This window comes from Sander lucioperca, chromosome 2, assembly GCF_008315115.2.
Source record: "Sander lucioperca isolate FBNREF2018 chromosome 2, SLUC_FBN_1.2, whole genome shotgun sequence".
NCBI lineage: Eukaryota > Metazoa > Chordata > Actinopteri > Perciformes > Percidae > Sander > Sander lucioperca.
Window position 1 is genome coordinate 44,630,981 of NC_050174.1, and position 116,983 is coordinate 44,747,963.

A 116,983-nucleotide genomic window follows, 5' to 3' on the forward strand; every position below is an offset into this window, starting at 1 on the left:
CATGAACCAATAAATAATAGAATAAATAAAAGGCTAACACTAACTAAATAACTAAGAAGCCAATTCTATTGGAACTCACATTTGGTAGAAGGAAATGGGGGGAGGAGGTCCTCATAACTCCTATTCCTAATACGGTCATGGAAGTTCAATTCAAAATTCAACATTAAATCTATCATTGTCTCAAGATGTGTGGATGTACATAACTCCTGCTTGTTTGTGTAAATGCTCATAAAAATAGATTAGAAAGATGTGCATGTTTTAATGCCACTATTCGTTTCTCACAGTGGTTACTATAAGACAATATATGTAGCAAGTCTTTAGAATATATTATCATTGTCTTTATTCATGTATCTATTTACGTTTTTATTTAGGTTATTTTCAATGTAAAAAAAATAATTAAAATAAATGTTTTTTAATTGTATCGATTGTTCTTAATTTTGTTTATTAAAATTTGAATTTGAATTGTACTGCTTTTTATGTATAATTTTATATAAATGTTATAGTGTTAAAAATGTCATCAGCCTATTTTATACCTAAAGTGATATGTGCAGCTTATTTATTAAATTCTGTAAAAAGAAAAAGAAAAGAAAAAAGGATTAAGTTCTGAGTATAGAATCAATAAGTGTCTCATTATTAGACTGAGGTGACAGTGGAAAAGTCAGTCATCTGTTATATTTATCATTGTGTTAACAAGTACTAGGCTATATAAAGTAAGAGCCATCTCTCATATTGCAAAATGAATATCTTGAATTCCCCAGAAAAACTCTGGATATATGAGGAAATTATAAAAAAAAATAGTGTCAGTGTAAAATAATATGGAATGCAGTATAGGACCGACAGATTTGTCTCAATCTTAGTTCCAATCTAAAGAGATTATTATTTCATGGTCTTCAAAAACATACAGTGGAGCCCATCTAAAGCAATTTGGCAAAACCGAGTGACAAATCTGAGTCTGTGGCATGTGAAATAAACTTTGTATGGTGTATAGAACAGAAAGTGTTGGTGATCCCACCAACCTGTTATCAAATGTTTTCCTATCATCACTGCAAAAATAGATCTCATCACATTCACATAAACACACTGCCATGTTTTCAACAATCAATGTTAATTAAGTCTAAGGCTCATGCCTTCCTTCTTCGCCAAGTTCATTAAAAGAGCTACATTGTTTGGCTGAACTCCAAATAGCATTTTGATCCGTCACATTGTGTCAGTCCTGGCAACACATTAATACAATCTAATCTGATGTGTGACATGAGCTGTGGAAGTTGTTGGTGTATGACTTGGACTCGTCCCCTCCTGCCCTCATCTTTTTCAATCTATCATTCCGATATTTTTCATCTTCAAGTTGGTCCTGAGCAAATTGTAATTTTAATATTTTCCTGTCCTTGGCCCTCAGAATCTGTTGACATGCAGCACATTTGGCATCACGCTCATCAGGAGGATGAGCAGCACCTTGCATGTTAGCCTCTGCCATCAGTGTATGAATGTGTGTGTGAATGGGTGATTTGTGAAAACAAAACATGCAAGAATTGAATCCCCCTTGCAATACCATAGAAATAGTGCCACTTGGCCAGGCATGCCAAACACCTAAATATGCACTTTGATATTCAGTGGAAAACACAGCGCTTTCAAGCCGGAGAACGGATTTCACTTCGCGGCGAAAACAAAATAATTTCACACACGAAACGCTTGGGAGTGTTCTAATCCAAACCACAGTCTTTTTCCTAAACTTAACTTGTCATTTTGGTGCCTAAACGTAACTGTCATCGCCGTATGACGCTCACTTTTTCTGGATAAACTCCACTACACGGCCTCTGAAAGGACCGTCATCTGGCGGTGCCTGCAGCCGGCTTACAGCTCTGTAGCGGCTAAATACAACCAGTAACTGCCGCTCGGATGTTATCGTTCTTTCGCACTATAGACTGTTCACGTTACAGCGCTTTACTTAGTTTAAAATCCTTCTATTTTAGGTATATAATATATGGTCTATTGGTGAAGTAGCACTGGTCACATTGAGGAAGGGGGGGGGATACATTTTGTCAATACAAATAATTCAGCAGAGGCAGGGATATGTAGACTAGAAAGGTGGAAATCCCACGCATCCCCTCCAGACAAATCACACCCTGGGTGAATGTATGTAAAGCACCTATGTATTGTGAAGCACTTTGAGTGAATGCTAAGACTAGAAAAGCTCCTTTGGCCGCCACTCTCTTCAGTTTTCAGCTGCCAATGACTGGAATGAATTACAAAAAAACCTAAAACTTGAAACACTTATTCCATTAGTTGATTTTAAAGTGCTGCTGTCTGGGCTCTTGTCCGACCGCTGCATGTGTTAACTCTCTTCCATCATTCATGCAGTATTGCACAAGTTCACTTTAATGTCTCTTATGCTCCATTGGAAAGCAGCACAATCTTAACAACTATCGACTGCTGTCATATTTGTTTAATGTCGGTTTAATGCTTCATTTGCACAAACTGTATACAGATTCTGTACTACACTCAGTATTAGATCAGTTTTTTTTTTTTATTGTATTTTGTATGTCTGTCTTCATTTTTTTGTATTTAATGTGTAACTGCACGTTTCATGACTTGTCTTGGCCAGGTCGTAGTTGCAAATGAGAATATGTTCTCAATCGGCTTACCTGGTTAAATAAAGGTTACATAAATAGTAGGGCAGTCAATCGATTAAAAAAATTAATCTAATTAATTACAGACTCTGTGATTAATTAATCGAAATTAATCGCATACATAATTAACGGTGCCTGAACCGATACTTTTTAAGAAAGTAAAAAAAGAAAAGATAACAAAGGGTACTAAACAACAGTTGGTGACATTTAAAGAACGGCTTGTTTATTGCTAAGGCCATATGGTCAAAATTAAATGATTTGATAATAATAATGTATAACAATAACAATAACTTATTTTACTAGTAAATTGCTGTTGAACGACAAAAACAACCACCAAGGACATTTACAATAACTTCAAATGCACCGCGAAGCTGTAGTTTACCAGTTTCATTTCATACCAGTCTGTGTTGTTTTTCCGACGGCAGCTCGGCAGCTGCAGATTGTTACATCTCGCTGTTGTTGAGTCACAGTCCTCTACAGTAAAACACAGTCAAACTTTACACCGTTCAGCGTTAGCTGTCAGCATTGTAACCGTGTTTAATCCAGATACTAGCTAGCGGTAGGCTAACGTTAGCTGCTGTCGAGTATAGTGTTAACTAGCTAGCGGTAGGCTAACGTTAGAGTATAGTGTTAACTAGCGTCACAACGGTAGCCAGGGTTGGCAGGAAGAAGATTTTTACAAGTAAATGTTCCAGTTAATGATCCAGGCAGCACATTCTCGTCTCCCTCCTTCATTTTACAGTTGAATGGTGGCTAGAACGGCTCCGGGTCAAACGTCAATATGGAATGGATTAATCTGCGTTATTTTTTTTAACGCGTTATTTTTTCTCAGATTAATTAATCGAAATGAACGCGTTATTTTGACAGCCCTAATAAATAGGTAGTTACTGTAAGTTATGCTGCAGTTTGTTGCTAACCACGCTAGTCATGTCCCTCCATCCCATGCAGCTCTCCCCCAGTCAACACAGGACGATTAAATATAATCCATCTTTTTTACTCTCTTTCAGTATTTACACATGATCATTTTACAGCAATATTACTTTAGATTGGCATTCTAACCATCTTTTTGCCTATCAAAAATATACAAAAATAAAATTGCATTTGTTTCTTCCTATATCACAACTGTCATCAGTCCATTTCTTTTGTTGCGTGTTAGGAAGAGGTATGTGATTTCCTGTTCCGCTTCGCTCGACGTATGGCCGGAAATCGGATGAACTCAAAGTGTTTGCTTTGGTCCGTGTTGGGGAAGGGAGGCGGGCCCGTGTGTAGCCTCTTGATGAAATGGACCTCCCTCTGGTTCTCCCTCGTCCTGGAGGCTTTGATGGGCCTCCCTTTCCTGGTAAAAGCCACATACCAGCCCTCATACTTGGCATTCTGGAAGGCGGTGTAATTGTTCTCCAGTACGATCTCTGTAAAGATACAATCCCTGCTCCGGCCATTGGGCTGCGTGAGAAGACAGAAAAGGTTTTTCATGTTAAAACTGGGCAAACAGACTGCATGACACACAGATAGAAGCATGCGTTCTGATTCATTCATACACAGAAAACTGCTAAATCAAACAGCTAAGTCATATGATCTCAAATAAGCTAACAAATAAAAGCTGGTTTTCTTTTTTTTATCAAAGCCTTCCTCAAGTGTACTATCGAACTTTAGAAATAGGATATAACACATTATTTCTGTTACTAATGACAAGTTGAAGTTGTAAGCAATAAAACGCACCTTTGCTCAGTTCAGTACACTTTTACTACAGTTTTACTTGGTCTGGTATGACCAGTAGCTTATGTTAGCAAACTTCAGATAGACATTGCAGTGTTATGGTTCCTTTCGGTCATTTTTTTTAAGGTTTAAACAGTAATGTCTGGACTTTTTTCTTGCAGCACAAAGTCTAAAACATGTCTGTTTCTTGAGTTAACTTCTGTTTAAGGAATAGTTTGACATTTTGGGAAATACATGTATGCTTATTCCCTTTATTGCAGAGCGTCGATAACACTATCATTTCTGTCCAGTGTCCATTAAATAGGAAGCGACAGTTAGCTGTCTGTTAGCTTAGTTAGCTTTTATCCAAAGCAATTTGCAATAAATGCATTCAACCATTTCGATAGGCTACAGCCCAAAAAATGCAAGAATCATGCAACTTCAGCAAATATGCTAAACTGCTTCTAGTGCTGCATTTAGAAACATTTGTTTAACAGAAATAGTCTGGCTTATAATTTTCCTGTAAAACCACAATGTGTGTTTTTTTTTACAAATTCAACTATGTGGTATATTCTTTTGTTACATTTGGACGGAGCCAGGCTAGCTGTTTTCCCTCCATTTCCACTCTTTATGCTAAGCTAAGCTAATCAGCTGCTAGCAGTAGCTTGATATTTAGCGTAGGCCACACACATGAGGGTTAGGGTTGGGTACCGAAACCCGGTTCCACTATGGAACCGGTAGGAATCATAGGCAACTAACATATCACAGAGACGTAAAATGATATTGCAGGCTCACTTCTCTGTGCTGTAGTTGTTTCTGGAATGCATGTGATTGACAAACCTGAATCTAAATAAAAATAACTAACAGACAGACTGTGACAGCTACACATTTTAGTAGTTTGAAGTTGTGAACTTTAAAGCACATCAGTGCAAAAAAAAAAATGTTCCTTAAAAAAAAAAAATTAAGTAATTTCATCTTGACTCATGTACTGTCTCTCAGGTTTACAAGAGTCGAGAGATGTTTGCCAGTGAGTCTTTCGCAGGCACTGTTTCTACACCTCTGAACCATGATGAGAAATATTATGAGTTGTCATGTCAGCCAGATATGTGAATCCATCTTTTTCCATTTCCACAAAGGAAGTGGAGAGTTGACTTATGACCAAACACACAGGCAGTGCATGATGGGAGGGTACTTTCCCCTCATGGCTGTCAGCCACGGACTGAGCGACTATGATTAAGTCCTCTGAGGATTCCTTTTTTTTTCCAGCACATCATGTCCTGGGGTGACTGACAAGTTATGAGACTTCAATGACAATGGATTGAAGCTTTAGTGCCGGAGCGTGTGTTTTAGTAGATGTGAGATCTGATAAGGTGAGGCCTGCAGGCACAGGTTGTAAACCCTCGGAAGAAGACAAAGCTCATATATGGATTTAGATTTTCTTCCACGAATGTTTAATTTCTGCATGTAATTTTCCAGTGATGTGTTGACTTGGGAACTTTTTGTTCACTCATAGAGCTGTTATGATTAAAAACACCTACCTTACCTGTTAAATTAACTCTGATTGGTTGCAACTGAAAGAACTGAAGTACTGATTTTTACAACCTCAAGAGTACATTGTATCTATATGTTTGGCAAAGAGTGCAAATTGTATATTTATGTTAGCTTGTGAAATAAAAGTTTGCCATAATATGCAAAGATTATTTGATGCAATCCCTGCTTGCAACTATAATAGTTGGCTGCTTAAAGAGTAACTACCTTTTTTTCAACCTGAACCCTATTTTCCTGTTTTTGTGTCTAAGTGACCGATGGGAACAACAATCTTTGAAACTGGTCCAGTATTAAGTAAGATCGCTGCAGTCAGCAGCGGCGAAACAAGCTACAATGTAAGTTAATAGAGCAATTGTCCAGCTTGTATTTACCTTCACAAAAGTGCTAATTTTGCCATTGACAGGCTGAGATTACTATTCTAAGTGTCTAGCACTTCATTCAAAGTCGACAGAAACTAAAAAAAAAGCATGAAAAGCCTTTTTGGGTCGTCTTTTCACTTTTCCAACCATCACAACTCTAGTTTTGGTTGAAATAAACACATAGTTTACAGATTTACATGTGAAAATATGTCGGCTAAAAGTATTGCTTTTTTAAAGCAATGCTTTAAAAAAGTAAAGCAATGCTTTAAAAAAGTAAAGCAATGCTTTAAAAAAGTCTGGTGGGTTTAGTGCTAGCGACTTCAGAGCTGTTTCTGGTTAAACAGAAAGGTCTCAAAGAGGTTTTAAAAAGGTCTATCTCTGAAGAGATCCTTTCTATAATGTAGAATATTAATCAGAGCCTGTCAGTGACAAAACAAGCACTTTTGTGAAGGTAAATACAAGCTGCACAGTTGCCCTATTAACTTACATTGTAGCTTGTTTCGCCATGATCTCGCTTAATACTGGACCAATGTCAAAGATTGTTGTTACCATCTGTCACTTAGACACAAAAACACAGGAAAATAGTCTCAGGTCTCAGGTTGAAAAAATGGTAGTTACCCTTTAATAGTGTCACACTATAAATTCAATAAGCTTTTTTACTTCATTTTGTCACAGCATTGAAATAAAACGTTTCCGTACTAACTTAAATCAATATAAGGTTTCAAATTCTGCAGCCACTAGTCGCCTCCATTTCAAACAAATGCAATCCAGAAATGTATATTGTACCTTTCCAACAAGTTTCCCCTTCCGGTTCATGCAGAGGTAGCGTCCACTTTCCGCACCTCTAATTCTCACTCGACTGCCAAAGGTATCTGTCTCGACAAAAAGACGAGCTGCAAGAAAAAGAGAGGAGAAAGTCAAGGAACTGAAGGGGGGAAACATGTGAATATTATCAAGACAAAACATAGTCACACCACCAACCACAGACTCATTTTTTGTCCTAATCTAAAATGTGTTATTGTATTTTCAAGAGTTCCATGTAACATCCCATACAAAACATATTCAGCCAAACATGCAGTTCCCTTGATGAATAGCTAATATTATTTAGACTAGATTCCAATCTTTTTCCATTGACATTGATTCTCAAATATGAAGAAAAATAAACACCATTTAAGGTATGCTATTTGTTCATTAAAGCTTATGGTCTGCATTCCATATGACTCTTAACTTAACTTAAACTCAGAACTCAATACATTTTTCACAGGTGGCCCTAATCCTCTTCCGTAGTTACCTGTTACTATAAGAATTAGCTTTTTTTCCTAGTAGTTATATTTTGAATGTGATTTTTTTTTTTTTTAGTGAATGACATCTCTGATGAGCTGAAACTACAGACTGACAGTATAAACCGTTGAGTCAATAAGAGCCTTGAGAGACACCCACTGGCCCAGGTGAGCTTCCTTAATTACACCTCTAACAAATGATAAAACAAATGTTATCACTGAACATTAAAGAGTGGTACTGGAAGCAGAATATACAGTCTCAATTTAATTTGTCCTGCAGTCAATTATGGCCATTGGGCATTACGACCGCCTTGTGTATTGGGGCTATAGAGACAAAGGACTTGTCCTAATCAGCCACTTATTCGCCAGACGATGGCTTCATGGATACAGCAGGGAGGCTGAATTAACATATAAGCCTGAAAACACCTCACAGAGGGAGGGACAAGCAGGCCGGAAGAGAAACTGCTGGTTTGCCCGAGGACATCAGTCCCCAGCAGGAGCTTTGAGGCTATTCTGTCAGGGACCAAATACACTATTGGATCAAAGAATTTCACTCAGTTCCTCTGAAGAATCTCTGAACATATTTTTGCCATTCATAGCAGGCCCTCTCGTTTACCTAGTATTTGTGCAAAAAAAACCACAAATCATATATACCCAAACAGGTTTCCCTGCAGATTTTACATGCTGGCAGTTTGACACTAAATTATTATGAGCTTTGTCATACTAGGGTGCTGACTGGCCAATACTCACTTTTAAAGAAATAATGCAAATATCAGTCCAAACCAGCCCCAGTTTGTACCTCTAAAACTTTTTTGTTTGATACGGTTTTGTGCAATTGTGCATTTGGGCATTGTGCAATACATACGTTATTGACCACAGCATGGTTTAATGGGAAATGTGCTGGGTAGAATTGAGTGCAATATGAGGGGGAGGATGTGCTGAGGGTTCTCTTTCTCTTTCTTCTGTGACTGTGGAGGAAGGTAGGGGGGGTCTTGTGTGAGGTTTATCGGATGTTTATTAAAGCATTTTGATGAGATAATGTATGCTTATGTTTTATGCATGTTTACTGTATGTTTATTGTGTGTTTATTTGCGATGCGTCGCCATTTTTTGTTCTCTCGACTGCCCAAGACGAATTTCTCCCTTAGAAGACAATAAAGGCTCATCTTATTTTATCTACCGTTAGGCTACAGACACGCCACAGAGCTAAGCACTTGATTTTCTGAAAAATGATAACCCCCCACGATCTTTGAAAAACTCAATGACAATAAACAACACTTACCGTTCTGAAGACATTTCCAGAATACTCTTCTAACTCTCAGGATAAAAAAATATTACGCTCGCATGATACAAAGATTTCGAACCTGTTTCACAAGTTGTGACTGGAGTTCCAAATCCAGAAACAAATGGTGGATGGAATTATATATCACCTGGCTCAATTTGTACGATTGAACTGAAATTGAAAATGTATAATGTATCATTTATATTGGTAAGTTACATGTTGATGTTACTTGTCAGTATTTTATATTTTCATGAAAAAAACTAATAAGTACAGTTTTTGGATTGTGTTGTGCAAAAAGAGCAAAGACATGTCACCTCCAGCTACCTGGGTTAATACAGCAACGTGAGAAACAGGTTAAAAATATTTATCGTGTAATTTTTTTTTATCCAGAAGGTCGACCTTGTGTATCATGTTCTCATTATGTATTGTGTTCTTAGTTTTGTACTTTTTAAAGCACTTTGCGGCTTATGTCTGTTAAAAGCATTTTAGAAATAAATTGTATTTACCAGTGGTGGAAGAAGTATTCAAATCCTGTACTTAAGTAAAAGTACTAAGACCACATTGTGAAAATACTCTGTTACAAGTAAAAGTCCTGCATTGAAAATATTACTTAAGTAAACGTATGTAAGCATCAGCAGAAAAATGTACTTAAAGTATTAAAAGTAAAAGTACTCAATGCAACAACAGAAAAATACTCACATTTTAGAAACTGGAAACGATCCTAATAATTTCAGATGGACATTTAGGCCTGTATATTGTTGGCTAGTTTCATTTATTTATTTTATAAACGTGTTATGTGTTTTGTGTGCAAAAATCCTAATTTGTAAAGTATTTAACTAAATCTGTCAGATGAATGTAGTGGAGTAAAAAGTACAACATTTCTCTCTGAAATGTAGCGGAGTAGAAGTAGAAAGTGACATGAAAATAAAAAAGACTAAAGTACAAGTACCTCAACATTTGGACTTAAGTACAGTACTTGAGTAGATGTAATTAGTGACATTCCACCACTGTTACTTCCTTAATTAAAAGAGTTTTTGAGGATTCTGGGAATAGGCAACCTGTTTTTAAACAACCACCTGGTTCTTTTCAAAGATCAATAAAGATATTTATTTCTCAGAAAATATGATGCTGAAGTTCTGTGACTGCAGTTTGATGGTAATGCATGAGCTACACAATCTGGGGCTAAACCTGAATTTTATATTTTGTTTGCTTATAGGTAGGCCTATAGGCTAAAGCAGAGGTCTTCAACGTCTTTTAAGCCAGGGACCCTTAAGCTGAAAGCGAGACAGAGTAGGGAAGGCATATATTGTATACAATTGAGTTGCATATTAAACTGGGCAGAATGGATGAAAATAAATGGATATTATTTATGCATCATGTTTTAATGTTAAACATCCATCTGGCAGGCACTGTGACCCCTTAAGCTTAACTGTATGGCTACCATAGTTACCTATTGTAAGCCTATCTTCAATGTGTAAATCTTTTTTTTTCTTCACAAATAGGCCAATTGATCTTTGCAATTCAAATTTTGCATTCATATTATTAATGTATATTTTCATTTTTTAAATAAGAAACTTTAAATATATATATTTTTTTTTTTTTTTAACATAATTTGGTGGACCCTTGCACTAACTCTGAGGAGCCTCTAGGGGTCCAGGGCCTCCCTGTTGAATATCTCTAGGCTAAAGGATGCAAGTGTGAAAACCTGCAGTGGTGAAATAAGGAAACCCCTCCCTGGATGTACAACTCCATAGAAAAAAAAATACATAGCCAAATGTGCTACAAGGTTAACAGCAGGTCCGGGGTCAGCACTTACCGTACATATTTCCATCCTCAGCTGTGGCGGTGACCCTTTTGCCTTGAATCTGGACGTGTTTCCCGCTGGTGCGGCTGTAGAGCTGGTAAACCCTGACCTGTCTGCGGCTGAGCTGGTCCGTCACTGCGCCCTGCGTCCTCACATACTGGTTAAAATTAGGAGACGGGTGATTCTCCCCCTTTTTTATGTAAAAGGGAAAAATGAAATACATAATTTTTTTTCTTTCTAATCTGGGAATTTTTGGCTAAAGACAAACCGAATTTCCCCCCTAAAGCTACTGGACAGAAATTATAGGCTATCCGTTATACTCATATTCAAATGCGATATTTAAAAAAGGAGTTATTGCAACTTTTCCCTACTTCATCAACCATTTCTCATATTGAACAGTTCACAACGTCGACCAAGTTTCTTAGTGCGCTTACCTGAGCATGGCACCACAGCACGAAAAAATGAAATGATCTGCAGAAGTAAGGATAAATGAAGAGTTGTTATTATAAAAGAAGTCATTATGTGGCAATCAAACAAGTCTACAGCCCTTACAGTCTTCTTACATGTAAACGCAGCGCTGGTTTATTCCATACATTCTCCTTTTTATTTCATCCGATAAAGAAACGGATTCTTGAGGCACATAAATCCCAGGAGGATGCGGCAAATAAATCCAACCGAGCTCCCACAGTGTTGCATATATGCACTCCTGACCTGTCCATCCACAGCAACAAGTCTCTGATAGAAAAAACCCACCTCGGAGTTATTTCACCTCACATTTATCAAAAACCTGATCCAGCTGACTGAGTGCTGAAGAGCTCTTCAAAAGATCCGCGCAACGCACCGACAGCAGATACATCCATTATAACGAGCGCGTTAGATTTTTGAATGACATCACTGGGGTAAATGTGAGAAGGATCCTCGGCTCGGTGCAGCTCTGCTCGGGTTAATTCCAGGTTTTGAAAAGCCCTCTGTCTCACCGGGGTCAGGCTGCTCACTGGTTAAATGTTGAAAGGCAAAGGCCCTCCCTGAAATCTTTCTATTGTGGGTGGGCACAGCAACAGGACCCCTAATGATGATTTAATAGGGAGACGCAGATGTGAAGGGAAAAAAAAAATCTCAATATATAGGCCTATTTTAAGATTAGCAAAAGGAAAAGAAAAAATTTGAACTCCACATCCAAAGTTAAATTACAAAAAGAAAACGAAACTGCAACTTTGAGAGTTTTAGCTCAAATTGCATTGAAGACTACCCCTCTGTCTGTCTTTAATGTAGACCATTACTGTAGCACTGTATGTAAAAGTGAGTAGCCTAATGGCACCTTATGGGTGTGGCAATTACGTGTTAAAGAGACTATTGCTCCACCCCCACCCCCACCACACCTACCCTTTTATCTTATGTTAACTGGTCACACTTCTAGCTCATGTAAAAGGAGGCCGAAACAAATCATGCAGACAAAAGGTCTGTTTCATCTTTACATAATATGCAATCAACATCACGAGACGAGCACGATACTGTCTTTCCTCTTCCTTTCAAAAAAATTACAATAATTTACAAAGAAGAGAAGAGAAGAGAAGAGAAGAGAAGAGAAGAGAGATCTCTTTATTGGAGCATTTTCAAAGAACCATCACAATCACAAAAATTTAAAAACAAGTAAGAATTTAAAAAAAAAAAAAAAACCTATCAAACAAATAAAAATGTGCTTTCTTAATAAAAATGATCCACCAAGAAGAGAGGAGAGAAGAAGAAAAAGGAAGAGAAGAGAAGACCAGCAAAAAGAAGAGAGAAGAGAAGAGAAGAGAAGAGAAGAGAAGAGAAGAGAAATAGATATTATTACACTTTGGTATAGCTGCTGAGTCCAGATGAGGCAGAGTTTGTGAACAACAGTGTAACCTGAAGCTTCAAGTGCCTTCACATCTTACCCTTCTCACGTTCTCTTGACCCCACCACCACCATCCTCCCTGTCTACGGCAATAAAGTGGTCCAATGCAGCAGTTAGGCATTTCTGACATGTTGATCTGCTCTTGACTGGCTGACACGAGCCAACAGCAACCGAGTCAACTTGTTGATGTCACTTCTTTTCTTACTGTAAGACACTGTCAGCCCATCATCAATGAGTTCTCCTCTTTTACAGTACTGAGAGAGCCAGGTTATGTCCAGCAAGTGTGTGTGTTTGTGTTTTTATTTGCGTGAGAGTGAACACTACACTAGTGACAGGCTTCCCATTATCCTACTATTATACCTACAGTATTTGCTGTCCAAAGAAAATATGACGAGCATGACCATATCTGATTCATTGTAATCTGCCTGTACTGTTAAAGATAGTTTGACACTTTGCAACAGTTTATTTAATGACTTAATGAGTCTTTATGTTAATATAAATAATAATGAAAACTGAAAACAGAAATATACCCATTGTAGGAGCCACATATTGTATGTTGTTTATGGTCTCATTTATATTATTTATTGATTATTATTTTGTATTTTGCACTTATATTGTAGGTGGTGGGCGTTTTCATCGCGGTTTGAGCGGCAGTGATAACATTTGTTTGCTTCACCTGTTCACCTGGGTTTTTTGGGCTTTGACAGAGAGGGGGTGAGCCTGGGAGTGAACACTTTCTGTTGACCGCCACACTAACGCACTTATTTCGACTCACAAAGTAACTTTACATTTGGTAACTGCAGTGCTAGTTGTATTTTACATGTGGAGGAATAAATCATTGTAATACAATCTCGAGCGCGTCACAGTGTGTTTATGCATCTCTCAGTGTTTAGTCCCTCGCGGCAGCACTTTGTTGGACTGCTTACAGCCGCAATACCCATACACATTCACAAACTAATAAATCAAGGTCCTATATGTAAATACAATGTCATAATCCTCATGTTAAAGGTGTGCATTAATGTATATCATACTACAGTAGGTTGCGACTTCAGAACACCACAGGGCTTTTTCACAGCATGTCTTTGCAATAGTTGTTAATTGTAGTTAATAACATTAATGAAGAAATTAAGTGTCCCAGTTAGTCATTACGGTGAACGAGGATGCGCAATAGGCTCCTGGAACACGCTCATCTAGTGTAGTCATTACCAGCTGCAACAGCGCGTGTGTGTGTGTGTGTGTATATATGTGTGTGTGTGTGTGTGTGTGTGTGTGTGTGTGTGTGTGTGTGTGTGTGTGTGTGTGTGTGTGTGTGTGTGTAAATCAGGGCTAAGACCTGTAGTTGGAACCTCTTGTCATTAGATGGAAAATAAAGCAGGACATTGAAGGACAGCTAACTTTAAAGCTAACGAGGTAACTTAGTACGTTGTGTTTCGCAGCATAAGTGCTAGAATTCATGCTATCACCTACATCCTCTGTTGCTTCAAGCCTTTTCAGCCCATACATGTTGAAAAGCTGTAGCTCGTTAGTCTTCCATGCCATGCTTTTGTAGCTAATAAGCAGTGATTTGATGTCTTGTTAGCATGGTGACAAAATTCTAAAAGAATTAAGCTGGATTTATAGCCAATGCAAAGGGTTATAAGGGAGTCCATCCATATGTCCCTACGGCCTAGGTTTTGATTCATAGTTGAGCGTTGGATTTCAGCCTTTGATCACCTCTGCAATGCTAGATGCATGTGTTGTATATGATCGTGCTTTATATTCCCCACAGTAACTGTGCCTAGCGACAGTAAGCTTTACACATAGATTTATAGAACTGGACTTAAGTAAGTAACTTATTTTGTTGCTGTGTCTCGTTGCTGAATAGAAGACTATCTAGCGTAGCAGACACTACCACTGGTAGCCTACTTTGCCAGGTGTTTAAAAGTCTGCTGCCAGATTTTCTTACTGCGATAGCTTCGCAACAGTGCAAGATGCAGTCAAACAAACTTTAGAGGAGTGTAGTTGAGATCAGAATGAAGGCCCAGTTTGAAAATGGGTGTGGTCCCAGCAAGGGCGCTGGAAGTAGGAGGGTTGGATGTTTTGATGGGGCCCTGGCCCGATTTGGGCCAGATGTTTGTGATTGAAAAAGAGAAGACTACTGAGAGTCTTTCTTTAACTTCTTTAATGTTGTCTTTCCTCTCAACAAATTTAACCAGCATAGGAAACATGTAGGGAAAAAACACAAGCAGCCAATCACAGTTCTTTCAGTCCCCACATGGTACAGTATATCCGTCGACGCCGTAGCCCGACACGTAGTTACATTTTTGAGGAGGCACTCATCAGCTACACTGTAATCCAGCTTTGCTTTTAACATTTGTATAGTACTCCAACTCCACTATGACATGTACACGATCTGATATGTATATTATGATAGATTTTACCTAATTGACTGATGAAGCTTCTGACGTTAGCTGATGTACATGTTTTATGTTGAGCAGAGAAAATTTGATGGCTGGCATTGCTTTTAACTAAAATAAAACCCATAGTTTTCTGAAGAGATGGCTTAATGTCACATTCTGCTAAATGTTGAAACATAAACATCTTAGATTACCTCTTCAGCCTGCTGTCGCAGGAGCGAACAAGGATCATTTTTTTTTATTTGAGGGTAGGGTTGGCTGTGGGTGAAGAGTACTTCTGCAGCAGAGGCTGTCATCACTGGAATTCACAGATCTCTGGCTGTGCTGTCAGCAAGATGTTTAGGTAATGGGATATCGAAAGAAGAAAAAGAGGCGACAAGGCCTCAAGAAATGCCACTTCTCTAGCTCTCCTAATTTCAAGCACATGAATATATATTATGATCAAACACCTATTTATAAGTTAGGGTACAAACCCAAAATACTGTTCCTTTACTATGAGTAAAACAAATCATGCATGTGAATATTTTCCTACAGCCCCTCTATTGTTTTGCATCCATCCTTCCATCCATTTCCACTGCTTCTCCATAGTGACAGCATTTAAGCAGACATCTAAGCAGTTGCCTAGATGTCCTACAGCTCCTCCTGGGGGATCCCAAGAAGTTACCAAGTCAAATGAGACATGTAATCCCTCCAAAATGTTCTGAGTCTTCCCCAGGGTTCCTTCAAGTTGGATGTGCCTGAAATATCCCCACATCAAGGCGTTCAGGGAGCATCCTGATCAGATGCTTCCTCAATGCCAGATTGAAGATAGCTAATGTCAGCCGCTTGTATCCATGATTTTGATGTCAGTGATGTCATTTGTACTACCCACATATCATGAGCATAGATCCAGCAACTGTGTCTCCTAGAAATTCTAAATATTGTACAAAATTGTTTTCCCAATTACAATTACATTCTGATAAATCAAATCTCTGCCTCAGTGGCGTAAGGTAGTTACGACAGGCCCCAGTGCACGCTAGTTACTAGTTATGAAACAGGAACACACACACACACACACACACACACACACACACACACAAATAAGTTGTTTGGCTTGCAGATGTGCTCAGTCAATCTTGACAGAGTTTGTGCTTAAACTAGCTACCGTGCCATTGAGCATCGTCGTGCTACATGAACAAATAAGACAAGATTGTGGTTTCACGATGTGCCTCAAATCACTGCAGACATTTTCTGTAGGCTATTAAACCAGACTGTGATCTTTCCCTAACCTTAACCAAGTATTGACAGTGCCTAAAAACATAACCATAAAACAGTTTATCAATGCTGTAGTCACTAAAAGTGGATATTGGAATGCAAGATTGAATGTTTTGGTGGATAACAATTGAAATACGTTAATTAACATTTCTTTATTATGTTGCTAAAACATATTCCACTTAGTAATATGTTTACTTCAAAATGTAGTTGCTGTTTCAGATTAGTTGTATATAAACTTAATTTCTAGGGGACAGAATTGGATCCATTGGTAAATCGGGGGGTTTACCTTCAGGCTCTTGCCGTTACAACTTGAACACAAGAAACATCAGAATCAACCAGGCTGTCAATTGCTGTGAATTTTGTTTAGAGAGAGCTCACACTTGAAACAAAACAAACATGATTTTTGTTTGTGCACTCACAAAGCATTTGGATATATAAATGGGACATGACTTGAGGCTGAATGTCTCCTAGAAAGCTCGGGGCACAACACAGTCTCACACACTTCAGTTTTCAAGTGACATGGAAAGCTGAGCTGCCATGCAACCTGATCTTATTTCTATCTCTCTGTTGCAAAACCTGGCTAATGACAGAAATGCAGACTCCAGCCATCGCAGAACATGTTAAGTTTTTTATCCATGCTAGCGACATGGCTCTAGGGATGGCAATGCCTGTCTATCTGTCGCTCAGTCCACTACTTTGGTCTAGACTGAAATATCGATCGACAAATATTGCACGGACTGTCATGCAATTTGTCGGAGATTCAATGGTTTATGACAAAATGACTGCAAAACAAATGACAGCCACAGTTATACTGTGTTAAGTGCTAATGAGCAAAAATTAGCATGGACGCTTAACTAAAATGGTAAACCTGCTAAACTTGCAGCATGTTAGCAGTGCCATTGTGAGCATGTTAGCATGCTGACGTTTGCATTTAGTGCAAGCACTGCTGTGCCAGTATAGCCTCAGACACGCTAGCATGGCTGTAGACTTGTACCGTATAAACAGTAATGGACGTAAATACATCATTGCACTTGTGTTTAATCTGTTGCAGATGTTGTATAATAAGATTTTGGCAAAGGCAAGAACAGATTGACAAGCAGGTGAAGCAGGAGACTGCTCCCGAAAGTCCCAGTTTGTCTATGAGACTATATATTTGTGGTAATTTGATTAATTGCAAACTACAGCTCACTTTTGCCCCAGGGTCCCCTGGTAGGTTAACCCAGCTTTTTAAATTCATCTCTTTAAAGTCAGTTTTGTGAATTTATGTTAATTTGAAAGATGTGGTGTGAGACAAATACACCTAACGTTTCCTTAAGTCATTTCTTGGTTTACAATTACTATACATAGTAAAATGTATATGCCGATATGCAATTTATTTTTCTTCATATTGGTGATCATATTGGGAATGGAAACAAACAGTACAGTATAGTATTTTTAAACTGATGATCACAATAAGTCTGTTTATGAAATTAAATGATATGAGAGATACAAATGCATTTTGTAGTCTTGTTACTAATACATGATGGAAAAAACTGCTTTGAGCAGTTGCCAAATTTCCCAAGACTTCAAAACAGTGAAACACATTTCCCATACAGCTCGGACCTTTCCTCGGGGCTACTGTAGCTCCAGTGACAAGTGAAAGGAGAACTGGTGGTCTCCAAACAGCTCTGACCACATCGTAAAAATCTCCACCATAAAGAGCAACTGGCCACTCTTTCTGACCCTGCAAAAATAGAGACAAGGGTTCAGAAAGTGGGTGGTCCCCTTTATGAATGATCAAAAGAAGAGAAAAGTAAAAAAGAAAAAGAAAAACAGACTGGAGGATTCACTTGGACGAGCAAGCCTGCTCTTCATCAGCAGCAGCGGGGCTCTTCTTGTCCTTCACGCCACCCGAACCCAAAATCATGTCAGTCTTCACTGCTCTCAGTTGACTGATTAAGCAGCCTGGGAATGTTATGCTCAAAAAGTGAACATTAGTCATCTGTGAAAGTACTTGGGCACTTTTTTTTATGTAGATGAACATCTAACTTATACACTGAGAGGGGAAAATGTACAACTCTGTGCTTATTACAAAGGCTGCTGACCCTTAGGTATTGCCCTGCCATTTGCAAGCTGACCATTTGAGCTTGCCAAATTTGACACAGCTGACGCAGGCAATAAATTGGAACTAGTTTCCCCACCCCCTTTATCCATAATGAGTGCTGCCCTGTAAAGCGTTTCAACAGACACACAAACACACTCATGCACACATTCCAGGAATCCTAATGTGATAATCATGGGATAACATTTTATTATATGATGAAAGACACAATCTGTAGATGTGTGAAAATGTGTAATGATGTCTAAAAATGTAACATCGCAGGTCAGACTGATGAGTGTGAATAACTAAAGAGGATATGTAGGAGCTTATGGGTGACAGACAACATTGTCAGGGCGACCAGACTGTGTAAATCCCTGAGTCCCTGAGCTCTGGGATGTCCGACACGTGAAACCCAAGTTGCTGATTAACACTCGCCAGTTGCAGACAGGCTCTGACTGCTTCATCTACAGGCCAAGAAGCTGGGAACATGTCAGACTACAAAACTAATAAAGTGACTCACACAACTGCCCTTCTCCGAGCCACAGACACTGAGAGAGAGGGAGGGTCGGGTATGGGGGGGTTACGAGGGGTAGTGGTAATGAAAATAGCCGGATGTCCAGCTACGCCGAGGCTACAGGGACAGGGACAGAGTCAGACAGGGCCTAGCATCTGTGTTATTTTTAAGGAGCAAAATGTCACTGAGCAATGAACATGCTCAAGGCGCATATCTAACAGGGTTAGATGCAAGGTCACACCAAAGCCAGATCGCTTTCTGAAGACAGACGCTGTTGTAAATGGTAGTGACACACATGCTACTGCTTTGAAGTCGTAACCGAAGCTCCTGAGCAATTCATTGTTAGCTTATAATTAATTGTACTGGTATGTGCACATGTGCACTCTCTCAGTTGTTTGCAGAAAACAATAAACCATTTCTATTATCATATGTATTTATGGATATACTTAACAGACATTTAAAGCCAATTAACCTTAAGTATTTTGCTTAAACTTATCATTATGAAGGAAATGTTGATTCCACAATGTAATGGCTATAAAATAATGACACCATCGGTGTTTAGATTGGTTTGCTATAAGCTTTCAAAATGCAATTCTGTGTGCCACCGGGTACGTTCTCCCAGGAAAATGACTTACTTTACAGCACAAAGGAAGAAAGCACTTGAGTTGCGCTTATTCTAATGAAGATAATAAAATAATAACACAGAGGCTCCGTAGTAAAAACCTGCCTTCTTAATATTCCTGGGTGTTTTACTGTGTCTTTATCATAGTACTGCGATCGGGGTTTCTAGTACAACTTGTGATTCTTACAGTAGTTTCTTGCTTTGGACAGTAGCCAGAGTGGGCAACAGCTCCAGGGAGGACCTGGAACTTTGGTTAGCCACTGTGGTGTCACAATTCCTTCCCGATGGATCAGAAAACTTTCTGTTATTGTTGTTAGCGTCGTTAGCTCCCGGTGCTGGAGTTTGTGCTGGCTGGGATCAAGTTGCTGTAGTCGCAGGCAGATGGGCCGGGGTACACTAGCTAGCTAACTTAGAATTAGGAGCCCCGATGCTGCTGCAAAATAGCCTAAGAAACATGTCTTGGTGGAACATGTGTACGTTGAAAAGTTGTTTTAATCATGCAACACAAATCTCAGATTGGACAGATAGTCTAGCTAGCTGTCTCAATTTACCCTGCAGAGATGTGTTAACCATAGTCCTCATAAATCCACCGGAGTTTAAAATGCCAACATAAAGAAAGCGTAAGGTAACGGACATCTGGCCGTAAAGAATGACATCCGGCGGAATTTCTCGCAGCAACAGACCAATCCCAGAAGTGGAACGCCGTGGATATAAACTACCCATACACCTAAAGTTGCATGGCAAATGTAATTGTGGGTTAGCCCAGCTAAGTTAACTGTTGCTAATAACAACTTTATGAGCGTGTTGTAACCTTATAACGTCACCATATGGGTTAGCCACCAAGCGTTAGCACAAGCCACTTGTCAACACACTGTAGTAAGTTGGATCAAAATTGAAATATCATTCCAATAAACAAGGTCTCTTCTGTAATATTGTGTTGCAAAGTGGCATGTTCTGTGACAATGTATGATTTACAATTACTCTCTAATGTATCCTCTGGTATTTCTGGCTGTTTCCCGTGTTTTGCCAGAAGTTAGAGCAACTAGAGGTGGGTTAAAGGTTATATGATGCCATTGACAGCAACCAAATGACACGCTCTGTGCCATTAATTAAAATTACAGATTTCTCTGGGTTTGAACATTGTTGTAAACAATGACTTATATTATAATGACCTATAGTCGTTTTTAGACATTTTATTGCAGAAATATTACATATAATATCTTTACGTTTAGGCACCAAAACGACTTGGTTAGGATTAGAAACAAGATTGTGGTTTGGGTTAAAAATAAATACTGCTGGGACACAAACAGCGGTCCCCGGGGGGAAAGTCCTGTGTATTTGTGTTTAGGTGTTAATGGCCCGATTAATACTGTATGGGAGTGGAGAGCTTTTTTGGCGTGCGCCAATGGTACCTGTGTTGTATGTGCGACCTGTGCGAATTCGGGACTGAAGGGAGTGGGGGACCTTTGGAACAGTGTTGCCAATTTGCTAGTCTCGCATTGTCAGACCTTCCTCCACAGCGCTGCGGAGGAGGGTCTGGCTAGTCCACACAGCATTCCGGGATGGGAGAAAAACTGTGGTTATTGGCATTTCCTTAAACCAATCCGATCGTCAGACGGTGCCTCTGCAAAATAGCCTCGGGAAGGAACTTGTTTTGGTGGAACATGTGTACGTTCAAAAGTAGCTTTAGTCGTGCAACAGAAAACTCAGATTGGACCGATAGCCTAGCTAGCTATCTGGATTTACCCTACAGAGATCTGAGGAGCAGTTAACCATAGTCCTCATAAATCCATGTCCATATCCATGTCCAGTTTAAAATGCCAACACCAAAAAAGCGTAAGTTGTGGGACATACGGCCTAAAAATAGGGACATCCGGCGGTACCTAAACAATCCTGGAAGTGGAACGTCGTCGATATATAGACTACCATCTTGCCGACTTTCTTGCAAGGTTAAGGGACTACCAGACCCTCTTAACAACTTTATTTCTAAAAAGTGACTAGCAACAAATTTAGCTACTTCAGGCCATCAGGGAAGAAAGTGAGATATATTATATTGTATATTGTTCTTTCCCATGCATGCTGCTCAGACTGATCGCAGTCCACGGCTCTTCTGCCAACAGCACAAGGTCTTTCTCTCCTTCTCCTCTTGCACTGTGAGAAGGCAGCCGACACAACCACTAAGTTTTATGCAAATCATACGTGATGAAGTTACCAATATGCAAATAAGCGTAGTATTACGTCATCTGGCCACTTTTAGTGACTTTTGGAGCTAGTGTCAGTTATTTTTATTGGAAAAGAGTTTGCAACACTGCTTTGGAGATCATCTTGTCCTGGGCACAAGGAAGACATATGGTGGGCCTGATTAAAGATCTTAGTATTTGTCAACCTGAGTGTTAATCTAAATTTTCTAGCCATTTTGATTATTGCTTTCGATAATGTTAACGTTACTCACAACCTCTGTTGTAGAGATTTCACTTACAAGAACCACATCATCAACAAGATACCTTTAACAATTTATTAAGCGAAAACATAATTGATGATTGAAGCTTGACTTCTAGAATCTTATCATCATATGGGGAACTTTGACTCTGGCAAGAGGTCACAAGCTTCATGCAGCTTTCAACAAATCCTCTTAAATATCTTGTCTTTAAGTCCCATAAAAAAGTAAACAGAGAAGGTAGTCCCCTGAAATCCTTGTAGTTGTTGCAGTGAACTGCATAGCATAGTGGATCCACTGGTTCTATTTCAAGTAGAAGTGTTTTGGTGTTTTTGATCCGATATTGTGTAGATAGTCATCTGCTTTGAAATGTTTGCAACGTACAAGATAGATCCATTCGCCAGATGGAGTGCCTTGATACTTGTATTTGTGTCAATAGTGAAGCAGCTGGAGTCTCTCTTTATTGTAACTGCACAGATTGTATCTTAAGTAAGTCAGCTAGCACATTGACCAGGAAGTGGATCTGCTGTGCAATGCAGTTCGCTACAACATCTACTGTACAGGGAGTGATATTTATTTTCCTAGGATGGCGAAGGCTTGACCCGCCCTACTCTGCCTCTATTGAATTACCCTGGTATTCTTACCCTAGAACTAAACAATCTCAATCCTCATGCCTAAACCTAACCAATCCAATTCCGTTCGTACATATCTATGAGAATGTACAGGTAGCTAGGTTCTTTAGCTGAAAAACTACACCATGTGAGTGAGTGACAACTATAAAACTGTTAGGTGTACTTTCTCCCTTTTTTAGGAAGTTAGCTTTCAGGCTATTCCCATTGCGGAATCATTTTGAATCCAATTATTTGTGCTAAAAACTTAGGCTAAAAACTACCTGGACCAATCTCTCTGCTTAATGCACAGAAGAGATAATGCTGTATATCCTCTCAAATAAGTCCTAGGAAAAAAATAAACAATATTTCCCAAACTGATCAGATACGTTTATAATAATACATTTTGCAAACAGACTATAAACTCACTTGAAAGAGAAACTTTGTTACGTGTTATTTTTTTTGTTGTTGGTAAAACAGCTTTTCTACAATGAAATCAAAGTTAATTTTGAATTTGAATTTGAATTTATATGAATGCAATATTTGAATGCATATGTGTCTTTGGATGCCTTTCTGTGTCATTAAATTGATAATATGTCCTAATTTATTATAGAACTAATGTAGTATTATTTGCTGCTCAAATAAGCAAAAAGATATCAAAGTAAAAGGTCATATATTTCAAAATGTTTCACTATGTTGAACATGCCATATTAGTTGTGACTTACAACATCCTCACAAAAGCCAAAAAGTACTCTTGAGAATCTGTGGCAAGAGAAAAAAAGCATGCAAACAATTTGACCTCTGAACACAAGCATTGGAAAACTGGCCATTTATTAGAAATTAGTTATGGATGGAAAAACATGTGACCTCTTGCTCCCAGAGGACACATCAGGCCATTCTATTTGACTGGTTTGGCATTTCAAGTACTCATTGATAGCCATTTTCAAGATATATTATGTCATCAGTTGACAGCAAGACTACAGACATAGGTCGCTGATGTCACTGGGCCTTGCAGTCAAAACACGTCTCAGACCTCCAAGGAATTCTTCAGAGAAAACCTTTCAAAATAAGAAAGAAAATGTATGTATAAAACTGAAGTTGACCGAGTAGTCAACAGCACGGTGGTAAAGATAATCCTATGTAGAGTAAGACATTAAAGGGCACCAAACATACATTTTAAATGTTACGAAAGATTACAAATGTGCAAATAATAAAACAGGAAATGTCATAACTTTTGAATATCAACCTAGTTTATTAGCTTTAACCTACCCTACAACATCAATACCTTGGGATTAAAGTTACCAATAGCCGATATACAAAATTCTTTTTGACTATTTTTGTAGTGAAAACTTTTTCCTACTAAATACTTACTAATTACAGTTGTTCTCGATTGCTAAAAGATATTTTTTGAAACCCTCACCCATTTTCTCAAAACTGTAAACACAAAACCAAATTCTCAAACTATATTCACAAAACACCTGACTCTGCTGGTAAAATCAAAGAATGCTTTGAGATCATACACACAGCCAGTCAATAACTAAACATTAAAGAGCATTCATTAGACATTACCTCAACAATTCAAGAACACAGTGGCCAGGGCATGTTATAGAAAAAAATGTTTATTTCATACAGTAAACACATTTTGCAATGAAAACAAAAACTATATCACAACTTGTACAGTGAATATATTGTACACTGCAAATAGTGCAAGTACTGTAATACAATATTACAGTAAATGTCTGTTTACAGTATTAGGCACTTGTAGAACAATACAGTAGTCCAATTGCAAAAGGCCAAAGAACAAAGAAAACGAAATGAAAAGCACATGACAGTACACTCAAAAATATTGGGAAACCGCAAAATCAGACATCAACACTTATGGTAATGCTCCTGTGCCACCTGTGCACGTTTAACTGACTTAAACTCCATCTTGTCCTAGTGTGGATAATACTGACTGGACCATATCTCATTTTACCTGTAAATCAGTGGCTAATGTCAGCCCCATGCTTATATTGTTCAACCCAAATGGGAATGGGAATTGATTTCCAACATAAATGCATAACAATAATTGTCAGCAGAGTAAGAAATAGAGCCATTTTTGAAGAATTGTTGTTAGGAAGTGTGTATCTGATCAGGAAGAAAATGTATTCTCCTTGTTTTTCAATGACTACTTGTGAGTTTGCTGATTTATTCCAGCCTGGCATGGGGTGAAGCACCAACTATTCCATCGCCGGGTGCAGATTTACACACTGTCAGTCATCTTTTCTGGCTGCTTGTGAAACGTTATGTCAAACTTTATACCAGCGTATTCACAAAACAAATACATGCTTTTAATTTCATTTTATATACCACATCCCAGGATGAATTTGTTTAAGTGTTTTTTGGGTCTACACCCTCCAAATACAAAAACATTTAAAGCTTCTTTGACATTAGTATTTCTTGTCCCTATCAATGGGTTTAAAGCAAAGACATCCCACATGTTGTATGATGCTCACAATTGACTTTATGAATGTTCTTTTCTGCAAATGTACAAATGTGTGTATTTATTTATGTGGAGTCTAATTTTCAAAAATGGTGTTTGCTTGTTTCTATTACAAGGGGCTATTGCAGGGGCTGCAACTAAAAACTATTTTTATTATCTTTTAATCTGGAGATTATTTTCTCGATTAAGTGATTAATTGTTTGGTCTATCAAATATGAGACATTTTTTGTTTGACCGACAGTCCAAAACCCACACATACTTTACCACACTTAACTTTCACATAAGCAGCAAATTCTTACAATTTGGAAGCTTGAACTAGTAATCCAATAATCAAAATAGTTGCACATTCATTTTCTGTCGATCAAGTAATGATCAATGGGCTATTAGTTTCAGCTCTAATTACAATAAGATCAGATGGCTCTGTAATGATTTTGTTCAACAGTACTATTGCAGCAGAAAACACAAATGGAACATAGCAAAGACAAATAGATTATAATTGTAAGTATTCAAGAATACAAATTACTGTTTGATTCAACAGCATTTATTATATCAATTTTATGTACATTATGTGTGCATTAGATGGTCTTTAGAAGTCCATACTGTATACAGTATGTACACTGTAAAAACAAAATGTATTCATTCTACTCATTAAAAACAAATGTAAAATGTATGAAATAAGTGAAGGTGAGTTGCCGTAGTTCTCCTGCCTTGCATTCGCTTCCCCACAGCATGGCTGCCCTGGCTGGTCTGGTGAGAGCCGGGGCCCCCAGTAGTGAGCGCTGGGCCCCCAGTCCCAGCTGGTGTGCTGTAGTGGAAGGGCTTGATGTTGGGCTGCAGCAGCTGTCTGCTCCCTCCGCCCCTTCCTGCTCTGATCTCTACTCTACAGCTCACACCTGATCAACAATGACTGCACTTCACCCAGGAATTTTCCATTTTCTATTTTCTGTCACTCTCCACAGCTCACTCCCACCACACAACAGCTCCCAGACCAACGGCAACACAAGTGGTGCCCTACAACTTGGCGACACCCATACCAGCCAGTGACACAACAGCACGCCTGGTATTTCAGGCCCACTTCCATGACTCAGTTGCTGTGGAGGGAACAGAGAGTTACTGGCCCTCTATTCTTAAGCCACCAATGTCTGATGAAAGACAGTGAAAATGCAAACTAAATCAGCGTCAGCGAGGAGACGGTATGGGGAGCTAAAGGATATCAGTAAAGGTGCTTTGATTTACCTTTTGGCCTTGTACATCATTATCACCTTCATTTTGAGAGATAAGCATATTTACCCTAAACAAATATGCATTTAACTGAGAATGCAGTAAGTCGCTTTGGGCCTACAGTATATCCGGCATTTGTCACAGTTTGCTTCTGAGACAACTTTGACATGAAATCTAATGGAAACTACAAGGATTCAATTTCATGTTAACTTGAATGATTAGAATGATTATACCTGTTAGCAAGGGCTGTTATCAGCTTTTATCCTGCTTATTGATGTATTCAATTTTTTTAAATGTGAAGATTTTAGAATAGACATTCTTTAAAAAGCGAATACTGTTTTTTCCAAAGGCTAAAATGTCAAGATATGGTTTTTGCTTCCAGACTTCACTGTTGTGAGACTGTCCTCACCAGAAAACAACAGCATTGGTCATTCGTGTGAACCCTTAAACATGACCTATGTTTATGATTCCCTAACAAGTAACCTCTTGTGGTTGCACAAATGGTCCTTTCTCAGAAATAAAGATGGTTGCAGCGCGATGTTGGCAGTGGATAGTTAGGCACCCAAAGCATCTCACTTAGACACCGAGACTGCTGTTTGCACCCTATTTTCACCCAAAAGTTAGTGTCTTTCTATCTTTCCTTAACCATAGCCATGTAGTCTTATGGCGTTTTTCCACTGCTAGTACCAGCTCTAATCGGCTCAGCTCGGCTCGGCCGCGGTGCCCCGTCCTCCTTTTTCCATTGCAGATAGATGGAAAAACACCATTAGTTGCCTTAAGGCTGTTACAGACCAACCAGACGGCCGACTGTTGGCAGAAAAGGTAGTTGGGCTGATAAGTCTCCCAGAGTTGGTCAAAAAAGTGCCTCAGAACACACCAAAGCGACGGGACGTAATACGTCTCCATAACAGCAGGCGGTGCTTATCTGTATTGTCGCCCAAAAAATTAAAACCAGCAGTTGACTGGACGACGATTATGGCGACTCATTCAGATTACGATCTCATATTGTACTAAAATAGTTCACCGAAACGTGTTTCTGAAAACATTTTAAGCGAGAAATAGGCCATGCAGTTGCTGAATCTGTCTTCATTTCAGCTCGACAAAGGTCAGTTTAAAAGATTTTCGTCAGATTTTGAGAGGCTTAGTCACGGTCATCCCGCTTGCCATTTCCGGGTGAGTCCCGACTGCCCTGTCTCCGACTGAGCATGTCAGGTCGGCCAAAATGAAGGCCGACAGCTCCTCCAACGGACGACAGCACGAAACACACCGTCTTGAGTCACTGACCTCGCCAGACTGTCCAACGGCCGATTATTGGCCCGGTGTGTGGCTGCCTTTACCTTAACCAAATCTCTACCATGGAGGTGACAGATAAAAAAAATAAAAAAAATAAACTCTCATATGAATCATTTCATAATGGTCATTTGAGTTGTTTAAGGTATGAGGGCTTGTTCTGACTGTTACAGGATGTTAGGTGGCTTGCAGGAAAGATTGTGGCCGATTCCTCCTTCCCCAGACACAAACTTTTTCAACCACTCCCCTCAGACAGTGGGGGAGGGGGGGGGGCATTGACTTTTTAAACTTAACTATATACGCTGCATAATGCTCACATTTTGTGGCCTAAACTTAATCGTAATGTCTGCCGAAAATGCCAGCAGCTCGCGGTGCTCTGTACCCGGCTCACAGTCACCTATTCTTGGGTTAACTGAACAAAAACAGCAAAACACATTTACATGACATCACATTTACGTGACCAGCAGGCGGTCTCCTAGTTTCGTATATCTTACGTTTTGATGTGCACTGATTTCCGTACGATATCATATGGACCCATTCATGAGAAAGTGTTGCTACAATTAATACAGAAATAATGGGTATAATGGAATGACATAATAAACAGTGGCAATTATAGTAACAATAAAGATAACAGACCAATGACTAATAATAATAGGTTATAGTAGTAGCAGTGGGCGTCAAGCAGGACCATGGCAGCAGCTGCAACCACGATGCAGGTGCAACCACAAGCTGAGGAAATCTGTGAGGTGAGAAAGCACTAGGACTTTGGGGACGAAGCTAAGTTAGCAACATGCATTAAAGGGCAACTGCCGTTTTTTTCAATCAAGTGGGAACAGCAATCTTTGAAACGCAGTAGTCGGCAGCAGCGAAACAAGCTACAATCTAAGTTAATAGGGCAATTGTCTAGCTTGTATTTACCTTCACACAAGTGCTTGTTTTGCCAGTGACAGGCTCAGATTAATATTTTAAGTGTCTGACAACATTATGGAAAGGATTTCTAAGGAGGTTGACCTTTCTGTTAAAGAGTAAGATTTTAAAATAAAAACATCCGTGAAATTGCATTGACTAAACCCACCAGATTCCATGTAAATAAACAGTAATTTTAGCATTGTAAAATAAACTTCAACAAAAATAAAATAAAACTATGAAAAGCCGTTTTGGGTCGCCTTTCCCCTTTTTCCAACCATCACAACTCAACTTTGGTTGAAATAAACATAAGTTTACCGATTTACATGTGAAAATATGTTGGCTCTATACACACTAAAAGTATTCCTTATTTAAGTTGATTCTGGTGGGTTTAGTACTAGCAACTTCAGAGCTGTTTCTGGTTAAACAGAAAGGTCTCAAAGAGGTTTTAAAGGTATATCTCTGAAGGGATACGTTCCATAATGTTGTCAGACACTTAGAATATTAATCTGAGCCTGTCAGTGGCAAAACGAGCACTTTTGTGAAGGTAAATACAAGCTGGACAGATACCCTTTAATGTTACATGAATGCACAGAGATGGAGAGAGAGAGGAGGAGAGAAGAGCTCCATAGGAAGTCCCCCGGCATCCTACAACTGCAACTGTACCAGGTTCAAGGCAAACCTGAGAACTATAAGCTTTATTAAAGAGGAGAGTTTTAAGCTTACTCTTAAAGGAGAATTTTTACGTTAATCTTGATCGCTATAGCTATGCGAGTACTTTCGATAGAAAAAACCCCGACCCGAATCAGTGCAGGTAACACGGAGAAGCTGAAGCTACATGTACAAGCGTCCCCTGAGCTAAAACGGCAGTGGTCGGGGCAAGTTTTAGAGTGCCTTTGTGCCTCTTAACAGACACAAAATGCAATTAATATGTCTGTGCCACATGAACCGGGCCCTTACATGTCAACAAGATGCGTTTTCAACTCAGACATTGTTTAAATTCACCTACCCTGGTCCTTGTATCGATCCTGCCGGTAGTTAGCTTGCCCTGCTAGCTGATAGCCGTTAGCCGTTAGCTGCTAGCTGCCGTCCAGTGAGTGTATTCAGACAGGCTTCTGTGATAATCATCCCAATAACAATCCACGGAGCGGCGGTGGTGTGGCTATGTCCTCCAGAGGACAGGTCATGTCATGTCTTGAAGTTTATTCCCCCTTAAAATAAACAGTAGTGCAGTAGTAGCTTTTAGCTGCTAGCTGCCCTCCGGTGAGTGTGTACAGCCAGATAGCCGTTAGCTGCTAGCTGCCGTCCGGTGAGTGTATTCAGCCAGGCTTTTGTGATAATCATCCCAATAATAATCCACAGAACGGCGATGGTGTTGCTATGTCCTCCAGTTACTGAAGGCTAGCTTTAGCTTGTGCTTGGAACAGCAAGGTCATCTGCCTGTTTCCCCTCTGTCTGTCTTGTTCTTTCTAACAAAAGTTCTTTGTCTGTATACTCGGGTTTGAATAAATAAGGACGACCATCAAACTCAAAAGGCTCTCCCGTGTGTTGTATATCTGCTATATTCTCCATAGTTACGTTACTCCAAGCTTCTTCCCTTATAAACAACTCCGCTCTTCACACACTACACTCAAATCTGCACACTACTGTTTACCTTTTCCTGCTACAACTGAATTCCCAGGAGACAGCGCGATGCTACAGCTAAGCTTCAGTAACACTATTACTGTGCAAGCCACAGATATTGTTTATCCCGTTTCCATGTAGTTACATAGTCACTGATGTGGTCATAACCACTACAGTGCAGTGAAATAATCTAAACCTTTCGCTGCGAAGGCATGATCTGTCCTATCCAGGACATCCACCAGACCACCGGGCGCTCTGTGGATTGTTAATGGGATGATTATCACAGAAGCCTCACCGGAGGGCAGCTAGCAGCTAACAGCTACTACCGCACTACTGTTTTTTTAGGGGAGAATAAACTTCAAGACATGACATGACCTGTCCTCTGGAGGACATAGCCACACCACCGCCGCTCCATGGATTGTTATTGGGATGATTATCACAGAAGCCTGTCTAAATACACTCACCGGACGGCAGCTAGCGGCTAACGGCTATCAGCTAGCAGGGCAAGCTAGCTATCGGCAGGATCGAGACAAGGACCAGGGTAGGTGAATTTAAACAATGTCTGAGTTGAAAACGCATCTTGTTGACACGTAAGGGCCCTGTTCATGTTGCACAGACATATTAATTGCATTTTGTGTCTGTTAAGAGGCACAAAGGCACTCTAAAACTTGCCCCGACCACTGCCGTTTTAGCTCAGGGGACGCTTGTACATGTAGCTGCAGCTTCTCCGTGTTACCTGCACTGATTCGGGTCGGGGTTTTTTCTATCGAAAGTACTCGCGTAGCTATAGCGATCAAGATTAATGTAAAAATTGGCCGGAATTCTCCTTTAAATGTGGACATGTGTCGGCCCGAACCAAAACTGGGAGCTGGTTCCACAGGAGAGGAGCTTTGAGAGGAGCTGTAAACATTTGCACAACTAGATTCATATTTTGCGCACACACAAAACCGTACAGCCTTAAAGTGCTCATATTATGCTTTTTGGCTTTTCCCTTTTCCTTTATTGTGTCATATATCTTTTTTGTGCATGTAATAGGTTTACAAAGTGAAAAAGCCCAAAGTCCATCCCAAAGGCACTTACCATCTCCAACAGAAAACACTGTTCACAAACTGCTCCAAACAGCTCTATTGTAGTCCAGCCTTTACTTCCGTGACAAACGTGCATCACTTTGTAACACGTTATAATGCTCGCCTAGCTGCTAGCGTGGCACGCCCTCTTACTCTGCTTCTGACTGGCTTGTAGTGCTGACCTAGGTACTGCGCATGTGCGACTCCAAACAAAGATGGGGATTATTGTTTATCCAATTTTTATGTTTATTGTATGCACCAAACACACCAAGGCAAATTCCATGCAAGTGAAAAATTACTTTGGCAATAAATCTCATTCTGACTTCATCAGTTCATTCAATTCACAGTCTTACGGGCGTTCAGATAAAAAACAACTGCATTGGTGGGGGCGTGTTTTTTCAGGTACAGGTGAGATGATGAAATACAGTCAACAGATTCATGAGTTTGAAGGCTTATCACACACCAAAACACTGCACAGTGCATTATAATACAATGAGGACTGATTTTACAACTCTGGAAAGTTATCACGATGACAATCATTTTATGTTTTGTCTCAAAGATTTCAAAGGGATAGAATTAGCGTGTTCAAATCACAAAGCAATCTACTAGCAATGTATTTGAGCATTGCGGATGGTGTTGCATTGTTTTATGTACGTATTGTTTACAATGTGATATGAAGAATTATCTTACAAGGTAATACATCCAGTTGATGCCAAGTTGAGTCAAGTGTTGTGAATGAACACAACGCTGCCCACTTGCCTGGCTGTGACCTCCATGAGGGCCGCCATCAACCCCTCTCAATCTCTCCTCGCATCTTGCCTCTACCGGCCCCTTGTTCCTCTCAAAGGCTCCTTCACAGCCAATGAGGGCCCAGGCGCAGTGGCCCAGCTAACTCTTGTGCTGGGGACAAATGCATGGAGCCACTCAGAAAGCCATCAGTCACATGTTCCACAGACATGATGACATAAACAAACAAGGCCTGGTGTTAATTCAACAAAGAGGAGGGAAAACTGCCATCGCATGGTGGTAGTGGTGATGTGGGGATCAAGACAATCAAAGGTCTATTATCATCTGTCTGTAGTCTTCAGAATAAATGATGAACTTTAAGGTCCTATATTCTAAAAAGTGAGATTTCCATGTCTCTTTTGATAATAAAGCAGGACGAGGTGCTATATAAATACTGTGAAAGTATCTCAATCAATCCAGGGAGAAATGCACACAGCCCATATTCAGAAGTTGTGCTTTTAAAGAAGCCGCCATTACTTCTGTACAGTTTTGATGTCACAACTATACTATATATAGGTAGAAAGTGTCCCTACAGTGCGGTGACCTCCATTCCCCGGCTGCAATGATGGTGCAGAGACTCAGAGAAAGCAGATACGGAAGACCGGGAATCGCTGACCAATCAGAGCGGATGGGCTTTTTCAGGACGGGGGCTTAAAGAGACAGGCGCTAAAACGCAGCATTTCAGACAGAAGGTGAATACAGGTATATTCATACAGACAGTATGAGAAAAATAAAGCATTTTTGAACATTAAAGCATGTAAACATGTTGTAGTAGAAAGCCAAAATACAACTATGAACCTGAAAGTGACATGATGATATGGGTCCTTTAAGTTTAGACAACTTTAGGTTTTAGAAGTTAAAACCATTAACCAAAACCACTTCTCTTAAAATGTATTTTATTGTTGGAAAAGTGCAAAGCCAACCAGACAATTCTTCCTGGAGAAATGGGAATAAGTGTCTTACCTGTGCAGGAGGAGGGGGTGGGGTCAAGTAATCAGGGAAGGAGCACGAAACCGGACACTTTCAAAGACAGCACTTAAACACTTAAAAAAAAAACAACACAAGTGTGTCTCTTGTTTCTGCTCACCTGCGAAGCCCTGGCATCAAGCCCCAAAACAAGTTGCTACAGGGCCCATCACTGCTGCTGCAAGCATAGAAGTGGCTTTAACACACCAGCATTGATGGTAAAGTGGGTGAGCTGCCCTCCCATGTCATCCCAGAATTGTCTCCATTAGGCCTTAACACGGCATTAGTGCTTTCAGAAGGTTGGATCTCACTTCTTGAGTTCCCGGTGGTCAAGTGGCCTTTATCTAAGGGTGCTCTGATAACAGCGTTTGATCTTGTTTGGTTGAGTAGAAAGCAAACACTGGTGTGGTTCAAAGACGTTTGCAGTAATGCCATTAGCAAATTCAGTTGGGTCACAAGTGCATGAACAATCACGGTGAAGGCAGTGGAGCTTCAAACAGGCGTTAGCACACTATTATGCAGCGAATAATTGCTTTTTAATGACCCTATAATTGAGTAAAGCTGTTTTTGATGATAAACATGTCACCTACTGGGGGGGGGAGGATTAAGCACTATATATCTGGCAAGAGAAAAAAAGGTATTAAGGTGACATGCTGTGTCAGAAAAGAACAAGAAGTCAAAATCAAAATGATTCTAATGAGCAAATGAGTTTTGTCCTCTAATTGTTGGATGGAACAATTACAAGGAGTGGTTATGCAGCAGGGTTTTCCAAAGCGTTTGATTTTAGATTGTTAGTGCTACAACAATAAGTCCATTGACAGAAAATGAAACAGTTTTGGTAATGAATAAAGTGTTTCTATCATTAAAAAAACAACAAGAGTTTACAGCCATGCCTTGGTGAGGCTGTACTTAGGCACAATGGTACTTTACGTAAGCTATAGTGTCTTAGTGTAGTGTATTAGCATACTACCATTAATTAGCACTGAACACAAAGTACAGCTGAGGCTGCTGGGAATGGCATTAGTGTTGGACAAACCGAAATGTTGACCTGATGATCCCATATATCCTCTGGCAAGCAAGAATGTCTGTACATAATTTCATGGCAATCCATCAGGTAGGTAGATAGATAGCTAGATAGATAGATAGATAGATAGCTAGATAGATAGATAGATAGATAGATAGATAGATAGATAGATAGATAGATAGATAGATATGTTAGCCTGGACCAAAGTGGTGGCTGACATTGCCATCCTCACAGCCATGCTATTTAAAATGCCGAAAAACATTTTATGGCATATTAAAGACCAAACAACAGTAACATATTTGACCGATTAATTGATAATGAAAATAAACATACGTTTAGAAATATCTCTGTTCCTTTTGGGACCCCCTGGTACCCCTGAATATCCCCAGACCCGTAATTGCTGCTGGAGCAGTCAATTGTAATGAAACCACAGGGGTTCTTACAAATGTTTATTCATCCAAATGTGCTGATCAAAATGTTCCTGCGGGGACGCAGGCAGGAGGATCCGCTCCCAGTAAGGCTCTCAGGTTCAGACAGAAGGCATCAGCAGACTAAGGGAGCAGTCAACAGCGGAGCAGAGATAAAGCCTGAGATCTGACAGCGGATACGGTTACATGTCACTTCTGATAGCTCCCAGCATTCCTGAGAAAATGTATGCCTATACCTCACTTCAGCACTCAAGCCCCCTCTCCCTCATTCTCGCTCTCAAGTTGACAGGCTGAGCAGCAGACACAGGGGTCCACAGCAGGGTGTGTGTGTGTGTGTGTGTGTGTGTGTGTGTGTGTGTGTGTGGGTGGGGGGTGGGGGGGCACTCCCAGTATAGCTCCAGTCACACTCCAATTCAAACAGAAGCAGCTCCCTGCTCTCAAGGCTGGCTGGGTGCAGACAGCAGCTCAGTCACACACAGAAAGAATCAGACACCCACTCCTGACAATGTTTGTCTTTTACACCAAAGAAGAAGAAGATGTACGAGGAGAACTTCTCATCCATCATGGCTCTTGGGAGAGGGATGATTTTAAAATAGATAATGGCTTCTATTCTGGCAGCAAACATAGACTTTGAAAAAGTCCAATTGTGTTGCAGATGTTTCATTTCTATATATTGTTATGACGCTAGCAGAGGTAGTCTATCACAGGAGAGATGGCTTGCCCTGGAATAATGATTACATGTCATAAATCTATATGCATATACAATGCAAAAGATATAAACAGTAGGGAGATTTCCAATTCCTTCATATTGGGTTAGTGCTCACGTTAACACCAACACACACACACACACACACACACACACACACACACACACACACCAATCTTAAACAGTGACTAATGTGGACGTAATGCAACAATCCTTCCTCTCACTCTGACACAGGGGTGGTGAGCATGTCACCTCCAGACAGCTCAACAAGTGAGTGTGTTTATCCTGCAGAGCAGCATGGGAACACCGGTTATGGCTAAATGGCATCTTGGCATCAAAAACAAAACAGCATTATTGTTCATTTTAATGCTCAAGCACTACATTTTCTACAGATATTTAATTCATAATTATAACTGTCAAATACTGTTTTACTAATAATTGTATTCATGTCAATGTGCAATAGACTGAGGCTACATCTACACCACACCGTTTTCCTTTTCAAGCGGCGTTTTGAGACAAAAACAATCTCCGTCCACACAAGAGTTTTAGGTCCAGTAGCAGAACTAATCTCCGTCCATATTAACATGTCTGACAACGTATACCACGTGACCATTCACACACACTGGGCATGCACGTGCCAGTGTAAACAGGAAGCAGATTGTCTGATTTTACTCAGTGGTTTAAAATCATGAATGTATTAAATACATATAAACAACAATGGCGAAAAATAAAGGCCCTGACACACTAAGGAGACCAGCGGCCATCAGTCCAATTTGGGCCCACTGTGATCGTTCGTCACTTTAGTTTTTTTAAGTGTGTCACGCACCGTCGCCACTAGTCCTCATCTGCCGCGTTGGTGTCGGCGTCGGCTATTCATCCATCCATCCATCCATCTTCTTCCGCTTATCCGGTAACGGGTCGCGGGGGTAGCAGCTCCAGCAGGGGACCCCAAACTTCCCTTTCCCGAGCCACATTAACCAGCTCCGACTGGGGGATCCCGAGGCGTTCCCAGGCCAGGTTGGAGATATAATCCCTCCACCTAGTCCTGGGTCTTCCCCGAGGCCTCCTCCCAGCTGGACGTGCCTGGAACACCTCCCTAGGGAGGCGCCCAGGGGGCATCCTTACCAGATGCCCGAACCACCTCAACTGGCTCCTTTCGACGCGAAGGAGCAGCGGCTCTACTCCGAGCTCCTCACGGATGACTGAGCTTCTCACCCTATCTCTAAGGGAGACGCCAGCCACCCTCCTGAGGAAACCAATTTCGGCCGCTTGTACCCTGGATCTCGTTCTTTCGGTCATGACCCAGGCTTCATGACCATAGGTGAGGGTAGGAACGAAAACTGACCGGTAGATTGAGAGCTTTGCCTTCTGGCTCAGCTCTCTTTTCGTCACAACGGTGCGATAGATTGAGTGTAATACCGCACCCGCTGCGCCGATTCTCCGACCAATCTCCCGCTCCATTGTCCCTCACTCGCGAACAATACCCCAAGGTACTTGAACTCCTTCACTTGGGGTAAAGACTCATTCCCTACCTGGAGTAGGCACTCCATCGGTTTCCTGCTGAGAACCATGGCCTCAGATTTAGAGGTGCTGATCCTCATCCCAGCCGCTTCACATTCGGCTGCGAACCGATCCAGTGAGTGCTGAAGGTCACAGGCCGACGATGCCATCAGGACCACATCATCCGCAAAAAGCAGCGATGAGATCCCCAGCTCACCAAACTGCAACCCCTCTCCACCCCGACTACGCCTCGATATCCTGTCCATAAATACTACAAACAGGATTGGTGACAAAGCGCAGCCCTGGCGGAGGCCAACTCTCACCTGAAACGAGTCCGACTTACTGCCGAGAACCCGGACACAGCTCTCGCTTTGGTCGTACAGAGATTGGATGGCCCTGAGAAGGGACCCCCTCACCCCATACTCCTGCAGCACCTCCCACAGTATCTCCCGGGGGACCCGGTCATACGCCTTCTCCAGATCCACAAAGCACATGTAGACCGGTTGGGCATACTCCCAGGCTCCCTCCAGGATCCTTGCGAGAGTAAAGATCTGGTCCGTTGTTCCACGACCAGGACGGAATCCGCATTGTTCCTCTTCAACCTGAGGTTCGACTATCGACCGAACCCTCCTTTCCAGCACCTTGGAGTAGACTTTACCGGGGAGGCTGAGAAGTGTGATACCCCTGTAATTGGCACACACCCTCTGGTCCCCCTTTTTGAAAAGGGGAACCACCACCCCGGTCTGCCACTCCTTAGGCACCGTCCCCGACTTCCACGCAATGTTGAAGAGGCGTGTCAACCAAGACAACCCCTCCACACCCAGAGCTTTAAGCATTTCAGGACGGATCTCATCAATCCCTGGGGCTTTGCCACTGTGGAGTTGTTTAACTACCTCAGCAACTTCCACCAGGGAAATTGACGACAATCCCCCATCATCCTCCAGCTCTGCCTCTACCATAGAGGGCGTATTAGTCGGATTTAGGAGTTCCTCAAAGTGCTCCTTCCACCGCCCTATTACCTCCTCACTTGAGGTCAACAGCGTCCCATCCTTACTGTACACAGCTTGGATGGTTCCCCGCTTCCCCCTCCTGAGGTGGCGAACGGTTTTCCAGAAGCACCTTGGTGCCGACCGAAAGTCCTTCTCCATGTCTTCTCCGAACTTCTCCCACACCCGCTGCTTTGCCTCTTTCACGGCAGAGGCTGCAGCCCTTCGGGCCCTTCGGTACCTTGCAACTGCCTCCGGAGTCCTCTGGGATAACATATCCCGGAAAGACTCCTTCTTCAGTCGGACGGCTTCCCTGACCACCGGTGTCCACCACGGTGTTCGTGGGTTACCGCCCCTTGAGGCACCTAAGACCCTAAGACCACAGCTCCCCGCCGCAGCTTCAGCAATGGAAACTTTGAACATTGTCCACTCAGGTTCAATGCCCCCAGCCTCCACAGGGATGCACGAAAAGCTCCGCCGGAGGTGTGAGTTGAAAGTCTGTCGGACAGGGGCCTCCTCCAGACGTTCCCAATTTACCCGCACTACCCGTTTGGGCTTACCAGGTCTGTCCAGAGTCTTCCCACACCCTCTGACCCAACTCACCACCAGATGGTGATCAGTTGACAGTTCTGCCCCTCTCTTCACCCGAGTGTCCAAAACAAACGGCCTCAGATCAGATAAAACAATTATAAAATCGATCATTGACCTTTGGCCTAGGGTGCTCTGGTACCAAGTACACTTATGAGCATCCCTATGTTCGAACATGGTGTTCGTTATAGACAATCCATGACTAGCACAGAAGTCCAACAACAAACAACCACTCTGGTTTAGATCAGGGAGGCCGTTCCTCCCAATCACGCCTCTCCATGTGTCTCCATCATTTCCCACGTGCGCGTTGAAGTCCCCCAGCAGAACTATGGAGTCCCCCACTGGAGCCCCATACAGGACTCCATTCAAGGTCTCCAAGAAGGCCGAATACTCCGAGCTCTTGTTTGGTGCATACGCACAAACAACAGTCAGAGTTTTCCCCCCCACAACCCGCCGGCGTAGGGAGGCGACCCTCTCGTCCACCGGGGTAAACTCCAACGTAGCGGCGCTCAGCCGGGGGCTTGTGAGTATCCCCACACCCGCCCGGCGCCTCACACCCTGGGCAACTCCGGAGAAGAAAAGAGTCCAACCCCTATCCAGGAGTATGGTTCCAGAACCGAGACTGTGCGTAGAGGTAAGCCCCACCAGATCCAACTGGTAGCGCTCCACCTCCCGCACAAGTTCCGGCTCCTTCCCCCACAGAGAGGTGACGTTCCACGTCCCCAGAGCCAGCGTCTGCTGCCCAGGTCTGGTCCGTCGAGGCCCCTGACCTTCACTGCCACCCATGTGGCAGCGCACCCGACCCCAGCGGTTCCTCCCACAGGTGGTGGGCCCATGGGTTGGAGAGAGAGGTGCCACGTAGCTTTTTCGGGCTGTGCCCGGCCGGGCTCCGTGGCAAACCCGGCCACCAGGCGCTCGCTGACGGGCCCTCCATCTGGGCCTGGCTCCAGACGGGGGCCCCGGGCTTTCTCCGGGCAGGGTCACTCCATCTCTACCTCGTTTTTTCATAGGGTTTTTGAACCATTCTTTGTCTGGCCCCTCCCCTGAGACCACTTTGCCTTGGGAGACCCTACCAGGAGCACAAAGCTCCAGACAACACAGCCCTCAGGTTCATAGGGACACACAAACCTCTCCACCACGATAAGGTGATGGTTCCAGGAGAGGCTATTCAGCTTAAGCTAATTAGTACACAAGAATAAAAACGGTAGTTAGGAAAGCAAACAAAGGACTGTGAGAGCGCACATAGAAGGCTCTTCTCATTTTTCATCTTCATCTCATCTGATCAATCCAATACACATAGGGCTGTCAAAACTGGCCAAAAATGACATTTGAATGTCCCTTCTAAAAAACACTTAAGTTCAACAATTGGAATATCTATTTATGCACATTATGTCCATAAGAGGGCAAACGTACAACGAGATACATAACTACTTGTTATCAACATAAACATGTCTTTAAAAAGATCTACATGTCTATAAATTACAAAATGAACTAATAAAGTATGTCCAATACCGTATAACTTCATATAAAGAATATAGACCTCTCTCTCTCTTTGCACTACTGACAACTGAGCCCCCTAGCAAGCAAACTAGCTAACTTCCTGGCCGGCTGGTTGTTAACTAGCCAGCAACCGCAGCGGACCTTGGTCGACACTAGTTTTTGGCCGTCTGCTTTGTGTGTCAGGGCCTTAAGACCATTTGCTTGGACTAAAGACAAGGTGGAACTGTTACTGAAAAGTATGTAAGCCTGATAGGTTTGACTGTCGTTCATCATCGTTTCCAAAGGGCTCAGTTTCTGCCCAGTCAGACTACAAAGCAACCCCTGAGTTTTCAAACCAAAATGGGGGCAGCAGTGTTTCCAAATGTGTCTGTTTTAGGAACTATGAAACACCGGAGTAGTGTGGACGTGAGGCTTAAACGTCGTTTTCGCAAAAGATATTAGTTTTTATACCAAAAGGTAGTAGTGTGGATCTGTGGATCTGAAATCCTGATGAAATATTTTCAGAATTAGAAACTCTTCAAGGAGAGAGACAGACCCATCAAATGTCTTTCACCCGAAGATGAAAGCTGCCAGAGAAAGAGGGGACATTGCCTTCCTGAGGTATGACAAGCTGATGACTGCTGCAGCTGAGGACTTGTAGACAGTGTTGGGAAGGATACTTTCAAAACGTATCCCGTTACAGAATACAGAATACATGCCCAAAAATGTAATTTGTAACGTATTCCGTTACGTTACTCAATCTGAGTAACGTATTCTGAATACTTGGATTACTTCCACATTGAATTGCATTTTATAAGTGTAGGAATGCGGCCATCACATACAGCTTACTAAACAGGCCTATTCTGGTGTGTTCTTCTGTTCCAACTGGCTGAATGTGTACCTGAACAAGCAGATACATTGTATTTGTAGTCCCGAACTGCATACTACAAAAATCTAACCGCTCTGGGGATAGTAAATCAGCACGTAGAAGAATGTAAAGTCACACATCAACTATAAAATAGCAAGGTGACCAGTAAAACTACAACAGACGACTACCCTTGGCTAATTAAAAAAAAAAACTTACTTTAAGATGCTTCTTGAGGTTGGAGGTGGAGTAATTTGGACGCTGAAAGGAGGTTGGTTGCTGGCAAGCAAGCAGAAGTTGCACTGCACAGTTATATTTCGTTCTCCCTGTTCTTTCTTTAATGTGAAATGGTGTTTGAATTTCCAAGATAGAAACGCATTCCTGCCCTGGATCTGTTGCGCCGGTTCCAGCTCCATCTCTACCTCTATCAGGGATCACGCAAATAGCTAATTTTTTCGTTGAATATGGCTTCTGGGAAATGCATGGAGTTGCGAGAGTGAATAAACTTGTGAAACAGAGAAGTATCGTCATGTAATCCATTGATTTCAACAATGTAACTGTATTCTAAATACCAGCTATTTAAATTGTAACTGTAACGGAATACAGTTACTCATAATTTGTATTCTGAATATGTAACGCCGGTACATGTATTGCGTTACTCCCCAACACTGCTTGTAGAGTGCCATGGGTAGACATGGAATTACAGTAAAGGGCCATATGGCTCAGAGGAATGAGGCAAAGGAAATGGCACAAAAAAGTGGTTGTATTACTGTCAAGAAAAAATACTGTAAACTGAGGAATTTTGTCACAAAGCTTAATCAAAAGAAAAAATAAACAATATTATGTTCTACAGTTAAGCAGGACAAAGAGTGATGGTAAAAAGGAGTACACTAAATAACATAATGGGAAGAAAAATCTCTCCACAACCCACATTTATTGAGTGTGGAGGTACCTTTATCACAAAACCCATAGAAATAGCCCATTACTTGAATGATTATTTCAAAAGCAAGTTATGTAACTTAAGGAAATAATTATCTTATGGGATAGACAAGGGTTTATCCATTTCTAATATTAAAGATTATATGAGGGATAAATCCTGTAATTTGAACTCACTGAATTAAAAGTGGGAACAGTGGCTAACATAATAACGTTAACATGTATTGACAAACAACCAGGGACTGATAATATAGATTCAAAACTGATTTGAATGGTCATAGATCATACTGCATCCCCAATTTGTCACATATTGAATACCAACATTAAACTATAAACTTTTCCACAGGCATGGAAAGAAGCAAAAGTTATTCCACTGCCCAAAGATAGGAAGAAGTCTTTTCGTGCCCCTAATAGTCGTCCCATAAGCTTCTTACCAGCACTAAGTAAGATCTTTGAAAAGGCAATATTTGATCAAATGCAAGAATACCTCTCAGTAAATAATCTAATTACAAACTTCCAACATACATACAGAAAGGAACACTCTACATGTCGCTGCCCTTCTACTTTCAACAGGGAAAGTTTTACAATCAAAAAAACATTTCATCATATCAGTATAGTCAATTAAAACACAGTTTTGAGTCATATACATATGCCACCAGACAGGCAACAGAAGGCTGGTTTTTACTCCCTAGGGCAAATACTAATTTCTTAAAACGTACTGTGATCTATAGATCGATGAAAACTTGGAATTCTGTACCACTGTTATTGACTGAATTATCAAAGAGATCAAGATTTAAAGATGAAATTAAAAAAAATAAATCTTGGAGCATCATATTTGTAGACTGCCAGGCATTTCGGGAATCTTTATCTTTTCATGTAGATTAATGTATGCTTTAAATGTGTTGAGTGGTGTTGATTGTAATATTTAATGTAGGTTTTAAATGTGTTGACTGATGTTGACTGTAATGTTACATGTATGTTTTAGATGTTGAGTAATGTTTCATGTACGTGAATGAATGTATGGAGTTATGTGGACTGTAATGTTTAATATATTTTTAAATGTGGACCCCAGGAAGAGTAGCTGTGCTTAAGGGCACAGCTAATGGGGATCCTATAATAAACTAAACTAAACACAGATGACAGCACTAAGGCCAAAATGCAAGCTTCACCCTCCACTGCTTTCTGTTGCACTGATAAAGCAGTGGAGGGTGGAAGACTGGACATCTGGAAACTTGCTGCACTGACCGATCAAATTCTTGCATTGAACACCTGGTAGCCGCTATTGCACCAAAAATATTGGGGTCATCATTTATGGTGCTGTTGAATTGTATTAGCTATATTGACAAGTGACTATTATTTTGTCCACCCCATTTATATCAATGAGGGTAAACTAAATACCAGAAACACCTCTCTGTATAATGCAATACAGTTCAACAGCACCAGAAACTAGACCAGAAGACCATCTTACTTGCATGAATAAAACAAAGTGAACGTTTCTGCTTCATCATAACACACATCTGACAGGCACACTGTCTTTAGAAAAGTCATGCTTTTCATGTCATTGGCAGTTGTTTAAGCCCCCAAAAAGTGCAGAAAATGGAGAAAAATAAAGAGTGGTGAAATTCCCACACATGCATATACACTCTTTTAAACACATTCCGGAAGCCACAGATGAATGACATCCTGTGAGGTACTGTATCCGTCAGGCCAACCCACCCACTGCAAATTCTGACCGCCTCAATACACAAGTGCACCTGAACCGTGAAAGGAAGGTGAAAATTAAGTCTACTCTGGGGCATTAAAAAAACCCTGTGGCTTATCTCCCGGCTGGAACGATGCCTTCCCCTATCTGACACACAAGGAGGCAGGGAAGCTGCCCTGAATGGGAAACAACATGGCCCTTTACAAAGGCCTGTTAGAGACAATTAGTCCTGAGTGCCAGGGTCTTGATTTGACCGTCTAATTGCCAGTTCAGGGTTGAGAGAGTGTGTGAGGTGGCTGGGAAGGCCGGGGAGCTGTGAGTGCCCTGGGGGCGAGCCGCTGTCACACAATAGCAACCTTTATTTCACATTCAGCTTCTACAAAGTGGGTGTGCTCAAAAGATTTAATCCCACATTCAGCCCTGACAAGAAAAGTCATTCATATTGAAAAGGTGGGTACAACACTGTTTCAGGTGCCTCCCGTCTACTTCCCAGCCTTACCCCACCCTCCAAAAAAAAAAAAAAAAAAACTATTATAATATTTTATAGTTATTTCTTCTACAGATGAACGAGGTAGAGGGGGAACCTGATCCTTGTCAGGATCACCTCCGAATCCTTCACTGGCGCTCCTCTCAATGGGCTTGCTTTTTCACAGAGGCCAAATTGACCAGGATACCATTCCTGACTGCAGTATGTGTGAGTGATGAGTGGCTGACACAAATAACAGTAGGCCATGCATGTAAAAGGATGGCACTGTGCTACAGGATTACAGGAGCCTCATCCACGGTGGTTTGAGCCTCATACTTTCACCTCCTAAAGCGGCTGGGATTTCAGCCCTCCCCCCCCTTTCTGTTTCAAGAAGTCCATCCTCACATACCAAATCCCCCCTACTCTTAAATATCACCTGCTTTCTGCTCCTTTAATCACCTCAATAGGCATTCCTTCATGCAGTTTACAGCAGTCTGTCGTGCACAGGTAAAAGGGGGAAAAAAATTCTTTCAAAGCAAAAGTGAAGCAATCCATGCGAGCTGTAACTGCAACCACTTCTTAGGAACACTTGTTGTAACCAACTATTTACGTTAAATACATGCAAAGAAAAAGATCGGCCTCAAGTCATGACGCATTGAAACCAAACAGATTCACTGATCTGTAGGTTTGACATAAAATGAAGGCATTTTCACAATCCACTGCATTTCCTGCATCTTTCATATGAAAAGGAAATGTAAGTTTTGTCAATGTGGGTCTTATTTTCGTTGTTTGGTATATATAGGTAATAATAACATTGCACTCACTAGTTAATTGCCAAGATCTGTGATAGTATCAAACATTCCTCATATGGGGCAAGATATATGAACAGTCACATCAGGCAGGCTTTGCAAACAAAATGATTTAGAAGAGAAAAAAGGCAAACTGTTAGATTATTACCAAACAGTTGAAAACATCCATCATTGTTTAAAAACGGACTAGTTTTGTGAAGGAACAGTTCCCTGTGATGGATCTTATAAGGGGTTGTTTACACTGTCAGTTTTATCCACCAACTCTTTTCCATCATTCATGCAATATTGCACACTCTTAGGCTATGTTCACACTTGGTGTCTTTTATTAAGCTGCCAGCGTCTGTTTGCGAGTCATACGGTATGACCGGGTGCTCCCTGTACAGGGAACTCGCTTTGTTTTATATAATGTTAGCAGCACCGCGCTCTCTCTCTCTGTTCTTTCTCTAGCTCACTCCACCGCTTTGTTTTATCTAACGTTAGCACCACTCCATATAGCGCTCTAGCTAGGATACTGTAGCAGTAGCTGTTGTTATAGCAACATAAACTCTTGGCTGCTTTTTTGAATAAAAACATTGCCAGCTTTTTTTTCACTAAAAAAGTGCCCTAGTCAACTTTTTCTTGTCAAAAAAGACGCCAAGTGTGAACATAGCCTCACTTTATTGTCTGTTATGCTCCATTGCATAGTGGCATATTCTCACTTGCACTGTTGCTATATTTGTTTAATATTTGTTTAATGCTCTTTTGCACAAACTCTGTACTATACTCAGTAATTTTACTTGGACTATTGTATTGTACTGCTTAATTGCCATACTACTCAGACATGACATTGCACAAACTATTTATTGATTCAATATTAGACCTGTATTTTTGGTAGATTCAGCCTACCTGGTTAAATAAAGATTAAATAAAAAATGAAAAAGAAGAGAATTGTTGTGTTAAAGAACACAACAGGAGCGTGAAAAATACAGATGTGATTTCTTGTGATTTCATGTCTTTTATGTAGATTTAAACTTTGGAGCTTCTAGCTTTAATAAGGTTTCACAAAACATCCACAAACATGTGATGTTTTGAACATAAATAAAGACATTTGCACCATAAATTGTTGCATAAAAGTCACCAGAATGCAGGAAGTATTTGATGCTTAAAATGTTATGGGGGTGGACCCCCAGACCCCCAACGTTGAAACAAAACCTACGCCTTTGCATTCAGTGTTTCTAACCAAAACACATTGTGTGTATATTTGAGGTCATAAAATATTTGCAATTTTTTTTATTGTGCTTTTTTTTTTTTTTTTTTACTTTTAAGTCTGCTGGCTGAAAATCTTCTTCCTTGCCTTTTCTTGCAGCATATTGCTACGCTTCTTTGTACCTGTGCATGACACAAATAAAATGAAGGGCCCAGTCATAAAAAAAATTGTTCCATAGCTCAGCTGATGGTGGAAAACTCCACAGGGTACCTTTAATTTCATGTTTTACCACTTTATAAAAGAAGGCAACTTTTTAACACATTCTTACTACCATCGCATGAAATATGGACACTTGGTCAGGTGCCTTACTGTATGTACACACCGCCGCCGCCGACTTGAGCTTCTAAAGATACCAGAAGTCATTCATTTTCAATGGAAGCTGGCTTCTCTCAGCTGCAAGGAGCAGAAAATCTGTCGCCGTCGCGTTTTGGGCGTTTTGAGCGACCAGAGCGTCAATCAGAAAGTTGAAAGTAGGTCAACTTTATGGTAATGAGCTATGACGTGGTTCAGCGGCAAGCAGCGGCAAATGCCAGCAACCAATCGGAATATAGATGTCCTTCACGCTGGCTGATTCCGGAGAAACATACGATGTAAACTTTCGTTCCTACAAAAACATTAGTTCTGAGAAAATGGAGGAAAAGTTCATCATCGCCGTTGCTGGGTTCCCTATCATTTATGATAGGACGTTGTTTGCGTATAGGGACCAGTTAACGTTACCTACCGGTCACATCGTCTCTAAACAGGCCGCTCACAGCGAAGTCCTGCACGGACCAACAGCTGGCGGCTGCTCGCTCTGCCTGCATGCTGCTGCGGTTCAGCGGCTAACGAACGAGTTAACTGCTAACAGACACCGCTGCGACCAACAACCAATACAAATTCTGTCATTATATATGTAATTTATATAAGGTTTCTAGTGTCAATGTATTGGCCGTGCAGTGGCTGCTTGTGCTTTTTCCATGATCGAACATAGAATGCTGCTACGTCAGAGCGGCCAAAGCGTCAAACAGCTTCCCTGTACTTTTTGACAAGCGTCCTTGACCGGGCGGCCAGAGCTTCTTTGCAGCTCAAGTCGGCGGTGGTGTGTACGTACAGTTGTAGGCGTTGTTTTTTACTTTGACCCGTTTACAAAAAACTTTCTATATCAGAACTATGACAAAAGAACGTTGAAAAAAGTGACAAATGTTGGGAAAAGCTACAAAAAAAGTAACAAAAAAACATCGAAAACATAGCCAAAGGTGACAAAAACATAATTAAAAAATTCCCAAAAAGTGACAAAAAATTTGAATAAAATCGACAAAAACGTCAAGAAAAGTGTAGAAAAAGAACAACAAAATGTTGAAATTTCAACCCAGAAAAACACAAAGTTGCATGGTCGACGGGAAGACAAAACAAGTGTTAAGGAAAAGATTGTGGATAGGCTTATAAAAGGTACGTTTCTGTGACACGCGGGACAAGAACGGGACAGTTGGGTTTAGGAAAAGAAGAAAGGGACACAAACCCGTCTCCTGGGTGAGAGTCATGTGTTGTTTGACCCATCCACCACCTTAACCAACCTCCCTACGCAGAATTTCGGGCTACCGTTTAGCATAGACTGTATATAGAATGGACCAACAGATCCCGTTGCTCTGGACGGAGACCAGTGAAGGCCGAGCATTACTGCGCAGCCTCCAACTGAGAGAGACGACGTAAATGTGACATGAGCAACCTGTCTGAAAGTTGTAAGTCTTCTGGTAGCTGTGCCAAGAGAAATCTCAATCATTCCGAATATTGCAGAGACGGAGAGCGTAGGTATATGTAAAGAGATAACATGGACACAGGCTAATTATTGCTAACTAAAATGCTAGTTAACATTAGTAATTAAACTTAAACAGCTAATGTAAGTCGAAACTGCCTGCGAGCTTCTCCTGTACTATACGGTAATTCCTCTACTATGCGACAGTAAGTCCTGTGGTTATGACACAATCGTTAGCCTATTTTTACAAAAACATCTGCTACGGAGCCATAACGTGAGGTACAAGGTAATGGAGCCTTTTATACATTGTCGTGTTTCTTTAGAAATAAACAATGGACAAATAAAGTCTTTAAACGCTTCAGATGTAAAGTTATTCGCTGTCAAAGTGACGTCAAAATGAATGGCAGTCAATGGAATGCTAACGGGGGGTGAGTGCTTGTTAGCATCAAAATGGCGCCATAGGAGGTATGCGCTGTGAGGAGAAGCTTACCCCCTTGCCGTTTAGCTACCATTGTCGCTCTTAACACTAAGTCATCTTTGAGCGCCGTGGAGCTGCTGCTCTGCCCAGTGCATTCTACACAGACGCTAAAGGGTGCTTTTTGCGTGTCTGACACTGACAGCCACTGCCCAAGCGTCCGTATTTTACGAGTTGGGAGTGAGAACGGGTTGAACATTTACATCAACTCACCCTATTGTAGAGGTTTTCACACCTTCGTTATCATCGAATCTTCAAAGTGAACTGACTCAATCACCAATGTCATTGACTGAATCATAGCTTCTACCAGTGGAGTTCCACACATGGTGACTGAGAGTGCAGTTGTCAGCTCAGCTGTGCTTCACAGTACATTATCGTTTAAAGCTTATTAAGACAGAGAAAGTCAATCATAGTCTGAAAACTCATATTTCGTAAATAATAGACTGCTGAGCTGTTGGCCTAATGTACTTGTATAGGCTACTTTTGTACTGAACAAAAAATTCAGTCCCATGGCATTAAAAAAACCTTTGATCCCTATGAATTGGTGTCGTAGTTTTCAAAAAAGTTTGTAAATCGCTTCTTTAGTTTGTTTATAGCCAACATAATCTGACTGCTCATGTTTCTTGTCCCATCTGACTTTGTTGTTGTGATGTCACCATGTTCCCAGATCTTAGCATTTACTGTGGTGAGTACAGTGTTATTACTGATAAAAAAAAAAGATTGCTAAAACTACCAAAAAATGACCCACGTTGTAATAAACCAGTTATCCTTTAATTTACAGTCCCAGAAAAAGCTCCTTATTAAATACTAGACTACTACTACTACTACTACTACTATCAGTTGACTGTAATTAATTGAATACCACATTAACCCTTGATTGTATCTAAAGATAATCTCATCCAGGTTTACACTCTGTGTTTGTCAGCAGGCCATATGCACACCAAGGTGGGCCGCATTCACATTCACATTCACAGAGAAAACCCTAAATTTCTCTATCACCTCAGTCGACAGAGAAGGTCACTTCAAAGCAGGGACAGAGTCACAGGAGCAATAGAAGCCTGGGACCAACAAATGCACCAGTTGTAAAACTTAACAAGGTGTGAATGCCCTCTGTGTGCCCTGGCTCTCCAATATGCAGGGGCAGTCTGTGGAAGTTCTTAGGAGCTTGTGGTACACTGCAAAAAATGTTGATTCAGACTAGATGTTGTCTTTACAGTCAGAAAGAACTACTCCTGACAATATAAGCCAATAATCCACAGGGGGCGTGTTCACTCAACTGAGACGAAGATACCAGCCGTGCTGTCCAATTCACATTTCTTTTTTTATGGCTTTTCTGTTTTACAAACAAGAAAAAAGCACAGCAGAACACAGCAAAGTAACACCCCCACACCACCCCCATAGACAAGCAAAAACCAACCATAGACTTACAAATAAGTAGCTAAGTAAAAATAAAATCTTGTAACAGAGTATGCATATATATATATATATATATATATATATATATATATATATATATATATATATATATATATATATATATATATATATATATACATGTACAAACACAGGTCCAAATAAAAGAAATAGTGTAAAAGGAAGGTTGCGCTTCTGAAAAACAAGTTGACACCAGTCACCAAGTGAAAATAGACAATGTATCAAAGACTAAGAAAAAGATGCAAAAAATGAAGCATTTTAAGACATTCTTGATAGAAAATATAATAAAATGGTTTGCCACATTTCGTCAAAGGTTGCAGAGTTGAGAGAGACATTGAATCGTACTTTCTCCATATGTAACAAGTTTGATATCTCTGCTAGCCAGGAACATCCTCGCTTTTACAAAATATTAAAATATTCCGTTTGGCAATAATCATATTGAACAGTCTTACGAAGTAAGTGGTGCAACATTTTTAGATGACAGGTCCTGCCGAGAACCACAGTACACGGGTCTAGTACAATAAACATTGGAGAGGCAGGCAGAGATATCCCACCAAAATCTGTTGAGTTTAGGGCAGGACCATTATGCTAAGCTTTTGATCAACTGATATATGCTCTGATGAAGGTGTTGCATATTGAAAGCTTGACTAAATGGATGTTACCTGATCAGATGGAATGCTCATTTGATGTCAATTTATCAAACAATTAACACCTTGGGCAAGACAATTAACAAGTGGCCTGAAGTCCATTGTTATCTTACCGGGATGATAGACTGGGGAAACTCTGCCGATACTCATCCTCAAGTGAAAGTGGGCCGTGACTACATTTTTGTGATTATCAGCCGGAAAGTCAATACATTCCTGGATTCACCTTCTGATTTGATTTTGCGTCAGGTAGTTCAGCCTAATAAGTGCAAAAATGAATGAGAAGGTGATTGCAGCCATCATTATTGACTTGACTTTTAAAAAAAATGCTGATATAGACCATTCCCTCGATGCTATCACAATAAGTCCCGTCTATACATAGTCTAGGAAAACCACAATTTTTTGTATAGCTCGCAAAAAGTTAAGAGTCCATCATTTGCAACAATACTATTTTTGCACACTTATTAGATTTAGGATAGCTCAGGCTTTGGTCTGGTGTCCCTTAGTTTCCAACAAGAAGAGTTTAAAGCTAGCAGCTGTGTAAGGCTGTATTGTTCATTGTAATTAAAAGACCAAACACTTAGATAGATTAAACAGAACATGGTGCTAGATTAAAGGTCAGGTGATCCCCAAAGTACCATGAATGTGTGAACCAAATTGCATCCAACAGCTGTCGAGATATTTCACTCTGAACTACAAATATCATCCTCATGGTGACACTAATGAAAAAGTCAGGGGATCACCAAAGTCAGTAGGATTCATCCTCTGGAGCCCATGGATATCTGTACACAATGTAATGGCTATCCACCCAATAATTGTTGAGATATTTCAGTATGGACCAGGCTGGTGAAAAAAATAACATTGTCTCCCCTAGGGTCATGCTGCTAGCTAGTTGACAATTTGTTGTGCATATAGCAATGAAACGATCAGATTCACTTTTGTATAAGCGAGATCAGGCTCAGCGAGATCAACCAATGTTGAAAACAGCATCAAATGAACAGTAAGTAGTGTCATTATCTTATCTTCAATATATTAAATATTTAGTTCATGTTTTGAAGCAAAGACTTGGCAAGATAGCAGCCACTCACAAATCACAAATTGTCACAAATGACAACTGCAGGATAATAGGTAGTGATAAGATAGACAAGATAACATAAGATAATGGAAATTGCTGTGCAGCAGTTGCAGTACAAAGTAGGAAAGCGTTTATATAACAATAAAAATCATCAAAAGGAGCAAAACCAAATGTACACAATGCCAGAAATTTAAACAGGTTAACGGTAACGGCCATTCAATTAACTGGTTAACGGTAAGGTGCAAATCCAAAATATAAACAATGCCAAAAATATAACAGGTTAACGGTGAAGACCACAAATGATAAAACACAGTGTAGCAGTAGTAGCACACGTAAAGAAGAGAAATCAAGTCATAGAACAGACTCAATAATGTCAGTTAAATAGCAATATCTTTATATTTAATAATGTATACCTCATGCTAACTTTAGCTAACATTAACTACCTAAAGTGGCTATATGTACACTGTAACAAATTTCCACATTAAATTACAGTAAAGAGCTGGCAGCTACATTTACCTGCTCTTTACTGTAATTTTACAGTGTACCTACTGTCATTTATTTTTTATGGTACTGTACTGTATAAATAGAAAGCTTTACGGTAAGGTGATGTCATCTGTCACATTTCATTTAATAGAACAACAAATCAACAACTAACCTGGAACTGCACAATTTCACTGAACAGAACTTAACTGAAGAACATGAACATATTGTGTGGCATTGGGTTGATGACTACATGAATCCCCACTCAAAGTCCAAGAACGTTTGATGAGAGTTGCCACATGGGGAATCACACTTGTTGCCTTTTTATGGCAGCCTCCCGTCCTCTTTGACACCACCCTCCCCTGGTTGGCCTTTGTTCAACTTTTGGGGTTGATTCCAAGGACGGCCAAGAAATTTAATAACAGAGATTCCTGATTCCAGATAAGATATTAGGTGTGGTGGGTTAGGGTTATTTGCACTTAATACAGAACCACATCATATTCACTAAATAAACATTCAAAGATGTTTTCTCATGAAAATGACCTCTCTGTCTTTTAATCATTAGAACATTATATAACTTGTATATTATTATTATTATTATTATTATTATTATTATTATTATTATTATTTTATAATAATGAGCAACAAAATATGATTACAGACGGGTTGTTAACATTATTACAGTATTTGAGTTGTTTACGTCAAATTCATTTTGAACCATTAGGAGACATTGATATTTTTGAAGCAATGGATTACTTTGCAAGCAGTGTTAAGCAGACAGATTTTTCTTTTCTTTCAAGGTTTTTTTAATTGAATGACAAAATTGCAAAAAACAATTACTGTACAATGGGATGTACGTATTTTCCCTTTTTTAACCAGAACATACATCCCTATATCCCACCCTCCCACCCAGTTACAAACAAACCTGTATTAAGGATTACTACAAGAGATAATTTAAAACACAGTCTAAATTATAATACATAAAACATAAAGGTTGAGAAGATACAGAATGACAAAAAAAAATAATAATAATAATTAAACACACACCTCAAAATCGAGCAGACAGATTTTTGGTCTTTGGTCTTATTAAATTACAAATATAAAAATACCAACAACAATGCTATCTTTAAATTATTTTAGAACTAATAATTTGGTAATTTGTTACAGTGTAACTTTCAGTTTGTGTTGATTTCAGCGGCCCCTTCGGACAAAAGCGGTAGTGTTTTTACCACATCTGCAAATTCTTTCAGGAAGACTTTTAAATTACTTCAATCACCACTATCTCTCCCTAAAACTATTCAGCTGTTAACAGGCGTTCACTTTTCAGTAAACCAACCAGAATTGGCCACGAAATTCATGATCCAATCACAGCATGACATCCTGCTTTAAATGTCTTCTCTCCTTGCTATCAGCTGTGTTTTCAGGCAAACGTGCAACCCTCCTCCTCCCCTTCCACCTCCGGGCATCGTCAACCACTGCAACCTGAGTCCCTTTCCGGCAGACAGGTCTTTCTTTTCGTCTCCGGGTTCCCTCTCCACCATCACCAGTGTCTAGGCTCCATTGGGGGGAATATGTCTGGCTTCTCTACCCCTTTAAAATAGTTTTAATGATGGAGTATAATCCCCAAAGACTGTGTACATTTCATATAATGCTTATGTACAATAAATCTTTGCATATCTGCAACGAAGTCTCTCTTGATTGAATTAAAATAAGAGAATATGTTACAGATGCGTTGTTGCATTTCAAGTGTTGCATATGGTAACTTAGCCTACTTTGGATGTCTTGGGAGTTAAACCGGGTAATCGCTGTCACTGTGTCACGAGCCAGAGCATTAAGAGATTGTTGTAGCAACCAACATAATAACTTAGATTAATATAAGCGCATTTCATGAAACCAGAAACGGTTTAGAGATTCTTTGATGAAACCCAAGGACGCTTTACACAGGTACAGGGGGACAAGGGAAAAGAAAATAGTAAGCTAACACAAACACGGACTAAAACGAATAAAACGTCCACGCCAAATTGAAGCGGGACGTAATTCAATGTTGGCTACTGACGTACAACCACATCGCGCAATCTGAAGTTATTTTATGAATGAAATAGACATATGACATACCTGAGGGACAATTTGGGGTCGTGTTTGAATCATTTACAATCCCGTAATTGTCTCCATCTGTTAAAAGCCAACCACGTGTGACTCAGTTTTGCCCGTTGTCTTTCACTTTCCCTTTTAGCTTTTAGTTGTTCTTCGTTTAATTAATTTCCTTCTTTTCTGTGATGGTCCTGCCCCCAGTATCAGCCATAACTACAATAGATAACTTCAAAAATAAAATGTAAATAAAATTAGGCCTACATAAAGACATATCCTGCTACCTTTTACCTGCATTCTCACTAACACAGGCTTTTCCGGTGTTAACCGAAAAATCGTGAAACGGGAAAAATCGTACCCAGGCAGAGGCATAAATAAAAACTATAAAAACTAGCGTTCTTTTCAATGTTAGTCTTGTTTACTGTTACAGGTCATTTATGATCATCCGATGGAACATTACACAGTTTCAGAAATGTATAAAAGTTGCATATAGTAACTTTAAGCTACGAGTCATATGGAACCAAAGAAGGCTCTAGCAAGTAGAGAAGAAGAGTATATTGACTTGAGCAAGGGTTTGAATCAAGTTTATTATCATTTTGAATTTTCAAATTGTTTTTATTTTATTTTAGTTTTGACTTTTCAATTTCATTTTAGTTTAGTTTTAGTGAGATTTAAGTGTGTTTCGTAGTTTGAGTTTAGTTTCACTTCTTCAGAAAGATTTCGTTTTTGTTTTTATTTAGTTTTACAGTAGTTTAAGTTTGTTATTGTCAGTGCCAGGTATAATGTCTCAAAAGTATGCAGCTATATAAACATATAAAATACATGGTTGGAGATTCTGCATGGGGATGGCTATGATTCTAATTTTTAATCTTTGCGCTACTTTCGTATACAATGCAAAGCAGTCTTCGTTCAGTTTCTGTAAAAAAAAACTGATATGATTTGCGTTCATTTTTATTTTATTTTAATTCATTTTTTAACTTGGCAATATAGTTTCAGTTTAGTTGTAGTTTTTCTTGAAGGTTTTAGTTTTTTACTTATTTTACTATTTTTCACTGCATATTTTAGTTTAAGTTTTAGTTTACTATAATAATCCTGGTTTGAGTTTAGGTTTGTTTCATTGCTTATGCAAGTTTTTCATTTGCAAGAGGAAGAATATGTTACATATGGTCTTCTTGCTTTAACAAACATAGCTAGACATGGGCAAATAAATATTAGGGATGAGGGTAGTATATATATATATATATATATATAGTTCCACTTCCAAGATTGCTCGGGTGCCACAGGAAATTCCGCCAGATGCATTTCTTTTCGCCTATGTCCGTTACCTTCCGCTTTCTTTGTGTTGGAATTTTAAACTCCGGTGGATTTATGAGGACTATGGTTTACTGCTCCTCAGATCTCTGCAGGGTAAATCCAGACAGCTAGCTAAACTATCTGTCCAATCTGAGTTTTCTGTTGCACAACTAAAACAACTTTTGAACGTACACATGTTCCACCAAAACAAGGTCCTTCCTGAGGCTATTTTGCAGCGGCTCCGTGCAGAGCTTAGCGCCGATTGTGATCCCAGAGTGCTGTGTGGACTAACCAGACCCTCCTCTGCAGCGCTGTGGAGGAAGGTCTGGCAAAGCGAGTTGAGGGGGATCTTTTGTTTTGTTACTTTTTTTGTATTTCTTTTATTTTTTACAGTGTAGTACATCTTGGAGGGGGGGGGGGGGGGGGTTTGGAGAGGAAACATCAGGAGGCTGGTTGTACCACTGGGCCTGGACACTTCTGATTTATCTGTGCATTTCAGAATTATGTTGCCGACCTCTTTACCTCACTGCCATTTGTGTCACCCCCCAAGTTCTGTTCAGGCAATCACCCCCACAACCACCCCCCACACCCTACCAACCACAGAGAATACCGCCCACGACAAGCTGCAGTGTCTTCTACAGTTCGGTACACACACTTACACACTTGGTCAAAAATAAATACTATTAATGCTAATACCAGTCACACAGAGAGTCAAGCTTTAATTCACCTCTGTTTAGATCTTAGCCTGCTGAGGAAAGTGGTATTTAAATGCAACACGTTTTCTTTTCTCTTGTGCAATGTATTGTTGTATTACATTATGTATTAAAACATATTTGGATTTAAATGATCATGGTCAGGGTTTATTAAGCTTTAAGGCACCACTATATTACTGCACACATCTACATATTATGTAGTGTTAGTACAGTATATATCAAGTGTTAAAATATGTCTACAGTGTGTATATATATATATATATATATATATATATATATATATATATATATATATATATATATTGTATATATGCAAAAATGTGAATGTGAAAAGTGAATGCTGTCACATCAACAGCTTCCAGCTATTTACTATATATGATGATGAAATGCCTTTGGATTACAGTTTTAGCATAACTTCACAGTTTCAGTCTTTTATCCTAATGTGTTGTCAGCGTCTGTTTTTCTGTTATGTAAAAAAAAAAAAAAAGGAACAGTTGTGACATTCTGTGATATGTAGTTTATATTAGGGAGAAGTGAAAAAATAGTCAATTATATGTCCTGTTGAAACTGCCTTTCAGAAATGAGACTATAGCTCACTCTAGTGGATATAAAAAGTTAGGCCACAAGGCCTCACAAATTAGATACCAACCTATTAAATAGTAAACCCCCACCACTAATAAAAACATTTTTCATATTGGCAAGAATGTCATCATACTGTAATTCATTGCATATGAGTTGCTTTGCAAAGTTGCAGGTGTTATATAAAAATAATGTTTGGTTAAAATAAAAAAGAAATAGAAGAACTTAATAGATTAAAGTAGTAGCACAGAGGCTATACCTGCAGTGCTAACAGCTAGAAATACAAAAACCACAACAATATAACCACAATCTCTGGACAAGAAAACCTCACAATGTTACAACTATTGCAATAATATTGAAAAATAAAACTTACTGAGCTGTAATTTTATTGTTTATAGTTTAGCTCAAACACCCCTTACTTATTCAGAAGAGTGGAACGCGATCCCTACTATTATTAGTGTATTAGTTTAAGTCAGTTTAAATTAAAAAAAAAGAAGTAGGCCTATGCACTGGCGTGTCCTAGGTGTCCCTATTAGTGTTATTTGGAATTATCATTTCTATATTATTGTAGTGCACTGTATGCCCAGGGACAACCGATGTAAATTAGCAATTAAAATTATAAACAGGGTTCGAATTATGATTTCATCTTTGTGGGGGTCTCTTTAAAAAAAAAAAAAAGTAGTCTATGAGCAGCAAATTTTGAGCATTAAACATTTCATTTCCTGCATTCTGGTGAATTTTGAACTTTTTTTTAATCAATGTATGCTGGAAATATCTTTATGTAAAGGGAAACATAGATTACAATCCAAATATAAAAACATAATGGAATATAATACAATAAGGCTCTCAGGCATTCTGTATTGCTATTTATTCTCCTGTAGATCGACTTTTCTAATTATATCTGAGTCAGCACACATGTAGCCTAGCATCATTTACTCTTCCCTCCTCTTTTGCGTCTTTTGTTGAGGAAGTAACCTCCTTAAATGTGCACATGACAATTATTCACCTCAATGATACATTATTCATTTTAATGGATTAATAAAGCCCTGGACTGTAATATTTCAGATGTGTTTGAGCAAGATTACTGCTCATGTTCAAAACTTTGTGCACATTCAAAATATATCCTATTTGTGCTCTCTGTGATTTTGTGATATTTTGAGAAAAATAAAGTGATAATAGGCTATTACAAGAATAAAGTGACTATATTTCAGAAAATAATCCACCTGCACCATAGCCTGCTGTGCATTACGTGATTGCTCTGCTTATACAGTAGATCTCAGACCTCCTGACAGACACAGAGCCCCGTTTGAGACTCTGGTCTCTGAATGAGACAAAGTTTAGGTAAGTGGCTGTACGTTGCTCTACATCGGAGGTGGGAAACCGAAACTACGACAGAAATACACGGAGCACAAACGTGACACATCTGCCGCAGCATATCGACAGCAGAGCGCCTCTATTATAAACCTGAAGCTGTACAGACCACGGACGGAAGGCGTGCTGCTCATCTCTATTTTCTACAGCGAGAGTGGACACTAAGCGACGCAGAGGTCTGCTTCAGAGCTCCGTGTGTTTGGGAAAAGTGCTTTATTTATAATTTAAATAATGGTGCTGATGATTTTTAGAGACCCCCACAGGTGTATGATTTTACTGCTTTCATGGGAGCTCATCCTCTCTCTATGGGAGCTCAGCTCCCACTGGCTCCCACGTAATTCGAACCCTGATTATAAAGGTTGGTGTCTCCCCTTTAGTCTACATAACATGCCATAGCATGTTACCACTTTATGTACAACTGTACATTTATCATACAGACTGAAACTCAACTTCTAATAAATCAGAAAACAAATACACCAGAAAAAGTATGAACTAAATATTAAATCTAATGTACATAGCCTATGTCTATAATTTAAACAAGTGTGTGTGTGTGTGTGTGTGTGTGTGTGTGTGTGTGTGTGGGGCTGTGGGCCGGCTAGCGAGGTTGTCAAGCCCGCAGGCGCTTGTGGAGTTTAACTCTGAAAAGGCAGTTAACCACAGGTTCCCGTTAATCTTATGATGGACATGTGTTGTGATATTTAAACAAACGATCCGTCAACGGCGAAGTAAAAGCCTCTCATTTACGAGTCTGAGAGACCTCCAGCTTACAGTGTGACTGTCCGAGCGACAAGCTAGCAGCCCCAGCAGGCGCTAAGCTGGCTGTCGCGTCCCTTTATGGAGTTTCTCTACTCCGAAAACTTTGAAGCAAATTGTCAATTCGGCAACGATTTTCGCAAGACTGTCTATATTCAAAATAATTTCTCGCCTAAAATGTTCTCAGAAGTGAATTTAGTGATGAATAAGATGGCAAAAATTGTTAAAATTGTCCCATTTTTGGTCTGTCTATGTACCGGAAACCCGACCCTCGTTGAATGCTGAAATGAATGTTGGGATACGGTTGCTGCCAAGTTCATACAAGTTACCAACCAATGCATCCTCGGTAAAATGGGCGTGTCAAGAACATTTCCGGGAATCTTAACTGTTCTTGGTGAAATGTGAACTTGTGTATTAGGACCATGGGGGTAAGCTTCGCTTCAGAGCTCGAATCTCCTATGGCGCCATTTTGATGCTACAAAGCGATCACCCCCCGTTAGCATTCCATTGACTGCCATTCATTTTGACGTCACTTTGACAGCGAATAACTTTACATCTGAAGCGTTTAAAGATTTTATTTGTCCATTGTTTATTTCTAAAGAAACACAACAATGTATAAAAGGCTCCATTACCTTGTACCTCACGTTATGGCTCCGTAGTATACGTTTTTGTAAAAATAGGCTAACGATTGTGTCATAACCACGCGACTTACTGTCGCATAGTAGAGGAATTACCGTATAGTACAGGAGAAGCGCGCAGGCAGTTTCGTCTCACATTAGCTGTTTAAGTGCAATTACTAATGTTAACTAGCATTTTAGTTAGCAATAATTAGCCTGTGCCTATGTTATCTCCTTACATATACCTACGCTCTCCGTCTCTGCTAGATTGGGAATGATTGAGATTTGTCTTGGCACAGCTACCAGAAGACTTACAACTTTCAGACACGTTGCTCACGTCACATTTAAGTCGTCTCTCTCAGTTGGAGGCTGCGCAGTAACGCTCAGCGCTCACCGGAAAAGTGCTTCTAACGGCCTTCACTGGTCTCCGTCCAGAGCAACGGGATCTGTTGGTCCACTCTTATATACTGTCTATGGGAAATTCACAGCCAGACTGTCATGGCGGCTTGTTCAGAATACGATCTCATATTGTACTAAAATAGTTCACCGAAACGTGTTTCTGAAAACATTTTAGTTGCTGAATCTATCTTCATTTCAGATTGACAAAGGTCAGTTTAAAAGATTTTCGTCAGATTTTGAGCGGCTCATCCGCTCCCCATTTCCGGGTGAGTCCCGACTGCCCTGTCCCCGACTGAACATGTCGGGTCGGCCAAAATGAATGCCGACGGCTCCTCGGACGGCCGACGGCACGGGACACACAGAACAGACTCGAGTCACGGACCTCGCCAGACGGCCCGACGCCCGATTATCAGGCTTGTGTGTCTTCTCTCTAAAACATAGTCAAACTTTACACTGTTTAGCGTTAGCTGTCAGCATTGTAACCATGTTTAATCCAGCTACTAGCTAGCAGTAGGCTAATGTTAGCTGCTGTTGAGTGTAGTGTTAACTAGCTAGCGGTAGGCTAACGTTAGCTGCTTTTGAGTATAGTGTTAACTAGCCAGCGGTAGGCTAACGTTAGCTGATGTTGAGTATAGTGTTAACTAGCGTCACATGCAGCGGTGTTTGTGTTGCTTGTAATGTCTGTTTCAGAGCATCAGAGAGAAGCGCAGACATATCAGTGGCACCAGATTTGCGTCTGTATGCAAACGTCAATATAGAATGGATTAATCTGCGTTAATTTTTTGACAGCCCTATTAAAATCTTTTATTAATAACAGGCAGTCATTTTGGTTTGTTGTCCCCAATTTAATATTTTCAAAAATGGGGGGAATAGACTTTCTCCTGCTATGTGATTTTGAATGCAATTCATTACCAGTCAGACTTTCTGCTTTCCATCAGCAGGTCCTTCTTTATTGGAAGTTAATCTACAAACATAATTTTACACCTCATAATACTCCAGTTTGGAATAATAGATACATATTGATAAGCAGAAAGTCTGTGTACATGGAGGAATGGAAATCCAAGGGAATCTGGGCAATTGTTCATTTTATGGACAATAATGGACTGTTGTTACAGCACGAGGAGTTTTGTGAGAAATATCAACTTCAATGCAATGTCAAGCGTTATGATAGATGGTTGAAAGCTATACCAATGTCTCTGAAATCAATTAGGTACTCCAAAGTTTCTCCTGGTCTGAGGCAGCTCTGCATCGAAGGAATTGATTTTTGTGACTATAAATGTTCCAACAAAGTTATTAGAAATATTCTGTTAAAGGAATATTATCCCAATCCAGTAAGAAGAAAAATATGTTGAAAGAATTTGGTGATGGAGAGGTTAAGAAAATAAGGAAAAGTCTCATTTCCTCTTCTTCCGAAGGTAAAAGAGGTCAACTTTAAAATTTGAAATGAAATCTACCCAACAAAAAAATTTTTAAGACTGAGATTCAATTTTGATACTAATAACTGTGTTTTTTTTGTGAAAAGGAAATTGAAAATTTAGAACATGTATTTTTTTTGTGTGAGTCGGTGCAATCTTTCTGGAGAGATCTGCAGAGCTGGTTACAGACCAGGGAAATTGAGATACCACCTCTGACAATGAAGAATATATATAAGTTTGGTGTTTTTGTTGAAGATAAGAAGGTAGATTTTGTTCTCAACAACTTTTAGGAAAACATTTTATACATAAATGTAGATATTTTAAGACAAAACCCTCCCTGATCCATTGGAAGAATGAGTTAAATCTTTTGTGTAAGTCATTGAAACGGGTTAAGGATAAAAAAGCCCTTGAATTGATTTATTTACTTGAAACTCTTAATTTAATTTGAGCTAGCCCCTTCTATTTATTTTCTTCTATTTATTTTCTTTTATTTTCTTTTATTCTTTATGTCGATTTGTTATATATACACTCCTAGGTTTTGTTTATATGCTCGACCCTAGGCAAAAGTTCTTTTTTTAAGTGGATGTGTAAATATGCCTTGTTTGTTTGTATATTTGCATTCTGAATGAGTGAATAAAAAATTAAAAAAATTAAAAGTACTTTGGCAACACGAGATGACGTTTCACAGGGACACAAGAACACAAGTCAATAGAAGAACACAGATTGAGAAACGCCATGTGTTCTTCTATTGACTTGTTGACCTCGCTGGCCGGCCCACACCTACACCCACACCCCCACACACCCACCCCTCCACACACACACACACACACACACACACACACACACACACACACACAGCAGGCAGAGGCGGGGAGAGAGATACCCATTTCTCTTCGGGAGACTTGTTTAAATTATGACATGGCTATACTCACACCAACCTTTATAATTTTAATTGCTAATTTCCATCGGTTGTCCCTGGGCATACAGTGCACTACAATAATATAGAAATGATAATTCCACATAACACTAATAGGGACACCTAGGACACGCCAGTGCATAGGCCTACTTCTTTTTTTAATTTAAACTGACTTAAACTAATGCACTATAGTAGGCATCGCGTTCCACTCTTTTGAATAAGTAGGGGGTGTTTGAGCTAAACTATAAACAATAAAATTACAGTTAAATAAGTTTTATATTTCAATATTATTGTGGTTATATTGTTGTGGTTTTTATTTCTAGCTGTTATGTCGGGGCACTGCAGGTATATAGCCTCTGTGCTGGGGGTGTTGCGCAAAACCAGCAAGAACGCATAGTCTCAAACTGTTAACAGCGTTTTCTGTGCTTGTGAACTTGCGAGTTCATTCTTCCAAGAACAACCAGCAAGAACGTCCTCCCCAAGAAAACAAGTCCGTTCTTTGCATTCTTGAGATTGAGAAACATCCTCAGTCATTAGTCCCTTACCTCTCGCTGAGCGCACCGCGTTGTGTGGATTCTCCTGTCTTGCAGGTACGCAATGTTTGGCTGCGGTAATTCGGGCAGCAATCACAAATACAGCTTAAAGGAGAACTCCGGGCAATTTTTACGTTAATCTTGATCGCTATAAGTATGTGAGTACTGTCGATAGCAAAAAAAAACGAGCCGAATCAGTGCTAGCTAACTGGAGCTGCTGCAGCTAATGCCGAGAGCTCCCACTTAGCTAGAACGGCAGTTTTGGGGGCATATCATAAAGAGTGCCTTTGTGCCTCTTAACAGACACAAAATGCAATTAAAATGTCTGTGCAACATGAACAGGGCCCTTACATGACAACAAGATGCGTTTTCAACTCAGCCATTGTTTAAATTCACCTACCCTGTTAGCTGCTAGCTGCCGTCTGGGATGAGTGAGTATGTTCAGCCAGGCTTCGGTAATAATCATCAAGCAGCAGTTCCCTGTGTATTTGTAGCATATATATCCATTTTGTGTGCGATCCATCTGGCTTTGGTGAATAGTAGTCTCTGCAGTGGCGAACTGTGTGTTAGTTGCCTTAGCCAGGCTAGCAGGGCCGACCGGCATCCTTCTAATTCCTCCCCGCCTTCCTCACCTGCCGCGGCTGACAACAATCCACGGGCGCCCGCTGGTCTGGTGGATGTCCTCCAGAGGACAGTTCATGCTTTCGTTCATGCTTTCCGGCGAAAAAAGTTTATTTCCCCCTCAAAAATAGTTAATTGAGCACTGTAGTGGTTATGATCATATCAGTGACTATGTAACTACATGGAAACGGGCCAAATGATGCCTGTTTCTTGTACAATAATAGCGTTACTGAAGGCTAGCTCTAGCTCCATAGTTACGTTACTCCAAGCTTCTTCCCAGGTGAACACCTCCGCTCTTCACTCTTCTCACACCACGCTCCAATCTGTACACTGCTGTTTACCTTTTCCTGCTACAACTGAAATCCCACGGGACTTCAACGCAAGACTACCGCCAGCCTTCTGTAACGCTGTTACTTTACAAGAACCAGGTATCATTTGTCCCGTTTCCATGTAGTTACATAGTCACTGATATAATCATAACCACTACTGTGCTCAATTACCTATTTTTGAGGGGTAAATAAACTTTTTTCGCCGCAAAAATTTCGCCGCGAAAGCATGAACTGTCCTCTGGAGGACATCCACCAGACCAGCGGGCGCCCGTGGATTGTGGGGAAGGCGGGGAGGAATTAGAAGGATGCCGGTCGGCCCTGCTAGCCTGGCTAAGGCAACAGTTAGTTTGAACACAGGTTGCTCTCCTCTCTCTGTATATCCACAGCTTGACCCTGTACAAGGCTGGGTCCGTGTCGACACACTGCCTCCTTGTGGTGAGACTGCACCGGGTGACACGCTGTGGCGATGTGTATGTAGCCTTGACACTGTATATTTTGTAGTGATTTTTATGATATTTTGTAGTAAATCTTGCATGATATATTGGAGTGAATCTTGCATGATATGCCGTAGCGAATCGTGTAGAAATAAGTGTGTAGTGCATGTCCTTGTCGGTGCTGGGCCTTCTGTCTCCTCTTTCTGTCTCCTACAATCGCCTCCTGGGGTGGTGTGTGCACGCTGACCCAACCTTCCTACTTTGAGGAGAGTAAAGGCCCAGACACACAGACCAGACAGCCGACCCTCGGCAGAAGAGGCAGTTGGACTGATCAGTCTACCCGAGTTGATCAAAAAAGTGCCTCGGAACACACCAAAGCGACGAGACGTAATACGTCTCCATAACAGCAGGCGGCACTAATCTGTATTGTCGCCCAAAAATGAAAACCGGCAGCTGATTGGAAACATTTTAAGTAAGAAATAGGCCATGCAGTTGTTGAATCTGTCTTCATTTCAGATCGACAAAGGTCAGTTTAAAAGAATTTCATCAGATTTTGAGAGACTCTAGTTACGCTCATTCCGCTCCCCGTTTCCAGGTTAGTACTCTACCAATCAGATGGGTCATTTGAGTCCGACTGCCGGCAGTGCCCGCCCCGCCGATTATACATGTCAAATCGGCCAAAATGAAGGCCGACGGCCCTCGGACGGATGACGGCACGGAACACACTGACCTCGCCAGACTGTCCAACAGCCGATTATCGGCTCGGTGTGTAGCTTTAAGACCAAATATAGCTGCCACCTAATTTATTATTTTACTAATCTGCCCCTGCTATTTTAATTGGGATTTTTTAAACTTCTTTGTAATAAAACCAAACCTATTTTTGTACAATATTTGCCTCCTGTTAATTGTTCCTGTTCGGGGAGAATCAGAGTTGGTCACACGACACACTAATTAACATATTAAGGGTTTAAAGGGTTCCTCCTGACCCTCAACAGGAGGTGGCGTTGTCAGGTCTGAAGGGTGGTTGTGCACTACAGTAGAAAAGGGCATATGAATAGCGAAAGTTCTATCAATGTTTGAGGCAGCTGGGAATATGTATCCCTTCGGCACCCGGGACACCCAAAAGTGGGATTTCTGACACTTCCTAGGGGGCGGCTGACAGATGCTGTTGACACAAGTCTCTATGGTAATGGAGTATGGACTACTTGATACAGGACATCAATGTGGCCAGTCAGACATATAAACAGTAGCCTGACATGCCAGACCCACATCAAGATGTTGGGTCTGGGAACTAACCATTGGCAGGGCTCAATCCGAGGGGTGGGATAAACGGTTGTCTTTCAAATTCCCTCTGCACTCATAGCCAACCAGAGCGATGCTAGTTGATAGATTAAACTTTTGCCGTATCCGGTCGGCAAAACTCCGAACACATCTTCCTTTTTGAATGACTTCAGTGCTTAACTCCAAGTCTTTCAGAGTCGCGGCTAAAGCTGATTCGAAAGACCGTGGTTCGCCAGCAGCAGCAGCCATCTTCTTGGTTTTCAAGTAGCAGGGAATTAACGCAGAACTGTCGCAACTCTGCCATCCTTATGTTAAGCCCACCCACCGACTGATGTGATTGGCCTGACCAGAATTTGTTTTTTCCAGCTCGCACGCCAACGGAGAGTTGCTAGACTGACCCTGGCTGCAAATTACATTTGCTGCCACTAGGGTGCGTCTAGATTTCTAGGCTATATAAACAGTATACTGTAAACAAATATCACATGCGTGTACAAACATATATACAGTAGCATGTGTAGCATAAGGGCTGCAACACATGACCATGACTAATCTGCAGATTGTTTTCTCAATCAATAATTTCCACAAAATGTGAGAAAGCAACTCTTCAAGCTCAAGACGACATTGTCAAACTGAACTTTGTGAAGATACTGTTGTGGTGTTGAGTGTTTCTGTTTCCCCGTTTTTGGTGATTATTATGTTTCTGTTTTCTGTATAAACTTCCCGGTTTATCCTGTTTTGACTGCAGTATTCTGTGCATTGTGTATATTTCTGTTTCCTGTTTTATTTTGATAGCCTGTTTTCTGTCTTGTCGTGTTTAGTTTTACTTCCTGTGTTTTCCCGCCTTGTCTGATTGTCCTGCCCCGTCCTAATGTGTTTCACCTGTTGTATCACCTGTCCCTCATTTGCTCATTACCTCTTGTATTTAGCCCCTGTGTTCCCTTTGTCTTGTGTCAGATTGTTTTGTGTCCTTTCCCTGTTAGTTTGTGTCTGTATCCTGTCAAGTGTGTTTTTTGGTATCTTCCCTGTGGTTTTTGTTATCCTTTTCTCTGGGGACTTTTTGGATTTGTTACTTTGTCTTTTGCTTTCCTCAGTTCTGGACTCCTCGTGTTTGCCTTTTGCTTTTGGATCTCTTTTGTTGGTTTGCTCCCTGTTTTTTTTTTTCTTCTGCCTGGCTGCCTGCCTCTTCCTGCATTTGGGTCCTTTCATCCCAGCAAATGTTACAGATACAATCAGAGAAAAATTTGTCTTGCATTGCCAGACCTATCTCCCTGGCTACACCACACATACATTCTGCCATAGGAGAAAGATACTCTCTGCATTGTTTGCATTTCTTTAAACCAATCACAATCGTCTTGGGTGGCACTAAGTTCCAGACACAGCGACGATGCCTCTGCAAAATGGTCTCGGGAAGGAACCTGTTTTGGTGGAACATTTGTACCCCGCAAAAGAAAACGCTGCATAAAATATAAAATGAAGTTAACTGTTCACACAATACAGTAACGTGAGCTATTTAAATTAGCTGGATAAATGGTTAAATGTAATATCCTTGTGGCCGGGTTAGCTCAGTTGGTAGAGCAGGCGCACATATGTAGAGGTTTACTCCTCGACGCAGCGGCCTCGGTTTCAACTCCAACCTGCAGCCCTTTGCTGCATGTCATTCCCTCTCTCTCTTCCCTTTCATGTCTTCATCTGTCCTGTGAAAATAAAGGCCTAAAAATGCCCCCCAAACAAATGTAATATCCTCTGTTGCACTGTGTACTTCGCCCACAGCACTCATCACCAAAACGTCCCAGTCCATAAACATATTCTTTGTAAATCTTTACAGTCATTCACTGAAAGAACCAAGCAGGCCCACCTTGTTGCACAATCCAAATAATCTTAAAAACTTGCCTTTTTCAGTGAGTAGCTTGCTAGCTCAATGGTTGTTGTTTCCCGTAGCGAAGGGATTTTGAGAATGGCAACACACAACAAGCTGATGTCCACTGTGAGCTACATGTCAGTCTTATCCTGGAAATTTACTTCCATTGATCCAGACTAGAGGAAAACAATTTTTTTCTCCAGAATGATTTAGCAGAACATCACTTAGTGAGGCATGCATGCTGCTCATTAATCATCTCAGTTTGGCTCTTGGGAATGTTTGGCTTTTGATAATGTTAACGTTTCACCAAATTATCTCTCTACTCAGCCATTAGTATTAACCCTATAGTGGTTGCCAGCTGTTTTATGGGCTGTTACAGCAAAATTTCCTATTTTATTATGTCTTTTATACTTCTGTGGTAATCATTTAGAGTTGACAATTGTTTGCTGAAGTATTCTTTGTCCAGCAGCTGATGAGCAGTATAAGATTTAATTGTGGTTGGTGGCGGTCTGGAGAGAAACTGAACTAAACCCTGCCAACTGTGTCTTTAACATTATTCTAGCTGCCAGAGGATGAGCTGCCATCTTTGGCCACAGCAGAAAGACAATGAGCTGTTATTATGAAATGTTATTTCATTATTCTTATTGTAATAAGTTATATTGGATATCTTATTGATTTCGTAGACATATAGAAATAGCTAATAATACTGGAAATGTGAGAAGGTGGTGACACCAACACAGGCATTAAATAATGTGTCATTATGACATGTGACATTATAAATTATAAAGAGGCATTCAATCAAATGTAATTGGGAAAATGCCACTATGAAATAAAAACAGACTTTTAAAAAAGCACATTTTGAAATAAACATTTCGATACTAAAAATGTAATAGCCTAAATAAAACTCTGAAAATAAGAATAATCGAATAACACTTCCATATGCGTTGAGTTTCTTTTTAAACATTCTTGTTTCATTTATATATTTTGCACAATGTATTCATGTGATTATTCATTTAATAGTTACGTGTTAATGTATTTAATATTGAACACTTTGAGGCTCCAAACTATACAGTCAGAAAGATAACTTCAATCTAAAATATAAAATATATCCATCACCAAGTGCGTGTGTGCATGCGCGGCCGCGACGGTTCGTGCAGGAGTGAGAGGAAGCGGTACTGGGAACTTACCAAAAGACACGTCAAAAGCTCAGACCAAACCCACAGCCGTCAACTATTAAATGCACGCCCTGTATGTCTGTGGGTTTCATTACTGAGCATTAAGTACTCGCGCGCTTTTACGCAGAGCTGCCGGGATCCTCCGAGCGCACGCACAGTCTCCAGTATGGCTCTCCGCTACTCCCAAACACTCCCTGCGGTTGTGCTGCTGATACTGGCGATAGTCGGGATTCTGCTGGTGGCCCTTCCTGCTAAAAACATGGACACACCACCTGAGTACATGGTAATGAAAGAATTATTGTATGCATCATCTTATAATTGGCAAGTTACAGGTATAGTTGTTTTCAATAGATCTGCAGATCGTTCCACTGTATTATCATTACATTAATTAATGTTTTTAGTCATACTGTTTCCTCCCGTTTAAACTAATGTTGCTCTGTACAGCACCTTGTTAGTGTTACCATGGTTTTGAAAGGTGTTTTATAATTAAGTTTACTTACTTACTTACTTACTTACTTACTTACTTACAATTAGGGACTGTACGAAAATTTAAATTTTTGCATTGCATTGTAATTTTCCTTTGGCTGAAGGTGGGGCAGTCTGACTTTCTTATGAGAACAAGAGAGGATCTTTTGTTCTCATCCTAGATTTATATGCTATTACAGTCTTTCTTTGAAATATACTGCACATCTCTTACTTGCACCATTGTTCATAAGGCTTTGCCATAAGCAGAGGATGCCAGTTGTGCATCAGGGATTTATAATGTGGGCTATAGGTTGTGCACCTTAGAAATTCCATTATTAAGATAATAAAGTTTAAATTGTTAAATTGGGCTTAAATGAAATACTGTTTTAATATTTTAACATGTTGTTGGGAGGGTGTTGCACATTCTTTATTCAAGATAAGGGCTCAAAGAAAACATAACCCTGGGGAGGGACTTGTGAAACATATATGCAAAATAATAAGGTTCAGCCTCCGTCACCACCCCAATCCTTTTTGGTGTAGTATGTTAAAATCATAGACTGTAAAAAATAATTGACTAAGCTTCTAGGTCTGAAAAGTGAAGCCAATGCCGAAGTGGCAATCACTACTTTCAAGTCCTCTTCAAAACAGCATGATGTTCATTTAGTAAATTATTGTCCCATTTCTTTTTAAAATTGACGATAAAGCAGGGGATGCTTTAGGGGCATGGCTACACACCGATTGGAATTTTTTTTAGTCTATGGTTAAAACACTGACTATTTAAATGGATTCCCTAACTCTGGGTTACAGCTGTGCTGGGGTTTTTGATGCTTTCTGTGGCTCTGCATGGCAAGCTGAGAAAGCTTTTCTGTTGTTTTAGCTGTCTGTATGGTGTATGGTTGACTCTTGCTTGTGTAGTTTAATCTGTACTAATGTCTCGTTGATTTTCTGTCTGTGTAGTTTAACCTGCACTAAAATCTTGCTACTTCTTGCTGCTCTGGTCTAAAATCATCTGGCCGAAGGACTATAGTTGAAAATTAGCCGGCTGGCTAACACTGGCACATTTACAGAAATGTTGATTAATGTGTGTTGTCCTTTATAAATAAATAAAAAATAAAAAAAAAAAAAAAAAAAATGTCACCACCCACAACTAGGCTACATTAAAACATAGTAAATTTATAAGTAGCTTGTTAGATTAGAACACAGGTTCAAATATAAGTGTTTTTCACTTGTTACTGTTGCTGAAAAACCTCTCAGCTTATCATCATAGACAATGGTCAGTTTTGAACCTCATGTGTCCTGATTTTAACTTGCTCAGCCAAAAGTCTGTGTGTTTGCTGAATGCTCAAAAGGAAACACGCAGCTCTTACCACTTTTCCTGGCATGCGACAGATGCTAACCTCAACGGATTAAAAGGTGTGTTTTAGGGAGGAAGCGGTGCAAAGCACCACCGAGCAGACAAGACAGAAAGAAACAGACAAAGGGTGCGAGATAAAAGAAGCTGCTTGTGTTTTATTTGAGATTTTTTTTCTGAGAACATTACTCATGTGTTCATCCTTTTGTTTAACGTTGCTGACACTTTGAAATACATTTGAAAAGAAATTGGTCTCATTCTGCCTGCCTTTGCCTACAGAAGAGCGTGATGCTTTGAAGTTGTCATTGCAAAAGAGCACACAAAGACAGACAAAGTCAACATTGGAGAATGAGACACCACAATACATAACAACATAACCCAGGGCACTATAGCAAATCAGTTAATCTATACGTTTAGTCTCATGAAAGTATGTGTTTGCAAAAACGATGAGTTCAACCATAAAAGGTGATAATCTATAAGAATATGTACAGAAGTTGCAAAATGGTAAAAAAAGAAAAAAGAAAACAATTGACGGTTGGAGGTCTAGCCACATCCTGTTACCCAAGTAACAGTAAGTTCAAACTAAACAGAACAAGCTCACGCAAGTTGTACAACACAGAGTAGTAAATACAAATACATCACTAAATCAAACGTACACAGAAAAAAAAAACATTTCACACCAATTTGGTTTTTACAGATGTAGTCAGTAAACCTATGTTATCAGAGGGGCTGTGAGGTATGTCCAGCCTTGTATAAAGTACTCGAAAGCAATACTTGAGTAAAAGTATGAGTATCTTACCAAAAAATGACTTTGGTAAAAGTCAAAGTCACCTTTTAGAATATGACTTGAGTAAAAGTCTTAAAGCAGCCATATTATGCTCATTTTCAGGTTCATAATTGTATTTTAAGGTTGTACCAGAATAGGTTTACATGGTTTAATTTTCAAAAAACACCATATTTTTGTTGTACTGCAGTGCTCTCTCTCACTGCTGCAGATCCTCTTTTCAGCTGGTCTCTGTTTTAGCTACAGAGTGAGACCTCTTTTCTTCTTCTTCTTCTGTACTATCTTTGATTGCACTGCACATGCCCAGTAGCTCAGATGTAGATCATGTCAGCTAGCTAGCTCCATAGACAGTAAAAGAAAGGCTGTTTCTACAACTTTGGTCAGTTACAAGGCAGGATTAGCTGGGAGCGTTAGCATGCTAGCGTTAGCCATAGCGTTAGCATGCTAACGCTACGAGCTAATGGTTGCGGTTAGCCTGCTCGTTTCGGCTTGTGACGTCACAAGCCGTGCCGATTTTGAACAGCTCACCCAGAGACTGAAGGCAGGACACATTCAGAAACCGTATCTCACTCTAAACAGCATGGATGGATTTTTTTCAAAGTTTGTATGTGTGTGGAAGCACCAGAGACACAACATAACACCCCAAATCCCAGAAAAAGTGATTTTTTCATAATATGGGCACTTTAAAGTATCTAAAGTATAAGATATTTACTGTACTTAACCCTCTGTGGACAAATGACGCACCGGCGAGTCCAAGCGATGTGTGACAACAGTCCTACTCAAAAAGTGATATTACATTTTATTTCAGACATTTATTTACTATTTTATTCATATATTGCACTACTTTTCTGAACCTAATACTTTGGTAAATTCATTTCAAGCACCAAAACAATTGAGGGCCAAATTATCTATTTATACATTGATGTGAAACAATTTTGGACGTTACTATACAGAAAGCTGAGTTTGTTCTGAACATTTTGATATGAAACACATGGGGATCAGGTTATATGCAAAAAAACTTAAAAGGAGAATTCAAGAAGATATCTAAAAATTCCCTTAGACCTCAGAGGGTTAAGTATCAAAAGTATTTTTCTGATATTAAATAATTAGAATTACGTAAATAATTACGTAATTATAAAATTATTCAAAGTTAATAAAAAAAACTTTGATTATGAACTTTATTGTGGCTTCCTTATAGTAAAGCATAATATTCACGGTTTCCACACATCCTAAAACATAAAATTCAAAGTCTGTCATTAACATATAGAAAAACAGAATTTTATTTTTTTTTGTGAGGAAGAATCTTTCACTCCAACGCACGAAAACATTTCTTGCAAATACGGAAACAGTGACGTTATCTTCATCACCACCCCGTTCACCGCTGTCGTCGGGGTGATCATCGTCTGTTATTATGGGGTCTATATCCACGATGTTCCACTTCTGGGATTGCTCCGTTGCTGCCGTAAATTCCGCCGGATGTCACTCTTTTCAGCCGGATGTCCGTTACCTTCCGCTTTCTTTGCGTTTTTTTTAATGAGTTTTTTTGATGATTTATGAGGACTATGGTTAACTGCTCCTCAGATCTCTGCAGGGTAAATCCAGACAGCTAGCTAGACTATCTCTCCAATCTGAGTTTTCTGTTGCACGACTAAAACAACTTTTTTTTTTTTTTTTAAACAGTTTAGTTTTGTTACAACAAATTAACAATTCACCATGAGGACATGTTGGGCTTGTATATACCCACCCCCTTTCCCCACATCAGAAAACATCAGAGGGTAATCAACTCAGCAATGTTGAAAATAAAAACAACAGTAAATAAATAATAATAATAAAATAAAAATAAATAAAATAAGGTAACAAAAGTAAATAAACAAACCAAGATCTACAAAACATGAACTCAAGTTATTTACATTGGTGTCCGGGGCACTGACATGCATATGGACAGCACAGGAAATAAAAAAGATCAATAAACAATGCCATGATATAATCAGCAGACAGTTCAGTACTACACGTCCAACACTGCTAGCTGCATGTACCGAAATCTTCACTCAGCCATAACTAAAACAACTTTTGAACGTACACGCAAGTTCCTTCCCGAGGCTATTTTGCAGAGGCTCCGTCCGGCGCTTAGCACCGCCCAAGACGATTGTGATTGGTTTAAAGAAATGCCAATAAACCAGAGCACGTTTTTCTCACATCTCGGAATGCTGTGTGGACTAGCCAGACCCTCCTCTGCAGCGCTGTGGAGGAAGGTCTGGTAATGCGAGACATATGTTGGTGGCTGAGCCTGCATCAGGTGTTTCCATGATGCTATCAGTTATGCTTCCTCCTCTTCTTTTTTAGTTTTGGCCTTCGGTGACGGCCAAACGATAGGCAAGAAACAGGCATTACGTCACCAACTGAAATGGAGCGTGCATTAACTTACAATCTAGGAGAAATGATTCGCCAAACCTGCTTTTTTGCAGTCTAACAAATTTTGGTAACACTTTACTTGAAGGTATCTACATAAGAGTGACATGACACAGTCATAACACATGAACCCTAACTCTAACCATAACTTATGACAAAAACCGAATGACACTTACTAAAAGAAGCGTTATGTCATAACCTTTATGACTTGTTTATAATGTTTATGACACGTTCATGAGTTCAGTTTCATGTCACTCTTATGTAGATACCTTAAAGTAAAGTGTAACCTAAATTTCCTCTGATTCTTTTATAGTAACGAGCAACAAAAATTCTTAGGGGCAGTGTAGTAAAGGAGTAAAAGTATACATTTATTTAGGAAATGTAGTGGAGTAAAACTTTCCAGAAATATAAATAAAGTAAAGTACAGATAGTGAAAATTAGATTAACTTGATAGTCCATGTTCTGAGCTGCATTAATGATAGCTAAAACGAGGTACTGGAGGCATGCTGTATGTTCTGTTACCATATTATTTCTGACATTTAATGATCTGTCTGTTTCAGTATGGAATTGTTCTAGATGCAGGCTCATCCCACACCTCCATGTACATCTACAAATGGCCGGCTGACAAGCAAAATGGCACTGGTATTGTTACCCAGCACAGCGAGTGTAATGCACAAGGTAAGCTGCTCCCAGTTTGTGAGAAGGCTGGCGTAATAAACACTGCTTTAAAATAAGGTTTGCCTGGTTGAGGCTTCAAAGACTGATACTGACAAGATTCAGGAAGTCCAGTCAGTATTTGATTGGTAAGCTAGTTGTGGTTAGCTTGCAGTCTGGAAGGAAGTACTGCTTGAGAGGTCTTGTTCAGGGCAAAGAAGTATTTTTAAAAAAGAAACAAGTATTCAGCATTTTCTTAGAACTGTGTTCTTAAAGTGGAAACACCAACATGGGACAAACACACTCTCCCCTGAACACACAGATGAATCGTTAACACTTTATAATAACAGTACAAAATCATATAAGTAATGTTTAAACTGGTCTTTGGGAAATAAGGGGCGGTTTGTGTGGCCTACTCCACCACGCCTCACCAAAAACGTGGTCCACTGTTTCCTCAAGTCCACCGCGGTCGGAAAATAAAATGACAAGTTGTCATCTTCACCGGTGGATGTGCACTAGAGGTGTGAATCTTCACTGATCTCCCAATTCGATTACGATTATCAGGTCAATGATTCGATTCAATTCAATATCTCGATGCATCACGATGCGTCAAAAAAAAAAAAAAGGATATTTGACTTGACAAACTTGCATTGTCAAGTGCAATGCCCAAGCTGCAATAAGTAACTTGAGACTGGAATGATGAAGTGTTTGGGTTCGTTTCTTTAAGGTAGCTACCATGAAGGTTTACCTATTTTGGATTAGTCATATACCACCCTACTTTTAACCAGCAAATCTATTGTGCTGTATTGGAATAACTGACCCTAGACAACTCAAAAAGTATTGTTTACTGAACAATAACTTAAATATACAAATAATATTTAGCCGTTAGATTGAATAACAAAAAAAATATATATAACAAATCACACCCTTCAAATATGCTAACTGCAATATTACTTCAAATGATATTACACACAACTACCCCTTTACCAGTTTCTCTATCAGTTTCCACTTAAAACACTCCAGCTACACAAAATGATTCTTCCTTACAGCAGTTTCAATGTAAAACTTACTCAAAACCTATTAAACCACTGCGTTACCACACACCCACCCACCCACACCCACCAAGAGGAAAAAAAAAAGAAGTTGCGGGCCTGATGGTAACTCGTGTGGACGTGCAGGACGTTATCTTCAGTGAAGCAAACGCACAGAAATCCAACTTACAGTTAGCTGTTAGTCCAAGAAACACAGCTCAAACACGAAAACTAAAACCAGTCACCAGCTACAGCAAAGTCCTCTTCAGCAGGGAAACACGCTGTCGTCCTCTCCGGTCCAAAATCAGCATCCTCCGAATCAGTAACTCTCCGCCCTTAGTTCCAACTTTAGCTAGTCCGTTAGCTCCAACTTTAGCCAGGCACACTAGCACGTTTGTTCTAAACCACTGCTGTTAGACAGGAAAAGTGCCGTAGTGTAGTTACACCTATTCAGCTTTGTTATTCCACTTAGATATTCTCCAAGCTAACTATTCTAGTGTCTCTCGGTTTCTCAGTGTTTTCTTTCCTCTTCTCGATTTGTGATTCTCTCCACTCTCCCGTGTCTCCGCTCAGCCGTTTTGCGTGTGTCTGTCTGTCTGTGTGTGTGTGTGTGTGAAACAAGTAAAATTAAGCCGGAAAATTAACGAGCAATGTCATTGCGGTATAATCGATTATGGTGGGCCACTGCATCGATGCAGCATCGTCCATGTCCGCATCCCGATGCATCGATTATTTGATTAATTTCAACACCTCTAATGTGCACCCAGGGACTGCACACACAAGCATGATGGCACGAAGAAATAGAAAGCTAGATAGCTAGGCAATGTACGTTAGCTAGCAAAAATACGAAAGGCTTGATATTAAGGAGAGATGAGTTGACTCAAAGAGAGATTGAGCGGGAGCAGTAGTTTTGTTGCATGGTACAAGTGACTCATACATTTTTCTATGATTGGTTCGCGGAATTTATTGCGTAAAATTCATAATAAATATCTGTACATTATCACGCCCAATTAAAACCCAATACCAGGAAAGTTAAAGGGTAACTAGCCTACCGTTTGTTTTTTTTTCAACCTGGACCCTACTTTCGTATGGTTTTGTGTCTAAGTAACTGATGGGAACAACAATCTTTGACATTGGTCCAGTATTAAGCAAGATCGCTGCAGTCGGCAGCTGCGAAACAAGCTACAAGTAAGTTAATAGGGCAATTGTCCAGCTTGTATTTACCTTCACAAAAGTGCCTTTTTGCCACTGACAGGCTCAGATTAATATTCTAAGTGTGTCACATTTTAGAGAAGAGGCTTGGACCCAAATGCAGCTCAGAATTTATTGAACAACAAAAAACTACAACAAAGAGTGTCCAGGCGACTGGTACAGCAAAACTTACAGCCAGGAAGACAGGAACAAACAAGGAAACCAGAAATGAGCAGGTAAACACAGTACATCACAGAATAGTACCTGACAAAACCAGAAACAGCAACACATGCTGCACACAGAACGTCGAGCAGTCGTAATGCTCCCACACACGCAAAGGAAAAAACAGAGACTAAATACACAGAGTAAATGAGGAGACAAGCAACAGGTGACACTAGGCTGGGGAACAGGTGAAACACATTAGGGCTGGGAGAACAATCAAAAAGGGCGGGAAAACACAAGAGAGGGAGTAAAACTAGACAAGACTAGGGAGGAAAACAAGACTATCAAAATAAAACAGGAACTGAGCAAAATACAAAACAGAAAGACTACCAAAATAAGACAAAACCATAACAAAGTGTCTGACAACACTAGAAAACATAGGAAAATAGGGTCCAGGTTGAAAGAAACGGTAGTTACCCTTTAACAGAAACTTAAATGACTATTTCGAATTTGGATTGAAACTAATTAGTAATACTTGTAGATACCTATTATTATGTATATAAGATCCTAAATTACATAGTTAGAAGGCTATTGTGGATTTGGGTTTCCAGTGGCTTTAACTAATGCATGACTCATGGTGATTTAATGCATGAATTACTGCAGGATGGATGTGTTGCTCACCATTAGCAAATAAAATGACTACTACTTACCCTTTTATGGTCGTAGTTTACGTTAACAGATCATCAATTGAGGAATGGTAATTCACAGTTACTTAATACATTAATTGATATGCGATCAAATTAACAATACCTATTCTCACGGAAATACAAAGCTTTTTTTAAATTATCAAACTGGTCGTCCGATGCAAACATTTACATGTTGCTGCACCAAACCAGAATCATCTAGCAGGTGCCAAAGGACAAATTAGACGAGAATAGACTTGAATTGAGAAAAAATTGCTTTATATTTCTATGAGAATAGTTAATGTTCTCCTTTCAGGAAGGTGGAGCAAATGCATCGGTCTGAAATAAACTTTTATGTATGTGGTATCCAGCTAATATGGCTGCATAAAATCACTGTGAATTAACATTCCTTAATTGGTGATCTGAACATAAAGTCATAGTGACTTGATCCTTCATTGATACATCCTGCAGTAGTTCATGCATTTAATCATCATGAGTCATGCATTAGCTAAACATTACTTAAGTGTATGATTTGTACCCTTATTTTAAATCAGGGGTCTTCAACATTTTTTAGGCCAGGGACCCCTTAGCTGAAAGAGAGACCGAGGAGGGACCCCCTACTGCATATATTGTATACAATTGAGTAGATATTAAAGTAGATATTAAACTAAACTAAATATTAAAATAAATGCTTATTATTCATACATCATGTTTTAACATGTAACATACATTTGGAAGGCACAGTGAATCCTTAAGCTTAACTGTTTGGCTATCATAGTGTCTACCTTACCTATAGTAAGCTTATCCTAAATAGGCCCATTTATCTTTGCTATTAATATGTTGGATTCATATTAATGTATATTTTCAGACATATTTAAATTCTTAAACAAAGAAACTTTCAAAAAACTTTTTTTTTTTTTACATAGTTTGGCGGCCCCCCCACTGAAGTAACTCTGAGGACCCCAGAGGGTTCATGGACCCCCTGTTGAAGATCTCTGTGTTAGATGTTAGGTCAGTCTAACCCTTAATTACCGTTATGGTTGATATAACCAAAACAAATGTTTTCTTCGTTAACCTCTTGTGGTATCTAGCCAGATAAAAGCAATAAAAAATTAAAATTAAAAATTTAATTTCCAAAAATTCCATTCACCTCCATTAAAAATCTTAGGAGATCTACAAAGATATATTTTCAAAACTAAGTAAGGGAGAAAATATGTTTACTTGTAATTTGCCTGAACCAATCCTTTAACTCCAGACTGTCCTGGTGGTAAAGACATTCTCAGTTTCAGTTCCACAATGCCATCCTAAACTTATCCAATGACTTTATCAGAATATTACAGACACAATGTCAACATGCTATGTGTTGTGCAAGACATTTGTTCCTAAGTGCCTACATCCTTACCAGTTGCCAGTTGTTCCTTGTTTGTATTCAGAGTTTCCTTAGAAACCCTTAACTTCGCCTTTCTCCCAGTAAGTAATTCATCCTTAAAGACAGGGAAGTCCAGTTTTTGAGAAGGTCAGGCTGAGTTCTTTGTAAGCAGAACTACTTTCTCTTCCTGACAAGGTGGAGGGATATCCAGCTACGCAGGTGTTCGTGGTGGGGCAGCAGAAAGTCTGAAGGCCTGTCTGGAACAAGCTGTGAAGGAAATCCCCAAATCCAGGCACCACCAAACTCCACTCCAGCTGGGGGCTACTGCAGGCATGAGACTCTTGAAGTCAGTAGAAATTCCTATTAAGACAGGATATTGCACTATTATTTCTATCACACTTCTTATCAATTATGCATGAATGCATTAAAATGGATCTCAGAAGAATATAAATATTGTTATTCCCAATTTAACTCTCACCACTTTTTAATAGCATAGTCAATGCCACAGAGACCCAGCGGTTACTGAAAGAAGTGGAAAACAAACTGCGGTCTTACCCTTTCAAATTCAAAGAGGCAACCATCCTGAGTGGACAAGAGGAGGGGGCATACGGCTGGGTCACAGTCAACTACTTACTTGAAAACTTTGTCAAGGTGAGCTCTCTGACTTTTCTGTTCAACATATAGAAAGTCACAGAGGAAAGAATTCACCCTAAAGTGCTTTAACACTGTTAAATTAAAGCCCCTTTGTGGAGGAATCAAAAGTGCCTGACTTGTGCAAGACATGCATTGTAACGACAGAAGAAGTAGCCAAGGAACAGTGGCCAGGATGTGCTGATCTGGGAAGCAAAGGTGATACAAATTTCTGCATGCACATTGCAATGCTGTGAAATAGGACATTGTTGTACGTTGACACGCATCAACCCGTGATGCTTTTCAAGATGTCATCGTCATGTGGTTTTATATAGAAAACAATGTGCAGGTGTGCTCTGAAAGGTGGTGGTATGCTCAAAAACGGGAGCGTAGCACAGAATTCTGGGCCCTGTAGAAAGGCATTCTCTATGGGCCCCTTCCTGCATCCACAGCTATTCATTCTAGCATCTTTTTGGGCCCTCCTCACATGAGGGTGTGAGGTGTCCCCCCCACCCCCAGTCCAACACCCCTGCTCAAAAATAACTAGTTTGTGTGATGTGTCATCCAATCCCGTCCTCCCCAAACTGCTATCTTAGGGTAAGGTGACCAGATTTCTGAGACAAAATCCGGGGACATTTTCAGCTCAGAAGCGTAAATACCTCCAAAACAGGTAATTTTTTTATCTTTGTAAACTTAAAACGGGGACACTGCCCCAGGGCCGTCACTAGACCTAGAGCTGCACTGGGGCACAAGCCCCCCTAGGGGGGTCCATGGGCATGCTCCCCTGTAAGATGTAACATTTTGTGTATTTTAACGTTTAAATGCATCAATCTGGTGCACTTTGAAAAGAAATTCAGAGGTTAGACTTGATTATTCATATATCTATGGATGGGAATATTTATGCTGTAGCCTGAGCTATTTTGCACTTCAGAATTTTAACCATGCACACACAGGTGTAATAGTTTTTTTCTTCATATTTTTGCATTAATGTTACTAGGAAGCATACCAGTAGAAATATATATTCATATTTGTAAGTGGGATATATATATATATATATATATATATAAGTAAGTGGGATTGTCTGGAATCTGGCAATATAATAACCATTATGGTGGAATACACTGGCTAAGCAATTTAAAAAAAATATCTGTGCTGACATCAAGGTTATTATAGTTTTGCATTTTTCATTAGTTTTTATTTTTATTTCGTTTTGACTTTTTGTTTTCAAATTCAGTTTAGTTTTAATTAGTTTTTATAGCGGGTTTGCTAGTTTAGTTTTTAATTTTGAAAATGCTTAGTTTTAGTTTAGTTTTTATTAGTTTTAGTCTTAGTTTTAGTCTTTTTTTGTAATATGGGTTATTTGTCGGGGGATTCAAAAAGGTCAGAAAAAGTATTGTGTAATAATAACTCAACAACATCATACAATTTTAGAAATATGTATTCACAATTCGTGTGATTTTTTTTTTTTCCCTGTAATAAATTGTCCACATATTTTACCACCTTCCACTGCAAGGCGCTTTTATCTGACACAGTCATAATCAAATAGGACTGCCGCTTTCTCCGACTTTCGGTACCGCTATGATGGCACGGAGCCACGGACATGTTGTGTTCAATTTGACGTGGAATGTCGGAATTTCTGGGTTCCCAGTCGGAAACTATACATGTCTACGGGAAATGTCATGGTCGGTGAGATATAACGTTATTTGCTCTATGAAAGATCGACAAAGACGAAAACTAAGGACATTTACTCGATAATTTTATTTTATTTTAGTTAGTTTTGCAAACAGACATTACAGTTTTAGTTTAGTTATCGTTTTTTGTAATGCCTCGTTTTTATTTTTATTTCAGTTACGACAATGTTTTTTCCCACCTAGTTTTCGTTATTTCGTTCATTTTCGTTAACGATTATAACCTTGGCTGACATAAATAGTTTACATGAGAATACATTATAAAGTTGTAGACCATGTAGACATTTTGTTGCAATTTCAAAACCAGATTACTCAGGGGCCGCTTGTTGACTGATGCATGTGTTTGAGTGAAGAGTTTGTGAGATATTTCACAGAGTAATGGGTGTGCAGAGATTTATGCAGAATGCAAATATGATAACTATATGATTGGTCCAGTATTAAACGAGATCACTGCAGTCGGCAACGGCGAAACAAGCTACAATGTAAGTTAATAGGACGTCAATTGTAGGCCTACTACAGCTTGTTTTTACGTTCATAAAAGTGCCTGTTTTGCCACTGACAGACTCAGAGTAATATTCTAAGTGTCTGACAACATTATGGAAAGTATTTCTAAGGAGGTCGACCTTTCTGTTAAAGAGTAAGATCCTTTTTTTAAAACATAAAAAGTCAGCGAAATTGCGTTCGCTAAACCCACCAGACTCCATGTAAATAAACAGTAATTTTAGCATCGTATTGGGGTGCACAACTATTTCATTCCAATTATGGGTCTGTCAGTCACAGTGGAAACCGGGGACATTTCCGGGGACAGCTACAGCCGGGGACAGGTCACCGAAACCGGGGACTGTCCCCGGAAACCGGGGGCGTCTGGTCACCCTATCTTAGGGTGCCGTCCCAAAAGCCCCACTTGAAGTATTTGCAAGTTGTCAAGTGCCTACATGTGTGATGTATTTCTGTCAAATCAGAACATTATCTTAAAAACTTTCTTCAGGCAGAAACCTTGGACAGAACCTGGCTCTTGGTGGGTGGCCACAGTGCCCAAATGTCATTAAAGGGTTTACCGTTTTTGTGTCTAAGTGACTGCTGTGAACAACAATCTTTGACATTGACAAAAGTGCTTGTTTTGCCGCTGACAGGCTCAGATTAATATTCTAAGTGTCTGACAACATTATGGAAAGGATTTCTAGAGAGGTCGGTCTTATTGTTAAAGAGTAAGATCCTTTTTTTAAACATAAAAACATCCGCGAAATTGCATTTGCTAAACCCACCAGACTCCATGTAAATAAACAGTAATTTTAGCATTGTAAATTACACTTAATTCAAAGTCAACAGAAACAAAATAAAACTATTAAAAGCCGTTTTGGGTCGTCTTCCCACTTTTCCAACAATCACAACTCTAGTTTTGGTTGAAATAAACACACTCTGTAGGGATCCTTTCCATAATGTTGTCAGACACTTAGAATAATAATCTGAGCCTTTTAGTGGCAAAAACAGCACTTTTAGTGGACCAAACTGACGCTGAACATTTGCCCCATAGGGTTACATTGCAGCCCGGTCTGTGGCTGCAGGTTACAGCATTCACGCTTAATACTGGACCAATTTCAAAGATTGTTGGTCCAGGTTGAAAAAAACAGTAGTTACCCTTTAAGACCACAAGCATGTGAAAGTTTGATAGGGCGCATTACCGCCCAAAGTGGACTGTTGTTTTGCACTTGCCCACCTGGTACAGATCCTTAGTTTAGCGTGTTAGCATGCTGACGTGCAAATTAGCACTAAACACAAAGTAGCCTACAGCTGAGGCTGATGGGAATGGGAAATTTTACACAATGGTGGAGCTAATTTAAAAAAGTCAATGGTGGAGCTAATTTAAAAAAGTCAAAGGATCACCAACGTCATTAGGATTGATCCTCAGGGAACCATGGCTATTTATATAAAATTCCATGGCAATGCATAGAGCTATGTCACTCTGAACCACAGTGATGGACCGACTGACTGACTGACTGTGACCAATGGATATTGCTATGAATTCATGTTGGTTGCATGGCTAAAAAAAATCCACACAGAGGGGCTTTGAAAGTGTCAGTGTTTTTGAGTTGATGTTCTCCAAAAATTCAAAATTGGAATATTTATATTATCCTACATGAATTCAAACTGTTAAGTTCTGACATGTCCTTTCTTGCCATTCAGTATGATTTTGTCGGGCGTTGGCTGAATCCTGGCAGAGCAACAATTGGAGCTTTGGATTTAGGCGGAGCTTCCACACAGATCGCTTTTGAGACCTCAGAAAAGGTGGAGAACAAGGATAATGCGATGGAGCTAAAGCTTTATGGACAAACCTACAGAATATACACCCAGAGCTTCCTATGTTACGGCCAAGACCAGTTCCTGCGGAAACTGCTGGCTCATCTTATCAAGGTACTGTTAAAAAAAGTTATAAGCTTAACAGTTACATATGTAACACAACTGCCACCTGAGAGTCTTTCTGTAGTACACTTGTCAACAAGGATGTTTAATCCAGAGTGCTCTGGTTAAAGGGTGTACTCAACATTGACTACACCAACCTGCTGCACCAAACGTGCTCAAAGGAATAGTTTAGTTATATAGTTACACATGGAAAATTTGGAAAATAGGCTTAAGAATTTTCTTGCACAGAGTTAGATGAGAGGATCAATACAACTCTAATGTCTGCAGCCATTTAGCTTAGCTTAGCTTATCATAAAGACTGGCAATGGAGTACAGCTAGCCTGGCAGCTGGCACTGTCCGAAGAACAAAATCCACCTATCAAGACCTGTACATTTCTGGCAGCAAATTAAAGTATTTCCCATAATTTCGAACATTTCAGAACATGATACTGTATAAGTTGTGAAGTCATCTTCTTAGTGAACCATCTTTTTTGGATTTGGTAGGTTGTCAGTCTAAAGGTAACCCTGTTTATTAATAATTCTAAAAGAGGTGTAGATAAAGCTGGCAATGTAAATATGTGCTTTCTACTGAAATACATGCACGTGTGATTGCACATACTGTATATACTACCAGCCATAAGTGCTGGCAATTTGTGAATGTTTCCCTATTCTACCATATTCACTTTTTTATACAATTATACTTGTCATATGCTGCACTTTCCTTTTCATATTTACCAAAAGAATGTTTCAATTTTATCTTTTTTTGCCTCTTTCAGACTGAAGGTGTGAAGCCTCAAGTGTCCAATCCCTGCTATCCACAACAGTTCAATATATCTATCAAGCTAGGGGAGGATGTCTTTGATTCTCCGTGTACTAAAAAGTACAGACCTGCCCAGTTTAACCCCCAGATGTCTGTATCAGTAGTGGGCACGGGAGATTACCAGAAATGCTTGGACAACGTAAAAGAGATTTTCTCCTTCAACAACTGCTCTTATTCCAAGTGCTCCTTTGATGGAGTCTTCCAGCCCAACGTGAGAGGAAGCTTCATGGTGAGGGAGCCTTTTAGACAGACCTATAGCAAATGTCAAAAAGTTGTGAAGCTCAAGATTATGTCCAAAGTAGTCTATATCCACGATGTTCCACTTCCGGGATTGCTCCTTTGCCAACGGAAATTCCACCGGATTTCACTCATTTAGGCTGGCTATCCGTTGCCTTGGGCTTTCTCTGTGTTGGCATTTTAAACTCTGGTCGATTTATGAGGACTATGGTTAACTGCTCCTCAGATCCTTGCAGGGTAAATCCAGACAGCTACCTAGACCATCTGTTGAATCTGAGTTTTCAGTTGCACGACTAAAACAACCTTTGAATGTACATGTTCCTTCCCGAGGCTATTTCGCAAAGGCGGTGTTGCTCCATACTGCGCTTAGCGCCGCCCAAGACGATTGTAATTGGATTAAAGAAATGCCAATAAACCAGAGCCACTGAAAATGTTTCTAAATTTAAAATGTATTTTCGCCCTGTTTGTGTTTGTATTGTTTTACTACTTACACAATTATTTGAAGTATATATTATATACAATACACAGCGTGGTTTTAATGATATTTTTATGGGGGGGACAACCCTCAGATGGGGTGGGTCCTGATCCCCCCGCCTCCCCTGCGATTTCTGCCTATACTGTAGCACACTTTCAGCTGGTTATTTGGGAGGGTTGCAAATCCAATTTTTAAAGATATCTAGCTATTGTTCCTTTTGAATTTGAATGCACTTATTGTAAGTCACTCTCTACAAAAGTGTCTGTGAAATGAATGTAAAATAATGGAAAAAAGGGAATATTATGTCATAAGGGATCTTATAAATGTTTCAATTAAATTCAAATAACTTTATTTCTCCCCCGTGGGCAATTTAAAATTTTAAATGATCCTTAATAGATGACAGTATATTGTATCCCACCCATTATTTACTGTCAGTTTTGTTATGATTATGTATTGGGGTTCAGTCTAAACAGTATGTTAACCAATGTCTTTGTTTGAAAACTAATCTTTACCATCTCAGGAAGATTGTGTAACTGGATTAACTCAGTGTCCCATCTTCCCTACAGGCATTCTCTGCCTACTTCTTCGCTCACAGCTACATCACCAACCTCACCAGCATCCCTCTCACGTCCCCCAGTCAACTGGAGAAGGCAATCCGACTCATCTGCAACCTGACCATCTCTGAGGTACTCTTGAGAACACAGCTCTCTGAGCCCAGCCCCTAATAAATGAGGATTCTCAAACATGTTCCTGTATAACAACCCAAAGACCCCTGTGTTATCTGCTATACCATTGACTATTCTAGAAATGTACAAATGGTAGACAAGATCAAATTGATAGAGATTTGAATAACCTAATACAAATCTTAACCCACTGTATTTCCACCCATAGATGACTAAAAGGACAAATCAGAAAGAGAAACACATGAAGAATGTCTGCGCCATCTCCAATTTCATCCAGGTCCTCTTACTGCAGGGCTACAAATTCAACGAGCACTCCCTTCCGTCCATCTCTTTTCAGAAACAGGTCAGAAGGAAATAAATGAAACAGTCTGTGTTCAAACTATTGATTCAGGTTAACACTGAAATCTATAGTCAGTGAAATCTATATTCAGTGGGTCCCCTCGTGTTTTTTTGCAGGCGGGAGGAGCATCTGTAGGCTGGGCTTTGGGGTACATGCTGAGTCGAAGCAATTTGGTACCAGCAGAGGGACTGGGACTGATGAAGGCTCTCCCCCTAGGGCCCTGGGCTGGCATTCTCTTCCTCTTCATCGCCGTTCTCCTCATTGCACTGGGATACCTACTCATGATCTGCAGATACACAAGAAATAAACAAGGCATGGTATAAGAGCAAGGGTGACACACCTCCCAGCCCAACTCATATTCATCTTTTTTTACTTTTTTTGTTGCACTATTGTTTGTTTTGATTGCTGTGCTTTTTAACGCTCAGGGAGTACCAACGTCATTTCGTTGTAATAATGTTAAGACTGGTGCAATGACATAAAAGCTTCTTATGTCTTATGTACGTCAGTGAAATCAACAAAGCCGTAAAATATGGCCTGCAAAATTGTCTTTCCAAAACCTTTTTTTTTTTGCTTGTGGAGACTCATGTCAGTGTGTGTAAAATTAAACTACAGAATGAACCATGTTTTTTGTAAATGTTTCTGATACATTACATATTACACCTTCTTTCGACGACCACATTAGGGAAGTATGCTTTCTGTTTTCTTGCCTGACAGGAACAGCCCACATGCAGGGCTGGACTGGGACAAAAAATTGGCCCTGGCATTTTTGGCCCAGGCGGCCCACACCCACCGTGATTGGTCAGACACATTCCCTGCAAACAGTAATCTTAAAATATGCGTGCATTCTATGATATGAGTTGCCTAGTGTTTTGCGTTCATGTGATAGTTTTGGATCCTTCAAGAGGGGTCTCAAGACTTATCTGTTGATCTTACCCTTAAATAATTCATTCATTCTTAGAGTTATGAGTAGGGTTACCCTACTTATTGTATATTTATGGTATTTTTATTATTGTTTATTATTGATATTTTATATTGTATTGCCATCATTGGTGTTATTACTAATTTGCTTAATATTGGCTTAGCTACTTTAAAAACAGTTTACTGTTAATTTTAACTATTGTAAAAAGTGTCTGCTGAATACAATAACCATAACCATAACCTTTCCCAAAAGCTACAATAAAGCTGAGAGTAGTATATGCCCTGGAAAAGAGCACCAATACAAGATAAGCTAATGAAGCAATTCAAGGAACACTGATGCTTGTAACAACACTGATTTTATAGATCACACAAAGTTTTCAGCTACCCAACAGGCCAACCGCTAGAATTTTCAATGTAAGCTTAAGCAGTTAGGTTACCTGACAGCCACTAACTTTAACTGCTTGTTGTGCTTGACGTGAGGCGCGCGCGCGCGCGCACACACACACACACACACACACACACACACACACACACACACACACACACACACACACACAGCCTCCCTCCCTTCCTGAGAGTCCCTGTTAATTTGCCTACTCCTAACCACGTCGTCAACTACTCTCTCTTCCATCTTTTCCTCACTCGCTCCCATGGCCCTGTCATGGTCACTCTCCTCCTCGTCGTCTTCTTCCCTGTCATGATGTTGTTTCTGCTTCTCTGTATAGCGAGCCACCTCTCCTCCTTCCTCTACTTCAGGTAATGCTGATGTTGAAGCAGCTACTATAGCCACAAACATGTCAGAAATTTTGGCACAGTTTGAGGAATCCGCCTGTAGATTCTTAATCTTTTTCTCCCGTAATTTCTCTGCACCTCCCTTGCGCTTTGGTGGGCGTTTGTCCATTTTAACGTGGATGCTAACTTCCAGCATAACTATACAGCTTGTGTCTCAGGCCGGGAGGCGTGGCCATAGTGGGATTCGTAAATTTGCGGACCGGAGTGGAAAGGGGGTTCCTGGATTTGATTGGGTCAGGCCAGTGCCAATAAAGAAAATTAACCAATGGGCCGCTGTGCGTTCCTTATGGGCCGGCGCGGCCAAAAAAATAAAAATAAATAAATAAAAGGCCTATTTATATCGGCGATTCGGCCCAAAAGTGCGTCGGCCCACCGGGAAAATGCCCGGTATGCCAGATGGCCAGTCCAGCCCTGCCCACATGTGCTTCAGAAGAAGCCTGATGCAATGTTAACAAACACAACTGCCTACAAATTCTGAAAGAAAAAATATAAACAAGGTCAAAAATCATGGACATTCTAATGAGTTCTGACCTGTGGTCATAGCAGTCTATGTGGAGGCAGATATTTTAGTTTATTTTAGTTATTCATTTCAATCAGCTGAATAGATTTGTCACATTTCTGTCTTGTACAGCTAGTGCCATAACTACAGTAGGACTTTATGTGCAGATAGATGTTTATTGGCGCTCACATTTAATATCTTAACTGTATTCACTGGGGCTGGCTAAGACAATAGGTTCTAGAGATAATGTTGACTTAACTGTGTCTATTTTCATTTCTCAGTGGCAAAGGGACTTACCATTAAGAGCAATTATTACGCAGTTCCTAAATGCTTAAAGTAATTTGAAGCCACCAAACAACAATTAAAATTTCTGTGGAATCCTGTTTATGATCCTTATCATTTCTAAACATGTTTATAACTATCATTCATAAACACAAATACTCTTATGAGTGACACATTTAAAGGTCAGCATTCCGACAAAACAGCAAACCAAGCGGTGTACAATTAAAAACAACACGTAAGTGTGACTTACTATGGCAATAAAACCTTTTCTGAATCTGATTCTGACATGATATGGGGATATGTGGTAAATGTGGAGATGAGATGTGCCGCGACAGAAACTGTGGGAAAGAACCAAGTGTAATCAGTTTGGGGGGAGTCATAAGTCATGGCTAGCTGACTGTCCGAAGAAAAAGAGAGAAAATGGAAGTCATAAAGATTAGGTTAAAGTGAAGGCTGTGCCACGATGCAGCAGCTAGGAAAGTAAAGATTCAAGTCAGTTAATCAGGTAGAAAGCATGACAATCATTATTTATGTAAGGACAAGGTTAGGTTCTCAACATTTCTGGCCATATTGATTAACTGTAATGCTGCTGAGGCGGAAAGGAAATCGGAGAAAATAGAAATAGTCGTTGATGCTGCCAGAACAATTTTGGATATTGTGGGAATTACTGGAGAGGAAGCGCAGAGACTGTTTAGAGAGGCTTTCAGGCCATCTCAGAGCCTAGATTGATAGGATTGGTTTATTAGAGAATAGGATGAGGGGTGGGAAATAACCTTTTGCTTTATCTCTTTTAAATTTAGTAAATAGGACAATTCAATAGTCTGCAATTTGCCGCAAGGCTTCTCGTCTGCCGGAAAGTCAGAAGAAGAAGAAGAAGAAGAAGAAGAAGAAGAAGAATTCAGTAGTAGGTGTCAGTAATGGATGTATTAAAGGTCCCATGACATGGTGCTCTTTGGATGCTTTTATATAGACCTTAGTGGTCGCCTAATACTGTATCTGAAGTCTCTTTCCCGAAATTCAGCCTTGGTGCAGAATTACAGCCACTAGAGCCAGTCCCACAATGAGCTTTCCTTAGGATGTGCCATTTCTGTGTCTGTAGCTATTGAGGAGGAGAGAGGGGGAGGCAAGGTGGAGGGTGGGGGTGTGGCCTTGACCAACTGCCACTTTGATCGTTTGAAAGCCATGATGTCTCTCTCTTTCTCATGGGTGGGCCAAATTCTCTAGGCGGGCAAAGCAGAGAAAGGGGAGGTAACCTTGCTCCTTATGACCTCATAAGCGCATGCGCATAAATACGTAGTAGAAAACATGACGGTTTCCCTACACTATTTGTATTACGCATGCGTTGAAACACTTGACGGCCAGGCGGCACAACTGGCGGCATATTTTTGTAGGCTATATTTTATGTTATTCATTATTCAGTTCACGGCGGGGCGGGTCTGTTTTATAAAGATATTTAAATTAAGTACTTATTGTTGTCACTGATCCAAAGCCGCATATCGACGTCCATGTACTACGCCTTGGCGACATTGTTATTTTTGTGACATGTAGTGTGGGGATGTTGTGATGTTTTTAAATGTAGCTTACGCTATGCATTACGAGGTATTTACGTGGTTGCCAATCCAAAATAATTAAGGAGTTGTTACATGTTACATTTTGGTTACATGTGGAATGAAGTCTGAGTCTTTCTATTACTGCAAACTTTCAGTTTCCTCCATACTCCCCATGAAATTCCCGCCGGGCAAAGGTGCGCAAGCGTGGAACAGATCGTGCAGTGTCTTAATAGGATTATCATCTGCGCATGCACAAACATCTTGCGCATGCGCATGTCGGATCGTGCAGGCATCGCGTACCCACCATGGATGTATTAAGGGGTACCCACAGTAGGCTCATGACACTTAAGAAAAGACATCCTGTGCAACATTAGAAGGAATGGTGGTCTAGAAGTATTAAGTTTTGAAACCTTAAATAATACTTTCAAAATGAAATGGTTAAAGTGATGGTTCAGAGTAATTTCATCCTAGGCTGCTTTGCACATTGACCTCGAGCCAAACAACCCCCCATAAGCTTTTTTCCCTTGTTATAACGTTGGTCGAGTTAGCGTTATCAGCTGGTTGGCTTAGTGCAGGCGCTAATGGAGCCACGTTTGTATCTCGTAAATTACCCCACTAATAATGCCCGGAATGATACCAAACTTCTACAGTAGTACAAATAGTTTCTGTACTTATACAACGAGACATTAGAAAGTTTGTAACTACACCAGAAGTATATTTAAATAACACTTGCCTGATAGATACTCCTCTCGGCTGCTTTCGGCACTATCGCGCAGTACTTACATACTACTACTACATACTTCTGGTGTAGTTACAAGCTTCCTAATGCCTCTTTTTATAAGTACAGAAACTAGTTGTACTACTGTAGAAGTTTGGTATCATTCCGGGCATTATTAGTGGGGTAATTTACAAGATACAAATGTGGATCCATTAGCGCCTGCACTAAGCTAACCAGCTGATGACGCTAACTCGACCAACGTTATAACAAGGGAAAAAAGCTTATCGGGGGTTGTTTGGCTCGAGGTCAAGGTGCAAAGCAGCCTAGGATGAAATTACTGCGAACCATCACTTTAACTAATTTGACTGAAGAAAAGGACTGTATTTGGAATACTTTCCCTAAATATGTATTTAGTTTAACTGGTGGAGTAAAATTTCTGTTAACATATGATTACAAAATTGATAGATTACCTGTAAAGTTATAACATTTTCATAAACAAGCTCTGCTGGCCTGGAAATTAATTTACAAGCATAATTTTACAACAACCAATTACTAGATTTGGAATAACAAGGCTATTCAATATAAAAATAAATCTCAGTATTATGGAAAGTGGGTTGCTAATGGTATTGTATTGGTAAAACAACTCCTTAATGCTGATGGGCAGTTACTAAAGTATAATGAATTCCTCTCCAAATTCCTGTTAGCAGTCACGGCAAGAGAATATGCAATATTTGCTGATGCTGTGCCGAGGAGTGTGCTGCAACTTCTTAGAGGTTCAGTAATGTCAGTGATCAATCCGTTTAGTGGTGGTATATTCCTTGGGGGAGTTCACATTACCAAGAATAAATGTTCATATAAACACATCAGGAATTGTATACAAGGGGTAACTCTGCCCTCAGGAACATTCTTTTGGGCTTCAATCTATGGAGAAATGAACTGGCAAAAAATATGGTTAATTGGAGACAAATTCTGTCTTAATAACAAAGTAAAAGAGGTTTCTTTTAAAATCTTGCATAAAATATATCCAGCAAAAGGGACATTAAAGAGATTCAAACTTGATATTGAATATGCTTGCACTTTCTGTGAACTAGAAGAAGAAACAATCTGTCATTTGTTCTTTCACTGTATGTATACTAAAACATCTTATAAGACGGAACACTGGGTAATCAATTCAATTTAAGGATAAAGATATTTTTATTTGTTTTGAAGGCAATGAGATGGACAAAGATGTTGTCTATTTTGTTCAATTAATCTTGTTATTTGGAAAATTCCACATTCACAAGAAGAAAAGGGCGGACTCCAAACCAAGCTTTGAACACTTTTTTCAAGAACTGCACCAATACGGCAACACTATAAGAAACATTAAGAATAAGAAGGCAATTAAGACTGGAATTGTGTTTGATAAATTGCTCATGTACCGCTGATACATTTGACTTAATATGTACTACTTTTTTTTAATTTATTTTTTTATCTTTTTATTTATTTTCCACATATATTTTTTCTGTATTTGTACCTCAGGTATTGACTTTTTGTATATGTACATACTGGCGATGTAGTTCTTTACTAATAATAATAATAAAAAATAAAAAAATAAAAAAGTAGGCTCTTGACACGGAACAGTTCCGTGGCTGGTGTTTTTGACGGACTGTTTACAAAGTTGCATCACACTCACAGGAAGTTGGCTTTGAATGCGAAGAGCGTATCAGACCGTAGTACATCCATGGCATAGTTGTGTTGTGTGGCAAGCGAAATCTTTTCGGCTTCAAATTCACATGGTAGAATACTTAATTCACATATAAATCTTGAAATTGATGATAAAGCAAAAACGAAAATGTTCGCGGGGCTGCCTGAGCTCGGGATATCCAACGGCGAGGATCTTAAAGAAACACTCACCAACTGTACAGAGCCTCTGAAAGCCATTGATCAGTTTCAGGTAACTCCACGTTAGAAGTTTTTTTTTTGTTTGTTTGCTAAACAGAATTCTCCAAACCATGCTGTGGAATGTCGTAACGTTAGCTACATTTCGAATATCAGGACTATGTCCCCAAAAGAGTCATTCTGTAACGTTAGCTCTAAATAAACGTTAACGTAACTTGCAGGTTGTAGAATATACAGGATATACTCTGTACCGTTTAGCTAACGTTAGCTGTCTGTCTCTGCTACCTGTTTGTAATGTACCGTTAACGTTAACGCTAGCTAATTTGATGCTCCACCTGCGCAAATGCGCGAGATTCTGAGTGTGGATGTAATACACTGTCGCGTGCAGAGGAGGAAATGGAGAACACAAGTACCGGGGGCTAACGTTATACAATTAAGCGTTATGCGACCTGTTGCATTATTATTATTATTATTATTTTTTAACTCTTATTATTAGTAATATGATTGTATGGGTTCACCTGAAGACATACAACCACCCCTAATTCTCCATGGACCGAATATGTTTTTCTTATTAAAAACTTATTCGGTCCATTATTGTGTGTACTGTGTTATTACTGTTTATTACTATTACTGTGTACACATGTATTATTTCCTATCTGAAGATAGGAAATAATACATGTGTAATAACTAACGTTACTATTTACCAGAGAAATAAGTGTTCTCAGTATTATCCAAATTGTATTGTGTCTCTAGGTAACGTTGGTAATATTGTGCTTTTGTTTTCATAATTGTCTCATCTGTTTGTTATTACAAATATATCAAAATGCATCAAAGCTTCCAGCATAAACGTATAAATAATGGCTTTAACAGAGTGATTATTTACGATATGCAAGTAGTTTCATGATTATTTAAGCTGCTACGACTGATTCATATCGTCACTGTTAAATATATTTGGTCCATTTGTATGCCATTAATGTTTCTAAAAGATGTCCCTGGAGTGGCAAATGTCTTAAGTTGTGTTTTACCTGATATCAGCCATTGCCAATAAGCAAGGAAACATTTATTCAGGTGGCTCTGAATGACCAGCTACAGGTAGAACTTATCTCTGACGAGTCTTTGATGCGTTACGTGTCTGCAGATGGAAAATGGCATCCTGCTGCCGACCCTCCAGTCTGCTCTTCCCTTCCTCGACCTCCATGGAACGCCTCGGCTGGAGTTCCACCAGTCTGTCTTTGACGAGCTTCGAGACAAGCTGATGGAGCGAGTCGCCACCATTGCAGAGGGCAAGGAGGAGGACAGGTGTGTCATTGGTTGAATGGACTTTGAGGAATTGTATTAACATTTGGAAGGAACCAGCTTGGATGCTATTGTACTTTGTTTTTCTTTCAATCTACTTACAGATATGGGAAGCTTGAAGAGCTGCTGGAGAAGAGCTTTCCCCTTGTCAAAATGCCATCCATTCAGCCAGTGGTAATGCAGGTGCTGAAGCATCTACCCAAGGCAAGTGTCTTTAGGGCTATTTCTTTCAAGTTAAAGCAAATTGTTGACCCAAAATCTTCAAATTGGCATAGCAAAATGTAAAGAGCACCCTGCCTTTAATCTTTACCACATGCTCCGTCCTGCAGGTGCCAGAGAAGAAACTGAAGATGGTGATGGCTGACAAGGAGTTGTACAAGGTGTGTGCTGTGGAGGTGAAAAGGCAGATCTGGCAGGACAACCAGGCTCTGTTTGGGGATGAAGTCTCACCCCTCCTCAAGCAGTACATTGTGGAGAAGGAAGCAGCTCTGTTCAGCAGCGACCTCTCCATCCTGCACAATTTCTTCAGCCCTTCCCCCAAAACACGACGCCAGGGTGAGGTGAGTCCCAGTCATCACGTTCGATATCTGATAAACACTAATCAAAGTCTTTGAGACATGATGCTGATGGTGTTGTTGTTCAACCTTTTGTTGTTGTTGTTGTTGTTGTTGTTGTTGTTGTTGTAGGTGGTCTTGAAGCTGACACAGATGATTGGAAAGAACGTGAAGCTATACGACATGGTGCTGCAGTTTTTACGAACACTCTTCCTGCGAACGCGAAATGTCCACTACTGCACGCTGAGAGCAGAGCTGTTGATGTCTCTTCACGACCTGGACATCAGTGAGATCTGCTCTGTGGACCCTTGCCATAAGGTTAGGACACAAACCGTGATGGTTAATCAGTTTAGTAGAGCTGCAACTAACGATTATTTTCATAGTCGATTAATCGTCGATTATTTTCTCGATTAATCGATTAGTTTGATCTATAAAAATGTCAAAACATGGTGAAAAATGTGGATCAGTGTTTCCCAAAGCTTAAGAGGATGTCCTCAAATGTCTTGTTTTGTCCAAAACTCAAAGATATTCAGTTTACTGTCACAAAGGAGAGAAGAAACTAGAAGATATTCACATTTAACAAGCTGGAATCAGAGAAATCGTATTTTTTTAAATAAAAAAATGACTCAAACGATTAATCGATTATCAAAATAGTTGGCGATTAATTTAATAGTTGACAACTAATCGATTAATCGATTCATCGTTGCCCCTCTACAGTTTAGTAACACCATTGTAGCACTGCATAGGCAAGGCAGCTTTGTTTGTATAGCACATTTCAGCAGCAAGGCAATTCAAAGTGTTTTACATCAAATATTTAAAGAGCAGTTATTACTAGCCCCAAACCCTGTATATCCTGGAGTTGGGTCGATTACCGGTTTCATCGGTCCGGTGTAGGAGGCTATACCGGTTTGATTTTATGCTAACTGGTTATTATATATATAACAGGTTATTATAATCTAATGGCTCTGGAGTTGCTACACTCTCATTATGGGCTCTCTCAGGGCCGGAGTAGGACTTATTTTCAGCCCTAGAGTTTCATGCCCACTTTACTTCATGGCGGACTATATTAAAATAATGTAATTGAAACCTTAGTATATATGTCTGCAATAGCGCACTGTTCTCGACAGCCTTGTAATTCAGTGTATTTTTGTAAAATATCATTCGTGTTGCTTCACAATGTAGACTTATTAGAACAGTTAGGTTATCATCTTTACAACAACACAATAATGTTCAACAATATCAGAATCTATTTTCAATGTAAATAAGTGTTCACAGATATCCAAACCTTAAAATGAAATAAAAGAATACATACAAATATTTAATAAAAGGTATAATGGGTCAATAGTAACATCTGGGCTCTCTCATCAGTCTCACTCCGGAGCGACTGAGACAAGTCTGAATCCAAGTGGTAAAATCCGGGATGCCAGTCGGGTGTTTGGTTTGATATCAAACCGGTTTGAAAATGTTTACACCGGCTCAAGACTAGTATGTCCTGTGTTTTAGCTTTGTGTAAAATTTTCTTTTGTGTCTCTGTTGTGTGCTGTGACAGTTCACCTGGTGTTTGGACGCTTGCATCCGTGAGAAGTTTGTGGACGGCAAACGAGCCAGAGAGCTGCAAGGTTTCCTAGATGGAGTGAAGAAAGGACAAGAGCAAGTCCTCGGGTAACAGATGAGGGGATGGGTTTAAGTTCACAAACAGAGCTGTTCGTCATCTGATGAATGGAGGAATTAACCCGTGGAGAGTTTCTGTGCATTCCAGGGACCTGTCCATGATCCTGTGTGACCCGTTTGCTTGTAACACCCTGGTCCTGAGTATCATGAGGAACCTGCAAGAGCTGCTGAGTCAGGATGCCTTACCCAGGGTGAGTATACTGTGCACGAGGACGCAGGCGACATCATGCACAATCATAAAAACATGTAAAACTGCGTTGTTTGGGTGGATGGATCACTTTAAAGGCTTACTGAAGTTATATTTGACTGTGCTGTGCGTCTATGAATTGTTTAGTCTATAAAACGATTACGACAGTCTGATCAAAAGTCAAAAACTAAAGCTTATATTATTAATGATGATATAAAACAGAAGTCTAAACCTGGAACCTGCAAATGCTTCACCAATTATCCCATTTTTCAACTATTGAGTAACTGTTTTAACACTAGTAAGCACTGAAGAGTTGACGTCGGGGCTACATTAGCTAAGAATACAGTGTTTGTACCACAAAAACACATTAAAACGAGAAGAATAAATAGCAGCTTAAGTTTTGTAGTAGCTTTGTAATAAATAAAACCTGATAGAGAAGGATTAATCTAATAAATGATCAGTTGCAAATTGTCAACTAATACCAATAGTTTACACAATTTAAACCAATGAAAACACAGCAATAACTCATAACTTGTTTTGCAAAAAAACAATCTCACCCACCACTCTAGTTACAATATTTTAATGCTGCTTTCTATTAAAACTGCAATGTTGTCGTCTTGACAGTCTGTGTGAGCCATCATACATCATCAGACATTTTTAATGCAAATATTTACTTTCTATTTGCACATTTCTATTAGCCTGGAAATCCAGACCCAAATCCGAAAGATTAAGGGTCTGGCACTGAGTAATGAAAATGGCCCAACTCGAGGGACGGCACCAAGCATGCATTTGAAAATCTCACTGCACGCAATTGGATAACACTACGACCAATCACAACAATACATGGGGGGACGTATCCAGAGCCCCATACGCTTAGCTACCAGCGGAGCTAACGGGTAGATTAAACTGCCGTCATCTGTTTAGCTCGCCTCTATCAGATACACCGATGTGATTGGTGCAGCACGGTTACAAGGGCATAGTTAATGAGCATCATTACTTAATGCCAGAGTGACTCGCTGAGGAAATTCTAATTGTGCTCTCGCGAGAACTCTGGATTTCCAGGGTACATTTCTATCGCTGTTGTTTAAATAGTGTATGCTAAGTCTAATGGCGCTTACCCACTGCTAGTACCAGCTGGGCTCGACTCGACTCGGCCGCGGTGCCCCGTCCTCCTTTTTTTTTTCCTCAGCTCGCTTGGAACCTCAACGGAGGTGATACTAAAAAAAATACCTGTTGGCAGGTACCAGGGACTTTTTTTTCATAATGGAAAACCAAAACAGACGAGTAGAGTCGAGGCGAGTCGAGCAGGTACCATGTAATGGAAAAACGCCATAAAAGACTTGTATTATTATTGGTATAACACCAAGGCCATTCCAATATGTGATTCTCCACCTCAATTAAATGTGTTTTCACTATAAAGTTCCCTCACACACACACACCCCATTGTATCAACAGAAGGTTTTTGAAAATTTTTTTTTAGAAAATGAAACAGAATAAAAACACAAACATAGACGAATCAATCGGATTTTACCAAAGAACAAAAAAAGAATAGGTTCAAGAAGGAGCACGCAGAAGTATAATGCTTGTATAGTCCTGCTGCTACTTAACAATATCATATTATTACAGAAGAAATCAAATAGGTATGCATATAACAGCATAGAAAATTGTAGGTCATACAACACAACGATACACTTACATTACATTTCAATTTCTATATATTAAGGTCTCCTCCTTTCTGTATTGGTCAAGTATTGTTTTCTTAAATCTATTTTTGAACTGTATAATATTATGACTCTAAGTTTCAAGTTGTTGTATCTGTGTTTGTGAACAGGACAGTCCAGACCTGATGCTGCTGCTGAGGATGCTGTCACTTGGTCAAGGGGCGTGGGACATGATTGACAGCCAGGTCTTCAAAGAGCCTCGTTTGGTACGTACAGGATACGCCTCGGGTGTATCTGTGCATCGGCTCATAGAATCACATCAAGTCACTGCGAAAGAAAAGTCTTTTTGGATCTTTTGGTTTTGACTGTAAGATGTTGATGCCAATTTGTCTTTCCTGTGTGCCTACTCTCAGGATCTGGAAGTGGTGACCCGCTTCCTGCCTGCCATGATGTCAGTGGTTGTTGATGATCACACCTTAAATGTAGAACAGAAGCTTCCCAGTGAGGAGAAGAGTTCGTTGTCATACCCCACCACCCTGCCAGATGCCTACAACAGGTAAAGCACGGCAGGAGGACAGAGGGTGACCTAATATATCATGACTTCATAGCGTTTCAGAGTTTCCTTTGCTGGGGCTCGTGTCAGGAGGAGAAAAGAGTGGGTTAGCAAGGTCATAGTCTATATCCACGACGTTCCACTTCCGGGATTAGTCCGTTGCCAGCGGAAATTGCCGGTGGCACTGAGGTTCTGGTCTCCGTAACAGGCAAAGCGAATGCGGAAGTAGCTCCTACTACTGGCCGTAGTCTATTGCCTCTGGGCAAAAAATCTTCCGATGACGATGTCTGTGGGGCCAGTCCTTCCTCCGCGGCGCTGTGGAGGAAGGTCTGGCAATGCGAGACTAGCAGGTTAACAACAGGCTTAACCTTGACGTCTTAGTCTCATGTCAGCCACTCGTGTATCATCAGGAGAAATCACAACAGTGTCAACAGGAAAGGCTTTTATTAGTTTCATTAAGATGACACAAAAGTGTAAAAAATAAAATGTCCACCGGGTCCTGATGCAAAAGATAGGGCTTTTTTATGAAGGTAAATATGGTGCAAAATGTGAGAGCTTATATAATACGATGTGAGAACTTGCAGAACAAAAAATCTGAACTTGTATGTTAAAATGTGCACTTGTAAAAAATATCTGAATTTGAAGTCACGCAAAGAAAAAAAAAGATCTAAACTTGTAAGTTGAGATTTGCACTCGTAGAAAATGTTCACACACCTGTATTCTGAATGTGAAGTCACAGAAAAAATATTCACTAATGTGTAGAATGATATTTACATAAACACAATGACAGCTGCAAACTTGTAATACAACATTTACTTGTATACTTTTTTTTTACTCAGGTTTATTTTCGATCCCCACTGATGACGGTCTGTCTGCGGCTGCAAGACCTGGTGCTCAACGCCAGTGTTTCAGTTTGACTGTTAAAAAGTGTTTAGATAATTAAAAAGTATTATTTTAGAAGCAGGCTGGCTGGTTAGTTGGCTAACGCTAGCATGCTAATTCCACAAGCTTCCATGCTACATAAATAAGCCGGACAGAGTTGTCCCTCATCTGGCGATAGAAACCCTGCTTTCCCTGTTCTGTTGGCTCAGAGCTGCACAGCCTAAGTCCACAGCTACAAATTAGTTTTGCAAAAAGTCGATGCACGCAGATACGCCACTTCGTGATGCGAGAGAGCACGTGTGAAGTTGCAGTGACAGTTTCGAGAGGTTGTAATCACTGAGTTGTGGTTGTTATGGAAATTGAATCCGAGAAAAAAAAAATGTGCACGAGTAAATGTTGCATTACAAGTTTGCAGCTGTCATTGTGTTCATGTAAATATCACTCTACACATTTGTGAATATTGTTTCTGTGACTTCACATTCAGAATTGTCTCAGTTTCTACGAGTGCAAATTTCAACTTACAAATTCAGATTTTTTTTTACAGCTTCTCATGTGTTTTTTTTTCTTTGCGTGACTTCAAATTCAGATCACGTGTGTGAATATTTTAAGTGCAAATTTTAACATACAAGTTCAGATTTTTTGTTCTGCAAGTTCTCACATTCTACAAGCGCTCACATTTTGCACCATATTTACCTTCATACTTTTTCAGTGTTTTGTATTTACTCTCTCTGCAGTAATCTTTAAAGTTTGCAGCAGAAACAGTGACGCTTGTATTAGCTATAATGTATGCATTCATTACAGTAGTTTATTCGTGATTAGGGTTGGGTATCGAGAAACGCACCAACCGAATAATGTCTGTCCATCCTCTTATCAAAAAACTTGTGCCAAATTTTGGTGCTTTACGGTAATAGACAATCATTGGGGGTTTCCTTAATTAGCACCATTTGCTTTGATCGGGACATACTGCAGAGGGAGAGCAAGGGTTGGATTCCACTGGGCAACTGTGCTGCCGGAGTTGGACTGTTAAGTGTTTCTTGACAGCAAGATAGTTTGGTCCAGTTCATGGCATGCATACGCCTTACTTCAACAGTCAGCAGAATGCTAGTATTTTGCAAGAATTCATGGGTTAGTTTTTTTATCAAGACTGATATGGTTAATTGAAACTTGAAATATTTTGTTAGTTGAAGCTATGTAATGTTCCTAAACCTATTTTTGCCTTTAACGTAAAGGAGATCAACCATCTTATCTCATACTGTATAAGGTACATTGTTCTTAATTAGAGATGTTCCGATACTGCCTAAAATGCTGGTATCGGTATCGGGAAGTACTGGAGTTTATGCACCGATCCGATACCACGTAATAAAGCCCTAAAGAAAATCTACGTTAAGTAGTTTATTTATGTTATTTTTCCATTATAACTGACTGTCAAACTGGATAAAAAAAAGAAAGTTCTGTGGCATTCATTGTTTGTGTTTGTTCATGTTTCACAAAGAGTTTAACCTGAGCCAGACCGACAACAAAGATATAAATCATATCACATCCACACAGGGATAGTAGTATACAGTTGTTAAAACATAATAAAATATATGACACACTGGTATCGGATCAGTACTCAGTATCGGCCGATACGCAAGTTCAGTCGGAATCGGTAGAGAACATAGTCTCGCATTGCCAGACACATCTCCACAGCGCTGCGGAGGAAGGTCTGGCCCCACAGTAACGTGAGCTGCTGTATATCAGTTAGCTGGATACGTGGTTAAACGTAATTTGCTCTTTCATCGTGTGTAAATCTTAACAATAATTCCCCGAATGGACCAAGCTGGCCTGCACAATCCAAAATATTCCATAAAATTTGCCATTTTCAGCCTGTAATGTTGCTCAGAGGTTCCGGTTAATGTTGCTCGATGCAACTTGAGTTTAAAGTTAACTCAAAGAAATCAGAAAGTGAGGGACATCTGGCAGAGGTTCCGGCGGCACCGGAACTATACCGTAAATGAACCGTCGTTGATATAGACTAATGAGAACATGCTGAGACTACGTATCTGGATCATAGCATGACTGTGAGACAGCCCAAAGACAGTGAGATTTGCAGCTTTCAAAGATCTCTGGAATAAAAACGGCCACAAACTGGAATTTTAAGGCATTCTTTGTAATGTACTGTTTCTTGAATTAAGGATGTTTTTCCATCTCTGAAATGTCTGATGTGAATTGTGAAAAATGCCTCAGTGCGAGCTAAGTGTTGTGATTGTTACAGTCTTTGTTGCTCCCCCTCAGGTATCTGCAGGAGAACAGAGTGGCCTGTGAAATGGGTCTCTACTACGTCCTCCACATTGCCAAACTGAGGAACAAGAATACCTTACAGAGGTTACTACCTGCCCTGGGTGAGTATAGTCAAATGTATAAAATATGAGTCCTAGAATATCTGAAACCATATTATCTAAAACCCTAACCTAAAATGCTGAAACTTTTATTTTATTTTAACCCTCCTGTTGTCCTCGGGTCAAATTTGACCCGTTTTCAAAGTTTCTGTATCAGAATTATGGTTACTTAAAACCAAATTGCCTCAAAAATAACATGGATGATTCCGTACAACGCTTTTTGCAAGTAAAATTAAGGATCGGATCATTACTCTCATTGAATTGTGGGGGTTTTATTCAACTTCATAGCATTTGAAAATAAATTGAAATGGTTTCAAAACAGTTTCCTGACTAAACGTTGACATATATATATATACCAGTCTGTGATCCACTCCACATCCTCTGATTTTAATTGTTAGTCAAATTAATTAATAATTTGTGCTTTATTTTAACTCAGAAAGTAGGTATTTAGTTAATATTAAGGAGGTTTATTGACCATGAATTCCAGAAATAAGTGTAACACTAGTGGTAATAGGTTGGAATGAAGTTGGCTAAGAAGATGTAACAGAATGGGGTGATAATTTATACTTTACAGACAAAACAGGAAGAGGACAACAGAAGGGTTAACAAAATTGAGTGACATTTGTTTTTATTAACCAAAGTGTTCTGGTGTGGGAGTTTCTTGGTACACTGTTCTACATTTTATTTTAATGTTTGTTCCACATTAAATTGCTGTTTGTGTTGTTATTGACAGAAAGGAATTTAAAATATTGACATTTCATTTGATGTGTAATTGGCACTAGGGGGGACCCCGACTAGTCGAATACTTGATGCTTCGATCAAAGGAGCCATATTCGACTGCCGATCTCACAGTCGAATCTTCGCAGAGGTGTTATGAAACGTGGATCATGCCATTTGGGCTATATAGGGGTTCTCAATGTCTGATTTTACATAGAACTACCTGTTTTCGCCCCATAAAGTTAATATACAGCATATTATGACAAAAATATCAACATTCTATCTGTTCGTATTTGTATCTTGTCTGTGAACTGTCCTTTGTGTGCTGCTCTTTGTAACGCCTTCCGGGCACTGGTCAGTGTTGACAGTTAAAGTATCCTAAACAAAAGGATAAGTGAGACAATGAAAACATGCTGCCGTTCAATGTAGCTGCTCTCATCAGAATGTTTATTCAACTTAATTTCAGTGCAAAGTCTGTCGCAGTACTTTTCTGCTTAGTGTATGAACGACCATACATTTGTGTATGTCACATCTTCATGCCTTTTAATTGTCCCTGGGGACAAATAAAGTTATTTGAATTGAATTGAATATAGCCTAATGCCGTAAATAAAAATGTGAAAAGAAAGAAGCTTTTAATAAATCTTTTTAAAGTGCGTAAATCGATCCAACCGCCCCAATGACAGATTTAAATTTCACTTTCTGTGATCTGAGCATCTTGGCGGCAGGGATTTAAACCTTTTAAATGAAAAATGTTGCATTTTTAAAATAGTATAATAGATAAGATGATCCAACGTAAGATGCAACAGGAGCACAGCAAACATTATGACAAGAGGATTGTAAAAGAAGTATAGAGCGCGCGCTGCGTGACTGCAGACTTTTGCTCAGTGCGCTCCGAGTGCCAGCTGCTGACTGCTTGACACGCGAGCGCACGCTCCAAACCTCTTTCAATTAATTTTCTACACCCCTGCAACACTTACACAATAATAACCTACTCTTTTTATGTCTGTCTCCTAATCGGTTGCATGTTTTCATACAAGAGGAACTTGACACACAACCTTATCACAGCTGAATATTTCATCAGTGATTCGTCGATCAGTCGACAATAGGCAAGACTTGACGAATCTAATTTGACTATGTAAGTTCTTAGTCGGAGACACCCCTAATTAGCACTGGCACTGTATGGGTTAGCAGTTTGAATTAGAGTCCAGATCGGGCCGAATTTGTCTGTCCGAGTCCGGCCCGCGTCCGACAGAGCCGTGACCGAGTCCGGCCCGAGCCCGACAGGCATTAAGAAATTTGTGTCCGAGCCCGAAACAGTTAAAATCTCATTTCTTTTCTCATACTAATGACACAGACATGTACGTTTGTTTGCGTGGAAAGCCCGCTTTTATTAAGCAACTGTAGGAAGGCATTCGGAAATGTCAACAGATGAGCGCGCATAAGCTGTTCAATTTAAAATGTTCAATGTGCTAACCTTTCCTGATTGCTTTGTTTCCGAGCGTGGTCAGAAAACCAGGGAGAGAGTCGTTACCTCCAGGGCCGAAGTTATACAATCAATAACGTTGAGGTTAAAATCCCGTTTCTGGTGAGCAAATGAATGAACTTGGCTTTCAGTCTGGGGTTTATCTCGGACACCGCACACACCGTGTACAAAACTTAAACTAATTCCACCAACTCTGCTCCGGTCGCATCTACGCGTCTGCTTCCTCTTTCTCTATCTCTCTTCTGCCCACTTTACACACGCACTGAGCTCTCTTAAAGGAGCCGCAGCACCATTTTACAACAAATGCCTTATCGCGCAGATGTGACCGAGCCCGACCCGAACCCGACTCTTATTTCTAAATATCTGTCCGAACCCAGCCCAGCCCGTCGGGACTCGTCAGGCTCGGGCCGGGTATCCATGCCTTAGTTTAAATCCTTGAGTAGGCTGTGAATCATACTCCTAGGGTCATTAGTATAAAGAATCCATTTGAAGTAGGACTTACATGACTTGTCAAATTAAGAGTTGGATCTGTGCTGTTCCCTTACAGTGGAGACCTACAATGACATGGCCTTTGGTGACATCTTCCTGCACCTGCTGACTGGACACCTCACCCTGCTCTCTGATGAGTTTGGATCCGAAGACTTTTGTTCAGTTGTCTTTGATGGCTTTCTTCTTACTTCTTTTTCCAGGTGGGCTGAATCTAGCAGAGCCTTATATATTATATAACTGCACGCCCATGGTCAGTGTAGTCTACTTTATAAAAGTTCAACCTAATTAAAGTACTTCACCAGCATAAAACACAAAGCCCGAGACAGACTGTGTGTCCAATTGCTAACAGATACACACATATAGCATTTGGCAGGATGGGCTGGTTTGTAGACATGATGGGTCTCCCAGGGACCTTTTTAACATTATTCTTGAATCACAATTATTCTCCCACATGTCTCTTAACAGATTTAGTTTCTGTCTAAATATTTTTGCAGTAAAGAGAACGTCCACAGACACACCCTCCGGATGTTGCTGCATCTACACCACAAAGTGCTGCCATCATACATGGAAACCTTGATGAAAACTCTCGAACCTCCCAAGCAGGTTGGTTTCATTTCCACATTTAGCTTGTGCTTTGAAATGTACTGCAGTATGTGTTGTAGTGATGGCTAGAATCAGAAAGAGCTCTCCGTAGTCTATAGTTCCACATTGACAGCGTATTTAAAAATACCTCGTATATATGAGTCTTAAACCACACTTGGCTGAAATCTTTTAGTCAAGGAGAGTGACTTCAGTATTACCTTCGCTGATCAGTAGTGATGGCCAAATGACGCCTCATGAAGCTTCATAAATCATTTTCTCTATTTTTTGAGCCCATTAGATGGAGCTATTTGTTCAACAATGGTTTAAAAAAACTGAATTGCCATTTCTTGAGCCTTTTTCTTTAAACCAAGTGCGCCATCTAGTGGGCTCAGAAGAAAAACAATTAGCAAAATATCTCTTTAACATGTTCTACACAGGATTTGGGCGGTCGATATGATTTGAAAACATGATCTTGATATTAATCAGTGTTGGGCAAGTTACTTCCAAAATGTAATACATTATAGATTACTAGTTACTGTCATTTGAGAGTAATTAGTTATATTACAATATTACTGTCTCTGAATTGTAATGCGTTACACTACTTTTACATTACTTTTGAGTTACTTTCACCAAAATAACAGGGGAAGTTTGATTTGGCAGCTAGCTTGTGAATTTCACCACCGGATCAATAAAGTCTCCTCTTTATCCACTTTAATACATCATAGATTATTCATATTTTGTATAATTAATATAAATATGCAAAGTAACTAAAGCTATACAAAATAGATAAGTAAAACGTATAATAGGCAAGTAGGAGAAAATGAAAATACTCAAAAGTACGGCATTGTTGTAAAATGTTTGTTTATAGCACTTCAATAAGAAATTCATGTTGTTTAGGTTAAAACACTCTAAAGGAAATGTTCAATTATAGTGTGATTAAAACTCACTATTAACATTATTTACAGTACTTGATTTACAGCTGATTTGTGAAAAGGTAGCCTACACAACCTTATTTAACAGTAATTTAGTTTTACTGCGAACCGTCACAGGAAGTGCTTTTATTTTGAAGTAGGCTACACGGAAGTTGTCTGTTGTGTAACCTACTCTTGCTAGCTTACTGAGATGCAACATGTCCGTCAAGCTCAAGTTGTTCACTTTCTTGTTTGTAAAACTGCAACATATTGAACAGTAAATGGTCACAGTAAAAGACAAGCTTTTTTGGTCGTCATTCGAAGCCATTCCACTACAGGCAGAGTTACTCTCCACGGCTGATAAAATGCAATGATATTTACGTGTAGCAAGCCTCAACATTAATTCCCGACATGTTTATATCTGTCAGCCGCTGACGTACCGTCACCTGATGGGACATACATGCTGTCCGTACTGTCTCTGGTTCTGACCACGGGAACAGAAACAGGACAGCTCACTTCAACGCAGCGTAATAACTCCTGAAAATAATGTCCATCTCGCAAATGTATCTGTCTCTGCAGTCATCTCAACCATCGAATACAGCGACAGGAAAATAATACGGCTTTTTTTTTTTCCTGTGAAGAAATGTGTCAGTGTTGGTGAATTCTTAAAAAAAACGCACCACTAAATGTTGCGTTAAAATGCATTGTAACTCGCGTTACTGAGATTGTAACGAGTATACTATTACAGAAATGTAATTAGTAATGCGTTATATTACTGCGTTACAGCAAAAAGGAATACATTACTGTAACTGCGTTACTTTTGTAACGCGTTACTCCCAACACTGATATTAATAAGGATACTTTACAATATTGATACATATCATTCATATCATGAAATAGCAAATCATTTCAAAATCACATATAAAACACTTATACTGATGTTCCAACTGGTGAACTTTTGATAACTAGGGTTGGGTACCTTTCGCATCTGAACCAATACCGATACCGGTACCTGGAATTCGGTTCCGGTACCCAACGGTACTTTTTTTTCGGTACTTTCCCTCTGTAATTACAAAAAAATGATTTCAGTTGTAAAAATAATTCCAAACCTATTTACTTAGAACATTATGTTATTTATTTAGAATATTTTACACTGACAGAAATTAAACAAAAACAAAAATAAAACCCCTCCCTCTCTCCTCCCAAACCCGTCCCTACAACCTATTCAATTGAATAATTATTCAACTTTTATTCTTGTATTTGTATATTATTCTATTTTAGGCTGTTTTATTTTCATCATGAGCGTTTTTAATTGCTTTGAATTGCCTTTTAGATGAAACGTGCTGTAGAAATAATGTTGCCTTGCCCTTCAACCTCATCCTGTTGACATTACACTTCTCCTTACACCTCTGAGCAGGCACAACGGTGGTTTCTGTGTCCTGGGGACTGACTGACAAACTGTAACCACACTTGAAAACCGCTTTATCAAAACCTCTGCTCTCTGTCAACATGCAGAGAGGACAGATAAGCTTGCGCTTCCTCTCAGGTACTGAAATTAGGCACCGTTTGATTCTACGTGAACCAATACTCAGTAGTACGGACGTGATTCGGTCGCTACCGGTAAAAGTACCGGGTTCGGTACCCAACCCTATTGATAACACTGTTTCACATTGGATTAGTCTCGCTTTGCCAGACCTTCCTTCCTAACCCTAATCCTGAAAGCTCAGATTGGACAGATAGTCTAGCTAGCTGTCTGGATTTACCCTGCAGAGATCTAAGGAGCAGTTAACCATAGTCCTCAGAAATCCACCGTAAAGAGTGAAATCCGGCGGGATTTACGGCGGCAACAGAGCAATGCCGGAAGTGGAGCGTCGTGGATATAGAATACATTGGATAAATCTGACTAGGTCAGACCATAAAGACTATGGTCAGGACAGTTAAAAAAACAACAGCATGCAACTATTCTGCTGTAGAGGGGAAATGTGCTGTTAGTTTTTCCTCTCCTCAGATATCTAGCATGAAATTACAACATGCCTCAGGGAATAGTATGTGTCCGAAAGCATCCCAAACATCGGGTAAAGTTGAGTCAATTTCAGACATCCACGCACAGGAGCTTAGACCGACACAGCTATATTATCTATCCCGTTAATAATTTCAATTGAAGCATCACATTGCAGCTTTAAAACAGAGCAACTGCATGCATGAGAGGAAGCCGTTGCCACAGATCTCAGCGTTTGTATATTTTAATGTACTGACACTTTCGTGACCACAGAGCTGCGAGCCAGTGAAGGAGCTGTACACCCAGCTGACGGAGAAGCTGGACGCACAGAAGAAGAGCCCTCCGCCAGCAGATGAAACTCCATCCCTGGACCTGGGGCTGCACCCAGTGACTGTCCCCACCACTGCCTCCACCCCAAGCACGCCTCTCTGAGACACAGCAGAAACACATCAGTGACTGACTATAAATACAGCCACCAGTTTGGCTCGAGAATTTTCAAAAAGGACTGGACATTTTACATTATTGTTTGTTCTATGTGTTGTTTCATGGAGATTTTCTTTAGTTGTTTATCCCTGAGAGGCTATTTCTGCTCTGACAGTGTAGTTCAGCAGCCATCTGTTTTTCTTCAAAGGAAGCTGTTACCTTTCTAAACGTTGGTCTCGCGTTATTGTCAGAATATACAGAATCTTAATATGTAATTGGGCTATCAGTGTGTTATATTTTAATTTGTATCAGTAGTGCAACAAACCTGTAAATAAATGATCATTTAGAAATACAAACTGGTATTGTGCAACAACATTGCAACACATCTGTGCAGATTCAGTCACTTGATACGAAACACTGAAAATGACTGGTGTCAATAGAGCTCATTTGGCAACTCCCCTGGTAGCCACACATGTAGGCGCTGAGGAAGAGGAAGCATTGTGTGTGTTATACTGGGCTCAACATACTGCGGACAACTTGAACACTGGTAAGATCATTTCTGAATGAGCAACCAATGCCCATAGAGGTTACAAAATGCCATTTAACCTGCCATATCATTAAGTAAGGGTCTATATGTACAGCGTAGGATATGTTTGCATACCTAAAAAACTTTATGATCTTGATCGTTATATTCAGTATTTATTAGAAAAGCAAGGCTGTAGTATTCTACAGGTCTTAAAGATTTGTGTTGCCATATACTGCTAAGTATATTTGAAAATGTCAAGAAACCTCACAGGGTAAGTATGTTTTTGAGTGCGGCTTCTGTATTTGTATATATAATTATCTTTTATAGAAAACTTTTAAAAAAAACATACGACAAAAGTGCTTAACAAAACAGCTAAATAAAACAGACGAGTCATAAAAACATCAGGTTTTTAAAACAAAAATGCTATATATATGAGAAACGGAGAAATTAACAGATAAGAGATGCCGTATGTGCTGCAGATAGAGTATCTGTTAATTTCTCAGTTCCTCAACAATACTAAGGCAGGAAAGCATTTTCTGCAAAGAGGGACCTAACAGACTGTGATCACAACAAATGTAGATGCTTTACAGTAGGTATCCACCAATGTGGACAGAAAAATAAGACAACCATACAGTATAATGCTAACCACATGACAAATGTCAGCCTCAAAGGGTTAAATAGTTGCGTTGAATTAACTCCTCTACGACGGCCTCAACAAAGACTGAAAGGCCCTGAACACCACACAGGTGTTTTTAGTTAATTTAGCTGATTGGACCTCTACCCAGGACTTTGTGGGTGTGTATAGACTGATTGGTCGACCCCCTCCTGAGTCATTTGTTAGATTTGTTGCACCTGTTCGAGAAGGCCAAATGACAGCTTTGGTAATAAATTAATAAATTCCCAACTAATCAGCCAGAATATCGGAAATCACCTGTGTGGGTGTTCAGAGGCTTGAACAATAGAAGCATCACTGAAGTAGTCTACTATTTATTTCATTGCATTAAAACTGTTGATAATAATCAATTTACATTTTAAACATGCTCCCCAATAACATTTCTGCCCGGTTTGTGTTTTCCATTGTTATGACAAAAAGTACAGGCTCACATTGTGCGGCAGTAAAATACCAGGATAATGGATAGGGGGGGGCGCTGGTCCAAAAAAGGTTAAGAACCGCTGCTGTACTATAATCCACATGAAGGCACAAAAAAACTTATCCTAATCCTAGTGTGAGTGTAGGTGCTGTATGCACCCAGCATGTGGACAAAATAACAGGAACACTATACAATATAATATGATATAAACAATACAAAAAGGTCAACAGAGAGTTGAATGTACTATACAGCTCTTTGACAGACTGAAGATTAGACGCTTCACAAAATCGTATTTATTGTACGGATATTGGAATAAATTAAACGTAAAAAAGAGTCTGTTGTTCATTACAGTCCACAATTGGAACTTACTAATGATCTGGGTCCTGAGGGTGCTGCTAGAGCAAAGGTCACCGAGTGTGAAATGGAAAGGGTTCATGGTCGATAGAGCATGAATACAATCAGAAAAGATAAGCCAATCGGCCCATTAGATTTTGATATTTCTTGTGTAGAATTAGACTTTGGGCCTGATGGTGGAGCTTAGGAGAAGTTACAGGGATCTCCTAAGCATAAAGATGAATGTAACAAGAATATCCACAGCAGATTTCATGGAGATCTGGCCATTAGCTTATTATTAGGCCATATAAATGCTCCACTCTGCGTTATCCAAAACCGCATTAGTGGAAATTTTCTGAAAGCTCAGAGTTCACCGGTCGTGTACATGACTTCCCATATCTTAAATACAAGTTCACAAATTCCATTTGAAGGCAGCAACCGACACCACAGAGGCACTGATGGTGCAATCAATAGTATAGTGCACACGGTCACTAAACATCTGAAGAATCCCAAGGTCTATGCCAGACTATAGTTTGTCGATTTCATCCATCCATCCATCTTCTTCCGCTTATCCGGTAACGGGTCGCGGGGGTAGCAGCTCCAGCAGGGGACCCCAAACTTCCCTTTCCCGAGCCACATTAACCAGCTCCGACTGGGGGATCCCGAGGCGTTCCCAGGCCAGGTTGGAGATATAATCCCTCCACCTAGTCCTGGGTCTTCCCCGAGGCCTCCTCCCAGCTGGACGTGCCTGGAAAACCTCCCTAGGGAGGCGCCCAGGGGGCATCCTTACCAGATGCCCGAACCACCTCAACTGGCTCCTTTCGACGCGAAGGAGCAGCGGCTCTACTCCGAGCTCCTCACGGATGACTGAGCTTCTCACCCTATCTCTAAGGGAGACGCCAGCCACCCTCCTGAGGAAACCCATTTCGGCCGCTTGTACCCTGGATCTCGTTCTTTCGGTCATGACCCAGCCTTCATGACCATAGGTGAGGGTAGGAACGAAAACTGACCGGTAGATTGAGAGCTTTGCCTTCTGGCTCAGCTCTCTTTTCGTCACAACGGTGCGATAAATTGAGTGTAATACCGCACCCGCTGCGCCGATTCTCCAACCAATCACACTGAATCAACTAAATGTCAATCCTTCATCATTAAAGGCAGAGTCCATCTGCGTTATTTTCCGGTTTTTCAAATTGAAATCACCACTCAGCCTTAGCAAAAAGCAGTGATGTGGGTTACCACATTAACCAATCAATAAGGTTATGAATTCTTTCAACACTAGCAGCTGAGTCAACGTAAGCTGTGCTAATGATGAAAAAAGCTCTGGAGTGCTCAGAAGTTCAAACAGATCGTGAAGATGGTCTTTGGAAGGGAACAAAAAAAAAAAAAAAAAATGGCCAAGGCACACTTTTTGCAAAAGTTAAAAAGACTTTATTTAAATATCTATTTCATGTTGAAATTGTTAGTACATTAAAAATAGAGCTGGGTAGTATCCCATGCCTAGCGGGCAGCACAGACAGCCTTCTTCAGGCTTAGCTAGTTTGTGTTATTGTGCAACTTTCGGATCCGACCTAACGCGGCATCTACAGCAGTACATTGCTTAGCTTCCTGTCTGCTTCATGCAAACATGGCGGTGTTCCAACTGCCATCTAAAGTTACTGTACTGAACAGTAGGCAAATTTGCATTTCCTAGGATGGCAAAAGAATGATCCATCCTCATCTGCCTCTGATTGGCAAGTACTCGTTGGATTGGTTAGATTTTAGTCTATATCCACGACGTTCCACTTCAGGGATTGCTCCGGTGCCGCCGGAAATTCTGCCGGATGTCCGTCACATTCCTCTTACTTTGTGTTGGAATTTTAAACTCCGGTGGATTTATGAGGACTATGGTTAACTGCTCCTCAGATCTCTGCAGGGTAAATCCAGACAGCTAGCTAGACTATCTGTCCAATCTGAGTTTTCTGTTGCGCGACTAAAACATTTGAATGTACATGTTCCACCAAAACAAGTTCCTTCCCGAGGCTATATTGCAGCGGTCCCGGGGCTCCGTCTGGCACTTAGCTCCGTCCATGACGATTGTGATTGGTTTAAAGAAATGCCAATAAACCAGAGCACGTTTTTCTCCCATCCCGGAATGCTGTGTGGACTAGCCAGACCCTCCTCCGCAGCGCTATGGAGGAAGGTCTGGACATGCGTTCACCATCCTAGGAAACGCAAATTCTCGTACTATACTGGAGCAACGTACTGAAGCAACATCAGAGGCCTGTACTACGAAGCGAGATTTGGCATTAACGAGCTAACTTCAGGCTCAACCCAGGGTTTTCTGTACTACGAAGGTGGATCACTTGTGATCGGGTTCAATCGCCGTGGTAACTTATGCTGAACACCTAACCTGGTCGGGAGCAGGTTATGTTGGAGATCAGAGATCAACCGGTATAAAAGCACCGCCCACTGACCAATCAATACTCGACTGATAACGGCGTCACCGTTCTTAGAAGATCAGCTGGAGCTCGGTTCGCGGAGAGAGAGAGAGGTGCGCTCATAAAAGTTAAAATATTTAGAGACCGACAACCCCGTTAACATTCCCTGATGGGTATTTTTATGAAAGATATAGATTTTCAGCGGAGGGAATTACTTATAGGCTATTTGTTGCCTTCTTTAGCCGTGTGTTGCCAATGCGCACATCGGTTTAAATTATGTTTTTTTTTAATTTTCTCTCACGATCGCGCACCACTGGGGTTGCAACTGAAATAAAAGCCTAAAGCAACGACAGTTTATGGAAAGCAAAAGTGTAATTATATATGGTCAGATCTTGTGCCTGACTGATGGGGAAGTGACCAGTTTAGTCTAATGTATTGTAGTGGGTGTACTGTACTGTATATTGGCCAGAATCTGCCTTTGGGGGAGGAGGGGGGCATATCATAGTGGGGGGGTCTGGGTGTCCTCCCCCAGGGAAGTTTTAAGCATCAACGACTTCATTTCCTGCATTCCGATACACTTTTATGCACCAATTTATGGTGAAATACCTCCATTGAGCTTATGTGAAGAAAAAAGCACAGATGACAATTCAAATATCAAACATATAATGGAAAGTATGTTGTTACGTGTCATTGGGCATTTTTAAGTGAGTATATGGAAATCCTGGAGCTTACTATCACGTAGACTACACCACTGGATATTGATAAGCTAAACGTTGTGATTTACGCATAACAGCGTCGGCTTTTTTGCCAGCTTTCTTTCCTGCGTTTTGCCTGTTAAACCGTGTCTGTGTTCTTCATATTTATGTAGAATTATAGTTTGTTCTTCTTGTTTAAAAGATGCAGCTCTGGTAGATGTTTGCGATTGGTCGTGGTGCGCAAACACCGCCTCTTTTATGTGAACGCGCACGTCTCTAGATTGGAAAAACCTGGGTTGACTGAACTAGTTGATAACCAGCGTCGTGATACAGGTTATGCGGGACCACGGTTGTTAGGTTAGGTGAAGCCGGATCTCTGAAAGAAATCCAGGACATGTTGATCTTGATTCGTAGTACAGGCCTCTGGTCACTTGGGAAAATGTTTTTAGAAGGGCTAAGGAAAACAACATTTTGATGCTAAATAGTATAAACCTTTTTTTTAAATGGACTCCCCTTTTACGTGTTACCATTTATTCCTTACCTACTGCACTCAGCATGTCAGAGTGAACAGATCCATGTCTGAGCCTGTGACCATCAGCACCGGAACACCTCAGGGGTGTGTGAGCTCACCTGTGCTGTTCACTCTCTACATCAGGGGTGTCAAACATACGGCCCGGTGGCCAGAACCTGCCCGCCAAAGGGTCCAATCAGGTCCACTGGATGACTTTGCAAAGTGTGAAAATTGCAGAGAAGTAATTCATTCCAATTCCAAATGTACCACTTTAATCTCAGAGAATATATGAGTTATTTTTCCGTAAATTTACGATTTTAATCAAGTTTTTTCTCAGAATATTACCCCTCTCTCCCGGGTCCGTAACATTGTTTTTTTTTAATACAATGGCCTTAGAACGCTGTCGTAGCAGAAGCAACTTGCATTTGCCAACATCACGCTGACAAAAAAACTCTTGTGGCAGATAAAGTTTCTGATCTTTGTGGAGTGGTTTACTGGTCTGGCCCACTTGAAATCAAATTAGGGGCATGTGGCCCATGAACTACAATGAGTTTGACAGTGACACCCCTGCTCTACATGAATGAATGCACCAGCCATACTGAAAACCAAAATATCTTTTCATTTTCTATAACACTGACATCCTGCCGAACTTTGTACAGACCTGTTACAAACATCTCATCCTCAACACACACAAAAAACAGAGGAGATAGTGTTTGACCCTAAGTCTCTTGGTTGATCACTCACCAGTGGTCATCCATGACCATAACGCAGGTGATCTCCTACAGGTATCAGGGCATCTACATGGATAATAAACTGGTGTGGAATGTTCATGTGGAGGATGTCTGCTCCAGGGTGCAAAAGCTGCACTTCTGAGAAGGCTCAGAACATTTGGTGTGAATCGAGAGGTGCAGCTTGTTTCTATAATGCAGTAGCGGAGTGCCTTGTAGCGCTATGGTATCTCTGCATGGTTTGGTAAATTGGCAGCACAGTCAAAGGCCCAGATTACCCAATTTATACAGACAGCATGAAGATCGTGGCAGTCCGTCAACATTCCAGTCTTCCGGCTATTTTTCAGCAAACCATAATCAGACAGGTGTTACACTTGCGGTTCCGACCCAGAACACGGAGAAACCACACGAGACACAGAATAAAGATTTGAAGGTGTTTTAATAATAGTCTGTACTTCGAGAGATCAAGGATGGCAGAGACAGGGCTGGATAGCTCCAGGACTGGACCGAAGCTCGAGGCGGGCAGGCAGAGGAGAATCCACACTGTCTCACTGTAGACCACTGTAGACTGTAAACCGAGCGTGGAGGTGGCAAGGACAGAGCGGCTAGGAGCTGGCAGAACAGCAGATATCGGCAGAGAAGGCAGCAGGTCTTGAGCGGGATCTGAACAGAGGAACAGACAATTAACTGGAACACAGGAAACCGCGAACAAAGTAAACTGAGCCAAGTTACTAGAGGTGCAACGATGAATCGATTAATCAATTAAGTTGTCAACTATTAAATTAATCGGCAACTATTTTGATAATCGATTAATCGTTTGAGTCATTTTTTTATTAAAAAAAATAAGATTTCTCTGATTCCAGCTTGTTAAATGTGTATATCTTCTAGTTTCTTCTCTCCTTTGTGACAGTAAACTGAATATCTTTGAGTTTTGGACAAAACAAGACATTTGAGGACGTCCTCTTAGGCTTTGGGAAACACTGATCCACATTTTTCACCAAGTTTTGACATTTTTATAGATCAAACAACTAATCCATTAATCGAGAAAATAATCTACAGATTAATCGACTATGAAAATAATCGTTAGTTGCAGCCCTACAAGTTACCACACGGCAGGTGGATGTAACAATCTGGCGCCGATGGGGAGAGCAGCCTGGGTATATGTACTGCAGAGGTGAATCATGGAATGGGCTGCAGCTGTGCAGGTAGCTGTGCAGGATTGAACGGCCACGCCCCTTGACCTACTTCCTAGAAGCCACGCCCCTTGACCACTTCCAGGTTGAGACAAAACAAAACAGACAGAAACACAGGGGAAAGGGGAGAGAACAGCTGCCCCATAACAACAGGCCCAAAAATCATTTTGTGATCCAACTCGTGTTGCCCTCCACACCACCTGAAATATGTGTATCCCGTAGCTTCTTGTCGTTGATCACTGTTATATATTATACTATGTGTGCACTTTTTATGATGTAGATGGGCATGTGCAATTGCTGTATGAATGTATTTGTTGTCTTTTTTGCTGTTGTTTTTGTTGTGATTTTCTACTGCAGTCACTGTGATTTCCAATGCAAATTTCCCACTGCGACAATTACGTCTATCTTACAGTATTATTTTATTTTGTAAATCAAAGTTAACCAGCTTTTTGTTCTTTGATTGAATATGAAAAGTTGCATTTGTAGTATATGATATTGTGATATTGTGTTTCTTTTCCCACAAGTGTAAGAAACAAGAAGATCTTTGAGAAGATGGAGCCTCTGGTGGTTTCCTCACAGCTTGGGAACAGCAGCAATGACTCTGGATCTTGTCTGGGGGAGAGCCAGCACGTGTCCATCGCTGTCCTCCTGTGCCTGGTCTTCTTCCTGGGCTTCCTCCTGAACACCTTCAGCCTCTGGGTCTTCTGCTGCCGGTTGACCTGCTGGACCTGTGGAACCACACTGCAGTTCCACTTGGCCCTCAGCGACGCCATCGCCACCCCAGTCACTCCCATGATAGCGGTGTACTTTGCCATGGGCAATGATTGGCCCTTTGGTCGGTTCCTGTGCCAAGTCAAGATTGCCCTGCTTAGTTTGCATTTCTACGGCAGCACCATATTCCTCACTCTCATCAGCATCCATCGGTACACAGCCGTGGTGCACTACAACAGAAGCTCCTGCATGAAACGGAAGAAGTTTGTCAGGAATCTGTGTGCAGGAATTTGGTCTCTGCTACTGATTCAGGCTCTGATCTACGCTTTATTGCTTCCTCCTAGTAAAGAGGGCAGTAACAGTCAATGCCTCACCATCCATCAGAGGAACCTATCAGACACCTACTTTGTCATTAACTTCATCCTGTTCATCTTTGGGTTTCTACTCCCTTTTCTTCTGTCAGCTGTTTTGTATGGCCGTCTGACGAAAACCTTAGCTCACCTCAACATCAGCACGGCTAAAGGTCTGAATGTCAAGGTGAAATCTCAGAGGATGATCGCCATGTGTCTGGTGATATTTGGGCTGTGCTTTCTGCCTCTGAACGTGGTACGAACCGTGGGAGTGATACTTAAAAAATACTACCCGCATGAATGCCATGTTCTTCTGCAGATCGAGACAGCGTATTATGTATCCTGGATTATAGCAGGGGTAAACAGCTGCCTTGATCCACTGCTGTACTGTTTTGGTTCGCAAAATTTTCGAGATGCATTCCAGTCTTTCAAGATTAGGAAGGGAGAAGGTCTGCCAAGAACTGATTCAGAAATTACTGCAAATCAGTAACATTGGGGCTGCATCTCATAACCCTCGGTAAAGGCCGTCTCAAGGCTTATTTCTTCCCAGAGGACCACGGAGCGAGCATCGAGGAGGGATCACAAGGAACTAAAGGCGAGGATACATGAGAGCAGCCTTCCCGGAAGCCGTGCAGCTGAAGGAGTTGCTAACTTCACCAAAACAGCTGACAAATTCATGTGACGCTTCAGAGGAAAGGACGTCTCATCCCTCTAAAACACATTTGCTCGTTGCCTCTCTTCTCCCATGATTTCCTCGCGTCTCTGCCGTGCCTCCTCAGTGGGAGGGACTAAGACGCGAGGAAGGGAGGCAAGTGGAGGACTATCAGATCATCAGATCAGATCAGAAGCTATCAGATGCACTATAACCGAGTTTGACCGATATTAGAGGCCTAGGATTAAATGTTGACTGTAGCTTTCTATTTTCTGTGCAGAAATGAAATTGTCTAATCTTACTCTC

General features: G+C 40.3%; 4 protein-coding genes and 1 long non-coding RNA gene across 6 annotated transcripts; 4 read left to right on the forward strand and 1 right to left on the reverse strand.

The window, feature by feature from the left end:
• Positions 1–3,605: 3,605 nt before the first annotated feature.
• On the reverse strand, positions 3,606–11,645 carry fgf17 (fibroblast growth factor 17). Its single transcript, XM_031300873.2, has 5 exons — positions 11,158–11,645; positions 11,029–11,065; positions 10,607–10,784; positions 7,016–7,122; positions 3,606–4,070 (listed from the first exon to the last, which is right to left on the reverse strand). Exons 1-5 carry the CDS (start codon positions 11,187–11,189, stop codon positions 3,780–3,782), a joined length of 645 nt encoding a protein of 214 aa, XP_031156733.1. The 5' UTR covers positions 11,190–11,645; the 3' UTR covers positions 3,606–3,779.
• Positions 11,646–39,809: 28,164 nt separating this feature from the next.
• Positions 39,810–61,970, forward strand: LOC116050393. The gene is made up of 3 exons (XR_004105082.1): positions 39,810–39,820; positions 46,634–46,641; positions 61,842–61,970. It is a non-coding gene; the product is annotated as an uncharacterized LOC116050393 (long non-coding RNA).
• A 5,777-nt stretch (positions 61,971–67,747) lies between these two features.
• Positions 67,748–85,685, forward strand: LOC116050651 (ectonucleoside triphosphate diphosphohydrolase 2-like). Of its 2 annotated transcripts, XM_031300876.2 has the most exons (9): positions 67,748–67,958; positions 73,245–73,362; positions 77,970–78,120; positions 78,266–78,425; positions 82,277–82,504; positions 83,269–83,541; positions 84,591–84,710; positions 84,916–85,050; positions 85,164–85,685. In XM_031300876.2, exons 1-9 carry the CDS (start codon positions 67,842–67,844, stop codon positions 85,368–85,370), a joined length of 1,509 nt encoding a protein of 502 aa, XP_031156736.1. In that variant the 5' UTR covers positions 67,748–67,841; the 3' UTR covers positions 85,371–85,685. The 2 variants fall into 2 exon arrangements, with proteins under 2 accessions (XP_031156736.1, XP_031156737.1); XM_031300877.2 differs by lacking the exon at positions 82,277–82,504.
• A 5,952-nt stretch (positions 85,686–91,637) lies between these two features.
• On the forward strand, positions 91,638–107,823 carry nelfb (negative elongation factor complex member B). The gene is made up of 13 exons (XM_031300878.2): positions 91,638–91,739; positions 92,823–92,983; positions 93,085–93,184; positions 93,310–93,540; positions 93,667–93,852; positions 95,084–95,196; positions 95,294–95,396; positions 97,224–97,319; positions 97,467–97,609; positions 100,763–100,869; positions 103,614–103,755; positions 104,050–104,158; positions 107,321–107,823. Exons 1-13 carry the CDS (start codon positions 91,638–91,640, stop codon positions 107,477–107,479), a joined length of 1,752 nt encoding a protein of 583 aa, XP_031156738.1. The 3' UTR covers positions 107,480–107,823.
• A 7,441-nt stretch (positions 107,824–115,264) lies between these two features.
• On the forward strand, positions 115,265–116,534 carry LOC116050401 (P2Y purinoceptor 4). Its single transcript, XM_031300417.2, has one exon. The coding sequence runs from the start codon at positions 115,517–115,519 to the stop codon at positions 116,513–116,515; it is 999 nt and encodes a 332-aa protein (XP_031156277.1). The 5' UTR covers positions 115,265–115,516; the 3' UTR covers positions 116,516–116,534.
• The last annotated feature ends 449 nt before the right edge of the window (positions 116,535–116,983 follow it).

Excerpts from the sequence above, each read along its gene's own strand:
- fgf17 (XM_031300873.2), bottom strand. The coding sequence starts at position 11,189 with ATGTATGGAATAAACCAGCGCTGCGTTTACAT. Across the intron at positions 11,066-11,157 it reads AACCAGCGCTGCGTTTACAT|ATCATTTCATTTTTTCGTGC; the intron begins GTAAGAAGACTG and ends TTACTTCTGCAG. Across the intron at positions 10,785-11,028 it reads TGCTGTGGTGCCATGCTCAG|GGGGAGAATCACCCGTCTCC; the intron begins GTAAGCGCACTA and ends TACATAAAAAAG.
- LOC116050651 (XM_031300876.2), top strand. The coding sequence starts at position 67,842 with ATGGCTCTCCGCTACTCCCAAACACTCCCTGCGGTTGTGCTGCTGATA. Across the intron at positions 82,505-83,268 it reads TGCTGGCTCATCTTATCAAG|ACTGAAGGTGTGAAGCCTCA; the intron begins GTACTGTTAAAA and ends TGCCTCTTTCAG. Across the intron at positions 85,051-85,163 it reads CCATCTCTTTTCAGAAACAG|GCGGGAGGAGCATCTGTAGG; the intron begins GTCAGAAGGAAA and ends GTTTTTTTGCAG.
- nelfb (XM_031300878.2), top strand. The coding sequence starts at position 91,638 with ATGTTCGCGGGGCTGCCTGAGCTCGGGATATCCAACGGCGAGGATCTT. Across the intron at positions 93,853-95,083 it reads CTGTGGACCCTTGCCATAAG|TTCACCTGGTGTTTGGACGC; the intron begins GTTAGGACACAA and ends GTGCTGTGACAG. Across the intron at positions 97,610-100,762 it reads CTGCCAGATGCCTACAACAG|GTATCTGCAGGAGAACAGAG; the intron begins GTAAAGCACGGC and ends GCTCCCCCTCAG.
- LOC116050401 (XM_031300417.2), top strand. The coding sequence starts at position 115,517 with ATGGAGCCTCTGGTGGTTTCCTCACAGCTTGGGAACAGCAGCAATGAC.